The sequence below is a fragment of the Channa argus genome, chromosome 18 (genome assembly GCF_033026475.1).
Source record: "Channa argus isolate prfri chromosome 18, Channa argus male v1.0, whole genome shotgun sequence".
Lineage (NCBI taxonomy): Eukaryota > Metazoa > Chordata > Actinopteri > Anabantiformes > Channidae > Channa > Channa argus.
This window is the reverse complement of record NC_090214.1, coordinates 10,843,390-10,978,800: the sequence shown is the minus strand read 5'-3', so window position 1 is coordinate 10,978,800 and position 135,411 is coordinate 10,843,390. Positions and strand designations below refer to the sequence as shown.

The 135,411-nt window shown below is 38.1% G+C and overlaps 11 protein-coding genes across 33 annotated transcripts in view; 6 read left to right on the top strand and 5 right to left on the bottom strand.

Moving 5' to 3' along the window:
* The first annotated feature begins 16,243 nt into the window (after positions 1–16,243).
* On the top strand, positions 16,244–33,665 carry cabp7b (calcium binding protein 7b). The gene is made up of 5 exons (XM_067484456.1): positions 16,244–17,216; positions 29,688–29,831; positions 29,942–30,054; positions 30,546–30,693; positions 30,781–33,665. Exons 1-5 carry the CDS (start codon positions 17,108–17,110, stop codon positions 30,906–30,908), a joined length of 642 nt encoding a protein of 213 aa, XP_067340557.1. The 5' UTR covers positions 16,244–17,107; the 3' UTR covers positions 30,909–33,665.
* Positions 33,666–34,526: 861 nt separating this feature from the next.
* zmat5 (zinc finger, matrin-type 5) lies at positions 34,527–38,480 on the bottom strand. Of its 2 annotated transcripts, none has more exons than XM_067484457.1 (6): positions 38,330–38,480; positions 37,281–37,454; positions 37,059–37,121; positions 36,877–36,957; positions 36,608–36,716; positions 34,527–36,500 (listed from the first exon to the last, which is right to left on the bottom strand). In XM_067484457.1, exons 2-6 carry the CDS (start codon positions 37,405–37,407, stop codon positions 36,353–36,355), a joined length of 528 nt encoding a protein of 175 aa, XP_067340558.1. In that variant the 5' UTR covers positions 37,408–37,454; positions 38,330–38,480; the 3' UTR covers positions 34,527–36,352. The 2 variants fall into 2 exon arrangements, with proteins under 2 accessions (XP_067340558.1, XP_067340559.1); XM_067484458.1 differs by having other exon boundaries at positions 38,390–38,467.
* A 54-nt stretch (positions 38,481–38,534) lies between these two features.
* Positions 38,535–39,225, top strand: uqcr10 (ubiquinol-cytochrome c reductase, complex III subunit X). The gene is made up of 2 exons (XM_067484459.1): positions 38,535–38,701; positions 38,901–39,225. The coding sequence occupies exons 1-2, from the start codon at positions 38,561–38,563 to the stop codon at positions 38,949–38,951; spliced, it is 192 nt and encodes a 63-aa protein (XP_067340560.1). The 5' UTR covers positions 38,535–38,560; the 3' UTR covers positions 38,952–39,225.
* Positions 39,226–39,893: 668 nt separating this feature from the next.
* On the bottom strand, positions 39,894–44,167 carry gal3st1b (galactose-3-O-sulfotransferase 1b). 3 transcript variants are annotated; one of them, XM_067484455.1, is made up of 4 exons: positions 43,828–43,953; positions 43,680–43,748; positions 41,744–41,886; positions 39,895–41,675 (listed from the first exon to the last, which is right to left on the bottom strand). In XM_067484455.1, exons 3-4 carry the CDS (start codon positions 41,863–41,865, stop codon positions 40,526–40,528), a joined length of 1,272 nt encoding a protein of 423 aa, XP_067340556.1. In that variant the 5' UTR covers positions 41,866–41,886; positions 43,680–43,748; positions 43,828–43,953; the 3' UTR covers positions 39,895–40,525. The 3 variants fall into 3 exon arrangements, with proteins under 3 accessions (XP_067340554.1, XP_067340556.1, XP_067340555.1); XM_067484453.1 differs by lacking the exons at positions 43,680–43,748; positions 43,828–43,953 and adding an exon at positions 44,005–44,167 and having other exon boundaries at positions 39,894–41,675; XM_067484454.1 differs by having other exon boundaries at positions 43,680–43,933.
* Positions 44,168–49,574: 5,407 nt separating this feature from the next.
* On the bottom strand, positions 49,575–56,364 carry prodha (proline dehydrogenase (oxidase) 1a). Of its 3 annotated transcripts, none has more exons than XM_067483710.1 (14): positions 55,984–56,364; positions 55,562–55,770; positions 54,415–54,449; positions 53,524–53,673; positions 53,315–53,379; positions 52,979–53,095; positions 52,763–52,842; positions 52,541–52,622; positions 51,979–52,071; positions 51,745–51,891; positions 51,348–51,523; positions 51,164–51,262; positions 50,874–50,962; positions 49,575–50,312 (listed from the first exon to the last, which is right to left on the bottom strand). In XM_067483710.1, exons 1-14 carry the CDS (start codon positions 56,320–56,322, stop codon positions 50,122–50,124), a joined length of 1,872 nt encoding a protein of 623 aa, XP_067339811.1. In that variant the 5' UTR covers positions 56,323–56,364; the 3' UTR covers positions 49,575–50,121. The 3 variants fall into 3 exon arrangements, with proteins under 3 accessions (XP_067339811.1, XP_067339812.1, XP_067339813.1); XM_067483712.1 differs by having other exon boundaries at positions 50,173–50,312; positions 50,874–50,910; XM_067483711.1 differs by lacking the exon at positions 51,164–51,262.
* Positions 56,365–59,178: 2,814 nt separating this feature from the next.
* Positions 59,179–63,735, top strand: srsf9 (serine and arginine rich splicing factor 9). 3 transcript variants are annotated; one of them, XM_067483713.1, is made up of 5 exons: positions 59,179–59,329; positions 60,556–60,966; positions 61,130–61,308; positions 62,589–62,761; positions 62,847–63,735. In XM_067483713.1, exons 2-5 carry the CDS (start codon positions 60,809–60,811, stop codon positions 63,075–63,077), a joined length of 741 nt encoding a protein of 246 aa, XP_067339814.1. In that variant the 5' UTR covers positions 59,179–59,329; positions 60,556–60,808; the 3' UTR covers positions 63,078–63,735. The 3 variants fall into 3 exon arrangements, with proteins under 3 accessions (XP_067339814.1, XP_067339815.1, XP_067339816.1); XM_067483714.1 differs by having other exon boundaries at positions 59,183–59,329; positions 60,789–60,966; XM_067483715.1 differs by having other exon boundaries at positions 59,213–59,329; positions 60,766–60,966.
* An 800-nt stretch (positions 63,736–64,535) lies between these two features.
* Positions 64,536–78,775, bottom strand: sgsm1b (small G protein signaling modulator 1b). Of its 4 annotated transcripts, XM_067483709.1 has the most exons (25): positions 78,599–78,775; positions 78,462–78,505; positions 75,308–75,383; positions 74,253–74,415; positions 73,835–73,987; positions 73,427–73,494; positions 73,192–73,334; positions 72,977–73,108; positions 72,754–72,878; positions 72,596–72,663; positions 72,353–72,516; positions 72,082–72,211; positions 71,497–71,623; positions 71,350–71,414; positions 71,123–71,268; positions 70,866–70,994; positions 70,588–70,761; positions 70,372–70,434; positions 68,277–69,548; positions 68,069–68,193; positions 67,897–67,979; positions 67,696–67,805; positions 67,519–67,615; positions 67,273–67,440; positions 64,536–66,891 (listed from the first exon to the last, which is right to left on the bottom strand). In XM_067483709.1, exons 1-25 carry the CDS (start codon positions 78,603–78,605, stop codon positions 66,803–66,805), a joined length of 3,921 nt encoding a protein of 1,306 aa, XP_067339810.1. In that variant the 5' UTR covers positions 78,606–78,775; the 3' UTR covers positions 64,536–66,802. The 4 variants fall into 4 exon arrangements, 2 of the variants coding, with proteins under 2 accessions (XP_067339810.1, XP_067339809.1); XM_067483708.1 differs by lacking the exon at positions 78,599–78,775 and having other exon boundaries at positions 78,462–78,524; XR_010911492.1 differs by lacking the exons at positions 64,536–66,891; positions 67,273–67,440; positions 78,599–78,775 and having other exon boundaries at positions 67,696–67,803; positions 78,462–78,524.
* Positions 78,776–79,709: 934 nt separating this feature from the next.
* Positions 79,710–93,864, top strand: git2b (G protein-coupled receptor kinase interacting ArfGAP 2b). 3 transcript variants are annotated; one of them, XM_067483216.1, is made up of 20 exons: positions 79,710–79,937; positions 80,550–80,683; positions 81,108–81,220; positions 82,196–82,301; positions 82,949–83,035; positions 83,125–83,255; positions 84,374–84,468; positions 84,584–84,629; positions 84,843–84,891; positions 84,999–85,071; positions 85,224–85,321; positions 85,428–85,539; positions 85,974–86,125; positions 86,227–86,379; positions 87,978–88,187; positions 88,335–88,424; positions 89,021–89,103; positions 90,139–90,297; positions 91,457–91,520; positions 91,783–93,864. In XM_067483216.1, the coding sequence occupies exons 1-20, from the start codon at positions 79,886–79,888 to the stop codon at positions 91,990–91,992; spliced, it is 2,217 nt and encodes a 738-aa protein (XP_067339317.1). In that variant the 5' UTR covers positions 79,710–79,885; the 3' UTR covers positions 91,993–93,864. The 3 variants fall into 3 exon arrangements, with proteins under 3 accessions (XP_067339317.1, XP_067339316.1, XP_067339318.1); XM_067483215.1 differs by having other exon boundaries at positions 79,711–79,937; positions 84,840–84,891; XM_067483217.1 differs by lacking the exon at positions 88,335–88,424 and having other exon boundaries at positions 79,711–79,937; positions 84,840–84,891.
* Positions 93,865–94,038: 174 nt separating this feature from the next.
* LOC137103166 (glycolipid transfer protein-like) lies at positions 94,039–96,888 on the top strand. The gene is made up of 5 exons (XM_067483223.1): positions 94,039–94,548; positions 94,954–95,012; positions 95,154–95,287; positions 95,376–95,526; positions 95,810–96,888. The coding sequence occupies exons 1-5, from the start codon at positions 94,446–94,448 to the stop codon at positions 95,990–95,992; spliced, it is 630 nt and encodes a 209-aa protein (XP_067339324.1). The 5' UTR covers positions 94,039–94,445; the 3' UTR covers positions 95,993–96,888.
* Positions 96,889–98,085: 1,197 nt separating this feature from the next.
* LOC137103165 (protein FAM222A-like) lies at positions 98,086–117,018 on the bottom strand. Of its 5 annotated transcripts, none has more exons than XM_067483220.1 (4): positions 116,672–117,018; positions 115,914–116,174; positions 108,624–108,792; positions 98,086–100,705 (listed from the first exon to the last, which is right to left on the bottom strand). In XM_067483220.1, the coding sequence occupies exons 3-4, from the start codon at positions 108,751–108,753 to the stop codon at positions 99,306–99,308; spliced, it is 1,530 nt and encodes a 509-aa protein (XP_067339321.1). In that variant the 5' UTR covers positions 108,754–108,792; positions 115,914–116,174; positions 116,672–117,018; the 3' UTR covers positions 98,086–99,305. The 5 variants fall into 5 exon arrangements, with proteins under 5 accessions (XP_067339321.1, XP_067339322.1, XP_067339320.1 ...); XM_067483221.1 differs by having other exon boundaries at positions 108,624–108,789; XM_067483219.1 differs by lacking the exon at positions 115,914–116,174 and having other exon boundaries at positions 108,624–108,789.
* A 5,639-nt stretch (positions 117,019–122,657) lies between these two features.
* The window catches only part of cplane1 (ciliogenesis and planar polarity effector 1), a 21,510-nt gene continuing 8,756 nt past the window's right edge, over positions 122,658–135,411 (top strand). For 6 of the 7 annotated variants that reach the window (XM_067483211.1, XM_067483210.1, XM_067483212.1 and 3 more), the window contains exons 1-29: positions 122,658–122,792; positions 123,122–123,272; positions 123,389–123,524; positions 123,625–123,744; positions 123,970–124,202; positions 124,315–124,418; positions 124,544–124,700; positions 124,819–124,922; positions 125,304–125,486; positions 126,610–126,859; positions 126,971–127,171; positions 127,494–128,275; positions 128,391–128,581; positions 128,793–128,873; positions 128,964–129,119; positions 129,359–129,526; positions 129,608–129,839; positions 129,951–130,087; positions 130,169–130,386; positions 130,469–130,633; positions 131,033–131,180; positions 131,279–131,388; positions 131,485–131,634; positions 131,740–131,851; positions 132,218–132,512; positions 132,616–133,701; positions 134,702–134,853; positions 134,947–135,020; positions 135,135–135,199. In XM_067483211.1, coding sequence (XP_067339312.1) covers positions 123,192–123,272; positions 123,389–123,524; positions 123,625–123,744; positions 123,970–124,202; positions 124,315–124,418; positions 124,544–124,700; positions 124,819–124,922; positions 125,304–125,486; positions 126,610–126,859; positions 126,971–127,171; positions 127,494–128,275; positions 128,391–128,581; positions 128,793–128,873; positions 128,964–129,119; positions 129,359–129,526; positions 129,608–129,839; positions 129,951–130,087; positions 130,169–130,386; positions 130,469–130,633; positions 131,033–131,180; positions 131,279–131,388; positions 131,485–131,634; positions 131,740–131,851; positions 132,218–132,512; positions 132,616–133,701; positions 134,702–134,853; positions 134,947–135,020; positions 135,135–135,199 — 5,891 coding nt within the window. In that variant the 5' untranslated portion in view covers positions 122,658–122,792; positions 123,122–123,191. Of the gene's footprint in view, positions 122,793–123,121; positions 123,273–123,388; positions 123,525–123,624; positions 123,745–123,969; positions 124,203–124,314; positions 124,419–124,543; positions 124,701–124,818; positions 124,923–125,303; positions 125,487–126,609; positions 126,860–126,970; positions 127,172–127,493; positions 128,276–128,390; positions 128,582–128,792; positions 128,874–128,963; positions 129,120–129,358; positions 129,527–129,607; positions 129,840–129,950; positions 130,088–130,168; positions 130,387–130,468; positions 130,634–131,032; positions 131,181–131,278; positions 131,389–131,484; positions 131,635–131,739; positions 131,852–132,217; positions 132,513–132,615; positions 133,702–134,701; positions 134,854–134,946; positions 135,021–135,134; positions 135,200–135,411 lie in introns of those variants that run through there. The other variant, XM_067483213.1, reaches the window with a different exon arrangement.

Genomic DNA, 135,411 nt, shown 5'->3' with positions numbered 1-135,411 from the left:
CTTTCACAATTACACAATTCTACAAGTTTTTGATACACAGTGTATGTTTCAACCTTTGTTCCTGCAGCAACAAGCACAGTCCAGAAAGGCTGCATACTGTATACTAGTACATGATATATGCTTTGGGAAGGAGCTACAAAATTTGTATAGATCTCTTATTGGAGTACAGTATCTTACCTGTATCAGAAAGAGGACTCATCCAATTGGAAACAGTTTGTGATTCTTATCCGAGCATTTCTGAACTTCCACATCCACAACTGTAAACATGCCTCCAGAATCAGTGTCAATCAAACACGATTTTCCTTTTATTGATCGTACAGATCAGCCTGTGAGTGAGTGCAGAGAATTATAAGAGTGAGTCTGTAAAGTTCAAACACAACAAGATAATCTTCCTGGACCCCAAGAGTTCTGGCAAAGCAGCTGATTGCCCCCCCCCACCCCCCGAGTTGGCACTGATGGCTGCTGGCCTATCAGTAACAGTCCTCGTCCAGAGGCATGTTCCAGAGATAACAGAGCCACGGGAGAGCAGGCACAATAAGCAGATGAAAGGTCTGGGAGGAGCTGAATTAACACTGAACTCAATAATATTGACTTTGTTGAACAAACTCTGCATCTCAGAGAAAACTTACCGCACATGCAGGGTAATGTGCTATATTGTACATAAATCTGAATAATAATTCAAGGGCTATAGGAGAAATTTCTGAATATTGTTTTGAAGTCCTCTGCACACTGCTGACATCAACGCACGCAGTTGTGCTTCTGCAAAACTGCTTTGATCTTTTCTCCCAAATGCATGAGATTCAATGAACATAAGTGAAAAAAGTCCTGTAGCATTTAAACTTGGCAGAGAAACATATGGCAGGAGGAAAAAAAATCGAATGCAATGAGCAAAGAAAATGCAAAATGTACAAGAGCAGAATTTAAATCTAAAATACGCCTGACTATGGTAAAATATTTATGTACCAAAAAAGAGCAAACACACACGTTTCTTAGAAATGAACACAGAAACCATGAATGCATGAATTCAAAAATAGAAACAGTGTTGTCTTGCAATAATGTGAACACAGATTTCCTGAAGTAATCTTCACATAAATAAGTGTTAAACCTGAAAACTCAGCTCTTTTAAACCTGATACATTTCACCACTGTTCATAATGTAGAGTTACAGCGTTACTGCTTCACCTGTGTGTCAGCTGGCTCGACCAGCACTGTCAGGATTGTCAGGATTTCCAGTCCTCCTGTTTCGCCATGGTAATTGAAACTGTGCAGGTGTGAGACTCTGTGCACAGGGACTTCATTAGTAAAGAGAGAGAGATTTAGCTTGACCCATTTTCAGAAAAGCCTGAGTTCTACAGATCACCTTTCTGACATCCCTCGTTTTGACACAAAGCTTGTTATGCTATGTTAGTCCATAGGGAGCATCTCTGTGTGATTTCTACACTCCATGTCCTCAAGGTGAGTTTGACTTATGTGAATTATATCCCTACGAAACTTTGTTAAATTCATGCAGCCGTTTTAACCTAAATAATGCTACACTCTCGGATAAATAATGCTAAATAAATAATGCTACACTCCCCCCCCCCAGAGGATAGACTAATGTAGACGAGTACATGGAATTGTCTAGTTTGGAAATCCCTGCTGTGAGGCCGACTGCTTCCTTACTGGAAGGAAGCAGACAGGCATGAGTGGAATATCAAGTGTCACAAATGACAATCACTATTAGAGCTGATGTGCATCCTATTAAAATAATATCAGCAAATTCATTAGGGTGATTTCTTGTAATTTTCATTTCCAAAAAACACAAAAACCAGAATCCCACCAATTGGATAAAAGCTATTGTTTATGTCCCCATGTTTTCTTTTTTCATGTATATAACAAACATGCCTCTTCAAATATAGCATTTACATCAACCCACATCACCATAAACCATACATCAGAAAAATTTCATGTTCTTTGTTCTCTTGATGATCATTAGTGTTGATGCCACATCATAATAAAATTTGCTCATAAATGAAATTGTTTTCTGTCTGCAACAGTAAATGGAGGTGGTTTTTCTGTGAAATTGCACAACTCAGTGACTCACTAGAAGTAAGACATATAACTCATTAACGCACCAAAACAGAAGCGATGCATCATACAAGTGGACTTTATTTGTTGTTCAAAAGGATATTTCGTTAATAAAAGTAAGCATGCTATTTCCTGGAAATTTTGTTTGCATGTCTAAGTGTGATAATGTAGAATTTCCTACTGTAAATCTCACTTATTTTTGAGAAAAGGTGATTTTATATCTATGTTCAAAGTGTGTGTTTGTGTGTGTGTGTGTGTGTGTGTGTGTTTGTGTGTGTGTGTGTGTGTGTGTGTGTAGGTGTGTGTGTGTGTGTGTGTGTGTGTGTGTGTGTGTGTGTGTGTGTGTGTGTGTGTGTGTGTGTGTGTGTGTGTGTATACTGTTCCTTTTCAGACTGTCAATTGTGGCCAAACACTAACATTTGAAGCCTGTGACTAGTCTTGCTTTGTAGTGATTATGATGCTGCTTCCTTGTGGATAAAATCGTCCTGGAGTTGTGTCCGATCTTTAATGAGTCTGGACAACTGGCAAAATCGTAATGGGTCACGAAAAGCTTATTTCTCTCTGTGTCAACCAGGCAGGCAGATTTTGATTCATGCCAAATCTGCATAGCCAATTTACATTTCAAAAGACAGCAATCCTTTTAATTTCCATGAAACTGGGTGTATATTAGAGGGTGACTTCGGTACATGGAATAAGGGAATCAGTCCAACAGGATTCAGAGCGCATCATAAAATAAGAATGCTTATTATGGTGTTGTAGGTTATTTGGTGTTCACTTCCTCACATTATTTTTTCCCCCTTAAGCATAAAGACCCTACAAAACATCCTAACCAGTAGCTTGGCATACATTGTCATAGCCAGGAGTCTTTCATCTGTTGTGCCGAAACAAAATGTAATGTTTTATTAGGTCAGGATTTAGAGAATAAATCATCTTATTAATCGTTTTCCAATTTGCACATTTTTGTACATTTTAATGGTTTTGCAAATGCCCTCAGTGGCTGGCTTAGAGTTTTAATGCTCACTGAAATGTTTAATACTGCATAATATGATATTGCCCTTTACTTCTGTTGCCTTTGAGTCAGAGTTAAAATTAAGCAAGTTCTTATTTTGCTCAGATGGATCATACTCTGATCTTTGCTGGGCAAGACAGAAGTATTTTATGACCCAGTTCTCCAAATACACAAAAGAGTGCTTACATGATGGATCTCCGAATGTAGGTCAACAAGCAACTTTGTGGGTCAGTCCTGCCAAAAGGATGAGCTGGTGAAAATATTATCTATGGAAAACTAACAGGCACCTTTACATAATTGTATAATTATATTAGGATATCATTATAAAACTTGTTCATACCACTCACAGTCCCTATAATTCCACTGAGGACTGACACATACTTCTTTTTTTTTTTTTCGGACAAAGAAAAATTGATGACAGGCTACTGTAGTCAGGATCACTCAACCCTGTCTGCATGAAAACTATCTGTTTGAAATATCTGCAACCCTGAGGCTGATATGGATGCATTTGTGCCACCATGAGAGAAAATTCTCACAGAAATCATTTCTCACATTAAACTACTTCACACACAAGTTGCTCATTCTTTTCCTGAGACACTGTCAACACAGAACTGCACAAAAAGGTCATAAATTTAGTTTCCCCCTGCATCAGCTGTCTCTCACAAGGACAGAATTAGCCCATTAGAAGTTTGTGTTGCCAGTTTACTGATTTTCTTTCTTCTTTGAATAACTTCTAAGCATACAGTTGTGTGCAAAGGTTTGCATTAATAAAATAACTAACATTTATTTCTTATTGAAGAACTTGGCTGAATATGCATTATATTATATTTGGCTTAAAATAATTTTTAGTTTTGCAAGTAGAAATAAGTGGATTAGAACATTTGCACCTAACTATGTTTGTGGGCATTGGGGATAATTGTTTTATGTCCTCACAAAGTTTGTCTCACCTATCTTTTTTGAACCTTATACATCTCAAACGCCTCAACTGTCTCCTGGCTGAAGCTTCACATTTAGCATTAAACTTGAGAATGGTACTGTATCAATCTGTTTATCTACCTCTCAACAGAAAAATGAACAGAAAGTCTAAAGCTGAAGGAAAGTTAGGAAGCACAATAGGATGGTTGTAGAGGATATCCAGGTCCAATATGCTGAGATGATCACAGAGTTAAAAATGATGGAAACATGAATTGGTCTTGCGTGAAGGGCAAAAGAGTGTGGGAGATGGTGGAGAGAGATGGAAAACAGCTACAGTTGAAGGAGTCCTGCTCAAACAGACAGAAGAGGTTAATCAAACAGTAACACACAACAAGGTTCTTTGTGGAGAATCCAGTCTTTGAATCTAAACAATGTTTCATTTTCCAATTAAATCTCTTTGACAGAGACACAGGATGTTGAAACAGAAACAAAGGCCGCTTTGGAAAAGCAAGATAAAAGAAACCCAAAGTTTGCAATTATAAAGCTAGTTTAAGAAATTAATGGAAACTCTTAATTTGAAAGGTCATCTGTTGCTCTAAATCGTTAAGTCATGACAAAGCTCTTTCTCTCTCTTTCTCTCTCTCTCTCTTTCTCTTCCCTCAGACATAATGAGACAAACCATCAAAAACCTGCCTGAGGACAAATAACTCATAGGTGTTTCTGTTACCATCAGTCAGAGGTTTGAGGGAAAATAAAGGATGAAAGAGGATACAGAGATGCAGTGCAAGGACCAAACTGGTGTTTTAATGGTTGTGTTTTTGAAAATAATTATTTTCTTCTTTTCCTATGTATAAATACGTCTGCATATTCATTTCAAAGCCTGGATTCCCTGATAGTATCTTGGTGGTCAAAGTTCTAAGTTAGAGTCCTTCAAAAATTGTGTTTGTCTTTGATTTAATGTGCATCAAAAGGACATGATCACTGACTGTGTATCTGCAAAATTAATTATAAGCAACGTCCTTGTCTGGCTAAACAGCTAAGCAAACTATGGGGCTGTTAGCTTGAGAGATCCTTAGGACAATTGAATGTTCTGTCATTCATTTCTGAGGTGATGATGATTTACAGAGGACCATTCAGGCAATAATTCAGAAATGTGAACATTTAAAACCTTGTTTAAAAGAACATATCCTAAGACTGTCTTTGGTCCTTTTGGTTGTATTAAACATACAGACAAGGATTTCATATATTAAGAATTATTTTAACCTAAACACAAGAGAGTTTGATGATTTCATGACTGTATTAAATCAAAGTTTACCAGTGTATGTCAGTGACAAGTTTGCTTGAGGAGAGGTTTTCAGGTTGAAGGTGTGTGGAGCTTTGTTGGAGATTCAAACGTCATTTATCGAAAGTTATAGTTTGTAGTTGTTTGTACCGTAGTTTGTAGTTGTAGTTCAAAGCTGTTGTACATTAAAGCACGATTAACCTGCACTAAATTACTTGTCCATCCATTCATCTATCCATCCATCTATCCGTCCATATATCCAGCTTACTGTGTTAGGGCTAATTTTGATATGTTTAGGAGCATTTCTGCTGTAAATTGCCTGAACACTGATTCATTTGAATTTAACTGTCTCCCAATTTCATAAACTCATTGAGTATTTATATTGCTTTTTGCAGTCAGTACAATAGTTAGAGAATTTCATATCATGGCTAATTTGCAAAATGTTTCGTCCAAAATGTAATAATATTTTTTAATATTTCTTTGTTTATTTTTCCTGAAGTGTCACAGAATTGTCTAGATGCCATCATCAATTAATTTGCATTTTTGGCAGTACTGAGTAGCTCTCATTTGCACCATGCTGTCCATCTCCAGCACACTCAAAAACGGAATATTTTAGTTTGCTTGCTGACTCATTTGAGTATAATTAATTTTGCCGCTTGAAAATAGCATTTTCCAGTGTAAACACACATACTCAAGCCTGCTTAGAATTAGTATTAAAATGTGACACAGCTATAGTTTCATATAGTTTACAGATAAGACAATATTTCTTTTAGAATATGACTTTAAAAACACAGATCACTAACTCTGTGTATGTAGGTCCTGTGTCATCCATGCCTGACAAAGCATGTTTCCAAATACACAGGTATTATACTTTGTTGTCGTGTGGTCTGTTCACTGTCACATACTAAGACACATGAATAATATTATTAGTCTTTTGCTTTTGAATTATGTCAGTTGCTGCATCTGAACAGGTTTTAAGTATTTGCACACTACATACAGCCAAAAATAATACTCAGTAATTAGATAGTGGTGGACAGTGTAAAAATAAGAGGTTTTTACAATCCTTAATTGGTGGTTTGATTGACATGGTGAAGGACTAAAGTAACTGGTGAATCGCCACTTATACAGTGCTTTTATTCAAAGCACTGTACAGTGTTCTCATTCACCCATTCTCACACTGATGGCGGTCGCTGCCATGCAAGGTCCTCATTTGTCCCATCGGGAGCAATTTGGGATCAGTATCTTGCCAAAGGACACATAGCCAGGACCCTGTGGTCCCTGCCTTACCAGCTGAGCTGAGCTTTTTGTCTGCCAGCAGCTACTCAGCCTTATCCTCTTTTTTTAATACCTGATCGTGACACCTACTCTTTATTTTCTCATTCGCTCTCCCAATACAAATAGCTGTTCACTGGCCCCAGTGATTTAGTAGTCCCTAACAAATCTTGTTTTTAACACATTCTCCTTTCAGGTTGTGCTTCACAATTCATGGCTTGTTTTCCCAGACCCTAAAATCTAAATCAACAATGGCCTGTCCAACACAACACTGTGACTGATCATGAGTTCTTTATAATATTGCTTCTCCTTCACCCATTCAAAAAGTGACGGCAGCTGCAAGTTTGTGTGTGTGTGATTGTGTTTAAGATGGCTAGAAGATTTTGGTGCCATAGATGGAAAAACAAAAAAGAGGAACATGAAAAAGTGCCAGTGTCAGGAAAATATTTCGACATATCATTCTTCTGGTGGAAATAACGAGGAAGTTTCCTAAAGTTATTACATTCAAATATAATCCACCTTAAAGTTTTGTATTTACCGGAAAGTATAGTAGTACAGATTTGTGTATATGCTATATGTTACCACATAGTATTCAAAAAGTGATTAAGGCTATGTAGTAAAATAGGAGGTGAAGTGATTCAAGTATAAAACAAATTTCCAATCTGAGCTTTATTGTGTCCTGTCAACACGAATTTACCTGCCTTAAATCTGTTCATATCCTCTCTGTCATCTGCAAACTATCATTATCTTGTCTGAAATATGCCACAGATTTTATATACAGTCCTGAGGACAGAGCTGTCCTTTCATAATAGCGGCATTTAACTCATCATCCCGGAAAGGCATCGTAGTAAACTCTTCTAAGTGAGAGATATCCCCACAGCTGTCTGTTTTATCTTAAAGATCCTGACAAAAAGACAGACTGTGGTTTCCTGCATTCTAGCAAGCCTTTAATTGGATGAGAGCATCTGCTCCTTCATTAGGAAATCTAGCCAGAGGAGAGAAGCAACAGACGTAAAGCTACCCTGTAGTTTCCATTGTAAACAAAGACAGTTTGGTTTACATTAAGTTTAGCTCAACAAAGCACATTGTGTGTAATCCTAAGGCCTAAAAACACTTTTATTGCATTTCCAACCCTCATGAAACAATCAGAAAGCCTTTTTAAAACTTTCAATTGTTTATATCAGCATGTGTTTTTCCTATTCTCTTGTGTTGGTGCACTGCTAGCCACACATTTCCCACCAAGTCTCCATATGACATCAGTCCCGTGCACATGTGCGTGTGCATGTGTATCCCTGTGCACGTGCTTGTAAAACATATATGCAAACACTACAGGGACCTGCTCCACAGCACTATACGAGGTCAAACCCATCCTTTTTTCAGTTTTGCAGAATCCCAACCTAATTTCAAGTAATGTCACATCTTGCACAGCATTCGTCAGCTGCACAGTTTTCCAAGGACAAACTCCAGGATGTTGTCTGCACGCTCACTCTGGTGATTGGCTCTGGGCTGACAACATAAAGGAACCACTTGACATGAGGGCAAGAAGAGGGCAGGAAAGATCACTGCAGACACTATACGAGCTAACCATCTGTTCCAGCAAACATTCCTTTAAGAGTCAGTGCTGATTCATCAAGATTAAATTAAAAGTGTGGCAGTGACACATCCAGCTACCTAAAAAGTCTCAGCAGGATTATGACTGTATTCTGGGGATTTATTTAACTAATTTCTTCAGACACAACACAACAAAAGTTTATCCAGCAGTTCAAATCTGTCTAATAAAAATTAACTTGCATTTGAATTTACCACATATACAGTATGTGTCCTTCAAGCCATTGTGATCACATTGATCCACTGCAGACTAGAAAATCCATAATTCGCCCATAGGATTGTCAGATGTACTGCCTTAATATTTCCACCAGTAACTGTACAGCAAAGACTGAAGGATGTGTGAAGAAAACAGCTTTATTACTCCAAAGGCAACCGACTCAGAGAACTGTAAAATTGGTCACAGAAATGGTATTGATCTGGCTTTTTAAAGAGCTGTTGTGACCAGACTTGCAATGCTCATTTTGTAAAAGCTCCCTTTCTGCTCTGTCGTTCTCCCACTAAACCATCTATATGTGATATAATTATAAAATGTGTGACACAGAAGCCATTGTCAGATTTAGATTGAAGAGCTTAGATTTCTTTAGCATGATTTAATTTGCAAAAGTAGAAATCATCTTCAAATTCTGTATGTTGCAAAAAAAAAAAAAAAAATATATATATATATATATATATATATATATATATATATATATATATATATATATATATATATATATATATATATATATATATATATATATATATATATATATATATATATATATATATATATATATATATATATTGCAGTAGTTTGATCATAAAAACACCAGGAAAATCCCCCTACTGAGACGTTCTCAGTGAAGGAGGTCCCACTGAGAAGATTAAAAGTGTGCATTGATCTTGAGTCATACCATTGTCCATTCACTGTGCAGAATGACCTTGTCAGAAACAGGAATGCTTCTCACCTGGGCTGTACTGTAATTGAATGGAAGATGAGGAGGATGAGCCAGAGCAACTAGCCTGTGTAGACAATGACTGATTGTCCTGGGAATGTTACCTAACATAATGCATTACTGCAACATAATTGACTTTAGTGCATGACAAGATCCCCAAGGGCTAACAGTTTAGCCTCAAGGTCACAAGTTTGGACACAAAGCAGCACTGTGAGGAGGTTTGTGACAAGCACAGGTGGACAAAAGAGTAAGATACACAAAGAGACCCATTGTCCATGACCTTGCTTACAGCAGCATGTACTGAAAGTGTGAGCATCTACATTCCACAACAACTAGCCAATGCAATGAAATTCTTACATTCTGCGTCAATTCATGATCTTCTCCTGGATATTTATACTTTTTCACTAGAGAAACTGTCTGTAAAATGCAGTATACATACATCTTCTTGCCATATGATTATTTCACCTGATGTGGTGGAGGAAGCTCCTTCTGTCATTTAACAAGGCCTGCTGACAGAGTCTGGCTTCAGTCTCAGGCCAAATGACAGCGTATTTAGTGTCATCACCCATCAAGCATCTGTCAGTCTACTGTGCCTCTTACTCCTGATTGATGGTCACCCCCCAGTGTATAGTGAACACCGAGCCATCCAAGCAGCATGTCACTATCTGTGGCTAATGACCCGCTCGAAGGCTTCCATGAGTGAACAGAAGCAAAAGTTAGCTTCATGTCTGCGCTTTAGAATAACACACACACACGCACACACACACGGACAGAATGGAAACAAATAGGTCTAACAATACAATGATTTCTCCTGGGCATGTTGTTTGCCACTGGTGGTATTTGTGTACATATGTATTGATTATTTCATTTATCCATAATTTAGGCTATAATTAAAAAGGGAATGACTATTTACACTTTACAAAGGTAGTGTGTGAGACACATTTTGAAGCATTGAGGTGTATCCTGGTAACCTATTCTGTGATTGTAGCCCAATAAATCTAGCAACAGGGTTCATGTATTTATCTCTAAGTGAAGCCATATAGCATCATGTGTGTATTCAGTGGATATGTGCACTTAATGCTTATTCTTGATGATGGTTATCAACTGCTGTTAATGTTTCATTGTTTGATGCACCGAGTCAGCCATTCAAGTTCAATAACTGTCCTGCTGGGAAAATTATTATTGATGGAATAATCTGTGCAATGACATACTGTTGTGTGGGGCAAAGACATCATGCAACAGCAGCAGCCCACAATAAAAGAGAAGTGGGCTTTCACACAATAGTCATTTTCAGTCTGATCATTACGCTACACAGTGGAAAAGAGGCTGGAAGTTTTACTAGAAAGTGGCTACAGAAATCTGTCTTCTGTCAGCTGTAAAATGAGCTAAAATCTTTAATCCCCCTTGAGTAAGCCCTGTATCTGTCCCAGAGATAGTGAGGAAAATCTCACTGGATATTGGAATTAGACAGAGAAAGAAACAATTTAATTTCAGCTGTACAGCAGGAGGTTCTATTCACTCTCATTTCCATCATAGCTAATGTCAAAGAAGAAGTTATTCCTAATGTGTCTCACACAAGCTACCAAGCTCCGCACAGTCAGCAGCCTCACTCCAAATGTTTAAAAAACTGCTGAAAACAACTTCCTCAACGTCCTATAGTCTTAAGTGTATAGGAAGGAATACATGTATTGGATCTCACTTGTAAGTCGCTTTAGATAAAAGCTTCTGCCAAGTGACTAAATGTATCAGAGCAGCTGGATGATCAGTTAATACATATGTGATGAATCATTCTAAAAAAAACAGAAAAGATATTTTCTTTTCCAAGGTATTCTCTCCTGACCAGTTGTTTCCTGAGAGACCTGTCCTCCATCAGGGCATTGCTATTGAACATGAAGGTCCCCTTAGAGCTGTTTTCCACCTGTCAGGATGTTTTCATGTCTGCTAGGGGGGCAGCCATGTTTTCCTGATTGTGGGATTAGATGGATAAGGTACAGATAGAAGATTGGAAACAGCATCAACACCCTGTCCTCTACACAACATGATGCCAGCTGTGTCATTTTTATGTGTGAGTTCATTGTCTGTTTAACCATGTGTGTTATTTATACTATTTTGTCTACAAATAATGCATCAAATAACTGTAACTGGAAGGGGTGACTCATACTGACAAATCCAAAGATCATTATCACCTGAACCGTATACATTTTGTTTACAAAATCTGAGTTAATGAACAGTGTTTAATGGATTCTAGATTTTTGTTTAAAAGTAATGATAAGAATAAGAACGAGAATAAGATTAAGAGTGATAGTATGGCAGCATGATGATAGAGTGGTTAGTGCTGCTGTCTCACAGCTAGGACATTCCCAGGCTGAATCTACCTTCAAGCTGCAGTCTCGCTATGTGGAGTTTAGGTACTTTGTCTTCCTCCCACAGGTTCCTCTAACATATAGCTTATGTTGGTGACTCTAAATTGGTTGGTCTGTGTTTTTTGTCTCAGGTGAGGTTTTGTTAGACTGTTGCTTTTGTCAGAAGACCCCACTCTTTGCCAACCTGTTAAAGGGCCTACAAAGGACCATGAACCAATCTCAGCTCTGGGTTTAGGGGTTGCACCCGAATTGACCAATCGCGATTTTTATGCGACACCTCGTCTGTCCCCAGACATGCCACTGGCTAGGATCTACGATTTTCAGAAGGGTGAAGCAGCAATTAATGTGCTCATTATATTTTAATACATCACTTGAATATGTGATGATGTAAAAATTCAATAAGTATTCTTAGCTGATCTTCTGGTTCTCATTTGGTCCTCACAGAGTGTGAGGAGAAATGAATTATATCACTATTGGTCATGAAGATTCATGATGAATATTTCATCAGGATGCCAGGATACTCTCACAATTGCTGTTAATGACAAAGTGTGCCATCTGCCACAGCAACAGGTAATTTAAGGAATCCATCATAATCTCCTGTCACAGGCGTGAACAGAGAGTGATACAGTAACATTGCAAACAAGCTGCAGACAACACCCAAGTGTCTGGTTGTCTGTTCTTTATAAACAAGCAATAAGTTTATTTCTTAGTCTGTATGTTGCCGTGTGGCCTGATGACTTTGGAAATATTCACTGTATTAAGAGCAATGAATAATTCATCCAAGAAATTTTTTTTTTTTTATCATTTCATACTTATTTTTACAGCATGGTGACATCATAACCCTCCTCCAACAGGCAGTGCATTAAACCCTTGGTTCACGTATTAACTGATGCATGGTACAGTCTGACCGGACCAAGGACAAGTTAGTGCCAGGGAAGTTGACCGAGGCAGAGCAGGTGCATGTAGTGAATGTGAATTGTGATAATGCATTTTATTATCAAATATTCATGAATCACTGTGCATCACAGGCCAGTGTATGCCACTGTCTAATTGGCAATTACACCTGAGGCTCACAGAGCTCAATTGCTAAAATGTAAGTACAATCATATCATGTATATGGCTGAAATTCATGTGTTGAGTCATCTATTAAATCAAATGTCATAAAAATAATAAACATCTTAATGAAGGCGCTCTGAAGGACAATGAAGGATTTCTGTTGTTGGAAGAAAGGTGTAAGAAGGTGACTTCAAGAGGAATTTAATAGAAAGCTTCGCATCTAAAAGGAAAAAAGAGAAAACTCTCCAGGAGTGGAGATTAGGAGATGTGTCATCTGTAGTGACATCTTAAGAGTCTGCTTTATAGTGGTGAAACAAGAAAACTACACATCCTCCACTGTCAGCATGAGCCTTTTTTCAGGTTTTTATGTGTATGTACGTCTTCTTATGAATACTCCTCTGTTAGAAGACACATACATTATGCATTATATTCTTGTATTGTTTTATAATACAATATTTTATTTAGTTAGTTTGGAAATACTAGTCTGTAAAATTGCCCGTACGTGTGAATGAGAGTGAATGGATGGATGGATGGATGGATACTTCTCTGTCTCCCCAAATCGTTTTCAACTTATATTTGACCACAAGTGACATTTTACCTTCATAAAAAGATTAGGAAAACATGTATTTCAAATAGCTTTATACAGAGTACTGTATACTATTCTTTATACAGAGTAGTATAAAGTAGTAGTTTGGGAGCAATAAGAGCATTGCTCTTTGCAGAGCAATGACATACAAAAATATACTTTTGTGGGATTCACAAGCAGAAATTCTTATCATCCTTTCATCTTCTTCATATTGTAATTTTGCTGTTTTGCTGAAATCTCATTGTTCATCTGCAAGGACGATCCATCATCTACAGTAGCTTCTCTATTTGGGGTTTCCCCCCTTTTCCATGTTAAAGAGATTATGACAAAAAAATGTTTCACCTTTAAATTTGTAAAATCTGGGCTATATAAGATTTACTTGACTAAATTCTCCATGAACTGCTCCCTCATTCTTAGCTATGATCCAAATCACTTTTCAAGCCAACAAACCTAGCAAACAATATCCAAAACTTTTTTTGTACACGGTGTTGAGCTATTTCAATTTTGATCACATAAAGGCTGTCTGTGGAATGACCTCCTAGTTTCTGAAACCAAAGGTTCTTCAGTCAATTACAAAGCAATCAATAATCCTAAATGAATCTTTGACGGTAAGCTGTTTTGTTGTAGGTGTCATTGATGAGATCTGGGAACTTCTTTCTGCACTGTTAGTTTTATAGATTGCATTTTCAATGCAGGGAAAGGCTGTTTGTTTTAAGATGAACATGAATCTCATTACAAGCAGGTAGTTAGACATCTTCTCACAATAAGTGGAATAAAATAATGGAGAATACAGTATATGAATATCAACTAATGCACAAGCGATGCTTGAAGAGCAGTAGGGACTTCATTGTTTCTGCTACTGTATGTTTTACAACTGAGTAAATTCATACTTTGCACAAAGTTTGAAAAAGGACTAATTGTCTATGAATTCAGTTTTCAGTCGCCCCCAGTGTCTTATAATGTTTTCCCTTCTCTCTACAACATTGATGGAGGACCACAAAACATGAGCTGAGTTTGCCTCTTTGTATCATTTGTTGCCACTGGTCAGGAGGTGAGTGTTACCATGGAAACATAAATCCTAGTTATGAGTTAGCCTGGCAGCTGGGTGGAAAACTTGTTAGGTGATTCAGTCTTTATGTGACTGACTTGCATGACAGTCAAAACTGACTGAGGGATTCTGACCTTGTCCCCAACCCAGCACTGAATATTTCCGTCTTGGTTTCCTGTGTCAGAAGCCTGTTTTCTGGTCTGTTGCCCCTGTAGACAACTGTTAGCTGCACCCTCGAGGCTTAATTTGATGTTGATGATAGGAGGACTGATGTGCTCTCCACAAGTGCAAGCCTCCAGGCTGGGCTGATTTTCCTCTCTGTGATCCCCACTGAATGACCAGCACGGCTCCCTGCTCACTTTAAAACGCATACATTAGCCTTCAGCTAGTACAGTCATCCATTGCAATACACAGGTGACAATCACACTCCCCCTGTCTCATGAAATATTGGCAGGTTTGAGTGAGAGGAGTTTGAGATTGACTGAACTGCTGGCAGATTATCTACAGGGAGAAGAATTATTTTAAAAGGACAGTATATTTGTTTTTTAAATTTTTTTTAAGTTTAATTTTTAGTTATAAAGTTTACTCTCTAATGAAGAACCTTTACATTCATAATGAATCATGTTCCTTTATTTTATATTTAAGAGACAATAAGAGATGATATTTTCAATGATGAAATGACGAAGGAATACATAAATTTGCTTTGTGTTTATGCTGTGTCTGACAATGTGCTGCCAAACGTTCAGAATCCGAGCCATCATACCATATATCCAACATGTTGTGCACAGTCTGGCTGAGAACAAAGCCTGTTGTCCAGGTTTTACCGAGTTTAGCTTGTCTGAGCATAGAGCCGGCAGGAGCCTCAGGTGCAGCAGAGAGAGACAATCCCTTCACATTCGGAGGGGAATAGACCTGTCAGTCCTGTAAACCCTTGAAGAGCCAACCAGTGGAACCACATGCAGTCCTCTTAGCACACCCCACACTTATCTGGTGTGAACCAGGGTGGAAAGATACTTACGGCAGAGCATCGCCATGCAAGATGCAGGCATTCTCAGCCATTGATGTTTGTGTTTTTTGGGGGTTTGCTGTGTTGTTGATTTGGATGCATTGCAGTCAACTTTCATCACATTTCAGTGAGTCACATAGCTGGTTCTGAACAAATAAATAGGATGTGTGCTGCTTTGTTTGGCAATAAAGATAGGCTACAGGCATATCTTTATTACCTTGCTCATTTTCAGGATTTTTTTTCCCTCTCATCCACACACTGTGCCTGAAAATCACTGTCTCCTAAAGCCTTAAACCTAAAATGGTTTAGTGAAAAATAAACATTTTCACATGGGAATCATATGGTCAGATAGTCAGGTCAGCACCTTGCATGATAGACCACTGCAATCAGTGTTTGAATGAGAGGAATGAGAAGAAAACTGTAATGTGTTGTGGATAGAATCAGTATAGAAATACTGTGGTCATATGTCTTAACATTTGAATTACTCCTTATTACTGCGGTTTGTTTCAACATCTTGTTTGATGAAAATCTTCACACAAGCAAGGGGAGAACATGCAAAGACCACACAGAATGGCCACAGTCAGCAGGTGGATTTGAACTGAGGACCTTCTAGCTATGAGGAGACAGCGCTAATTACTCCCCCACTGTGTATACATGTACTCTGCAAACGAGAACTATAGGAAGCAAGCTGAAAATTAGTGAAGCCAATTCCTACAAATATTGTCAGTACTGAGCTGTAATACTGCAATACTATATAAGCTGAAGAAGCCAGAAGCTGAAATGCAAATGTGGGGGTTCAAGTGCCTCACTTGTTGCTACATCTTTACCTTTAAGATCCATTAAACATACCAGCCTATAGTATATATTGGTTTAACAGTATTTTGACTCTTGGGAGAATACAGAAAATCTCATTACAGGCAGACAGATTGGAAACGGTCAATAGGCTCCTCTGTGGCAGACAGCAGAGTGGTGAAAGCCTGTGTGTGTGTGTGTGTGTGTGTGTGTGTGTGTGTGTGTGTGTGTGTGTGTGTGTGTGTGTGTGTGTGTGTGTGTGTGTGTGTGTGTGTGTGTGTGTGTGTGTGTGCGGCTTTGTAAGAGCACAAACGAGAGTGGAGCAGACAACTGGAGAGAGAGAGGATCACTGCCTGATACAGCGTGTCTGTATCAGATGAGAGGGGGGTCACCCAGGATTCCCTTGAAGCTGCTCTCGAGAAAAAAAAACATGTTGCAAGATTCTGTTTGTAGCTCGTTTACAGGATAGGATCAGTTCGCCAGGGCTGCTTTTATCCTACATCGCCGGTTCGTGTTTTTTATAAGAAGATGCCGAAGCGCGGAAGAAAAGTGAGGCAGACTACATCGGGAATAGACTGTTGGAAAGAACAAGACGAGCTGTAGGAATCTGTCTGTGAAATCAATAGAGAAAGAATCGATTCAGTGATTTTATTTTTTATTTGCTTGATTTATATTCTTCTGTTTTTAAAAAATAATTTTAGATGCTGAAATGCTGAAGCTCCACGTGGCTAGAAGAATGGCAAAGTAGCCTGTGTATCTCATTGATTGTGAAATGTGCTAGTCAATTTCTCAATGTTTATGAGTCATTTTGATCTCCTTAAACAATCCAGATAGACCAGAGCTGTAATTTAGAGGCTATGAAGTAAAACTTTTAGATGCCATTTATATGAAATTAATCCTTTCCCTTCATATCTTGCGTACAGTAGGTTGCCAAAGGCTATGCTTTAAAACCAAGCTGCATCGTTGCTCAAACGCGAAGCTCAGTGCGACCTCAGATTTTAACATTATCGAAAATATCACACTGGGCGAAGGCTGAACTTTGCAGAAGAGGTTTTCCTGTGTGTTTGTTTTTTAAATATCAAAGTCAGTAGCAAAGGGTCGGTCGCAAAACTCCGGAGAGCCAGGCTATATGAAGATCGAGAGACAGTTGTTGGTGTTCCCTCGCAGAAATGCCAGTGCGTGCTGTGACCACCAGGTTCATGTACAAGGGACTTTGCACTATTCCAGATGTCCTCACCTACCGGACCCCTGTTAGCCTGCCCGAGGATGAAGTCGAAGGTGAGTCTTGTTTTATTGGTTGGCTGGATTTTGGTTTTAAGTTGTTATTGTTATATTAAGAGTTGTTGCATCTGAATGCAGCCCCGGCAAACTGGTTCAGGACCTTGGAGAGCTCCAGTATGTTTGCTCATATAGTGCAGATACACTTCAACATACTAAGAGTTTATTGTGTTCCAGAAGGTATTTCTGCGATGGTCACCTTTAACATTAGGTTGCTTGCACTTCACCATGACACTATGAATCACAATTTGGCATTATCTTCTAATAGTAGTATTAAATGGTTGATAAGACTCATGATTTTCAGCCATAACCAATTTCAATTTCTGAAGCTGGCCACATTGTCATAAACTTGTGAGTAAACACAATGTCCGTGACACCTAACTTTTCAATAATTGCACCTGATTTCACAAAGAGAACAACCTGAGGAAGAAGGGATACAAGGTCCTGAACTATAAATATAAGAACTCTGAGGAATGATAACTGTAAAACTATAAAATGTAAATTAACAAGAAATCTATCAAATCTATGGCACATAAAAGCAATTAAAATGGTGTAAGACTGGTTCATTGTGGAACTTAAATGACACCCTCTCTCATCAGTCTCGTGGCTGTCTGATGTATTGTTTCCTTATGATGTCCTACTGCATAATAGAAATGACCATCTATAACACAACGTTGTTCTCAGGTCACCTTAAAAGGTCATTGAGAAGTAACTGCACTGCACGGTGTTAAGAACGGAGGTTTAGTTTTGGCAAACGGGCCGCACAGTGAGAAAGCGCAGCTGGCATTGATTTGGAACAAAGCCAGGCAGACTACAATAAAGAGATAACTCCAATCAGACTTTCTATCTCTAAGTCTTTTATACAAAGGGAATTCCATTTCCCCTTCCTCTGTCTATAGGTTGCCCAGACCCACAAGTGGCTGCCTCGATTGACATTGAAAATCCACTATCTGCAATGACGACAAAAATTTAATTAAGAGCTTGGCTATGGAAAGGCAACAGTTAGAACAACAGTAAAATGGTGAGAGTGTTGACTTGCACAGTCACTCGTGACATTGTTTTTCAGGTAATGGAGAAAGCATTTCAAAATGTAGTTTACAATTTGAGAGCCATTAAATATTCAGAACATAGGAGACAGAGCGTTCAGCCATAAATGTATTTACCCTGGGAAGATTCACTGAGCGGATAATGCATCTACATGGCCTCACACCTCAGCAGTGCCCAGGGTAAACAGTGCTCTACCGTTTGTCACTGAGCATCTCCACCAGCACGGATACATTGTGTTAAAGAGCACATTGCTTGTAGATGTTTACAAATGTATAACAGATTCTTTTTCAATTTACAGACCCTCAGCTAGACTGGGGGTTTTGAATCAGCAGCCTCCCACTAACTGATCAACAGCCCTTTACACTACTGCTGCGCCACCTTAACACACAGTGTGGGAGCTGCAGTGCTGTTTAAATGAATGCTGGTGGTAAACAGTGCTGCAGTCCAGCATGTCTGAATGAGAATTGCTCCATCTCCCATAGAGGTCTCAAAATCACCCTATACACATTGTTTCATCCACAAAATGTTTAATTATAGCAGGGCAGAAGTTCCCTCATTCAACAAGTCATATAATTGCTCTCCCTAATTATATTTGTTTCTTTTCTTTCTAAGGTGTGTGTATGTACTCCCAGCCCCAAAACACTTTGAGGAAGACATTACAAACACATTACTGAGATGCAATTCAGTATGTTAAACTTTGCAAAATGCCAATATAACTGGTCCTAGAAAAGATTGCGGTGATGTTGGGTATTGTTTTTGAGCTTTCAGGAACCAGGAAGAGTCAAATAAAGACCAATAAAGTGAACTTGATAACTTGTAAGATTTCATGCAAGACGAGCATCATTCCACCACTATGCCACGTGCTAGTATTATTAACTGTTTACATCATAGTGCATTTATTTTCATAAACCATATTTTTACTGTATTCTATTCAATTTGATGGTTACCTATCCAAATATAACCTACATTTCTTATGGTGACAAAGGTTTTATGTAGGTTTAATGGCAAATTGTATTACAGTACAAAGTTACGTGGAATATAATGAGACAGAAAATTCATTTTAGTGTTGAAAGTGTTGAAGGTCTTTTTCTGAAAAACATTTCTTTTTCTCTACATGATGATTTCATTTACTATGCCGTGTCTTAGTGAGGTTTATAAAATGATGGGATCATAAAAAAGTTCAAAATGAAGATAAAATAAACCCTAGGTCAGAAAAGTCTTAGAAGACCCCCATTCATCTTTTAAATGGGATTTAACTAAGTTATTTTTTTAATTAATAACAATTACTTTTGTGTCTTCATTTAAATGTAATTATAACAGATCACTATAAAGATTTCTTTTTAAATTCTTAAATCAATTGAATGAAATTTATATAATTATTCCAGTAGCACAATCCATGATACAGAGAGATGATGTGGTGATTTTTGCAATGCTGCTATCTCAGGACATTCTATTTGGACTAAGATTACGTGGCATATTAATTACATTGATAGTATGATCAAATAACATCAGCTACTTGATTTAGACATGTCTAAAAATCCTGGCCAATCTCACTGTGGAATATGTTACATGCCATTCAGTTATATTGCAGATACTATGAACAATACATCAATAGCAATGAGGATTACAGACACCTGAACAGAATGAAGAGGATATTGTTTATACTGCGTGAGCTTTAGGGAGGCTGATTAAGTACTCACAGCTCTTAATGGATGCGGAGTTTCCAAGGGATGTTTTTGAACAGATGGTTGTCTGGGTGGGTAGGGCCAGTGGCAAGGCTTCCTGCCCATTTCTTTGCCCTTGTGTCACGTTGTTGTCATTAACTATTAAGTGTATTCAAACCATGGCTACTGTAAAAGCACTTGCACTCCTGCTCCCTCCAAATTGGTGCATGTCCTCAGTATAGCTCAGATCTATATCTGAGGTTTAAAAATCACTCATATAAAACCTGATGTGTTCAGATTGTACTTGCACAGCCTTTTAAGCTTGCACGTTCTGTTGTACTCTCTCTGTTACCTCCTCGTGTATGTATGTAAGGAAACGATCATTAATTCATCACAAATTACATCTACAGTCACGCTAATTAAGACATTCAGACTCTTAAAGCCAGTGACACAACAGTAATCACCAGATTATTCATGTGCCTCAATGCATCTATTAAAAATTTATGTGCGTATTTACACTGTGCAAAAGAGTTGCACTCACTGAGCACAGTTTTGTAAATGTCTACGTAGACGTTGTTGGTGTGGCAAGGGTCTGCCCTTTAATGGGCACAATGTTAGAGCCAAGATCCAGTGCCAAGATGAGCCCATTAGTTATAAATGACTGAGAAAAGTGAATGAAACAATGTTACACTGACTGACATACAATAAAATGTGTTTAACTTTATTAATGACATCGAAATATATACAAAGTGAAGTATAATCATGTGAGAATATATATGGCATCTGCATATGAAATACTAGACCCAGTCTCTAAATCAGTTACAGTTCTGCATTGAAGTGTGAGCAATGTCTTGACACTTTTGTTCTGTTTGAACAGTAAACTAGCAGAGACTTTACAACACACATGTTGACATAGATAAACCCATCATTTTATGGATGAATAGCCATGACCTCCCAGCAGTTAAACTCTTAAGAGGTCTCTACAAGTTTGTATCGCTCCTCTGTGCATCACTAGTGGAGGATGTGAATGGTATTTATAGATCACAGCCAGCAGGAGAATCCCCCAGACAGCAGGCATTGTAGTGGGGTGTAGATCCTCTTCCACTTTGTATGCAAAGCTGCGTTTTTTTGTGCTAACAAATGCAGTGGTGTTTGCAGAAATATTGTAAACAGACAAATATGTGTATTATATGTGTGTGCCAGGGCTCTGAAACTGAACATAATGTATAGTGTGCGTGTGTTGGGCATCACTATGGTTCTATACACATGGTCGCTGAAATATGTTGGATGGGACAACTTGTCCAGTTGACTTCAGTAAATATCAATAGCAATATAATTTGTGTTTATCATATAAAAAAATGTTGTATTACCTGTGCTGTATATTGTTTAACATTCACAGACAACTGTATAGTCACTACAATTGTACTCTTGAGACAGTTTCACCATTTCAAACAACACCATTTAATGCTCTTACAAGATGTTGATTAAGAGACTGTGCCCTCAGTCTCTCCTTGGATGTTTGTCGAACAACCATATATCATTGACATCATCCTACTGAGATGGGAAACACAAAGCAAATGTTATCTGTGCTAAAATCTATGCTACTTTGGTCCTTAAGTGCTACTGAGACATGGGAAGAGCTGCAGGTCAAGTTGCCCCCAGAAGTTTCCCTCTAAAGCTACAGATATATGCTAAATTTAAGGATTTGCATTTGAAAATGTTTTGACTTGAGATAATCTCACTCTGCCTTGCTTTTATCACACTGTTTGAGTGTAACATGAAGCATAATTTAACAAGATCTTGTGCCAAAAGCAGTGCAATAATCTGTCTGCCTGTTTCTAATGTTACCTTTATTTAATGATGAAAACCCTAAGGTTTCTGGCAAAACAGCAGCAACAGCTAAGAAAGTCGAGCTTTAATATTTAACAGTTCTCCCAAAAAGACTAGGTCACGTAATTTCAACTGAGCTGCCAGGGAGCTGCAGGTAGTTGGAGTATTTCAAGTACTTTTTGACAGCAGTTGTTTTAGCTGCAGGGCTTCACCATCTCTTGTGGCTGTGTGTGCTTTTGTGTGAAAGTAGCAATGTGAAGATGATGTAAATCTGTAGTAGCAAAGAAATGCAGAGGTGAAGCGTAAATATGTAGGACTTGTGGTGATGGAGTGAATTTGTTGGGGTATAATACTGTCCACATGGATAATAGAGCATCATCTCTTGTAACATCATGCCTCGTCATTCAGTATTATATCATATCTGAATTGTGTCTTTATGACCAGTGATATGTCTTAAATACATTTTGTAGCCTCCTTGTCGGTGTGCAGGTTTGATGTGTATGAATGAGGAGTTAAAGCACTGTTTAAATTGTGCTCTGTCAGTTTGTTGGAGAGTAAAGCAACTTTTGCACCTCAAATGCAAAATAAACTACAACAGTAGCTGTACTTTAACCAGACAAACCAAAAGTTCTGTATCACATTGTCACTGATATGACAAATTGTTTCTTATACATTATATACAGTCTGAAATATCAGTCGTTTTTGCCTCCAGATAATCATGTTCTGAGAATTTATAGCACAACTTTGTATTTTTCTGACCTGTTAGTACATATTATTATTATTATACTTATAGACCCATTGTTGTTCTGCTCAGAGCTCTCTCAGTAATACGAAATTTTTATATTTGTAGTCTCTGGTAAATAGGATTCACATTTATTCGTAAAAAAGATAATTGTGATGGGTGTCATCATACCATTATTGATGCAACTACCTGGGATGGGCTCTTATTCATTGATAAGAGTCTGATTCATCCTCACACCCATTGACCTCAATAAACAGCATGTGTTTTACAGAACTTACACACACAGAACTTACACACACAAAAAAAGAGAAATTAAGATTTATGCTTTTAAGAAAACATGTCAACAAGAGCAAGTGACACTGAAATCACAGTTATACAAAGGAATTTAAGATTGTTAATTTTCTGTGGAGAAAAGCTACTTTTTCGATGCCTTTATTTACATCTCTTTCATCACGGCACCTGGCTGCATCTTGGATTGAAAAGATTCTGTTTGATCCTGACTAGCTGAGTGCAATTAAAAGGAAGACCTCGGTCTCCCCTTTTCCGTGTAGATGTATATTCTCTTTCCAAATACATCTGTATCGCCTACTGCATGATGGACAAAAGCAAATATAACAAGTGATTTGAATTAGAAACAACTGAATTTGATATCTGACAGCTTTATATAATGTAGGGACCATTTGGTGAAAACATCTGTTGTGTGTGTTCCCTAAGTAATGTCCATTCACTTGCAGTACCATTAGAGATTGAAGACTGCCTGTTGTTTTTCTCCTCTCTTTAGTTCCTGTGGCGTGAAGAGACCTCTTCATCTACCTCCTGCTGTATTAACTCTATTACTGTGTCCTCTGCAATGTCATGATTGTTACTGAAGGTGAAGAGGGTGTGATGGTATGTGGTGAATGCCTTTCCTCAAGGATACCATTGTTTTATTTCTTGTTCCAAACATCTCTTTCCCCTGGTAACATATTAATCCAGAGGATACAAATAATGGGATGGTTGGTTTCCACAGCACAGCCACTAACGCAATACTCAACAGAGGGCTGCAGTAGCTGTAAAAACATATCACTTGGGGTTTGAGGCACAGAGCAAAACAGTGGATTAGCTTGTTGTGACGTCAACAACAAAGTTTGTATACTTACCCGTTTAATTCCCATGCTGTGGAGAAACTAAGTAAAGAAGTAGGTAGAGCAATGGTTTTATTGATATTTGGATTATTGTGGAAAATAAGATCTGTGCAATTATCTGTTTTATTCAGCAAAATAATCTTCACAGATTGAGACTGTTTCTAGTATTTCTGAAGTTTTAATATAATCTCAGAAGTAAAAAGCTGTTGTAAACTATAAACTACACCACAATCACATGAATTCAACATCACTACCTTTAACCTTCCAAGTTGTAATTTAGTTGAATGCATGTACCTCTTCTACGGAAGCCTTTCTCCTTACAGGGACTTAATGATTGTTTTGATTGCGAGTTATAAATTCAGAGGCTGCAAAGACGAATTAGTAAGTAGACAAGTCTCTGTGTGCATTATGATGTTTAATGTTCCCAACAACATGTGTAGACTCATTTAGCCACCCCTCATATGTTCCCAATTCACAACAAAGAATCTCAAGGCACTTTACCCAAAACACAACAAATTCCCCCTGAGCAAGCATTAAAAAACTCCCTTTAACAGAAGACAGCTCCAACAGACCAGGCTCAGGTTGATCGCAGTGATTTGGCTCAAGCCATGAAGGTGAGTGTAGAGTGAAGAGAGAAGAGAAGAGGAACAAGAAGCAACAACAAAAAACTGCTAGCAGAGTAATAAGTGAAGTCATTCCTGTGGCACTTTTCTCTGAAAAGTCGGTGGAATGTTACATTAGTGAAAAAGAAAAGTTATGTCCCAGACACAGCCAAGATGAGGACTAGCACCCAGTAACTACGAAGTGCTGATTATTCAATCGACATTCTACCACACCCCAGGAAGTACACTTTAAATTAAGATTAGTCACAATTACAGATTTCATAGGCTAATTCTTGACCCACTGTGGCCTTTTAGATATACAACTGAGAACTGAGGGACTTACGGTGGAAAGAGAAAAGAGAATAAAACACTTTTATTGCAGATTCTACTGTAGATTTTTACTCAAATCATGAATGTCTGCTCTGCATATGAATGTTCAGCATATTCAGGTGATGTCCGTGTCAGGCTCACACTCGTTTTCTGGCTCTAAGCCATTATTTGGGATTTCCCCAATTATATAGGTTGGAAAGATTCAGCGGCTTTCAAGCCCCTGCCCAAGGCACTGACATTCTGCCAATATGCAGCTGTGGGCTTCTGGGCATCAGCTTCTGTCATGTCCCATTTTTATGGACGTTTTCAGCTGAGAAACAAGCAGCATGAATCACTCTGTTGGTCGGTCAGAAAGGTCAGTAGGATCTGTTGGTCTTTATGTTCTGTTTTAGCCCACTTGGAAGGTCACTAGACTTTTAAGTCGTGGGTTCTCAATAAAATAAATACTCATTGATGTTCGAGAGCAAACCAGTTGAAGCTTTTTACAAATTGTACAGACGCTCACAAACGTACATCTCTTACATTTCCCGTATGGAATCAGGCCAAGAAGTAAACTGTGAGCAGAGGTAAGCACATGTTTCACTAAGATGATGAATGGAAGATAAAAGTCACAATAAGTCAGAGAAGCTAAAACAAACAACTCCTTGTTGAAGAACATCAACAATCCTATTTGCTTTCCAGGAAACAATCAGCATCAGGGCTCAGTTGGCAGCTGTTGGTCTAACCTGCCATGAAATTATCAGTCAATATTTCATTTTGCTCCTGCATAGAGGGACTTGACGAATTGGCCACATCACTTTTATTTCAGGTTGAATAATGTAAGAACTAACATTGTGTGTAATTTCCTTTACCCCGTTTTCCTTTACCTCTGACTCTGACTTTGTCCTCCAACGTCTCTAATGCAAGATGCACCAGAAGGCATGAGACCTATGAACAGCCAACATTTTCACCAAAATCAAAAATAAGCTTGTGTCATAAAGCAACATAATCAGAGAGATGAAGGCAGATATGCTTCCTAGAAGCACTTTGTTATTGATCATTTACAGCATGTTGCAAACTCTGAGTTGCCTAACACGAATTTAGGATTGAAATTTTGGTGTATATAAAGTAAACAGCAATGACACATCCCCTTGTGTGCTTCTTTCCAGCATGGTCTTATGAACTCCATGTGATTAATCGGGTGCAGCATATTTGTCATTGTGGACACATCCATGACCATGTTTTTATCCTTGGCTTGACTCTGAACACTGATGACGTATGACGTTTAACTCATGCAGTCAATGTCATTACCTCAAACACTAAACAGTCGCATCATTTATGACCAATCCACCACAGGATTTTTTGCCACCGACAATTTTTTACAGCAAAAATTGTTTGCTGATGATTTGATTAATTGTATTTAGCAAGTTGGTGTTTCAGTAAATTGTTCTACTCTTAAAAAATTGAGCAGAATCAACAGTAAAAAGTCTGGTGGTACAGACTGTAATTACATGCCACTGTGGGGAAAACACTGAATTAATGTTGTTTTTAAATTCCTCTGATTACTTACAAAAAGAAGGGGGATCATACCCTGACCCTGACTGCAGATAACTGAGCGGTTGCAGCCTCACAGCAGTGCAAGGGTATTTGGATTCTCTGATCAAGGCCTCACAGGAGAACAAAAGCATTGCCTCACTTTTACCAATTTTAGGTGTCTGTTGCTTAGGATTTAGGATGTGTATCCTCTTTGTGCGTGTGAGTGTGTATTTAAATCCGCTTACTTCTATTTCATGTTTGTATATTTGTGAGTATGTGCAATGTAGATAATATTGTTTCTAATAGTCTTTACTAAGGTTCACTCTGACATAAAAGAAGAGTCAGACACAACTATGTCAATATTAAGAAGAATGACAATACCTTTGTGAGGCTTATAGTGATCGGTATTTGTTGGGTCTATGTCGGAGATGCTTCATATATCAGTGATCGTTGTATTTTATTGCAGCTTATGCTGTTCGGCTTGCCTGCCTAATGTCTGCATCCCTGTATTAACATAGAAATATGGGCCCCTAGGAAATTAAAATGTCGGCACTGCTTCCATACAATCTTGGTAAATAAATGCTCAGTCTGTATGAATCTCAGTGTCAGGTTTATGCTAATAAATTAGACTGTGTAGAGTGATGAGTATTTTAGTACCTTAAAACAAAAAGGAAAAAATGTACATTTTTTAAAACCAGATGATAGATTATAGATTTACACAGGAGTATTGGTGCATCTTTACATTTGAAAAAAAAAATACTCACTCCTCTCTAGATGAACAAATCTGTAATCCGACCACTTCTCCGCTGGCTCAGTGAATTCATTATTTGTCACTGGCACCAGAGGTTGTGGCTTTGAGTCTAGGGTGGTGCTGAAGGAAGATAACAAAACTCAAGCAGTGCTGCTAGCCGTAGTTTAGACAAAATGCTGTGTCTGATATGTCAAGGTATGCTGCAGCCAGTGTCACTTGTCGAGAATGACCTGAACTTATGCAGCAAACACTGGCCTCTTTAAGTCTGGTTTCTATTTTCTCACAGGGCTGTTGACTCCAACTCCAGGCTATCACTTGTAAACTGCAGTCTCCCACTCATTTATGTACACAAGATCGATGCTCAGCACTTGTCCGTCTCTTGGGCTTGCATGCAAAATACAGGTGGTGCTTTCCCAATCATACACTTCTGTGCTCATTTGCTTTCACCACCATAGAAACACTCTGTGTAACCACATGTCTTAAGTGAAGTTAATTCACATAAAACATTAATAAATCCAATCTCTGGGTGTTTGGAATAAGTGCCAAAGAAAAAAACATAACTGATACTTTTGAGTGTAGGTTTTAGTTTATGTTAATGTTTGATGACATAGAACATAGTGAACATGGGCTTCAGAACACGGAGAAGAAGGCAGATTTGTTACTGTTCGTATATGCACTCTTCTCACCAAAATATGTAATTTTTCATATTTTACCTTATCATTTGCCAAGTATTGATTGGTAGCATTTATATGATATATGATGTTTAACTGCCCATCTTGTTTTATAGATTAACACGTGACTTCTATTGAAGCACTGAAAAATCTTGTATATTTTAAGGATCTACATCAAAAACAAGGTTCGGCCTTTGATGTGCAACAGCTCTTTTAACCACTTCAAACGGAATACTGTGATGCACAGTCAGGACAGGAGCCAAATGGCAAAGTTTATGTATTATTTACCAAATTTGTCATTAATTGTACACACATGAACCTGCTCAGTGCCTTCTGTCTGTCAATTGTGCAGTGACCATTATACCAGACAGTGGCTTTGAAGGTGCCTGCAGTACTGTATATAGCTATAGCAAATAAAGAATTTACACCATATGATTTTAGCAAAAAAAAACTGTTAAAATACTGTCTAGTACTTTCACAATATTACCACCACCTACAGGTGAAGTGAATACCATTGATTATCTCATTATAGTCAAACAAGACACTGAAAAGTCACTAATTCTTGTGGATGTTACCTTGCCATGTTCCTTCTACATATTGTTGCAGTCTAACCCTTTCAAGGCCAAAATATTCCCTGGTGGCAGTGGCCTCCTCCCAGAGGATAATTGCCACTCTGCCGGAATGCAAAACTGGTTAGAAATGGTTTGGGAACAAAAAAGTTCAAGGGACTGCCTTGGCCTCCAAATTCCCCAGATCTCAATCCAACTGAGCATTGTTGGGGTGTGCTGGAATAGAAAGTCAGATGGTTCAGATGGGTTTTAGCAGCATTGTGGGAATCTACACAATAGTGTAGATAGAATAAACATATATAGAGAATATATGTCTCTATCCATGGATCTGAAACTTTAAATAAGTCTCTCATAAACTAAACTGATCAGCCACAACATTATGACCACCTGTGCAATTTAATGGAATCCAATAAAGTGACTCTGCCATAAATTCTAAATTTACAATGTTACAATTTCTCAGTTTTTAGGTTGAAACTGTCAGAAAGGTGATGATTCTAATAAGTTTTTATTATTGAGGCCATAGTGGGTAGTGGAGTCGTAGTAGTGCGCGTTATAAATAGAGGTGGTTCTAATGTTTTGGCCACCATATTTAATTTGATGAATGAGGTGTATGTATTACAAAATTAAGTAAAAGAAAAAACATTCTCTATCATCAAAATAAAGCTGGTATTTATGTTATACTGTTTAATGTGAGTGTCTAAATTCTCACTGTAAAATGTGCATGAGCAGAATGAAAACAGTGTTCATTTTTACCACAATACAATGTATTTACAAATGTCAATCCCTACATTATGAGGTATCATTTCTTATGGGCTCCAACATTCAAATGGGCTGTTATTGCTGACAGTTACTGTATGTTGACAAGGCCCTTGAAAGGTATCCTTATAAATGTGTAAAACTACATTACAGTACCCTATCTTAGAAACCATTTAATTAATGTTTTTATACATAAGGTGGAATAGAGAGTAAAGATTTCCTTGCCATGTTTTTTGCTGTCAGACCCAAGCCCACGTGTTCCCACATGACATACAACTTTAATAATGTTACTGAAATAGAAGTTATTAGTGCATTTGTTGGGGACTATTTTCTGCAATGAACATGGTTCAGCTGTGGTGATTTATACCAGTGGGTCGGGGAATTTGCAACTTTTTCAAAATGAACTGTCAACTTTTTACGTTGTACTAAAGGAACATGTCAGCCAGTGTAACACTTTGGCTCATTAATGTGTTTTAATAGTTTCTGGACAACAGTTGAGATGTATGCTACAGAAGAATACTTGGTGAAAATTGGTTCTGATCTTTAATGGACGTTATTGAAATAAAAGATGTATTAAGATATATTTTACTTACGTTTTCAGACTATTTAGTTCTTTGTTCAAAACAATGAAACAAATTTAAACTGCTCCATACCATCAACCTTCACTGGAACATTCAGCCATGCTTTCCTTTTCTGAAATCCTTTCTTCAACACAGACACATTTATAGACTTTAAACTCCATTTAACTCTTACTTTAAAAATTGTGTATGCACATATTGCAAATCCACACACACTCCCAAGCCAGCTACTTTTCACAGTGTGAAATAACATGCTGGTTGGTTGTGTTCATCTTCATTCCTCTTCCAACAGAGATTCGTGAAGCTTTCAAAGTATTTGACCGAGATGGAAACGGCTTTATCTCAAAGCAGGAGCTGGGGATGGCCATGCGCTCGCTGGGCTACATGCCCAATGAAGTGGAGCTAGAGGTTATCATCCAAAGACTTGACACGGACGGTACGTCTCTCTCTGTCTCTCCCTGGTTCGCCAAGTTGATGAATGCACAGGCTGCTGCATATAATCCAGCTCTTGAACTGACATGTTTGTATTTGTGTTTGATTCATCAGGGGATGGTCAAGTTGGCTTTGACGAATTTGTCACACTGCTTGGTCCTAAACTCTCTGCTGCTGGAATGCCCGATAAGTTTCATGGAGCAGATTTTGATTCAGTGTTCTGGAAGGTATATGCTGTCATCAGTATCATCAGTCAAATCAAGACTACACCCTCTCTTCAATCTGTTTCCATGAATCAACTGTCTTTCCTCTCTAACCTTTTCCTTAGCACGTTTCGGTTGATTTTCATTAAGATCCATCCAATTTAAAACTCAATGTAGTAATTTAAACAACTGTAATACTTATTACAATTTGTTTTCCATTTTGCTGATTTTACTTTTTAATCTGTGGGTTTTATCATCACGTGCAGTATCATCATATTTGCATTTGCTTGCATAATAAAATAATTAAATTCACTGTCTGTTTTAATAAAAACGTTGGCTGTTGACGGTATAGCCCGCTTAATACTCTCACAGCATCCAGCACTCGTGGCCTGGGGCAATCCACTGTAATCAATATTTACTGCTGACCCGCAGCTTATGTTCATCTGTTGGAGCCATCGAGGCTAAAGCCTTTCCTCTGTTAATTATACTGTTTGTGGTGTTTTCTGTCATCCCAGTGTGACATGCAGAAACTGACTGTGGATGAGCTTAAGCGGTTGCTGTATGACACTTTCCGCGACCACCTTACCATGAAAGACATTGAGAACATCATCATGACTGAGGAGAGCCACTTGAACAGTCCAGAGTCCCATGTGGATATTGACAGTAAGTATCACAGTCATTTCATTTCATACATTTTAAAGCCCAGTTGACACACTGATGTTCTAATGTGTTTTCTAAATCGTTCCACAGCAAGCCCAACACAACAGGAAAAACACACATGCGTGCGAAAAAGCCTGATTTGTGCCTTCGCCATTGCATTCATCATCAGCGTTATGCTCATTGCAGCAAATCAAATGCTCCGCAGAGGAATGAAGTAAATACATGCACTGGACGTGGACACTGAAAAAGTTTACCAAAATACTTATAGTAGCTGCTTTTGGTTTTGTTCAAACTTCACAGCTTCTCTCTATAACCGATGAATTGATGTCATGCAAGTGGTTCTGTATGACCACTAATCATAGCATAGTGCAGACGGAAGAAGAGAAAGACATTTCAAGGGCTGATTAGTATCCTACAACTGTGGTATCTCACTAATTCAAATTTCGGATGTTTTCTAAGAAGCATTTCAGTGTACAGTGTGTGCTGTAGTAGTAGCTTTGCTGTGTCTAATATATCAAAGCAGTTCATGTTGTTGATGAGAAGCCTGCCATTTGGAATGCATCCAAATAATGGCAGCACTGGTGATAGTAATAAAGCAATATAAAAGTGTTGATGGGCTGCATATTATGTAGGTTTATATGGCTTACTAAAAACATGAGGCCAAATGACTGTGTACTGCATGATGTGTCTCTTTACAGTCTGTTTTAGTGTGCCCACATTCCAGATGTAGCACCTGTGACCTAAACCGTACCAAAAGAGTAGCCACACTAATTCAAACTATTTAAATGTGCTTAATGGTTTCTTGAGCTTCAAAGCTCTTCAAAGCTTGAGTTTTGAGTGGAATGTCTCAACTATTGGATGGATTTTCATGACATTTGGTGCTCACATTTGTGTTTCCTTCCAGATGAAATGTAATAACTTTGTTAATCATTTAACTTTCCATCTACTGACATTACCACATTGCTTTTTTAAATTGCCCCAATTTTGGTTATTGTCCAACTACAGGTATATACCCAAACCATAACATTCCCATCAGCATCAGCTGTACTGTGTTTTTGCTAAATAGTATTTTTTCACATAAGACTAACAGTAAACTAACTAACATTAAATTAAACCATGAAAACACGAAACGTTAGTCCAGCTAAATATAAGTATGCCAGCATTGCCACCGTAAGTATGTTGTCTCGTTAGCATTAACCTCAACGTACTGCTGTGCCCATGTGCAGCCTCCCAGGGCCACTAGCACGACTGTAAATTCAAACATTCATAGATTCAAACAGTGTAAAGGTAGACACAGCTGCTTGAAAACAGTATTAGGCAAATATTGAATTACACACTACAAATCCTAAATCTTTTAATATATAAAAAACATATTTCTTATTTAACCAGTAACTGCTAAGCTCACACTGACTTAAAGGCACATGATCTATACAAATCAAAAATAGTCCATCACCAAAAATTCCCTCCATGACAACGAGAGGTAAAATAACCCACCAATTGAAATAAAGTGGTGAACAAACAAAGGAGCAATTTAAGCAAGCCTGCAGAATAGATATGACGTAGAGACACAGACACTAACCGTCAACCACATGTTGTGTCCTCCAGTCAGCTGTTCTGCCAAAAAAGTCAAATTCTAAAGACCACGTGGTTTTCTAAAAATGTTTTAAAGCTCAAAGGGAGCAGCTGGGAATTCTTTTGTAAATCAAACAGCTGTTTTTCCAGCAGAGATGTCAACAACTGGGTTAAGAATTTAAATTGTAATGAACTGAGAATTCCTTCTAAGTAGTATTTGACAGGAATGTCAGCACACAAGGTTATTTGTCCAAACGACTAAGACTAAACAAATGGTTGATCTCCTGACCATCAAACCACAGGTGAAATGTGTTTCCATCTTCCTGCAGAACCTGTACACTGTTGCATATTTATAACTTATTCTCAATGAAAGATACTGAAGTAATTTTATGGCCTGCACTGCAAGCTGTGACTAAATTCAAACATAACAAATTTCTGACAAAACTACAGGCATTTACTGTAATCTTTAGAGCTGATGACTATGACCAGTATCCAATTCACCTGGCACACGTGCATGTACATGGAATTAAATATAAATGAGTGTTTGATGTGTGTGAGATCAAATTTTGAATTATGATGTGTGTATTAAAATAATTATGCAATTTGTAAAGTGATCATTGCAATGAAAAATCTCAGTATTTGACATTTTACTAATGTCATTTTTTGTGGGTGTGCAGACAATACAAAAATACTTTGCAGTATGCTGTGAACAGTAATTTAACATATCATGAAAAATGTTGTTTTTTGGCTTTTACATGGACCACAGAAACAACATATTATTTAAAGTATAACATGGTTATATTTTCTTACTTGGAAAGATGAAACATTAAATCTACGTGATTTTATTATGAATGTAAGCATAACGTTTTGTAAAAAAAAAGAAAAAAGTTTTCAAAAAATATCAGGTTTCTGATGTATAATTTCCAGGTTGACTGGACATTGAGATACAAGTTATTGTGTGTATTAAGGCCATGCATTTACATTATCTTTTCTGATTTCAGATTCATTTTTTCAAAACATTTTCTTTATCAGATCTTTATCAAATTTGACGTTTTACAAAATACTATATATTTTTTCTTGCTCTTTTTACCTTAATGTTATCAAAGCTGGATGACAAGATGAAAAGTATGAAACAGTAAGAATCATTCTGGCAATAAAATTATGTAAATCATATATAGTAGCTGTGTATGTATGAACTACATATATGACATCACATTACCTCTCTACGTGAACATACCAAGTAAGGTATGGGTTTTGTGTGAATGTAAAACATAGTTATTGTGTCAAATCTTGTCTTAAGACATACGGACATATCTTATATTCTGTATGTTAGTGTTTTAATGAGCAGATGTACACTTTGATGGATTGTCTTAATTGTTGTTATAAATTTTATTTCAAATGTAGATGTCTTCTGTTCTGTGCCTTTGTTATTTGGAGTATAAAAACTGCACTCTTGTGACTTTAAGAAGGATGACAACTCTATTAGGATCATCACTTTTGGTAAAATTAATCTGATAAATGTATAACTGAATTAAATTGGCTTTTGAGTAATCTAAATACCAATGTGTATTTCTGAATTATCTTTCTCTCCTCTCTTGTTGATAAAAGTTCATCTCAGTTTCCAGGTTATATTTGTACTCTTTTACTGTGTGACATTAACAGTAATTTTAATATCAAGAATTGAAATACACATTTTCTTTATGTAACTGCAGTTCTGTACAGGTCACTGCATCAATTATACACTAATGTAAGTGGTGTCTAGATGCATGTAGTCCAATAAAAACCAAGGCATTAAAAATGAGCCGGTGGTTTGCTTTTCTGGTAACCAATGTGACAATGTTTACATAGTAAAACGGGATATGACAATTTTTTTTTTTAAATGTGCATTTACTGTGTACATTTTTAAACAGTCTTAGTCATTGCCAATGACCAGTCGGGATCTTCTGGTCTGACAGCACTGTCGATGCACTGTCTGGCATGTTAAGGACTCATTAGCGCACACAGTCTGCAGTAAAAGCCACGTTTACTTTGAGCTCTAAAACTGTGCTTCTCATAATAGCATTTACACAGGCACATAGAATAAGAAATATTGAGTGACTTAAGAAAAATAAACCACACATTATCAGCTACCATTAAAGGAAGCCAAAGAGATGACTAGCAATGAGGAATAGAACGTAGATAAGAAGCAGGAATACCATTTTGTTTAGGGTTGAGAATGCACCTATATGGTCCCTAAGCTCCTTAATGAACAACTGGACTAATGATTTTCTATAAATAGACCAAACTTTAATAAATACAAATTACTGCTGCAGAGGGGGGTGACTTGTGTCACACATTGAATGGAGATTGCAGGGCCTAACAAAAAGTAACAACAAGCTCATTACAATTTAAAAAATTGTTTTAGTAGAAAAGAACAAAAATTAGCAACTATCTTTTTACAGCCTCGCCTCTATTAAAGGTAATGTATGTAATGTATGTTTTCTTTTAAAAACACAAAAGTTACACATTCAGTGCTAATCACCAATACATCTTGTAGGTACTCCTGTGGTCTAACAAAGCAAATCAAGCAACTTTCCGACAATAAAACTTAAATTTAGAACTTTAATCTAAATCATTAGTTTGCAGTCTTTACTATTCAGGAAGTGAAATGTTATTTTCCAGGTCCTGGGCTTAAAAAAAAGTCATAAGATCAGTGATTTCCCCCTGTGATGCACAGGATTAAAAAAGAAAGATTTCCATCTGCTCAGCAATCCTCTATTCCTTCTGGGACTACTTCAAATGCAACTCCTTAGGAGTCTCACTGTAAAGGATGACTGACTGGTGCAACTATCAACGGCAACACTGACATTCTCAATATTCACTTATGAGATTTATTTTGCTTTGCTTGAAAATTGCTTGGTTTATGTTTATGTGTTTTATGCTAATGCAACTAACTAATTTATACCAACTAATTCAAAACATATTTTAACTCAAAAGACTTGACATCTTTACAATAAAATGTAAAAACAATAAAGAATTTGGTAGCACTTTGAAGCTTAGTAATAACAGGGTAATAGTTGGGTAATATTTTGGAAAAAAAAAAAACAAGGTCATGTATGGCTAATATTTATAAGTAGCAGCAGTAATATCTTTGTATTAACAAGGTAATGTTTGTTAATAATAACAAAGTAGAGTTAGGTTGATATAATAACCATGGTAGTTACTTAAGTACTTACTACAGTAGTATGGTATACGCTAAAATGAATTTATCTAGATAGTAAGAGTCTAAAAACATATTGGTTATACTGATGATGATATGACAGCTCCCCAGCAGTGAGGTCGTTTTAAAGCATGGCTGCAGTATAGGTCACAACCCCCTAACCTCCATTTCAGCAGATGGATGGATTGGGTTTTTTTGTTTGTTTGTCTGTTTTATTGTTTGACATGAGAAATGCCACAGGGGCAGAGGGAACAAAGCAGCATGTGAAAGAAATATTTTAATTAACTTTACAATTGTTTATTCATTGCAAACATTGTAAACTGACCCGATGCTGCAGTCAACAGTTCCCTCTGCTCACTTTTGATGTTATTACACAAAAACAATCAGGTTAATTACTACAGCTATGGTGTTTATTACCTATGGGATGTTGGCCCATTTCCTAAACATTGCTTATACCGAGTTATTACCTGGTTATCACTTTATTATTTTATTAATGATATTATTTTATTATTATTTATATTATATCTTTTTATACCTTTTTACCAAGAAATGTGCCACAATTACTATGCTATTATATAGATATTACTTCTACATTACCTTGTCATTTCAATATAGCCGCACTATTCCCCTGCTATTAACAAGCTGTAAGGTGCCACCAACAATACGGCAAAAAAAAACTGTACAGCTCATAAAATATCCCTAGCTACAGAATAAATCACATTTATCAAAATGAAGTGGAAATTTAAATCTTTTGATTATCAACTGACATCCCCATTTGAAACACTTTAAAGTGAACAAGACATGATCTCTTAATAACAACTTTTTACAATTCTATTTCTTTTAATGTGACATATCCACTAAATAGAATTTGAACTATAAAGTGAATATCTCTCAACCCCATTCAGTGTTCACTTTGACTTTCCATCCACCTGGAGGGGGAGGTAAAAGTGAGGGTGGAAGGTCATGAATGGAGAGGAGCTGTTGAGGTATCTCACTTTCTGCTTGGTCCTCTTCACTGTCCTGCTTAATTTTTTTAGCTCTGTTGAGATAAATTATTAAACAGATGAATTCTAAATCAACAGGAATAACCACTTGCCATGCTAACCATGTATGAATGAGAATTCAAACAAAAATGAATATTCCTACCCTTTGCTACCAAGGGCACTTAGCTTCTTTTCCCGTCTAGAGAGCCATTCTTCTATACTTCGCTTAGGCACATTAATGTCCGTAGTGTCCTCTCTAAGTTGTCTTTCATCTAAAAATTGGGAAAAATCTTAGTCTAATAAACATATAGCATTTTACAAAGATGCATTTAATTTGTAAAAAAAATACTTGGCAACATGCATTTGTGCACTAGCAATTGCACTGAACAGTATTTGCTTGATGGAGAGCTCCACCTTTTTGATGCAGCTTACCTTCCACCTGCCTTTTTAAGTTAAACAATTCCTCTTCGCACATGTGAGAAAACCTGCAATTAGGGCCAAAATCACAAATTCCTAAAAACAAAAAGCCCAGGAAAACATTATCACAAACATAAGTTTACTAGAATTTCCTTTTGGACAAATATTTACTGTTATAAATATAAGTGTTCTGGTACCTTTCTGGAGAAATTTCCTGCAGGGTTTCTTTGTTTGCTCATCATACAGAATGGCTGCAGCATCTGTAAAACAAAAAAATATATGGCTGTTTGTATAATCTTCAATGTAAACTGCAAAAATTACAAAATGAAATGCACACAGTACTTAATTCATAAAATATCAGTCATAAAATATAGCATGTAATTTATTCAGTTGCACAGATGTCAGAAAACATGTCTCACCTCTGAAATAGTCAAACCAGGCCTTTTTTGCTCTGTGATGCTGAACACCATTCAGATGTTTTTTCCTGTTATGCATGTTGTCCTGAAAGGACCGGTCACAGTAGTCACAGTAGTATCTCTTCCCCATGGTGCAGCTTATATGATCAGCACCAGCACAATATCACCTTTTAAAATCTTAAAAATAACCATAAAAATACAAACAAAATAAATGATGTCAACACATGGTGGGTAACTTGTTTTTGTACAGGTAATGTTACCATATATTCCAAATAAATCACTGATTATACTTAGAAATATGCAATAGTCTTTTCTCAAAAGAAAACATAATCTTATGATTTGACAAACGTTTAAATATGGCAGCAAAAATGTAGCCCGCATTATCAATTGATCTTCTCAGAACTATCTATCAATAAAATATCAAAAATGTGTCATAATACAAACCATAAACATATATAACTTACAATATATATAATCAATGAAAAGCATGAGCTAAGCATTGTTTGTTAGCTGACTATTGAAGTTACTATGTAATTGGTGCTTAGTGCTAAATTATACATCCCTACATAAAACAAAACCGAGGTTTTGACATCTGTATGTCATGTATTGTTGGCTTTCTATTAAATGTCACAAAAACAGATTTAAACGCTACTCTGAGAAAAGAAATCATTACACTGGAAGCACAGTCTGAAACCAACACAATCTCTATTTTCCTAAAAAAAAAAATAAAAACTGTTTGCAACGTCACATGCAAGACAAGTTGTATTTTGCTGCCACCTACTGGTTGCGTTGAAAATGCCAGTAGCCATCATTAAATATCAGCATTAAAATGTTTTCCTGTTTAACTCAGCCAAAACATCTTTACAAATATACTAAACATGGAAGTGGGTAGTCTGGTGCTCGTACAAATACAAATTATCCCAACGTATCCAAACATTTCCTCGTAATAAATAATTGATAACGTTAGCTATTGTTAGCTTAATGTAACCTAAAGGTAATTCTTGAACGTCAATACCCATAAACACTGTATTTAGACATATAAAGGAACAGACCATTGATGGGAAAATGACGTCTTCTTGTCTTCTGTTGCACCCTGATTTTAAAGTACTTACAAAATAAGTTTGTTTTCAAGTGATGAATAAACAAGCAAAGTCCTGCTATGATTCCCCTCGCTGCTGAAACTACGGTATCTTTGCAGGGTCACTAGCATTTGAGAAAAAAGCGCTTTCCTTAAGCGGAAATGTTTTCATGCAGCGTCCGGTCTTGCGCACTACACCCCCAACATGGCGCTAACAAAGTCAGTCTACAACCTGCTGTTCAGGAGAACGTCTACTTTCGCCGTAACCATCATGGTTGGAGCGGTATTATTTGAACGATTATTTGACCAGGGTGGCGATGCGATTTTTGAGCAAATGAACCGAGGCGTAAGTGTGTCTCTGTGTGTCTTATTGATTGTGTTATGCTGACCTTCGCAGAGGGCGAAGTGGCGTTGACGTTAGCAGCTAGCTTTCCGGCTAAGCAGCGCAATTGTGTCCCTTTTTCATCCTTACAGTCAACCCTATTTGTTGATACGTGCTGTTTCTGTCTCATTTCTAATGTTATAAAATATGCATATAATTATAGAAACTGTGGAAACACATCAAACACAACTACGAGAACAAAAACGAGGAATAGGACGCGGCTCCAGGCTTATCCAAGGCTAAAGTGCAACTCTTGTCACACTTCCATCATCCATTCTTCCCGGCCTCCACAAAAGAATCTAGCAGCAGTCTACATGGACAGTGTGCCCAGAGTCGTGTCCACTATCATGCCCAGGCTGGCAGCGGCCATCAGACCGACCGACGTGACTGAACGGGTCCTGTCACCACATTCTCCCCTCCTGTTATTTGTAATGCCTTCCTTATACTCAGATTGTAAGTTGTTAAATTAAACGTGTTTCTGTCTCACAGATCTTGCAGTGTTTTGATCTATCATATTAAATATGGTATGCACGTCTTAATGTATTTTTATATTGACTAGAATAATTATGTCATAGCACAATTTACCCATTGCTTCATATAAACATGTAAATATATTCTGTCTAATGTGGTATGCAAGTGTGTTTGCATAGAGCCTTTATTTCAGGAGTTAATGTTTTAACATTACTTGTAAATTGGTTAGTATTTTTAGGTTTTGACTTATTAGATTTTTAAACTCAAACAGTTTGCTATCTGCTATCACTATATAAAAAGCAGAAGATAAGTAACAATGTAAAAGAGCGGGAAAACAAGTGTTTCAGTGGCAAACACTGCCCGTCTATCAGGTAGGCTGTTTATCATATCAAAATATAGTATTGAAAATGTTATATTTTTAAAGTGGCCGATCATAGATGCTGCTACACAGATATATATATGCGTGAAAATAAGATTATGTAATGTTTAATGAAACAGTTTTTTTCTGCACTGTTGTATTCGCCTAATAAGCTCCCTACAATTACCACTTAACATCTTTTACTGAAGTGAAAGTACATCACAGAATATCCAGATTTTACCTAGAGTTTAACAGTAAAATTATCCTACTAGGTAAACTACTTTAAACAGTACTGATAGAAATGTAAAACGTACCATAATTGTAAAACAGGTTAAAGATCACCTAGCCGTATTCTGGAGGTTCAACATAGTTTTAGTGTAGTGTGGATTTGCAGCATCACTAAAACTTGTTTGGCAGGCTACTTGTTTATTCAGCTGTGACTTAAAGGTCCGTGACAGACAGTTGAGTGCCGTTCTCAATAATAATTAACCCTCTGGATTCCAGTTTGTTTTTTTACCTGCTTGCTTTACAAACTTTTGCACTAAGCTACACCCTGATATCCATTTTTTAGTAACATTGCATCATGCAAAGTTTCAAGACAAAGAATAAAATATTATTATCCGTAATTGTGATATTTGGAAAACAGTTCAACTTAGCACCATCCACTCCTTTTAATACTGAGCCCTGGTCCACTGATACTCTCTGCATGTCCATGCTCAGTGGCTATTTGAAATCTTGTAGGCTTCAAAAATGTCAACTCACAATCACATCCCAACGTAACGTATTTTTCAACCCATGTTTAGCACTTTGGAAGGTTTACAAAAGCACATACAGTATATGAGAATTCTGATCTAAGGTGTCATATTTGGAAATCTGAATAATAACTGCAATATCCAAAGAAAAGTTTATTATTAAACTAAGCCAAAACATTTGTCACATATAAATCTTTTTAATTCAAGTCAAAGTGTGAAAACAGCATCTTTTAACCATCCCCATAGACTAGTGAGCCACAGGCTAACACCAAAATCTGATAAGTACTGTATTTCAGGTGTGAGCATTTTTTCACAAATTATCCTTAATTTAGGTTCAATTTCTTTCTTCATATTGTACCCAAGAATGGAAGACTCTCCAACTGGCTGCCAAGGCTGGAAACGTCTCTCCTTAATGTTTTTTGCTTCAACTGCATCCCCACCTTCAACACAGATGGCCTTCATCTCAGCATTTCTTCTCCTCAGCTCGTTTACCTCCTGTTTCATTTTTTCTCTTCCATACACTTCTATTTTGGCCCAGAAGATGTCATGAAAGTGCTGATAAAGTTTCCAATCAGCGCCATTCCACTCTAAAATTTTAGCTCTTAACTCAGGGCTCAGTCGAGATACAGATGAGTTCTTGCGAGCATTCACCTTCAAATACAGAATGTCATCCATGGTCCAACGGAGTTTGTCCTTAAGCAGGATGAGAGACTCCTCAAAATAGTCTGCCATGAGGACCAAATCAAAACGTTTTGATAAGTTATGAATATTAGTCATTACACGAGAATCATTAGCCTCAAGGTTGTTATCAAAGCCAAAGTCAAAAAAGAGCAGATTTTTAAGATAAAATGAGTTATAAGCTTCTGGACTATAGAAGTTTTGAGGGTCTGATAGAAACCTTTCTAGTTTGTTTTCTCCATTTATCCTCCAAGTTAAAGGAATTGTTCTGTGATAATAATGGAACGACGACTCAAAGAGATCTGCTGGGTTACGTAAAATGGTAACGTACACAGCATCTGGAGGTAGGAGCTTGGCCACTTCCTGATGGTTAAAGCGCATGTGATTACACACAATGTTGAAACAATCACCAGGTTTGTAGTCCTTCACATGGGAGCACAGGAAGGGTGATGGGTAGAAGAAGTCATTACTCCCATCTGGAAATGCAAACTTAAGATTGTGCTTTTCTCCAAATCTGAAGAGAATGTTAAGTATGGTGCTACTAGCAGTTTTATGAGTCTTCATGAACATGATGTTCACTGCAGGGGAGGCCTCTGCCGGCTGGGATTCTGCTATTTGAGTCACATTTTTCTGCAGCAATCCTGCCATGCTGGGAGGACATCTATTTTCTTGGAAGACCCTGTAAATATATTATATCGATAAGTAAACAAGCCTACCTTAACTAACGGTTTTCATTCAAATATTTACCTGTTCTTCATTTGTAGTGGATTTGTCAAGCTGTACAGCACCAGCATTATGTTTGTCACTAAAAACCAGAGAATCAGCCCTCGTATGACAGATGTGTCCTTATTTCTTTTGATGCCAAACATTTTTAAAATCCAAATGCAAACCTAAAAAACAAAACGAGCATGCATGAAAATATGAAACCTTACAGGAAACCACCAATAAGCCTTTGGAGTTTTTAGACACACCTTTGTGAATATTGTTGTGTAACTGTTGAGTTGTGTAATTTTTGAGTACAGACACAACCAACAGTTATTTGTTTTTGAAAATGTTACACTGAGTATATAAAGCAGTGACATTTTGTTTAAGCTATTTCAGCAAAAAAGACCTTTTTTCAGCTTTGCTAGTAAAATTCAATCAGTGCTGAAGCATTCACTGTCCTTTTTTTTTTTTTTTTTTTGGAAATGCTTTTACTAGCAATTTTAGCTATTTTCCTACTTTCACCATTTTTGTTACTTCTGATGGTGAAAGAAAATATTTAGCTCAGTGTCACTCGTTGATAAATTAACATAATAATTTACTTAGTTTGTCATGAATTAAGATTTGTTTGTGCATTGAATTATAAAAATGAAATCATAAATTTAGAAAAAGTGTGTTGATGAAAAACATTGTTTACTCAGTTAGCATGTAAATGTGTTAATACTCAACACATATGAATGTTTTAAATACATGAGGTACATGTATCATATACTGTAGGTTACTGTAAGTACTATCAAGTTATTACAGCTTTAATGATGTCAAAGTACATATAACACATATATTATCATGTATTGACAATAAGATAAAGTTCACAGAATAAACAAATCACAAGGTTGTAACTTTGCTACACCCAGTATGTGCATACATGTAAACAGTGCAGGACTTTCATTACCTTATTAAAATGTATAATTAATAGACATTTTTAATTGTCTTCAATCAACTCAGAGCAGCTGTTATATATCCTGCCTACTGCTTATGTGATAAAATGGAGGTGTAGTGGGCAGGACACCACTGGTGCTGCCTCTGTGTTTGATAATTACTGAGACATGAACACAAACTGTGAAGGGGGCCAGTGAAGCAGCAAGAAGAGAAGTGAGATCAACACAACAGGGCTGTCTCTCTCTCTCTCTCTCTCTCTCTCTCTCTCTTTGCACGACAATCAGTTTCTGTGAGCTGGTTTCTGTGGCAAAGACAGTCCAAGAGGGAGGGACTTGTGCAGTCGTGTGAAGTGAAGGGCAGTTGCATGTTGCATATGATACGCCTTAAAATAAATTTTAATGCCAATCTTATGATTTTAAAAACAGAATGCATTAAATGAGAGGGGAGGTGTGTGAGCACTATCATCTCTGCAGGTGCCTGCTGTGGAATAGGAAAAGGGGGCATTGAGTACTGGTATAAAATTCCCAAGAGCGCTGCTTTATCATTGTTTCTGAGACCCCATATTTACAGTGGAAACATGTCTAAGGTTCCTCACAACAAACAGCAGAGATGGAAAGAGAAGAAGAGACACTAATATCAAACACTCAGCTCAAATCAATGTAAAAGAAAAATTACTCAAAGAAAAAAATGGCTTAACAAGAAAGTGGATTACAGCAGAAAGTGGTCACATGCTTATTTAAACGTAGTGAAAGAATGACTAGAAATACATTCAAAGACACATAAAATGAAGTGCCCTTGTATCCATGCTTTTTCTAATCTTCTTATCTGACACGGATAGACATCTAGTCCTTTTGTTACGAGTATGTGAGAAAATATGTACGAGCTGCAATCGGAAATGATCAAAAAACCTCAGCTTTGAGTCTTTAGCTTCAAATATATCACTTCTGTCCTGCGATCGTATAGGACAGAATTGTCCCATGAGTCAAAGGGCAGCGCAGTGGGTTCATCAGTGGTAGATACACAAATAAAAAGTTTGCCTCACCTGCAGATGACAGGATTGGTTTCAGCCTCGGAGGGTCAGTATCCCCTCTCTGCACTCGTGTCTCTTCGACTGAAAATAGTCGGATATAAATACTATTGCTGCAGGGTCTGGCCTGATTTGTAAAAAGGGACACTATTGGTGGTCTCACCTCTAGCCTGTATTGATCAAGTTTTCTGTGTTGGAGAACGCAGTATCTGTGCTTTATTCAGGCTGTAGCCACACTATTAAACCTATGGTTACCACACCAACAGTCTGACTACTTCTACGCTGTAATGTATGAAACTACGCTACGCACATTTTCCAAGAAGCCAGCCGCCTGTATTACCTGTTTTCCAGATTTTTCTTGGTGAGCCTCCTGCTGCTCCAGCCGCAGATTCTCCACCCAACAACAGGGTTGGTCCTTCTTTTGTTTTTTAAAAATGGTCCAATATGAATTTGTCATTTATCTTCTTTCTATTGACAGTGGTGGCGTGTTTGCGGAGGGGCGTATGGAAATCCTGTCGATACGTCAGAGCGCAGTTCGCCGCCCGTCACCTGACCAAACACAACCAGACAGCCTGCGGGTGCTTCTCTTCAAAAGGCACCTTTTGCATAATGTTTATTTACAAATACGAAGATATTTTCCGATGCTGTTTGGCTTTTCAAACACCTGCTTTGATTGTTACTGAGATTCTTTGACAGTGGGCAACTGAGCTTCAGATGTTTAAAGTTTGTAATGTGCACTCACGCTTTGTGATCGAACTTAATTTTAGTTGCTTTGATAGTGATCTGCTTTATTAGTTTGTTCACCCAACCGTGGCACGTACGTGGGAAGACGTTACAATGTACTGTACACACACAAACACCAATAAAGGTGTCATGTTGTATACTGTATGACATCAAGATACTGATCCAGTCCTGCGGTTTACTCCAAAAAAATATGAACAATAACTCTTTTCATATATTAAGGAAAGATTGCACTTTTTACTCCACTACAGTTACAGTTGAGTGCAAAAGTTTGCATCCCCTTATTTTAAAATAGCAAAAAAAATTAAACAAAGATTTTCAATATTAAATGCATATTTCGAAATTAAAAGTTACATTTTAATTAATTACTCAAAGAGGATGCAGACTTTTGCACAAATTGTAAGGGTTAGGTTTCCATCCCTTTGCATTAGATTTGTAGGGGGATACAAATTTAACCCTAAACATAAAACAAAATAATAAATTAAATAAAAAGGACATTTGTACTAGATAACTGTGCATTAAATTTGTTGTAATGAAAAAAATGTTATACGCAATTTTAAAAAAAGGAAGATGCAAACTTTAGTATCCAACTGTATCTGGGCGCTTAAGTTGCTACTTAGTTTACTGATTAGGATTATTTTAGCTACACTATACCAACAACTTGAAAATGTGATTTTTTGTTTTTTGTTTTTACTATAAATTACCCAGAAATGAATACAAGAAGAGCTGCAATTAATCTTATTAATAAAGTACATTTGTTGTAAACTGTTTTGGTAATGTAGCACTTTTTCATATAATCACTTTGTTCCAGCTTGCCAATTCTGAGGCTTTGCTGTTTTCCTAATAATTTTGATGTTTTATTCTTTTTGAGGTTTAGACAAATCAATCAAATTTAAGGTTTCAGTGTGTACTCACTATTTTCTGACAACAATTTCGACTACATAAGTAAAATGCTGACAAATGCATGGAAAATTTTTAAGGTTTTTATTTATTTTTTTTTTTTTTAAATATTTTATATCAGCTCAGTCCTAAAAACAAAAACCAGAATACTGGACACAGACTGGTCCACAGACCAATCAGCCCACTGGTAAATTACCTGGCATACCAGATGGGGCAGCTGTAGCTTAGTTGGTAAAGGCAGTCGTCCACAGACCTGGTCAAGCCTATATGTCGAAGTGTCTCTGGGCAAGACACTGAACCCCCAACAGCCCATTCCCCTCCCCAGCTGAGCAGTGCTAGTCCAAGCTTGGTAGAAAGTGGGGAGGGTTGCGTTAGGAAGGGGATCTGGCGTAAAAACTGTGCCAAATCAACATGCAGACAATGATCCGCTGTGGTGACCCTGAACTCACGTAATAAGCCGAAAGGACAAAAACAAACAAACAAACAAACAAAAAAAAACAGATGACCATTTCCTTCCTGTTTGTAGCTGATCTGATGTTGTCTTAGACTATGTTGATGATCACTGATTCAGCAGTCAAAATATCGATTTTTCAAAAGAAGCCAACTCTGTGTCAGTGGTTGTAGGTATTGATGTCACTGACATCATTGTGTGTCAGAGGACAAACAGATCTGTGTTATAATGCTAAGAGCAGGCTTGGATCTATCCAGTCTAGGGTAGCAGTGCCATGAGAAAAACAAAAAACTAAACAAATAACATGGAAAACATCAGTGTAAATGCTTTACATAGTTTATGATTTAAAACAAAAAACCATGAAACATGTGGTTAGACATTTAAAAACACCTTGTCCACCTAAAATCAACTCTGCACGTTAAGGCAACCTGTGTATGGATTGGTGTTCTGTAAAGAATAGGGAAATGTAATATGATGTTTCAATCCAGTATATAGGTACGTAAAGGTTAACTGATACACTTTGGAAAATCAGTACAAAAATCGGAGATATGGCTATATTTATTGAAAACCACAGATTTACACTTCTAGTTCCCCAGACAAATGGCATAAAAGTACTGTTACTGTGACAAGTCTGCATCTTTTCAATGAAAACTACATCCCAGCACTGTGTGATATAGCATAGTATAGTAAATAGTTGGCACAGTAAAGGTACGGTGCAGGAGTGTCCACTGTTTACTTAGTGAAAACATCATGTTTTGACAGGTGATGAACATATAATCACATGAAATCTATAACATTATTAACCATATTCACTTGAATACCTAAATGCTTTCTTACTGACATTCAAAGCCTACTCTGCAATTACTGACAAAATATATTAAAAGCATGTTTTGACAGGTGATGAACACTGACACACCACCCTCACACACCCTCGCTGTTTCTGCTTGACAATGAGAGCCACACAGCATTTTAAAAAACAAATGCTTTTAATCTAAAGGAGCAGCAACATGAAATATTATAGCATTGCACCTTGACTAGCATATGTGTTTAGTCTCAGAATGTCATAGCTGTCAGTCCTAATGTCAGTCAGTGGCAGCTATGCTTATGTAAGTGACTGGTGTTAATTCAGTAAAGCTACAGTATGCAATGTTTGAAATATGTTTTCAACAAAAATATGCTCAATAACTTATCTCAATCTGGAGAGGAGTTGTCGAAGCCTCCTGTGACACAGACTCATTGATTAGCACTGGCAGCAAAGCAAAGATATTGACTTCTAAAATTTTTACGCAAGAGAAGCACAACATGTGCTGGATTAGAAAGTTTATGAGCATTCTTATTTATTGTAATTTGATAATTACAATTATCTGAAGGGTTGCCTTCAGATAATTGTAAAAGGGTTGTGCACAGTCATGTGGCGCACGAAGAGCAAAGCTGAGCTGTCAGCTGTGTTAGGCAAAGCCAAAAAGACGTATTCCATTTAGCGGCAGCTTGCACATTGTAGCTTTAGAATACCAAGAATACATAGACAACAGTAGCAATCTTCTTAATACTAATAACGCACAATTAGTAAATTGATTCGGGTGGGGTTGTTCTTGGTTCTAGACCAGCAGCTCTGGAACCAGTTTTCCTGGCCCAGAGCCAGTTCTTTTACTGTTGAAACACAAAGCAGCCCTGGAACTGGCTCTGTGGAAAAGGGGTAAAAAGGTCATTCTTCAGCCACCTACTGCTTGAATGACAGTAAAAGGTTGGTTGTTTTGACTGAAACAAAATGACAAAAACTACAAACAATTAGCCGAACAGGTATCGGACTTCTTACACAAACCCAGGGCACCGTTTAACTTTTAACTGCTCGTTGCCTTGGAAAAATCTTTTGAATTTAGATTCTGCACTTACATTGTATGCTTATCGCATAACCCAGATATGAATATAAAACTTTATGAACGTAAGACATTTATTATTGTGCAGCCATTGTATGCTGCACAATAATAAACTTATTCAGGTTTGCTGATTTTGTGAGCAGAAACAAAATCAACACAACCAAGTTTACAGCAGCTCACTACTTAAATCTATTAAGTCATAAGGCACTATTGAGGAAGACCTACTTAAGATAAACTTGACTGTACTAAACAAAAACATTTTGCATTTTTAATATAGAAGTCAGTCATCTTTGGTAACAATGCATACACAAGATAGTTCTATCTTCACTAATGAATTGATTGCTTTATTTATAAAATACAAGTTTGATGTGTTTTGCAGAGTAGATGGCAACATTTAAGTTAAATAAGGAAGTTAGGATTAACATTTATAAAACATTAACTGAGCAGCACATGTTAAGGGCCTCTTACTGTACATAGCACTTTTATCCAAATCACTTTACAATGTTGCTTCTCATTCATCCATTTACACACACCCACCGATTGCCGTGGCAACATGCAAGGCACTCACTGGACCGACTGGGAGTAACTTGGGGTTCACTATCTTGCCCAAGGACACATAGCCAGGAGGGACTGGAAACAACAAGGGTCCGAGGACAAATGCCTTACAAACCCCACATGTGTGCATCTCCAGTGTATTATACAGTTGGGGGCAAAAGTTGCCCTCCCATTATTCTGAAATAACAAAACAAAATCAACATAATCTTTAATGCACCTTCAGCTAGTACAATTGCTGTTTCATTAGAAGAAAATGTTTAATTTCTAAAAGGGGTGCAAATGTTTTTCACTTTTGTAGATTTCATTATTTTACTATAACTTTTATTATACACTGATCAATTTTATTACTTCAGATGATGAAAGAACGTATGTCCTAGCTGTATGCATTTTTATTATGTCAGATTTATGGTTACATTATACTGAAATGGCACTGGAGGTGATGCAGACTTACCTCCAAACATAACAATACACCATGAGCTAGAACAAATGTTATTTTATTTTTAAAAGAAAACTGATGAGTCTATATAAAGTTATTGCAAAGTTTGCATACTCCTTGATAAATTACAAATTTTCATTTCCAATGAAACATTTGTAATAACGACTTTTGCATGAAATACAATTATATGTTGTCTTTTTGACATTTCAAAATAAGGTGATGCAATCTTTGCACCCAACTGTGACTGCAGTTTTTAGTTCTTCTTAAAACAAAATACTGTACATCTCTATTGCAAACCATTCCACACTTCAAATTCTTGTCAGTAAAACAAACAAACTTTGATTTTAATGGCACTGCTCAACACAAAGAAAGGCGGCTGTTGCGCAGGAAGGTAGAGCGGTTGTCCACCAATCTCACAGTTGTTGGTTCAATCCTGGGCTCCTCCGGTCACATGTGGAAGTTTACTTGAGCAAGACACTGAACCCCAACTGAGTTGCTCCCGGTAAGTGTTGGCCAGCTGCATAGCAGCTCCCTCATCGGTGTATGAGTGTGCATGTGATTGTGAGTGCGAATGGGTGAATGAGAAGCAGTGTAAAGCGCTTTGAGTGCCAATAGGTAGAAAAGTGCTATATAAGTGCAGAACATTTACTATTTACAAAACATTAATGCATCTCTTTATTTAAACTATACACAATAAATATTAAACATACTGTACAGCATTCATACCTGCCTTTTTTATGTTAACGTGATAATCAACACTGCCTAAAAATGAAATGTCTGCAATGAGCTTTGCTATTAGGAATCAGAACCATGTGTCAGATTTTATTATTTCTATGATGCTTATTTTTTATTTATATATATATATATATATATATATATATATATATATATATATATATATATATATATATATATATATATATATATATATATATATATATATATATATATATATATATATATATATATATATATATATATATATATATATATATATATATATATATATATATATATATAAACTAACTCTAGTCTTTGTTGATACTGTTTTTTTATTACGAGATATAAGATTTGCATATCAAATATAATTAAATGTTCATTCATTTATATTTAACACATTAGTTATATAAACTCAATACATCCATGGAAATAATTGTAAATTCTAAAACTAATTAAAATTCCTGACATTAAGCACTGGAGAGCTTATTGCTCTTAGAACCTTACTTTTAGCATTAGCAAGGTGACTTAAGTAGAATCTTGAATTTCATCTCTGTGGTCTTTCTCTGCCTGTTGTCTGCTCACTCTTTCTTAGAACCAAATTGAGAACTAGTTTAAACTGGCAATTCTAGGAATAATGTTCCACGTGCTCCAGTGAGCCCAAACATCTTATCCACATTGCCACACTCTTAGTTAATCTATACGGTTAGCGCATTGTGGTACAGTTTCGATGGTGGGGTGCTTACAGGAATACTGTTTACTTTGCTGTCCTTCTGCAACTCAGTAGACAGGCTTATAGAAAATCTGACCACCCAGCAACCTGCGTTTCAGCTCCTTCCATAGTAGGCTGCGCTCTCGCTGGGATCCCTTCATGAATCCACGGTTCTCTTGAGCACGGCGAGACAGGTATGGAATGACCTCATTGACTGGGCCATAGGGAACATACTTGTAGACTGGGAAACCTGCTTGACCTGTTCAACATAAAATCAAGCAGAGGGTTTAAATCAGTGATTAGTGTCTCCACCATATGTAATGTTTTTATTTTTAGGAATAGGAATAAATATTAGATTAAGATAACACTGATGTGTAAATATTTTGTTGCATATAGTGTTAAAAGAGAAAGTCAAACTGGCTGTTCTGATTATCAACACAGACTTGCCGTTTGGCTCCAACCCAATATCCAAGAAAAATGGAGCAAGATAACAGGTTTCACCTCAGAGGAAAACATGAAACTATACTTTATATAGTAATTGCCCAACAAGTTTGGTTAGTGGTGTTTATGTTCAGACTAATTAAACTGATAATACTTGGTAAAAGGCAGTTAGGGTTATTAAAAATAGGAAATGTATGCTTCAAGATATCTAATGACTAGACAATTATTTTGAAGGCCTGTGGCTATTTAGGTATTGAAAAGCACACATGCGTAGGGACTACATTTCAGGGTTACCTACATGGTCATATCTTGTGACATAAGCCTCCATGCTTTCATAATTTACTGCTTACTTAAAGAAATCAATCTGTGGGGAACATACCTAGTGGGAAGCTGATCTGGTCACACATGCCGAGCAGCTGTCCAAAATAAACATTGTTGTCAGTAGGGGAAAGGTCCATTTCATTCATCCTGAAAACCAGAAACACATTCTAAAGAGTTGTTACGTAATACGTATACCACCATTGATGTGGCAATCTCATTCTGACTCCTACAACTGCCCTGAAAAGGCTACAACGAATACAAAAGCTACACTTAGTACTGGCCCAATGTTCTACTGTCTTTGATTTTTTTTTTTTCATGTTTTGTTTGCAGGTCTAGGACAAAACATACTTTTCTAGTGTGAATTTCACTGTGTCCTCATTGTGAGATGCAACCATGACATTTGCTTTCCTTCTGTGTTGAATCTCCTCCAGCACATAATACAAACACCTGAACAAACAACAAGACAGATGGTTAGGATTTAGATATTTTCTAGTTCGTACACAACGAGCCTTCACAGTAATTCAAAACTTACTTGTGATACATCATGTTAGTGGTCTCGTAGTCTGGGTTTATTGGGTCTTCGTATCCAATCTCTTTAGCCCTGGCCCTCTCCTGGTACATGTAGGCTCCACGAACCAATTTGGCACCAAAGTACCAGCCCTCCCGTCGTGACAGCTCAACATCCACAGTTACATTGTCATAGGCCTCCTAAATACATTAAAATGTATTGCACACACAGTATTAGAAGATTGGAGTTGAACACAAACAAAATACATTTTTAGCTTTTCTATCCTTATGGTCCTTATGGTACATGTAGCAACAATAAAAGTGTAGGTCACAAAATGTACAAATGTCTTGGTTTGACAGATAAGTTAAGTCAATGGTGAAAACACTTCTAATAAGCTGTACTGAGCACACTGTAGTGTCACCTTGAGGTAACACTGGTAAGTGTTGAAAATGACTGGCTTCTCTCTGTTGAATTTCCTCTGCATTTCCAAGGTCAGACGGCTAATGGCTGGCTGGAAGTAAGTCTGCTCAGCGTCCACCATTAGCCTCACCCCATTGTGTATAGCATGCTGTAGAACACAAAGAATGTGGATTTAAAGTAAAGATGTTGTGTATTGTTCTGTATTTTAATTGCACATTTGTTTTCATATGCTCACATTGGCCAGAATGTCCATTCTCTGCAGCATCCTCTTCATCTGTCTCTCTTCCTCAGCTGTGAATTTGTTCAACAGAGGTTCTAGCTGGCCTGTCTGCACATGCAACACACAAAATAAGGAGTCATTTGGCATTTGCCTTGTGTGTAGACAAAAGATAAACACACACATTATATTAGTATGTGACAGACAGAGCAGAAGTTGGATGGGCAGGGTGGGGCTTGGAGCACCAACACTGTCTCTGGTTGTGTGTTTCTAAACTCTACTTTGGAGGGCTGAAATATTCAGAGAATATTCATTAAGTATTGTCCCAACATTTTAAACTTTAAAATTTTTGAACAATAATTAACAAAAATGTGTTCCTGCCAACAAAATGTATTTTAAGGTCTCCCATGTTTATTGTATGGGTCACAGTGTAAAGACAAGAGAGTTGTTTTTATCAATTTTTACTAAAGGCTGTTAACATAGGAAACACAACACTGCTAAAAAAACATTCATTATGGCGCCGTCCTGTGCACTAAAAAGGATATATTAATATATATACAAATTACAATACAAGATTCACCTCAAGGTTTGGAACCATCAGTAGATTGGAGATTTTTGTTGTGTCATTTATTAGACTGTTCCAGTCCAGAAGATCTATCATTCTAGAAATAAGATGTGAGAAATTGAATATTTAAAAAAATAAAAGTAATTGAAATTAATTTGAGCATACCAGCTAGAGACTTTATTGTATTGATTGTTATAACACATCATCACTGCATTACTGCATAAGTAACTGTCTTACCCTGACACTACCAGCTTCTCTCCCATAAACCAGTTCTCAATATCATCTTTGGATCCAACACCCAGCTTAGTCAAGCTCTCCTGCCAAGATAGATTTCAGTGAGTCAAAAAAACAAAAACTAATATTGATTATTGTTTAGAAAAAGATATGGTATCAAAGTCATGAAGATGACTGGAGAACCCCAGCTCTGTAGCCGTAGATTTATGCTAGACACACCTTAAGTTGTTCCAGTTCCAGTTTCTGTTCCAAAACCCTCATTTCTGATTTTCCCTGCTGTGCTGCAAGGAAGCTAAAGAACCGTCTCCATTTAACAAGGACTTCTGAAAACTGGAGCTGCTCAGATACAGAACATTGCATTATTGATTATGTTATAATATTGCAATTCAACTGTATTTACATGTCAGTATTTAATTTTCTACTGTGAATGCTGTAGCACTTTTTCAGCTTTGCATGAAAAATCTTTTCAGTGCCGAAGCATTGCCAGTGCATTTTCTTTGTGGAAAGGGTTTTTCTAGTTATATAATAATATTGAGAACATACTGTTAAACTTACAAGAAAGTGTGGGCGCCCCAAAGCGGTCAATTTGATGGCTGAAAATCCATCAGCGGAAGCTCCACCTAAAATTAAAAACATAGTTAAATCACTATGCATTGACGCATTTTATCTTGCATATTTTAAATCAACTATTTCTATGTTAATATATAACAGTGGTTTAAGTGTTTAAAAGATTATCTTTATTCCTCAGAAACCTTACTACCTACCAGAGGCTTCAATGCAGTTTAGTAATGTCTCCATTTGTTTGTCACATTTGGCCTCATCTGCATAGAAGTAGGTGCGGGCACTGATGACCCCCCCACGCCTGTCTCCAAATTGGCGATGGGCCTTGTACTTCTTCTCACGATGATCGGTGTCTGGAGCAAGAAAAATTGACATTAGCTGCTTGACATGCCTCAAGAAGAAGGAAAAAAAAGAAAAGAAAAGAAAAGAAATAATTGCCATCCCAGATATTTTAACTGCATAATCACTTGATCACATTTTATTAATTACTTATACCATAACATTCAAAAATCCTAAACAAAACATATTTCCAAGACAATATTAACATGTTCAAAGTTTCTCTAACATCTTGACTATGTAATTTACTGAGGTGCATTTACTTAAGTCTACAAATGTAACAAAGAGCAAAATGGTTTATGGTCATTTTCTGTTTAATAATTATGCTTTTAATAAGTATTTATTAGTTGTCAAGGACAGTATCACAAATGAGTAAGTAGCACTATTAAAACTACTAATATTACTGTCAGAGTGATACTAATAATAAATGTTATTTTATTCATTATTATCAGGCAAAGTTTAGTAACAGGCAAGATAAACAACTAGTCGACGAAGTGTATTTCTGACATCCAAATTAACCCTGTAACAGGAACACCAACTTAAGACCTCACTAGACCCAGATATAATCAGCACATGATCACCCCTGACACACAGAATCAGATTGTGTTGAGATCACGCTCACACAGAATACCAAAGCAAATCTGCCAGTCTTGCCTGGTAATTACTCAAAAGCATGTTGCAGCTTAAAATACATCTAATTTAGAATTTAACACTAAAATTCAATCCAAAGCAAGGATATTTTCAACAGATATACACACCTGGACTTTCTTTCTCTGCTTCAGAAACACAAGAACTGAAAGAGAAGAGATTAGCATTAAAAAGCAAAAATAATTCCATGTAATTATAACTTAGTAGCACAATAAATTAATATTGTTGATAATATGTTAGTGTCCAATTTAAAATTACTTAATTGCACAGAAAACATATGTCATGAACAAAACAAAAAAGATTCTTCTACTGTTACCTACAGAGACTAGATTCTGAAATATGGGGAAACATTTATGTTAAATGTTGTGGAAAGGCATAAGTTTGTCTTTCACAAGCAATTTAAACAAATAGCAGAGACCTTTTCATGCAATTCGGATGACCTGTTGCTCCAAATCTGTGAGCTCTACCAGAGAACAAACAAATCTCTAAGATAATTGGGTCTTCAGTGAGCTAACAGTCTTTCCATTCTGTGAATTCAGAGCCTTGACTAAGATAATTGGGAGTCTAGATTAAAAGATTTGTTAGGATTTAGTTCAGCATGTGTATGCTTAATGTGTTTGTTTAAAAATAAGCTTATTTCCTTTACTGAGATTTGCGTAGAATTTCCACATACATAAGTGTGCAGTGCAGGACAGAACAAAAAGGCTGGCCTAGTATTCATGAGGACCATCCCCCCTGTTGAATAACAACCTCAGCCAATCAGAGAAAGAGGGTATTTCCCAGTCGTCCAATAGAGAACAAGAACTGTTTTGTCAATAGAGGACAAATTAAATAAAGTTTTTGAATACAGTGAAGAAAACACACTATGGTTCATCACGTTCCCAGTAAACATCAATGACATATGTTTGACATTTACATGGTCTCTTTTATGTTTCTTTAACTTTTATTGGTGTGGTGCAATCATTTCTGTTGAGACACTTCATGTGATACTGGGTTATACAAGTAAACCTGACTTAACAGGCATTTTAAATTCAATGTTGCACAACTCCTACATTCCTCTCATTGTGGGCACATGGGGCATATATTAGACCTAAATACTGATCTAGTGTCCCTGGGCAAGACCCTTTAACCCCTGACAGCCCATCCCCCTCCTCAGCTGTGCACAAAACATATAATATTGTGTAAGCCTCAAACTTAAGGAGAAACAGCCCTCAAGATTGTAGCTAAGACAGTGAGTTAGGTCTAAACAGTACTTACTCCATTTCCTTCTTTTCTGCCTCCTCTTGTGTTAAGTCCTCTTCAACACTATAGTCCAAAACTGCCCCCACACCAAAAGCCCGATTCTTCTCAATTAAAGGTTTGATGGAGTTGTGGTCTTCCCCTGCTACAAATTGGCCATAGAAGGTCATCTTCATTAGCTTCTCAAATATCCACTGGCCAAGCAACTTCTTACTCAGCTCCATCAGCTGATAAAGCAAAGGACAAACGATTACTGTACCTCAGGGGTAACTTCAGACATGACTATTTGGGTTATTAGACTGAGTTTTGTTTACCTACACATTTGAATTGTTGTTAGGCTGCTGCATTAATTCAAGTGTTTTCAGTTTGACTCATCATGAATCACTCATCACTTCCTATCTACACCGGGTAATCAATCTATGTGAACTAAATCAACCCACCTCCTTGTTCTTATCAACGAGGACGTCAATTGTGCAAAGCTTGAAGACCAGCAGACTTCGGAGCAGCTCAATGTTGCCTTTGCTTTTGTAGACGTCTTGGGTGTTTTCGAAGTCAATGTGGATTTTATTCACCTGTGTGTTTGCACCCTTTGTGGTTTGGTTGATGACTTCAACTGGCTCCGCTGCCACCATGGTGCACTCATCTATTGGCTGCTCTTTCTCTTCTTTTGGCGTGGTGGATGTCACAGATGATCGACATCTTCCAGAGGAAATTTGTATTATCCTGACAGTGCTCGAGTTTGCTCTAACAAGAGCGGCAAGAAACCGGGTGCACGACATGGTACCTTTTCCTGTCTGAACACAAACCACGAGCGCCAAACACACGTCACTGTGCAGAATCTTTGATGTTGCACAGTGAGCGCGCGCTCTGCTATCGCGTGCCGAGGGGGGCGGTGCCGTTACATCACTGGCGTCACGTGCAAACAAGCGTGGATGAACTTTGTTTTGCTCTTTTTTATTTAGGTTACATACCTGTAGAATTACTTTAAATTATTTCATCTATTAAATGTGCTATAAAAACAAACACACAAAAACAAACAAAAAAAAAGCCTTTCTGCCTTTACATTTTAGGACCAAAGGTCTAATTTTAGGACCCTTTTATGTATGACTAATTTTTGTCCCTTTCTTCCTTTTCTATGAAAGAAAAAATATAAAGTGGTTTCAGGCCAATTTTGTTTTTACCGTCTATTATTTTATGTTACAGGGACATTTTAATGTGGTAGCCAGACTGTCCTTTTTGCTTATCCCATGAGTTCAGGGTAGCGACAGCGGATAATTGTTCAAATTTTTAACGCCGGATGCCCTTTAGGAGGCAACCCTCACCAATTTCGATCGGGCTTGGACCGGCACTGCACAATGGGCTGTTAGGGGTTCAGTGTCTTGCCCAGAGACACTTCGACCACTGACCACTGACCCTGTGGTCGGTGGACGACTGCCTTGGCTACAGCCGCCCCAGGGTGGCCAGACCTGCTTAAATGTACAAACATGTAGAAAATAATTCATAAAATTTAAAAACCTTTTTTGAACTTATTTAACTGTATATTAATATGCACATTTAAAACGTGTCTGTTGCTCATTGTCAGAAATGTCAAATATTTAACTTACCATTATTAATTCAATAATCATAACAAGGTGTAGTCTGTGTACAGGGAGTTCACTCACCTTTACCGTACATTGCATGGTCTGTGTTTATGGAGTGTTGTTTTAATTTGACTTATTGATTATGGTTTGTTTTTTGATAATGCACAGTTAGGATACATCACTCAACTGGTTGCTGCCTGGTCTTCTAGCTGTGGTATGACTTTGTGTCCTGTACTTTTTCTTCCTTATTTGAAGATAGTATTCATCTTTTAGTTTTTGTTGTTGTTGTTGTTGTTGTTGTTGTTTTATTAAAAAATAAATAGCTATTATGACAGTTAAGCCACACTGACTCAGGTGTCCCTGTGATTAATCTACATGTTTAAATTTCAAATATCACAAATACAGCAAACAAGGAAAGATGTAAAAGTAAGCATGGTGCCTGTTCTAGAACAGTGCATGCACAAGTGTTATGCATATTTAAAACACATTTACCCCAAATCCATGCTTCATCATACTATGTTTTGGAACTTTTACATTTCCACTAATATACCCTCTTGTTTTGAAAATATACTTCTGGTTGGTTTGTCGCTTTCTCCAAGGGGCCTAGACTAATGCAAAAATCTAATGCAACACCACACTGTATAGACATTCAATCTTTCATATTTGTTTTCATGTAAGATTAATAATATCATGCTGCACAGTATTTTACCCTGCTTTATGAGGATTCTGTATGTGCATTGTATATGCAGTATGATTATCATTATCAATTTAGCATATTTGTGGGTTTCATTTTTATCAATTCAGGAATGTAACATTGGGGTGAAAGTACAAAATGCTATAGATGTTTAATGAATATTGTTTGTGAATAATTTGTCACTTGTTGACTGGACTCTTACTTGTTTTCTTTTCTTTGTTTCACAAATAAACAGAGCTAATTTACTTCAAGGCACTATTATATAATTGACTGTGTAACAACCAATCCAGAGACTGCATCCCTGTACCAGAAACGGTGTGCTTTCTAATTCCAGAAATAGAGATCATCTCAACTTACTTACTGCATACTTTGCACTAATCCTCATCCCTGGAAGCTTTTCTGTAACATGCCTTGTTTCTTGGGAATTTGTGAATGATAAGATATCTCATCAATGTAAATATTTTTGTCTTAGAGGAGAATAGTTGTAGCTGAAAAGATTTGAAAACTGGAATTTTGTTAAATTCAATAAGTTGTTGTGAGTGCTGGTGGGATATTTGTATAGCCTATTTTTTGCTAGATTGTCCAAGCACTATACGTTATGCACCAAAGTATCTAATCTAATAATAATCAGCCATCATCAGAGAAAAAGAAGAAAAAGCTAAAGACAAAATTGGGAAAAATGACCAATTATCTTGCCATCATTAAAACATATATATGTCTCCTTGATAGAATCAAGAACACAACACACCAGTCTAGCTTATGGATCTGTAGTTAAGTCAGTACTGTTTAATAAAAGCCAAAGTACTAAGGAAATGTTGTTTCTGTGCACGCTATACTGTTAGTAACACTTCATGTTAAGAAAGGGGAGGTGCCTTTGAGTATAGGCTATATTGCAAACAGCTCCTGGTGAATTCCTGGATCAGATTGTATGGGATGGGGGTGACTATCCAGTGAAACCAGTTATTCAGAAATGCTGGGAGTGAAGTGTGATTCAAACTTCTAGTTTTGGATTGAATTGACTGACTGACTTGACGTCTAAAAACAAGGAACAGACGAAAAGATGCAATACATGATTAATTCTTCCCCTCAGGTTGGAACAGTTAGAAACGGTAGAACATTTGGCTGTAAAACAAGTAACATACAAGCCTTACTAGTAGCCTTGTATCTTCTGCCTATACCTGGAGGTATTGGATAGAGAGAAGAAATGGTAAAAAAAAAAAAGTTGAAAAGATTCATCTAGATGAAGAGATCAGTCATAAAAGCGATAAAATTACGTTTCTATCTGACCTTGAACTAACCAAAATTATTTAAAATCAATTCTATATTGAAATATATCAGAAGGTGGCACCAATGCCACACGGAACGAATACTGGCTACCGAAACACCAAAACACCAAAGAAGAAGACGTACGCTGAGGTGTTTGCTAATGTTGCTAGCTAACACGGAAGCCGCACAGCGTGTGGAGACGTAGAATTAAATCCCAGGAAAGGGTCCATATTTGCGTTTTGAAAGGTAAAAACGCGCTGTTGATAATAGAAATGTTGTCAAATTATTAAGTTAATGTGCATTTCCTAATTGTATGGTGCCTAGTGGGAACTTAAGTTGTTGCATGTTTTTGAGACAGATGCTCAGTAGCCACGCTAGCTGACCTTACACTATCAACAAAGAGATTGATCTGCTGTGACGGTATCATTGGACTGTGCGACTTAACTTGTATGTCTTCCGTTGAAGGTTATCTTTAGCTCACAAAAATAAAGTTGGGGTGATCGCAAAAACGGTTTCTGTTTCATAACGTTAACGCTAATAGCACAGTAAAGCCATTGTTAAACAGTTAATGCACCGTACAAGCTAACGTTAGCAAAGCATTTTGCTGGCTAGGCGAAAGCCTGGCAGCTATGTTCGTTTAATGCCTTATAGTTTGCCATAGTAATAGTAAACCATGAGCTCCCAATATATTTGATAAGCTTATTATTAAACTAAAGCTACAAGTATCAGCGTTTAGTTGGTAGGCACATCCAGTGATTAAAACAGCAAACATGTTTATGGATTCAAGGCCCCGGAAATGTGTTTAAGTCCAGAAGAACGATAATTTAACATCCTGCAAGTATTAAAATATTGGAAGTTAATGTTTTGTCCACGGTCACTACTACTCAGTAATTCATCATCTTTACGTAGTATTAACGCTGTATATAACCCACCGAGTAGTCATAATGGCAAGAATTGTAGGGCAGCTTATAATAAAACACAGCTGTCGTATATGCGATGGTTTTAAAAATGTTTGTTAGAGAAATAATCAATGATGTGCTATTAAAAACTGAGGTAGGTTAACGTTTAATTCTGTTAAGTATTGTATTACGTTTCATTTTACAATTTTACATGACTTGAACAGGATAGAAAAATAAGCTGTAACACCTTTTCTTTTCTAAGCTTGTAATTGTCCTACTTAATATTTTTGATCGAATTAAAGGGATGCCATGCCCCCTGAAAAAGTAATTTTTCCACTATTATCAAGTTAAATGTATGCTCAGATTTCCTAGAATAAATGTGTTTTTTGCAGTTTTATTCCATGTGTTAATATAATTTAACACACACATTGTCACATTGTGAGTGTGCGTTTGTTGCTCAGGGTTTTTTTTTTCTTCAGTACATTTTTTAACATCATGCACATAATTTCAAGCAGTCTAATACCAGAACAATTTATCAAGATTGTTGGATATTTATTACCCTGTGTTTTAAAGTTTTCAGGATTGGATCCGAGTTCCTGTGCCATTTGCGTTGAACTCATCATTTACCACTATCATGGCTGCATCCCTGGTTTAGAGTTTTATTGCTGTCTAAATTAAGGAATTGAATGCGGATGGACTAAGTGTTGGATTGGAACTAGGATTAGGATAAGGACCACTTCTACAACTATTTGTGAAAACGCAAAGTGATCTTAAAGTCTGCAGGTGCCTCCATTCTGTGTCAGCAGTGCCACTCATAAAAACCACCATGTCGGATGGCCGTATCTATGTGGGGAATCTTCCTATGGATGTCCAGGAGAGAGACATTGAGGATCTCTTCTACAAATATGGAAAAATCCGTGATATTGAATTGAAGAACAATAGAGGAACAATCCCTTTTGCATTCGTCCGATTTGAAGATCCACGGTGAGTTTTTGGGAAGGTCTTTGCCAAGTCGAATCAAATTCCCCTTGTAATATCATCTCCAGTGACTGGCAGCAGGGACTGGATGGAGACGGCATTTCCAGGTCTATGTTTACTAGTGAATCAGGAGTACTTTGGTAAGGAGTTCTTTGCTCTCTTCTCTTAGGGATGCAGATGATGCTGTCTATGGAAGGAATGGATATGGATATGGAGACTCCAAGCTCCGTGTAGAGTATCCTCGATCTTCAGGTGCAAAATTTGGTCCTATGGGAGGTGGTGGAGGGGGACCTAAAGGAAGGTTTGGACCCCCAACTCGAAGATCTGAATTCCGCGTCATAGTGACTGGTAGGTGGACGTCATGAGTCATAGCCAGTTAATATTTATCTCTCTTTCACTGCGTCCTGGAAGTCAAGGGGACTGGTAGGAAGGTGGACAAGAGTCATAGGCAGATATGTTTCGCTCTCTCTCTCTCTCGTGGCGGAATGGAGGACAAAGGGACTAGTAGAGGACATCATGATTCATAGGCAGATATGGGTTTCTCTCTTTCATGGTGGACTGATGGACAAGGGGACTAGTAGAGGACATCATGAGTCGTAGGCAGATATGTTTCTCTCCTTTCATGGCGGACTGGAGATCAAAGGGACTAAGTGGATGAGGTCAAGTCAGCTCCTTAAGTCATGAAAAACAAAACAGTAAACTGAAACCTGTCATGTTGGCTGCATAATCCCAAACACCAACTATAGTGACTGGTAGGTGCAACTTTGTCATTGTATATTATTTTTTTTAGTTTGCTGCATTTACCTCATGATTATACAAGAATTTGTATAGAAGCTGTTTAAACTGCTTATCTAAGACCAGCCCCTTGAAGTCTTTACATAAGGACTTATCAACATAAGCTATAGCAGTTTTCTGGAAAGACAAGTACACTGTGGGGTTCTGGTCTGAAAAACTGGGATTATTTTAAATACTCATACAAAAGTATAATTGAATTGTTATAAATTGGTTAAATAAATAAGGGTTACATTTTCTTAACTAGCACTCAAAGCCAGTATCACACAAATTGTATTTAATGGTGAATGGTTACAAAGTAACTCCTGAGTATTTGTTTTTTATTTGCAATTATGTTGCTTTTCCATTGAGCATTTTCAAATATAGGTTTGGCATAACAGCGAGTAACTGCATTTAATTACAGATGTCAGACAATGTTAAGACAATGTACATTACCACCTTAGTCAAGAAAAACACTACATTTGTTCAAACAACGTTGTTATAAGAAACAGCCTGTCACATAGAAGCTAAGTGGCCTGTTATAGTAATTAGAAGTTGATTATTTAAACTTTGCAAAACATAAATGACTTTGTTCTTAAATGAACACAGTTTAGAATTCTTACTTGTGTGTATGCTGATTAAAACATACAGAACACAAGTTCTGTCTACTTATTTCTATTTCTATTTCCATATAGCTTTAAATTCTAGTTACTTTTAAGCACAGAAATCATAAAAAATACTTTAAAGCAAATCAAATATGGATACCTCATAGGCTTTTAAAATGCCCCAAAAAATTAAAGTAACCCAAGTAACTTCTGTGCCAATGTTTTTTATTTATTTATTTTTTCCCATTTTAGGGTTACCACCAACTGGGAGTTGGCAGGATCTGAAGGATCACATGCGAGAGGCAGGAGATGTTTGTTTTGCAGATGTGCAGCGAGACGGAGAGGGTGTTGTGGAATTTCTCCGCAGAGAGGACATGGAATATGCATTACGCAGACTGGATCGGACTGAATTCCGTTCACATCAAGTGAGTGCCTGTGATGATGAGATTTAATTTTCTCTTTCTCTTTGCATAGTTAAAACAACTTTGTTTTATTTTCCTCCTTTTATAGGGTGAGACTGCTTACATTCGTGTCTATGAGGAGAGAAGTACTCCCAACTGGGCTCGGTCACGTTCCCGGTCCAGATCCAGAGGCCGCTATTCGCCTCCCTCATATCATAACAGAGGTTCTCCCCCTCCGCGGTACCAATCGCCTCCACGGCATGCTATGTCACGCCATAGTCCACCTCCGAGGCGGCACCCTCCACAGCACCATAGCCCTCCGCCGCGTCACTATCGGTAGAAAGGCCGGTCATTTATTGAGGAATTGGGGAGGTGTTTTGTAATTCTACTTTTTTGTTTTTGTTTTTACCCCAGGCCTTCTCGTAGGATAGACCATTTTTATTTCTTGATATATATACATTCCATTGTCATGTCACTTAAACTCCCTGCTCCTGTCCACGGCCTTAAAGATTTTTGTTCTTCATGTATTAAAAATTCATATGTGCTATCTGGACACAGGATTGTTTTTGCTTACTGTGTTTTGTGGGAGATTTCTTTCATAAAGAAATCCTGGGTTGTGTTGTTAAATGTTGACAGGAACCAGCACAACTGTGTCCAAAAGAAAAAATTATACAGTTCTGCAGCTATCAACCTAAAGGTATTATTTCCTAAAGGTCAAGTTCTTGATAGCAATTTTCATTTTTGTTTGTCACATTTCTGTAGCTTTACGTATAAACTTTTTTGCCAATCAGAGAACCTGTGAAGCTAATAAATATCCTATAGAAAAGTTGTCAAATTAGTGAGCCTTCTTGGAGTAGCAACACAATGACTCTGAGCCTCACCTGTCAGAATATTTTTTAATGTGTGAACCTCTGACTTAGGTGGCCTGTAGGTGAACTATAATTTGTATGCATCAATTTTTTGTTTTCAGTATCAATAAATGCAAACTTTTACTGTGATTGTTGCATACCTATTCTTTTGCTTGGAGGTCAATAATAAATGTATTGTAATTTTATGAAAGATTAAAGCAGATATACACTTAATTTATTTTCTCAGCTTTTAGTTTGAAACTGTGATAAAGGTGATAAAACACCCTATTTAAAATAAAGGCGGTGGCCAAAACATTAGAACAACCTATTATAATGTGCTCCAGTATGACTCTACTACCCACTTTGACCTCAATAATAAACACATAGTGGAATTTTCACCTTTCTGACAGCTTCAACCTAAAAACTAAGAAATCATAACCTTATAAAACTAGAATTCAGAGCCACTGTTTCGGATGCATTATATTGCACAGGATGTCATAATGTTGTGCCTGATTGGTGTATAATTACCATGTTGAGACTAATGAAGGCAGCACAGTGGTGGATTGGTTAGCAGTTTGCAAATTCTTTTCAAGCTTATGTGGGTTTCTTCTGACCGTCTGTGTTGGCTCTGAGATGGACTAAAGACCTGTCCAGACCCTATACCCTAAGTGTTGGAGTAAATGAGCTAGCATTTATGCATGTTAATGAGTTTGACCTAGGACATAATGTAAACTTATCAAATATTGCATGCTTCTGGTCTTTCTATATACAGTCTACATATTTATGAACAGCCAAACATTGATTTGATTTACTGTGTATGGGTCTAAAATATTCTTTCATAGCACCTTTATATGAAATCATCTAATGATTGGGTAAATGTATTTTTAGTAGTTTGTGTAACTACCAAGTGCAATAATGTTTTTCTGGAAATATGCCCATTGAACATGGAATGCAAAATATAAGATTTTTAATACACAATAAATTAATTATACCAGGTGACAATTTGAGAAGACACAGAAAAAAATATATTTCCAATGGCATATTTTTAGCTTTCTGATCCTTATAGACAGATAAAGCCCATGTACAGACAATTGCATTTCATAAATATGTACTAGCGTATTTTTTATACAATAAGTCAGTTTCCTTTAAACACTTACAGTAAAGCTGACAACAAACACAGCAATACAGAAACAGCAATACTCCTCATATGGAGACAAAAACGAATTTAAGCCACAGTGAACCAATCATGAGTGTGCTTTGGCTGTTTTACAAATGTGAGTGGCACCAAAAAACATACTCTTTTCCTCTGCATGTATCCATGTACAGAGGTTTTTAAATATCGGCTGAGATTTTTAAATACCTATCTCTGAAGTGTCCGCAAAACAGATCAAAATGAATACTGTGATTTAATGGGATTCATGTCTACCAAAAATAAAGTCTCAGTATGAATGTTGGCACCAAGATCTTGAGGGCATTTTGTTTCTGCCAAGGCATAGTGACAATGAATGTTTTAGAAAGTAACCATTCAGCACTAAAGTCAATTCACCTTCACTGTAGGCAGAAGGTTGATTTAATTGTGTATATCACAAGACATATACAGATAAAATCAAGTAAACCCATGGCTACATACCAACGAATAGCTGTCATGACCCTTTAAATGTAATACTTCTGGCGCTTACAAGACTGAAACCTGATGAGTGCTCCAGGTAGTGCTCCAGTCATCACAGTTTAAGCCGCAATGTACAGAGTGATTGTTCACTCAATACATAAAATCTGGTGTCCATTCCTGTCTGGCAAACATGTAAGCTCTACAGAAAAGTAAAAGTTACCAGTTGCAACTGAGCAGGCTGAGGAGAACAAGCCCTTGCAGATAAATAAATAAAGGAAGGGAGTCCAACGGGGTGATGGTGTCTCTGGGTATGAACTAGCTTAGTGGGACACAAAATGTTACTGAGGAAGGTGTGTTAGAAAGTGAATCAATCACAAATGAAAATTGGTTAGCAAACAGAGTTAATTTTTACAGGTTTGGCCATGTGGACATTGAAGTAATGAAAAAGATTAATTCACACATACTTCAAGGAATAGAAACAGTTACTGTGAACCTTGTTACCATTTTTGACACATAGAAGCAACTGACTTGAAGATTCACAGAGCCAGATGGAGGCAGAAAACTGTGAAAGGGTAACATGAAAGGGGGAAGTGCAGAGTGCAAAGGAAGTATGCTGCGCTCACTGTGCAACTGTGTCTTTTCATTAACCATTTTCAACTAATTGATTCCACAGAAATGCATGATTTGCACAAAAATAAATGCTAGAGTAGGGAGCTAGAAAAAAAAATCAAGTAGGTTGAGTCACACGTTTACCAATGCATAGAGGAGGTCTGTAATAGATGGTGCACACAGTCACACAGTATGATAACTTGCTTGGGTACAAGAGGAAATAGTGGTGCATGACTGTATGTGCAAATTTTTTTCATTCATGCTAGACTGTGCAGAGTTTACAGGTTTGGTCTGCATATCCTGCCTGTGTGCATCAGAGGCAAACACAGGAAGAGGGCGGCCGAGCCCCAAACACTCCAGCGAGGGTCCTCAAAATGGCTGTTGAGAAGCAAACCAGTGACCATGCATGCAAACTAAACACAACCTAGCACTGACCAACCATTCAGTGCTCTAATGTTTACAATATCAAATAATTTCATAACACCATATCATTACTGAAAATATATTTAGGTGTGTATCACAAGATGTTGGACTATGGCAGCTACAAGTTTCGCAAAAATAATAATACTTCAAAATATTCAAGTGTTTCACGAGATGCTTAAGTATGGTAGGTATAACTTAACAAAACTAATCTTAAGCAAAAATACAGTGGAGAATTTGGTTGCTGTATCCCTGAAACAATAGCAAAGTTTAAGGCAAAATAAATTACATCCTGAAGCAGTTTCAACAAGGGTACATTCACTAGGTGAACAATAACAATTTTAAAATAAACGTATTGGATATACTAAGCATGTTTCCAATGTAGAAATGAGCAAGTGGAGATAAGCTGTTCTATATCCATCTCTACAATAATGAGCAGTGCTCTTTTCATCACTTACCCATTACTGCATTTTATTAACATTGTTTCCTTTTTTCTTGAATGCATGGCTGTTATGTGATTGGGACTATCTGGAAATATTTTAGCACAAGGAATAGGAGTTAAACAGCAGCACTTGTGTGTCACTTGTTTTCTATCAGAGTCTGGACTTTGTGGACCAAGTCTCGAGCCATCATCATGACCTGGGGGACGTGATGTCGCTCTGCCATTTCTGAAAAGACAATTGCAAAATTGTTGTGAGTTAAAATAGGTACCTACACAGTAATGGCAGAGATGTTATTTAATATTTAAGTTTACCATAATACTAATTAAAGCATTTAACAAGTAAATGTTATGTACAATTTTTATATAGTAAAAATAGTTAATTTTAATAGTAGAGATTTTATATAGTATATTTGTGTTTTTCTATTTTTAAGTGACTGGTCATTATTATAGCTGCAATATCAACTACCTTGTTTACTTTGCATTAACTACTTATTAGAATTATTTACACTTAATATAGTGTAATTATGAATAAGCTCTAGTAAGTGGTAATTGTTTCCCCCCCTTGTACTGTATAATAGGATTTGTTTTTTTATGAGATTTTTATTACCATTGAAAAACTTAATGATGTCTGTGAAGTCCATGTTATTTTCTAGGATGATGTCTCTGTAAGTCTCCACAAGTGCCAGAGCGAAAAAAAGCACAAAGTGCTCAGAGGACATGTGCTTGGCCGCCCAGATTGTTTCCCACACAGCGAACACATCATCGTACACCATTTCTGTTCAGAAACACAGCAATAAATCAGAATATATTCGGTTTAAGTAAGTAAACATTATGATGCAGGATGTCCTATCACCTCTTTTGAAGTCTAGTAGAAACCAACGATAACAGAAGTAGAAGTGGGTGTAGTCTCCATTCTGTTGCATCAGTTCAAACAGCTCAGAGTCCAGGATCTGTTAAGTTTAAAGACAAAATGCCCTTATTAGCCTGCAGCAAAATGCCTTTATTAAACTGCATTCCATTATCTACATACCTGGATAAGCGAACGCATATTGGCAAAGTGAGAGTCCATGGCACCTCCATGAGGAAAATTCTGGTTCATCCTCTTCATCAGCTCAGTAAAGCAGCTAAATGCCATGACCTCTGGGAAGAACACACACAAACCATCAATGCACTGTTCTTTCAGCCATTTATGTGCACATAAGCAGAGCTGATAAATACAGAGTTTGCAAACCATCGTCCAGAATAACAAGTAGTGGAGCCAGCAGATCACACATGCCCTGGACATAACCTGTATCCAGGTGCTGCCACACGTAACTACAAAGACAACCAAACTCATCAGATGTTTTTGTTTTAGGTTAAGAGAAACTTCAGAGATACTGTATTTAGCATGCTGACATCTTTACCTGCACATAATGTTACGCAGCTTCTCCAGGTTCTCAGGAGTGAAGTACCAATAGGTTCTGTCACAGCGTCTGACATCTTTATCAATGCGATGTAAATTGATCAAGTACACATCCAGGGTTTCTTGCTACAAACATAACAGTGGATTTTCTTAGTATATCTTTGTGATTACAAGAAAAGGTCTATGTGTTTTTAATGTGTATTGCTTACAGAATAGGTTTGTTCTTCTGATTCATCGTGTTTGGTGTCTCCTCCCATATCTGCGGACTCTGTTTCAGTGAGCACATTTTCCATCTCTGGCTCCTCTTCAGAAAGACCCAGGTCAGTGCCTTCAGGACTGGTGTTACAAGCTGTGTCCAAATGGTGATTTAGGCCAAGGTCCTCAGATGACATTTTCTCTCTTCGTGCCAGCAGAATAGGAGGCGCAGCGAGGCCCGCCAAAGGCCTGGCTTTAATATGCTCAGAGGTCACACATGTTATCCCCGCAGGAATGTCCTCCATTTCCAGGGCAGAGGGGGAGTCATCTGAATCAGCTGTGTCTGGCGACTGCCTAGGGTAGGACGATAATGAAAGGCTCCCCCTAGATGCTGACTGAAGGGCATTCAGTACTTGTCTGACAGGTGAATTTGAACCCGGTTTCTGAAATGAAATTTCTACAGCTTTTTCCTTTTTGGTTTCAGCCAATTCACAAACTAGAGCTTCAGCATCCTTACTTTCTGAGTTTGTGGAACAGGTCTTGATTGCTTGTAATGCGTTTTTTTCAGAAGTTGTTTCTGTTCTTTCAGAAATCGCCGGCTTTTTTTCATTTGCTGCATTAGTGTCACTTTCTGTTGTAGACAGACATAATGGCTCTGCTTCCAGATCTTTCCTCCAGTGTGCTTGAAAAATCAAGGTCTGGCCAAGTGGAGGTGCTTGGAAATATTCATTATGAATCTCTGTTTCTAGCTTTAAAACATTAGTGTTCTCTGGAGCAGATTTCAAATTCATTTGTGTCAGATTTGTGTCTACTGCTTTTAAAACTTTAGATAGCTGATGTGTTGCTTGCCCTTTATCTCCTACTTCCTGTTTATCCTCAGCTGCAGACATCTCTTTTGACTTACTGATTTCAGTGTCCTCAACTAACTCACTTTCTGAAATTGTCTCCATATTTTCTATTTCTGAAACCCTGTCCTTGGCTACTGGTTCCATAGTTTCATCCCCTCCTAGCTGTGATCCAGTTGTAATGTTCTCAATTAAGGCCTCTGATTCTTCAGCTGTCTGCTGTGGGGTAGGATATTCAACAGCTGTCTCTGTAACAAGAGGGACCTTCTCTGGACCTGGACGTGGATTTGAGAGATCAGAGGAGCGTGGACTGCAGGAAGGAACTTCTTGAAAGTCTGTGTTGTCATTTGTGACATCCTCTACTAGACTACTGTGCTGTTCTCCTATTTCAGGCTTGCGTTCATCCTCAACCTGATCAACTGCCTCAATCGATCCAAATACCTTGCAAACAAAAAAAGACATGTAACACAGTTTGGATCGATAGTACTTAGACTACTGATGACTACACCAGTGGGTGTGCGAAGTACAAAGCTTCATCATTACAGCCTACATTATACTACTGCTAAAACACATTGATTGAAACTGCTAGAAAACTACTGGATGTATTCCTATAACATAAATGCATGTTGAGAAATGTTTAATAAAAATGCCCCTGAATGAGAAGGCAGCACTGTTCCATGATTCTGATTGGTTGTTTAATTGAGTGATATTTGCTCTAGTTCATTTACAGTGAAGCTAGATGACTCAGCTGTAATTACTGCAAATTAAGAAAGTGCTAGTGACTGCCATGCTTCCAGCTGAGCAAGCAAAGGAAAAGACATTAGATAGATTGGAGTTAGTTTAGTTTTGGGCCTTAAGTTGGATTATGTTGTTAATGTGTTGTCCACTATGTGTGTATGTTCTTTGTTTCGGTTACAGTGCTTGAGACAAGTCTATTTTTAAAAGCACACTGTAAGCTTTTGACTTGCCTTAAAATCATTGCATTACTGCATGTAAACAACTTTTCACATCAGAATAGAAAATAGTTTTGAATCAATATTACTGTCTGTCCAATACTGACTATTTGATCATTCCAAGCAAATGTCTGTGGGTTGATTTTAAAGTGTTTAGAAACAAATGGAAGCCAGTGAATAAAAAAAAGTAAGTAGTTAACTATTAACAAGTTGTAATATCTGAGTTAAAGCATGCAAAAACACGGGCATGTTCTCTCTTTTTTTGAGAGATACAATAACAGTTTTTGTGATATTAATACTTGAGAAACTACCTGTGGGCTGGAATCACTTCGTGAGTGGGCATTCTGATGATCTGAGGTGCTACTTATAGAAGACTGTGGTGGGGAAAAGCAGCACACAAGAGACAAAAAGCTGTCAACCAAGTTATAAAAAAAACCCTCACATACTTTAAAAAGCTCCTATTTGTGTTTTGTCGGTTGAGATAATGGTCACATACTGCATAGTTTATTCTAAAATGTCAAACTTGCATCTGTACTGATGGTGGAGTCCCGCTGCACTGGTCCTCTTTCCACACTGGCTCCGGACAAACATCTGGCCAGGGCCTCTGCATGTTTCTGTCTTTCCCTCTGACGAACAATAGTCTCACATCCCTGCCACTCCTTCATAATTTGTTCATACATGGTGTGCATCTGCTCATCAATCTGAAACAGAAACGGATGGACTATAACATACTTTATGCTATGCATTTGTACCTGCATACCTGTCTTTTAATTACACAGTTTGTATTTACATAGAAATACAGTACCTCCAGCCTGGATTTCTCAGTCATGCTGAACTGATAGTGTCCTAAAAGGAAGGGCCAGACTTCTTTGCGGAGAGAAGGAGCCACACCACCAAAATACACAAGCCTGTATATCTCTTTTTCCTCATAGGCCTGAGCAAGAGACGTTTTTCATTTATCAACTTAATACAAGTCACAAACTAAACAAGAAACATGTGTCAATGCCATGATTAATAAGCTAAATATATTTTAGGGCCTGTTGTTTTGGTTGTCAGTCTTACAGAGCGGTCCTTGAGGATTCTGGCCCAGACCTCAACAGAAAGGCCTCCTCGAGCATTACAAGGAACATCGGGATCAACTATAGTTGTGTTGACAAGAGCAGAAAGGTGGGTACGGACTGTGGACAGATGGCGGCAGTATGCAAGCCCTGGGGAAAGCAGATGAAAGAACCATTTTTTTAGCCAAGGGCAATAAGGTTGAATGAAATTATTTACAAGTTTGTACTCACATCCGTAGAAAGCCCGGGAGATTATCTGGTACTTCATGGTGTCACAAAGGAGCTTCAATGGAGCTCTAGAAAAGTAAAAAAATTACAAAATGAGTCAAGTGGAATAATCTGGTTATGGATTTCAGCCTGTCCCCAGGAGACGTCTACCTTTCTTGATTACAGCCATTAGGTAGAGAGCCATCAGAAGAGCCATTTTGTGAGCAAGAGGAGCAAGAAGACTTCCTAGGTGTTGGCTGCCACACGTTTACGACCTGGTCCATCAACTCTGGAGCCACTGCATAGCATTAAAACCCACTATCATTACAACTGCGAATTTCAGCTTTAGAAACAAGTAAAAATTATATTTCAATGATATCAACATATATGTACATATCTACAAAGAAATAGGAGAACAAAACAAAACAAAAAAGGAAAAAGAAAAGATGGAGATATGGGATACAAATCTCCGCCCTTGCAAAGTCAATTGATTGTTGACAGGATTATAATGTTAAATAGACAATCAGGCGCTGAATAGGCAGAAAAAGAGAAGAAATATAGCAGTCAGCTTTATATTAGATAGAATCTAAATAGAATATGCATAGGAAAAATGAATTTATCTTAACTGTTATTTCAAAAGTTATCTCATGTGCAAAGCAGTATTAAGAATACAGTGTAATAACTGCTGCAATGCCCTATTATTCTTTATTGAATAAGCTCAGGGAGGACGAAAAAGGGAAGATTAAACACACTTACTGAACTCCATCTGATTGCCTGGAAAGAGGATCCGAAACACATAATCGGTTGCTTCATCATCTTCTTTATCAGATACAGAATCGCATGAGCCATGAGGACTTCTCCTTCGGAGTTTAGGGAAAACCTTTCCCTGTAAATGAAAAGGCAATTGTATTCCAAACAAGCATCACTAACTCAAAATAGTATATGAAATAAATGCAACTGCAGTATTAATCCGTCAGTTTAAAAAAATAGCTAAAGAAGAATGTCTTTATCCTCCATTTATGCTGACCTTCCCTCTCTGATTCCAGAGGGGTGGGTCCAGCTGCCCATGAGGTAGCAGGCCAGTCTCCAGGCAGGTGAGAAACTGAAGGAGGTGTCCTCCTTTAGGGAAATGTAGAGGAGGTCTCTGGATCCCATCCTGGCTCACCAAAACCACTGTTCCACCACTGTTAACTGGAGAGATTTAAATAATGTGAAAACAATAATTATCTCTTCAAACCCCTACTTGGTGATATATGATGTATTACTGTACCTTGCTGATGACAGTGGAGATACACAATCTCCTCCAAACGAATAGTCATAGCATAATCCCAATAAACACTGGAAAAAAGATGAGGGAATTGGAGCCACTAAGTCAGCTGTGTAAAATCAAGAACTTACTCTTATTAGATTGGTTTCAAATAGCCTAACCTTTTCTCTGAGTCTAGCTCCCCCACATTGCCATTCATCAGCTGATTGGGTGTCCATTTCAGTGTCATAAGATCTGCAGTTTGATGTAGAGAAAGGTAACCTGGGATGGCCTCCATGTCATCTCTCTGCACAAAGTGGGAGCATTCAAACCACAACATGTCTCACTGCAATGAAGTTTAGAAACATTGAGAATAAATCAATACACAGAAAGAAAAGCACATACTGGCTGAACCAGGACATTGTTCTTGCCAAACAGAAGTGTGGCCCTGGAATTTTGGTGGAGTGATTCAACATACTCTCTCGCCCACATGAGAGGACGATCATCCATGCTACCGCTCGACTGTCGCTTCTGTATCTGAGACAAGTGAACAAGAGAAATTTTACACATTTGTGTGAAGTCAGTTGCTGGTTACCAAAAATAACTCCTGACTGTCTCACCAGGGCAGGCCGTCTGGAGGGAGAATCCTGCCGACAATGACCGCTGTGGATGCGATGCCGCTGTACAAGCTCATCTGCAGAGGGATCTGTCCAGAAATGGTCTGAAGTCTTAACTTTTGTGTACTCCAAAGCACAAGGTCCAACTGTAAAACAATGTTCACTGGTTTAAACTATTGCAAATATTTCTGTATCAAAATGAAAAGTCTAATGATTGGATTAGTGAGATTAAGATTACCCAATAGAGATGCAAGAATTGGTCCATCAACAGGGTCCATCAGCATGGCTTCTTTATCATAAAAGGCACTGTAGAAAAATCCATGTGGAGAAGATTTTGGGACTTTAAAAATTGTTTGGATTTCATGACTGTTAAGCAGATCTGTAAGATAACTGCATAATATGGGAAGTTGATTTAGAACATAGTGTGCAAAAGGCCATAATGTGGAAGATTACAATTTCTTGCATAAAATTAAAGGTGAGGAAAAGTTGATGCTGGAATGTGCAAAAACACCTTTATGTGTTATCAGCAAAGTCAACGATTCTTACTGCTAAAGGCAAAACAGCGGCACTGAGTGCAGGAGATAATCTTCAATAGCCAGTAACTAATTAAAATAATTACACCTAACAATGTACTGTATAACAATACCTGCTGTTCTCTACCAAGTACAAGACAATCTTGTCCAGGAGCTTCTCCATCAGTGCAGTTCGGATCCACAGATGTTTCAGTGCCTGAGGTGGAAGGTTGGCCAACTTAGACTGCCGACTGCGGTCATTACTCATTGAAGGATTGTTCTGCTTGCTGAAAAACAGTAGAGGAACATGACAGATGAAATGTCTGTAGAGGCCGTCAGACAGGAGTAAACATATAGAATAGCAAACAGTAGAATAGCAAGAAATCAAAATGCAATAGTACATAAAGGAAGTGATACACAAGACTAAAACAACTAAAAAGAACAGCAGGGTTTTCTGTCAGTACAGTTTTTTTGGATAGTGTATGCAATGACAATAAAGGCATATCTGTCTATCTATCACTGGCTTTTCACATGGACAAATTAACATTTTACCTGCTTTCGATGAGCTGTTCCAGCTCCTGGACCTTGTGGCAGAGTTGCTCAGCAGGTGCAAAGCCTTTTGCCACCTTCATAAAGAGTGCTGCAACCTTGTTACTGCACAGAAGGCCTGCAATACGGCGCTTCAGTCCATGAAGGATGCAGCCCTCCACCACAGCTAAACACACAGGCACACACACGCACACACACACGCCAATCAATGACCGATTTTTATTTCAATTCCATTTCACTTGAGTTACAAGTTACGTGTTTTTACCTCAATTTCAGCACAATATAATTTCCACTTTATGAAAGCCTCAAGCCTTAATATTTAATGAAAAACAGGTAAAAGGCAGGCACATGTGGCACAAGTAGAAATAGACTTCTGTTGCTAAGATATGAGGGGATGTGAATCACACACGCCTCATTTTTTGTAAGTATCAACACCTTGAAGGGTGTTAGTGGACTTTAATACATGTCCATCCATCCACCTTATTAAAATTAGATATAGACATGATTAAGAGCAAATCACTAGGATTTACATTGTTTGAAATGAATGTGATGTCATCTATCATTCAGTACTGCAAATGTAAATGTACAGTATATACCAGAATGTAGCCCAGGATGTGTTCTGGCTCTGACTGGGGATATCACTAGGCAGTGGAAGAAAACGTTTGTGAATTGCTTCTCTGCTCTTTGCTGATGATGTGGTTCTGGTGGTTTCATCAGCTCTACCCAAAACACAGATTATCTATCTCAACAGGTCCAGGAATGCTTCTAGTTGCCATGGGAGATGCTGAAAAATGTGGCTGCGGAAAGGACTGTGTTGTCTACCTGATTTAGCCTATTGCAACTTCCACATGACTGCAGATAAGCAGCAATGGATGAATGGACATGTTAATGCAGTAACCTACACAGTGATTTACACAATCTTATTCTTGAATTAAAACAAAAAAATAAAGGAGATGGAATAGACCTTAAGTGTGTACCCTGAACTTTGGAGTGCTCTGCCAAAGAAATACAGTTTGGTGTGCAATGTAAACACCGTAGGTTCAGTAAAGGACATTTACCACAGAAGGATATGATGTGGCTGCTGTCTGCATGCACAAATTTCCTTGTTACTGCCTCCTCCATAATTTGTTTCACCTAAGAGACAAATATACACAGTGAGACAGCACTTCATCTGTCTGACACGGTTACATAACTGTGTCACAAAGAGTCAAAACAAGAAGCACGGAAGTGAACACTGAGGGAATTCATCACAAGAGGCAATGACACAAGGCATCAATGACCAATGATAATAAACAGCAGACCTTTAACAGCAGAATTTACTCTTACATGTCATGTATAACAGGCATACTTTCAGGCATTGTTAGTAGCATAGTACAGATGTAAACACATATTTGAATTCTTGTATCCTTGTAACCACGATTTGCACTATGATAGACTATGTAAGGTGTGCTACAGGAACACTTTAATTGACTTACACTTACTGGCCACTTTATTAGGTACACTTGTACAATCTAATGCAATCAAATACAGCAGCTTCACCATGAATTCTACTTTTACTAGATTTTAGGTTGAAACTGACAGAAATGTGATAATTCTACTCTCTGTTTATTATTGATGTCGAAGTAGTTAGTGGAGTTGTACTGGAGTTCATTATGAGAGGAGGGGGTTTGAAGAGTTAATGGCCAATTTGTCAATGGACAGCTTGGAGAGCAAATAATGATGATAATAATATAGACAGTAAACTTATTATTATAGAAAGAGTGAACGATTCTGATCTTTGCATCATTTAATTATATTTTACGCTAGATTAAAAAAAAATATGATTGTACTTCTAATACCTCAAAGTTAAAAACTAGCTACTCTCCCCAGATGATAGTATTTGTTATCAGCCAAATAAGTGTTATGGAATTAATGAAACAGGTTAACATGAGTAAAGCCACAGGGGCAGATGGCATCTGACACCCTGCTGACTTGTGGTGAGCAGCTGAGCAGAGTTTTTCAGCACCTGTTTTTAGTGGATAACATAAGGAAGTGGATAATAAGGAAACTAGAATCGTTACAATCTGCTTATCAGGTGGGAGTGCAAGTTGACGAGTCTAAACATTTTGTTCTAGACAGAATTAATATATACTCCTATTTGAAATGTTGCGATTTTGAACTGTCCCATCGATTGGTCTTATAGCTTCTACATTTTTTTTACTAAAAGGCAGCAGAGGGTTTAAGTGACCACTTTTCAGATGTGGCAGCAACTTGCACAGGTTCACCACAAGGGTGCATTTTGTCTACTTTGTTATTAATACTATATATATATATATATATATATATATATATATATATATATATATATATATATATATATATATATATATATGACTGAGGACCCCTCAACTCTCTCTCTATATATATATATATCTATATATATATAGATATATATAGAGAGTTGAGGGGTCCTCAGTCAGATCACTGACCAATTAATTAACCAACTGTGTTTTATAGTTGGAAATCTGTCTAAAACAAAAGAGTTGTCTTTCACTTTAGAAAAAACTAGGTAGAAGTTAAAGAAAGCTAAATTCAAAGTGAAGCTGTTGAAATTGTTAATTCTTTCAAGTCAAGAGGCGGTTGAAGTGTGGCCTGCAGCTAATACAGCTAAACAATTTTTCAGTCAGCTCAGTTATTCTGTGACAGTTTATCAATATTTCATAGAGAATCTTTTAACATTTTCATTTGTTTGCTGGTTTTTCATTCTTAAACTGAAAGAAATAAAGAAAGAAACTGAATTTCATTAACTTGTTCCAAGATCACATGTGTGGAACAATGGGATCTAAACAGATTCTGTGAGGAACAAATGACCAGGAAACCAATAAGTATTTTAAACTCACCTGAGCACATCTTGGTAAAGGATTCTGCACTGCTCCCATGGGGGGACTGATATGGGTTACTGGTTTGCAGAACCAATTGTTATTTACAGTCATGCAATTCACTTAATGCATTTAAGATTGATCACATTGATTGCTCCTTTTTTATTATTGTCTGGTGTTTGTTTGTTAAACTAACTGCATGTGTGCATGTATGTGTGTGTGTGTGTGTGTGTTATGCTGCTCTAAAGTAATTGCTTGAGTCGGATAAATGAAGTTGTATTGTATTGATTGATCCCTAGGTTTCAGAACCCACCACCTACTGTACAAGCACTAAAAAGAAGATTCTTTTTAGATATATAACACTTTTTCTGCTCTAATATTTATTTCTGAAATTAATTAAACTGAAACCTCAAAGAGCTACGTTCACAACTCACACTCTGACTGTTTCATTACCATTAGGGGCGCACTGGCAACTGAAATGTTGAAACTGAAAACAGCAGCAACATAAAATTGTCGGTGTCTATGTCCATTATGTGCCCACTAAGTTGATAATAACTGGTTAAACACACAAATGCCTGCTTTGTAATACATAAATTACATTCTAAATGCTAAAATCTTTTATTTTAGTCCTATACATTTCACAGCTAAGCACCTCCTTGCTGCAGGATTGGGTACCAGTGTATCATGTTTGCGAGTCAATGAGTCACAGGTGAGGGGGGAGCACAGACATGATAAGCTTGGAAGGACCTGGCTTTCTCAGCTATGAATAAAACATCATGTTTTTTCTTGCTCGGGAGTCATGGAGTCACTAGTTGGTCTGCGGTGTGTTCCCCTTAATCTCTACTTGGATCAATATCCAAATGGCTCACAATTCAGTAAAAAAAAAAGCTTGTTTTTGACTTTTTAGATCCCAATGGTTGCACATACTAAGAAGCTAAATGAAACAGATGGCAAGGTCACACCTTTTCAGGATGATTACTTCAGGCTAAGAAGCAGGGGGACTTTGCCAGGATATGGATGTAGAGACAAATAAATCTTTTCACGGCTTCTAAAACATGATTTCCCCCATATATATAAAATTACAAGCACCACCACCATCATCATCACAAGCCTATTATCGTCATCATCACCCCCATCGTCATCACCATCATTTTACGCCAGTCTACCAGCAGGCAAAAACATACTGGTATACAGTACTGCTGGCAGCCTGTTTGGATATACTCTTGTAGTATAAAATAAACGGCCTAGTTCATCATAAACAGGCCTCCGGTCCAAACCCTGTGGTCACACACGCACATTGCGTGCCAGTCATCATAAACCGCGATAAGCGAGAAAGAGGGAAAATTCCACTTACCTCTTTCTTTACATTGCGCAGTAATTTCTGACGCGTCTCGGCCTCTGTCACAAGAGAAAACATAATAAATATGCTGATCAGATGCTCAGTCGGAAATGAAGGTGCTCCCGACAGGAAAATAATAACCGCTTCCGTACCTCCCATTGCTCCAGGCAGGGTGTTGCGACTGGCACGCACTGCTTTTTGAAGAAGGTCTTGAAAGCAATGTGGACAACCCTGGTCAAAGGGTAGAGGGGGCTCCGAGATGTACGATGTGTTCTTGGTGACTAAATTAAACCTATCTGCTACCTCCCAGTCGACCAACACCCCTTTAAAGTCACAGTAGCCTGTACGTTAATCCATACAATCCAAACTTACATGGTGAAACAAAACGACACACATCTTCCAAGTATTGAAAGGGTATGTTGTATCTGTTTTGTGCCTGTGTTAAAAGACGTTGGGGTCATAAAAATCTTTCTTTCATACCTATCATACCTTAAATCTAAATATCAGTCTAGTGACCTATCTGATCCAGGGTGGAATAAATCATTTAATGCTGCACCTTTTAAATACCATTGAAAATCTTAGTCAATTTATTTAAGCCAATTAAGAAAAATACAATTTGAATGTCTTTGTGAAATTCTACTGTTGACTTTTGTTGACAGATGATTCACAACTGTTTTTTTTTAAGTTTGATATATTGCTGCCTTTATTGTAACACTGTTCTACTTATTGCACACACTATTAATAACATAGGTACATTGAAGGCTGTTCCTGCTAATTTCTCCGCATATACTGTAATAGGAGTTTGTGTACATAGGTGTTTATGTATATGTTATGATGTAGGTTAAGTCATTTTATCTTACCTAGATATTATCGGAATAATACTTCTACAATTTCCGTTAAGAGATTGTTATTAGATTACCTATCTGGGCAGTGATGGTTGGCAAAAAAACAAACAAACAAACAAAAGAAAGCAGATAATATTGATGACACACTAAAGGCAAACCCAACCACATATAGTCAAATTCAGAATCAGAAATAGATTTGGAATTTTTTCAAGATAACGTTTTTATCCCACTTGTGAGGAAATACTGGCCACAGGTTGACTAACCAACATTACTCCGATCACATTTTGCACCTACCTTACGGGCCTTTACCATAACTTTTGGTGAATACGATAACGTCATATAGATATTCAACAAAGGAATCAAGGAAGGAAGCGGACAAGGAGGCACAGAGGAGGCGGTGTGAGTGTTGGAATGAGACACCGCTTTGTTCAACAGTAGGGGAAGGCGAACGGGCAGTCGTTTCCCCTGCTAGATGTGCTTACTTAAATACAATCTAGTGGGGCGGACTGTTCTGTCTTATCTTTGTCTGACAGGGTTATAACATTTCCTCACAAATATTTGTCTTTCCTAGACTCAAAGGATTTCCATCAAGGCATGTCAAAGCGAGTACGAAGCAGAGAGGTCTGCGCTGATTGCAGTGCTCCGGGTAGGATGTCAAATAACGTTAGGCTAGCGTTAATGTTAGCAGATAGCTAACCAGTTAGCCTCTACTATAAGTTAGCTACGTCCAGTTAGATAGCCGAGATTAGTTCGTGTTACCTAGCAGTTAATTAACGAGCAGTTAGCTATATATGTTATTTGAATTCCTGAAAAAGTCGTAGGGTTTCTTCGTGTGGAAACATTTGTTAAAATATATCGCGTTTCTATCTCTTCAGTATAACATTAGTCACATTAAGTTGTCAGATTTGTTTTTTTTTTAACTCTGCTTGAAATGTATTTAATAATTATGTTATACAGCAAGTAACATTAACGCTGGGTTAGCACGTTTTAGCTAGCTTGCTAACTCGCAGATAGTAACAATAACGTTAATGTTCAAATTCAACACGCCTGGTTGAATCTGTCTTAATGATGTTGGATTAGTCGAAGACGTGAGGAAGCAGGAAACCTGGTGGATTTATTTGTGGAGACAGTCAATGTTATTTGCTGGCCTCAATTAATGAATCGCTAAGACCTTTAATTGTAGGGTTTACAGTCTTATCGTAGACCGACTTAACGTCAGACTGAAACGTTAACTAACAAGATTTGTATCTTACACCAGAGCCACGCTGGGCCTCTGTTAACAGGGGTGTGTTAATCTGTGATGAGTGCTGCAGCATCCATCGAGGTTTGGGGCGACACAGCTCTCAAGTCCGACACCTGACTCATTCTTCATGGCCAGCCTCCCAGTTACAGGTGAGGAGACTGCATACACCCCACCCCCACACACAAACCAGTCATCCAGATTAAAAAAAGTAGAGTCTTGATATTAGTGGTATATAATATAGGGGTTTCACTGATTGATCAAGTCGAATCCTCAAATGAAATTTTATTTCATACAGCCTATCTTCCTAAATCAGCATTGTAGCCTTTGTCCTGAGACAATTGAATCGGGTAAGGAACAAGACTATAAAAATAACAATCACAATGACACTATAAAAGACCATATGAAAAATTTGATCAGTGAGAATACCAAGCGACTTTTAGGTGTTGCCGATAGATAGTACCTTAAGTCCTATCCACCCGAGAGACGACATACTACCCATCAGTTGACAGGACTACATTATTTCTAATGTTAATTTGTTTTCTTTAGAAGAAATGTTTTTGTTTAATTTTTTAGATGATCCAGACACTGTACGGCAATGGAGCTAATTCAATATGGGAGCACAGCCTTCTGGACCCTTCCTCTTCAGTTAGTGGGAAGCGCAAAGCAAACACCCAGGACAGAGTTCAGTAAGTGCTTTTAGGGATTTGGATCTGATAGTTCTGATTTGTTATTGTTGTTGTTGTTTGTACTTTGATCGAAATCCCTAATTCTAAAATTCATTTTCACAGTAAAGGGCAGTGAACACATATAATGAATGAAGGCCCTCTGGACCGTGAACACGACTCATGGCCAGTCAGTCTTAAGTAAATTTGACGCAAAGGTTTAAAGGATTTCCTTGACTGTGACAATGTTTTAACAAGCAGTGTGTGTACTATAACTCCAAAGACATAACAAAAAACAATATATGCAGGGCAGAGAGATGTGGTGTAGTCACCCACATCTACCACCAGGTATAAACAATATGTCAGTGGTGTCTGTCTGGAAAGAAACAGTCAGCCACATGTAACCACAGACATGCTCAGTCTGACCCTCACATTCAGAGGATCAGACGACAGACAGATGTAGGTGCATTGCACCAAATGGGAGGCAGAAACCTAGAAGCAAATGTGTATTTGGACAGAGGAACCAGGACTAAACATAGTTCCTGTCAACTAGTTCCAGGTGTTAAAGCACCTTCTGTTAGCTGTACTTTTTACTGGGTCAGGACTTATTGCTAGAGAAATGTACAAATAGCCCATGGCTATTTACCGCTTCATTTACAAAACAGGAAGGTATTTGGACAGTGATTTTTAGGACATGGGCTGCACTTCTCGTATTTGTTAAGCTTCCCTATTGTAGTGTACTCTATCATGACAGAGATCAACAGTGATAATGATAGCAAGTGTAAAAGATAGATGCATTAGATATATTTGAGTTTGGATGTGACTATCTTAATTTAATTATAAGATGTTGGTTTTTTAGTGTCTGTTTTGGAAATGACATTTGAAGTTAAAAATATATTAAAGTTGTATGTATTAAACAAACATATATAATTTATTGTCCTACAAATGGCATTTTCTGTGGCCTTGGTTTTAGATGTAAGCATCTTTTGTTGTTTTCAGTCCCAACAAAACAGAGTTTATCAAGGCCAAATATCAAATGTTGGCGTATGTCCACCGGATGCCTTGCCGGGAGGATGACAGTGTAACCTCGAAAGACCTCAGCAAGGTAAGAAATCGCTCTGTTGTTTGCCTATGTATAAATATCTCTACATTTTTTATTTGCAAACCTTCATGTAATGTAAGCACACTTTGCACCACTGTTTCTCTTCTATGAAGCCACTGCTATTTGGTTTTTAGGTTTTACAGCAAATTTAGGAAATAGTATGGTATATTTATAAACATACTATTCCATATTCATATATACCATACCATAGTTTATATTCATGAACTATGTTATGGTAAATATGAATATGAAACTTGACATTCAGAACTACTATAATGAACACCCACATGCAATTTTCTGTTGGTCATATTTGTGCTATGCCTATCAACTAATTTAGCCTGTTTGTTGTCAACTCTAGCAACAACTGCTCATATGTCACTCTTTTCTTTGATTTGTGCATAATAATCTTTGATGCTATATTGCATCAGGCTACATAACACTTACTGTCTTTAGGAGGTTTTCCCTAAAATGGCTATTTATTAGTTTTACTTCAGTGGCAATCTCTAGATCTCAGCCCAGTAGAACAATTATTCATAAATGTTAAATGTTGAACAATCCCAGTAACAACAGAAGATGTTCTCGCAAGTTGTATCTTAGGAACTCACCATTAAATGTCTTACGTATTTCTCAATTATTCGACCCTCTCTCAGCAACTCCACTCCAGTGTTCGGACTGGAAACTTAGAGACCTGCCTCAGACTCTTATCTTTAGGAGCACAGGCCAATTTCTTCCACCCAGTAAGTCTAATGGAATAAGTAAAAAAACTGATTTTAAAATTTCACATATAGTAATACTAATGCTGCATCGTTTCTGGGGGGGACCAAAGGAGAAGGGCAACACCCCACTACACATAGCAGCAAAAGCAGGTCAGATATTACAGGCAGAACTCTTGGCAGTTTATGGAGCTGATCCCGGGGCTCTGGACTCCAGTGGAAAGACCCCCATCGATTATGCAAGGTAAAACAGGGTCTTCAGTATACAATTTCTGTGTGTATATTGGTTCTCTTAAAGGATGTTGTTTTAAGAGTCTGCAGTAGGAACACATTTTAATTTTAGAGATTACACAATATAAACTTTGTTGCAGTGGAATGAAAATCATACTTGACCTATGAAGTTATACCTACACCTTAGAGGAGTGCTGTCCTATTTTTCATCTTTCACCTCTATTGTGTATGTGTAAATAGGCAGTGTGATGGGCATTCACAAAATTGTTAACAATGCAAGTCTGGTTAGGCTAGTTTATAGGCCATCCATCTCCACAGTATTTATGCAGAGTTTTGTGATCTTCTCTGACTGTTAATTACTTAGAAAACATAGATAGAATACAAGTCACACAGTTCACATGACTGTGTTGCAAGCATGGGCTAACAGATGCAACCCAGCCCGCTGGTGGCTAGGCTACAGGAAATGAAACACATCCTTTGGAGTTCTAAATAAGTAGACAGAAATGAGGTGAGAGTGTGTGTATGCATGAGAGAGACAGTTATGTGTACTATTAATTGATTGCAGATGTTACAAGAAGTAGCATTACTAGAAACTGCGGAAAATTGACGATGACTAAAATATCTTGGATGCCTTGCTCTACAGTGAACACTAGACACAGACCCAGTGGCATATGAGTCTGGCTAAGGGTTTGAATAACTGAGCTAGAGAGGAAGGAAACATTCCATTGCAGTAGGCTTGCTGGATATTGACTTGAGTAATTTTGCAGAAGTTCAAAACAAAGATTAAAAAAAAAGGCAATGGAGCTGACAGAATTTTGTTAGTCACTGTCATGTTAAACAAAACAGATATTAGAATATTTGTACAGTAAGTAAATAATTGTTTCACCAAAAGAAATCCCCTTACTTTACTATTAGTAAAGTACATAAGTTGTTTCTAGTATATAAGAGACTTGGTGGAGTCAAAGCATGATTGGGTAACAACCACACACCTTGTACTCCAATGCTCAAAAAACCTGGTTTGGTGACTCTGAGTGTAATTTTAAATTTAATTTTTTTTAAGTTGTTTATGTGTGATTTGTAGACCCAGGTAAAAAAATAGGATGCCTTAAAGTATTTTTTACACATTTGCAGACAAGCTGGGCATCAGGAACTGGCAGAGAGGCTTGTAGAGATCCAGTATGAACTCACTGACCGATTAACATTTTACCTTTGTGGTAGAAGACCTGGTAAGTACAGTAGGTACATTAAGCATGGCTGGTGTGCAGGATTTGAGTGCAGTTATTTAAATATCTTTTTTATTCTATGGTAGTTACTGTGTGTCATGTCCTGATTGTGTTGTAGATCACAGAAATGGACAACACTTCATCATTCCACAGATGGCAGATAGGTATTACCTGTGTTCCAAGTTGTAATTATTTTCATATGTTAGTTGAAACATAATAGATATTAACACTAAGACAATCCTCTTTTTCTATGCTGCATTGGATTGATAAGAAATAAGTAAGTATGTTCGATACTTTAGCCATTGTGTTTTTCCTTGTTGTGTGCACTTTTGTGAGCAGAAAAATAATTCTTTGAATTTTTTTTTTACTCAAAGTAGTCTGGATTTGTCAGAGTTTGCAAAAGCTGCAAAGAAGAAGCTGCAGTCGGTGAGTGTTTTTACTCATGATTACTTTCCCACAAAACATATTGCCTAATTCCCTTGGCATTCCATTGTTCTAATAGGGAAACAAAACGTCTGTTTTATTTGTTCTAGCTAAGTAACCATCAGTTTGAAGAACTTGCCATGGATGTTTATGATGAAGTTGACAGACGAGAAACTGATGCAGGTGAAATTCCATTGTAAATTGTAAAGGTAATATTTAAAATGTATATAGTCTGATATATAATGCTTGTTATGCCTGAAATCTCTCTCTCTCTCTCTCTCTCTCTCTCTCTCTCTCTCTCTCTCTCGCATATCTCTTATATTGTGTTGTTTCAGTGTGGTTGACCACTCAGAACCACAGCACACTTGTAACTGACACCACAGTTGTGCCTTTTCTGCCAGTCAATCCAGAATACTCATCTACCAGAAATCAGGCAAGTTATTTTACTTTACCCTCCCCCCCTGTTTAAACCTCAGTTTGCTGTTTGTTTAACCATACTGCCATGTTTTCTAATTTATGTATATATATTTTTTTTTTAGGGTCGTCAGAAGTTGGCTAGGTTTAGTGCTCATGAATTTGCCACACTTGTTATCGATATTCTAACTGATGCCAAACGACGACAGTGGGGTAATACCTGTGACAGTCCCAAAGGTAGGATATGTTTTTCAGTATTTAATTTTAACAGACCTTGTATTTCTTTGCGGGTCTTATTATATTATTTGAGTTGTTTGGTGTAAATAAATAGAAATAATGAATTTTGCATTTAGATGTAGATTATGTGGGTTCAATCATGTAGATTGTGGTCCATGTGCTTGTACAGTAATGGTGCTAAACACTGATTGTGAACTTTTATAATGAAGATGCCTGCATTCAGAGAGTTATGGCAAACCATCTAACAGCCAGTATTTTTCCTTTAGCAGACTGAAAGGAGATTGTTAGGGGTAATGATGAAGAACAAATCCAGAATTTTTGAATTCATTAAACAATCACAAATCATGCTTCTTTGCTATTTCATGTAGACAGCTCCCTGGAGCCAGCAAGGCTTATTTGATCTCTAATCCTTTGATGTGGTGGTCTTCCTTTAGAGAATGTGGAGCTGATTCTTCAGGGAATAGACAGTCGTCATAACAGTGAGAGCCAGGACAACGACCAGCCAGATTATGACAGTGTGGCATCGGATGAAGATCCAGTACAAGAGGCCACTTGTGGGGACAGCTGCAATGATGGAAGAATCAAGGTTAATGTTTACTGAAACCTGCTACAAACAAGATACTTGTTATTATCTTGTTTTACATTAGAAATGTAATTAATCTTATTTTATGTAATGTCCTCCCACAGAGTTCAGAGTCATCTGACCTTTCTGATGGACCAATCACAGTGCAGGATTTTATGGAGGTGAAGAGTGCCCTTACTGCATCAGAAGCCAAAATACAACAGCTTCTTAAAGTCAACTGTCACCTTAGTGAAGAGCTGCGGGTGATGCAGAGCAAGGTTAGAAAATGTATTTGATAAACAAAGTCGATCTTTTCCTCTCCCAACACTTTAAAACACAGCCAGTTGTACATGTTATGTAAAGGAACAAAGCTCTGCATGTTTTTATTACCAGTGTAGCAATAAAATGTCTTCGATGTTTCTGAATACATCAAATTCCAATGGTGGCAATTAATAGTCACTATACGACTCTGCTTTGCTCTTTGGTAAAATAGGAAAACAAGATTCGGTGTTATAGTTGTTTATGATTTAAAACAGAGTAAGCATTCATACAGAGGTCTGAGACATGTCGGAAATGTTAATCCATCAATCATGTCATTGTGATCCATCAATGACAAGCTACAGATCACCAAACAGCAACCAGTCACAAACCATGTGACTAAATTTTATATATCGGCGCTGTCTCATTCCTTCCTTCAAATTCAGGTCTTCTACCAAAGACGTGGCAGCTTAAAAGTTGGCAAAAATCTTCTACTTGGTCAGCAAAATGGTGTGGACAAATTTTCCTGCCTGCTTTCACTACTCCCTTTGTTAAATTTAGATATACTTCTTACTAAAATGGATTCCTGAAATATGTTTTTTCAGCAAAACCAGACAAATGATCTTTCCTCTGTGCTTTAAATAATTCATATCACATATTCCAGTCATTAGTTATTTTTGTTAGACACTTGAGATTATGATAAAGGTGCTAAGTGCATCATTCTGTGAATAGACCAATCTGCATGCTTAGAAAATATGTTGAGGAAAAAAAAAACACCTACGCTTGTCACCTACTTATTTGTTTTCTCTCTTTATTTTTTATTTTTTATTTTTTTTTTAAGGCCCAGCATCTTTGGCTTAGAGACAGTGTTAACACAATGTACTGGCTCCTCCTGATGGTTTGTTTTTTTTTTGACCATACTGCTTTTTTTCCACATATGTTGTCTTCCTTCGATGTTGTCCCTAATTGTTCTCACCTTTCTTGAATTCTCCAAAATCCTTATTATAAACACACAGTAAAATCCCCGTCTTAAATAATTTGACAAGACAAAATGTAGCCAACATTGCTTTTGTGCCAGCCTGTTGTACTTTAGATTTTTAAGACTCTTTTGACTTTATGCGGTTTCCCATAGATCAACAACTTTTGGCTCGTCCCCTTCCCACAGCAGAATGTGTTGATTTGGTATGAGTATTTATGCCGGATTCCTGCCACAACCCTCCCATTTTTATCCAGGTTCGGGATCAGCACCAAGTGGCCCTTGGTGGCTAGGTGGGGCTACACCTAATGGAGTGGCATTCAAACTTATATTTGGTTTCCCATAATTCTTTCAAATTGCTGTTTGTGTAAAAAAAAAAAAAAAAAAGGACAATCACTTCTCTGGCAATTTTCAGAAGGTATGTACTTCACCATTGTATTATCGACACACAGTATAAGTGTTTCATCTGTTGCGCTTAACCCAAAACTAAACAGAGCTATAGATGAACTCCACAGAGAGCACGTGCTTTTCATCTGGACGTTTAGCTGTATTAAACTCTTATTATTGATGTCTAACTGAGCCTTTGTAAGTTGATCCATCCCCCAGCTGGAGATAAATTGATAGATGTTTTCTTCCCTACAGCTGAACTCTCTACAGACTGAAAACACAACACTGCGATGGCAAACCCCCACTGGACAACAACACCTCCAGGGGACCTTTGGTCGACACCAACCCCGGGGAGGTCGCGCCATTTCCATGTATGAGACGGGTTCTACTCTAAGGCAGTACCCCAACCAAGCTGAAACAGCTCGACATGAGGATGGAGTCATTTTACAACCCTTCCCACCTAATGTAAGCACAGAATTACTGGATTGTCTTCACAAGACAAAATATTCATGCCTGGCTTGGGGCTGGTGTTAAGTATTTAATTAAATCATTCATTCATTCATTCATTGCATCTCAATAGAGTATGCTCAACTTGGTTTGACCCCTTTCTAGATTGGGAGGGGTCCTTTGGGAACGGCTGCTTCCTCCCTCCCTACCTTCCCCTCTTCCCTGTCCTGGTCGTGGGATGAGAGATCTCGAAGGGTTAAGTACTGATGTTCCCCTCGGTTCAGCGGCAGCTCCAGGGGACCATGAAAACTGTCCCCCCCGCTTGACCCTAAAGTCTTCTCTCTCCTGACCTGTTTCTTTAAAGTGCATTTTATCAGTATCTGCTGCCTGCCTGCCTGCCTGTCTGCATGCACCTCACAGTGCCTCTGCTACAGTTCAGTCATTTAAACAACTCCAGCTTTTTCTTGACAGAGAGCCTGAACTGGAGCTGCTTTGGCTGCAAGAAACATCACAAGTGAAAAAATGTTAGAGCAGAGAAAGCTGATCAGACAGCCGAGTCAAATATTCTTTAAAGATTAATCTAAAAGAACCCACAGTTTACATTAGGAATTCTTTGCATCTACTAATAACACCCACTGCAGTACACACTGTGTTACACCATAGTAGACTGATCTGTCTTCCTTACATTTTCTTAAAAAAACAAATGTCTGATAGTGTGGTCATGGCTTTGATCTCAGAAATGCATGATTCTGATTTGTTTATGCCTACAGTTGCTCTTGTAATAGGTCTGTGCAAATCAAATGCAATATCAATAGTATCTTATTGATTGTAATCTACTTATCTCCCTGTAGGGCTGTAGTTTGGAGGGACAGAGTACCATGCTGGAGAATCATTATGATACAACACCCAATCACTCAGAAGTGGAAGATGCTGGGTAAGAGGTTTTTTAGTTAAAAAAAGTGACACTGACTGAAATGGAAATTAATTAAAAAGCAGATTTAATTTTTTTTAATGTATTGGCCAAAAAATACTGACTGGTTCTTTGAATGAATGCATTTATAAAAGTTTTTCTTTTACATCGTGTCTTTAAAATATTTTTTTATATATGATATTATAGGATGTATTAATTTCTTAGAATGTAGGTATGCATTTTCCAATACAAACTGCTGTTAGGATGTTGCAAAGAGATGAAGTAAGAAGTGCCTGGAGAGTCTGAAGATAAATAAATGGGAGACATTTTCTTGTTTCTGGTAATCCAGATATTGAAGTCAAAGCAAAAGAATAACATGAGGACAGGAGAAAAGCTAGACCAACAGTTTTGAAAGTTGCTTGGAAAGAAAGAGACTTTGGGTAGTCTGGCTTTACAGGACTAAGTTAAGATAATGCAGCTAGAAGCTGTCTGACCCAAACTACAAGTTGTAAAATTGACATGAGCATGAGCCAGAAACCTGCACACGTGATAGACTTCTAATGCTTTTGCAATTTATGTAAATGTGTTTTTGATTGTTCTCTCTACTACTGAATTTTATCAAGCAGCTATAAAGTGGCAATGTTTTTGCAAGTTTAATACAATTCACTGCTTAATTTGGTATGTTGTCATCAATATTTGGTTCATTTTGGCTAAAATAGTACTACCCAGGCTTAAACTCTTAAACTATAACTCATGCTACATTTGTTTTAGATTAGGGAACATTATTTCAATCCTGGTTTACTCCTATAGTCCAAACACATGTATGTTAATGTAATTGGTGACTCTAAATTGCCTGTGTGAGTGTGAATGGTTGTCCATCTCTGTTGGGCCTGAGAGAGTCTGGAGAACTCTCCAGGGTTTACCCTGCTTCTGGTCCAATTACAGCTTGGATAGTATTTTTTGTTTATTTTCAACCAGTTTATATAAATTATAGATCAGCTGGTGCCTAAAACTTGTAAAGCAATAAAGTCATAAAGCAATTTTCTTTGCATTTGGCAGAAGTAGTCCTCTTCCTGCCTCTGATGCTATGCAACAAGAGGAGAGGTGTGAAGAAGATGCCACCCTGCCATGCACTGAGGATGTCATCTGTAAGACAGAGCACATTATTAAGAACATACAGGAACTTCAGAGAGCTGCCCAGGAGACCAAACATGAAAGGTATTTTATGATTATCATGATTAAAAATCCTAACATGAGTCAAATTATATTTATAAATGATCAAATATACTGTATTTAAAGTTGCTTGGTTGGGAATTCTTAGGTCTTGTTAGGCCATGCATGTCATTTTGCCTGGCCTTTTAAAGAGATGGTGATCCTCTGTCTCAGCTGTTTCTAGGTCAGTGGCTTTCAATAGTTAACCTCAGGGCCCAGTTTCCTGCCATTTCCATTCACTATAGCCCACTAACCTGTGACCGATATACACGTGTGTTGCAAGGCGAATACAGTCTATCACATCATACAGAAATTGAGCTGAATTCTGGTCCCAAAGCCAAAGTATTCACTGGTTTTAAGCCCTGTAGACTTTGTTGAGCTGTCCTAGAAACTGTATGTCTGGGAGTGGATCTTGTGTCTTTTAATGCAGCTGACAGGAAACAAGCACCACATGATAACTTGACCTGTGACCAGCCAAATCCACAGCGACTTAGTTCAGGCAGTTATATTTTGCTCTTTTTCACTCTACTTACTGGTCTTTGTTTTCCTCTTTCAAAGCAGAAGTAATGATGTCATATGTTTCGATGCCTTGATTTACCAGGACAGAACTCACATGAACGTCCCAAATAAATACTATATTCATTTCCCATTCTGCCACAGTAAGCAGACTATATTTAAAGTGATTAGTTTTTGCAATACAGATTTATTGATGTACTGTATTAATCATGACATCCACTGTCACTAAAAGTAAAGCTCATTTTTGTAGCCTCAACAATAGGGCTGTCTTCTAAACCAATAGTACATCATCCAAGGTATTATGAAAGGTTGCAAAACTCTCAAATGTGTTTAGTTTCATGATTGCTAAAGGTAAGAGCTTGTTACTTGCAACCACTTAAAATCTCATAACTTGGATGAGAGTCCATGTAAATATCAGTGCTTTGTGTGCTTTGCAACATGAATGAGGTATCAAATATGTGGAATATTGCCTCTTGTAAAATTGACTGTAATTAAGGGAATGCACTGTTGGTGCAAGGAATGTAAGCTTAGGTTGTTTTATTTTTAAGTTTCATGATGAACAATGTGAGTTGTAGCTGGGTTTTTTTCTATCATGATTTCTATGTATGGCACAGGAGTTTGATTCAGCCTTTTTTTCTCCAACTCACAGTTTTTTGCCTTGCTCTGAAAAGATCTGCTTGGCTGTGACAGAGATGGCTGCCTTATTTCCCAAGGTAAGATGACTCCCACAGCTTGGCGTCCCTCCCCTGAGTAGTGAAGGGATTTGTTATTCATTTGAAAACATCAAAAAGCTTGTGTTGATGGGTCGGCCCTCTTCATTGCATTACTTAGTTTTATGTTTATTAAATTACTTTGTTTTATGTTTACTCCATACAAAGTACCCATGGGCCTACTGACCATAATGAAAATTGAATTTATGGATCTTCTCATATTGGCCCTTTATCGAGTCTCCATCATCCCTACCTATTCCCACAGAGGCCGTCCTCAGAGACTGTGCGGGGCTCTCTGTGTCTGCTCACTTCGAGTGCCACCCGGCTGCATGGAGAGTGCCTGAAGGCTGCAGAGCACAACCCTTCCCCATCTGACATCCAGCTGGTCACTCAGCAGGTCATCCAGTGCGCCTATGACATTGCCAAAGCTGCCAAGCAACTTGTCACTGTGACAACCAAAGAAAACAATAACTAAAACCCAAAGATTCTTGTGATACACCCAAAATACTATTTTAATTTCAGCTCAATCAGTATTAAAACCAGTTTCTTCTTTACCATTAACCAGTGTAAGAAAACACATGCATTCCTTGTGTTTGGTTTATGTGTTTTAAGGAAAATATATATGTACAATGCAAATTAATAGATCAATTCAAAATTTTTATTTATTTTGTTTTTTATGTGTAGGTGTTTGATTACTTACGCGGTGATGCGCAGGTGAACAAACATCTTTAAAGGTGTAGGACAAAATTAGTTAATGTTTACCTCACAAAAAGATCTATTTCATCCACGTGTGTGTGTGTGTGTGTGTGTGTGTGTGTGTGTGTGTGTGTGTGTGTGTGTGTGTGTGTGTGTGTGTGTGTGTGTGTGTGTGTGTGTGTGTGTGTGTGTGCGCGCAGGTATAAAACTATTAGAACAACAAGCAGTTGAGTCTTCAGCATTGTGGTTTTCTTCATGGTATTTCAGCTTAGACACCAGAATTCACCATATGTGCTCCTAAAAGTCTGGTGCCTGGCATGGTGAAGCTGACAGAGAGGGACTAAAGTCTGCATGGCACCTGACATCAAGGTTCACAACAGATGAACTTTAATTACCTCCACTTAATTTTCTTTCAACTTTTTTCAAGTTCAAATACACTGACAGTATTTTAATTCTAGGTCATAGTGATGCCACTTCCTTAGTTTTCAGATGGTTAAAAATAGCTTCAGTGCATCATTTAAAGGCCATCTCTTCCAGGAGTGTGCGCATTCATTCCATCCAGCAGCTCAAACAGGTGATGTCACAGTTTAGTCCTTCCACTCTGGTCAAAGATGTTTTCAGATCAGCAGTTCTTGGAGCTATAATGTTACAGCCATTTTCCTGGGGGTGTGTATGTGGGTGGTCATATGTGTCACAGAGATGATGATGCCCCATGTGAAATCCATTTTGAATCAGTTTTCATAACATTATGCAAATATGTAAGATGTATGTATCAATGTAATTCTATAGCAGAATAATCCAAATGCTAATCTATTTATAAACTGTATGTCATACCTCTAACAAAATATTAATGTTTATTTTCATAAGCCTATGTTTAACATAAAGCTCCATGGAGCTAACTTTTGTTCTGAGGTGTTTGATGTCCCAGCGGGCAACTTGTGATCTCTGTTAATTTGGTGTGGTCCTGTAACTTCAGTGTGTTAGATGCTGCCTGTGATCAAACCCGTACCTCTGTGGTTTACAGTCAGTGATAAAGTAAATGTGCCCTCAGAGTTAGAGTGCCTGTTGTAGAAATTGGGTCTAATGTTTCAGTCATTGTTGTGAGCAAGTTGGAACCAGGGGTGGAAAGATTGTTAGAATGCCACACACAATAGTAAACTCAGTATTTCTCAAGCAGGAGTAATTTTGTGTGGGAATGTATCCAGTCAAATTGCAAAATAACTCTTTGCAAAACTACTTTTAGACAAGAACTTGATACCGATCATTAATTTCTCAGTCTATCCATTCATTATCTGTTTCACAGAACCTGTTAAGAGACCAACATTCATGCTTACATTCACAACACAACTACAGCCAAGTGAGAGACAGCAACTTACCTAATTGCATGTCATTGGAAAGTGGAAAGAAATTGGAGTACCTGGAGGAAACCTTAGCAAGCACCGAGAACATGAAAAGCCCCATGCGTTAGAAAGGCCGGCTGAGCGGCCACTTCAAATGTATTGTTATAGTTTATTGTTTCTTACTTTTATTATTGGAATATATATTGTAACAATAATAGTCTTAATTTATGGTACTTTGTACTGGAGGTGATGTTCAGAAGTGCCAAGCATCACATTTGTAATCAATTTTTAAAATATATTTTTAAGCATCATCATGACTTGTGATTTACCACTAGTTACTTTAATTTTCCTTTATTGATTACTACCGTAACGGAACATTCTGGGATCGTGTAACGAGAAAATGGGGAATGTGTCGAGATCAGTCACAATCTATCCCCAACTGGTAATACCAGAGAAAAGAAAACTGTTTAGAAATGGCCTTTAAACAATGAAAAACGTGTACACAAAAAACGAGTACGTTGAAGTATCAGTAAAAACGTTCACGTATTCACTCATTTTCCACCCCTGGTTTCAACCCTGCCATTTAACTCCGTGTACTGTGGAGCCTACCGCTGCCTCTGTGGTTGGTAACAATCCCCGCCTTAGCTATAATAAAGTATCCCTATGCCTCAACCAGCTTATTGTCATGTTTGGGCCTATGGCGTGGACATAACGCGCGTTTGTTAACTCCACCATGCAAAAGTTCTCCCACCTGCTGGAGCAGGACGATAAGTGACAGGGGCCCGGTGGCGCTTCCCCACCCATCTGACAAGAAGAGAGTTCCGGGTTCTTTCCAGCCGAGAGCGACTCGCTGCAGCTTCTGCTCTTTCGCAGTGTTTGGACCGGCAGGACCATGGCTCTTTTACTGGATAACCAATTCAAAGAGCTGCCTCCCGACAAGTCGGTGGACACAAAGTTATTCCTTGAGGCCGTTTCTCATCTCCCTCCCTTTTTTGGTGAGTATACGTCCACCTGAAGTCGATTTCACATGGAGAGTTTCTGAAACGCAGGCAGGGTTAATCATTTGCTGACCTTTTTTTTTTTTCTTCGTGACATTTTTTTGATCTGACTGTGACTTTTAAAGTTGGACGTGGCTGTTTCGCACAGATACACAAGCGGAGCTGCTGGTTCCCCGTCGGGATCAGCAGCACAGCAGCAGCCGTGTAGCCTATAGAGAAACTCTTTGTTGACCTGCTGAACACAGCACACACTGAACTCATTGTGGCTTAACTGAGACTATGCATTCACTGCATTTTCCCCTTCTGTGTGTAAAGGATGATTTGTATTCTCCTCCTCCCTCCGAGGCATTCATGTCATTTATATTTTATCGCTTTGCTCTCAAATGTCTGTTTCTCTTTTAGACTGCCTGGGATCAACAGTATTTTCAGTCATCAAATCAGACATAAACGGCAATATCACGGTAAGTATGCATCTGCCTGTGTACTTCCGGCACTCTGCTGTGTCCATGGTGTGATTTCATAATCAGTGTAAGGAATTTAAACGTGATGTATGACTGGTGCTGCTCCCTATAAGCAAACTCAACCCATATACGCCTTTTTAGAAAATAAGAGCAGTGTATATTAAGGACCCTGCAAAGTACGTGACCCTGCAGGACATCCTGGAAGCAGAGAGGGAAGCCCATGGAGCAGCATGGCCTAAAGTTGGAGCAACATTAGCTCTGATGTGGCTGAAAAGGTGAGCTCCTCTTGGCCTTACTGTATGATGCCCCCCCCCAAAAAAGCTGTTGGAAGTGAAACTGCTAAATGCTGGATCTTTCCTGCAGGGGTCTCCGTTTTATACAGATCCTGCTGCAGAGTTTGGCAGATGGAGACAGAGATGAGAACAACCCAAACCTTATTCGGGTCAATGTCACTAAAGCCTACGAGCAGGCATTGAAGAGATACCACGGCTGGATTGTTCAAAAGATTTTCAATGTAAGGAAACATGCATGTGAAAGAATATAGGCTACGGATGGCTTTTGACCTTACATCTGAACTTTTTATTGCAAAACCCCAGTTCAATATTAGCACACATGGCTGATACTTGAAGCTGTAATTTGTGATTTATTGGGGATGGATTACATTTACCATGTTTTATATGGCCACTTATATTTTTATATGTTCTAGTATTACATCTGAACTGATTTATAAAAGCTTTATTGACTTGTGCATAAGCCAACATCTAACTAACGATAATGGACATCTCTGTTTATTACAGGCAGCATTAGTGGCAGCTCCCTACAGATCAAACTTCCTTAAAGCCTTGTCAAAGGGAGAGGACGTGAACGACGAGGACTGTCTGGCAAATGTTCGTCAGTTCCTAGTTAATTACACTGCCACTGTAGATGCTATCTATGAGATGTACACAAATCTGAACGCAGAACTGGACTACACTGTTTGATGCCCCAGGGCATTACTGGACAGGAGGTGCAAGAGTGGCCTGCATCCCTAGCTTGTCTGCTATTTGTGTTTTCAGTAGGTTTTTTTATTTATATTTATTTTGTTGCAGTGTGGGATTTATTACTGATGATGTACTAGTCTTTAGTATTAAGATTATCTGAATGCCTTAAATTTAAACAATATGATGGTAGATGTCTATGTTTTGTTCAGTTTTTGTTGTTTTGTTGCAATTCCAGCAACAACCCTTATTTTGATTCAGAATTGTGTTATTGTGTGAGTTGCTGCTTCCTTTGTTAACAGCTGGCTTTCACTTTCTCCTTTAAGAGAAGAATATAAGACTGTACTTATGAGAAAACATATTTGTTACAACTTCCCCCTTAGCCTCCTGAGCCCTGGAGTTTCCTCCGCTGCCTGTAGCAATTTTAACTTTTAACATCCTATTGCCAGTTATATTTATAAATTGCAGGAATCCACATTCCCTTGGTTTAACTGAACAAACGCAATGTAAGCTCATAATTAAGTTGCCAGTAATTCTATTTCATCTCTAAAGATTCTTTTTTTTCTCAGGCTTTTGTCTGTCTATAGATTTTGGTGTGGCCGTGTTTAGTCAGGTGTGTTTGTTTGTATTGTTGTGTCACCTGTTTTGTACTGTGTTTCAAGCTGACTTAACCCTTTTCAAACATTCTTCCATATCTTCTGTATCACCTATGATCACATTTGTTAGATCAAAAACCAAAAAAAATGTGTTAAAACTCACAAGCCAGTAAAATCACACATTCAGTTCATGAATTTTACTCTAGGTGGCGACATTGAATTGGTTTTTGGTTTTCATTTTATCACATTTGTGGCGCAGCTCCTGCACAAAATGATTAAATGATGTTAATGATAAAAATCGAACCATCTATGCAATATTTCTCTATGTTAAACTCTTTAAAACAGTTTAGACATTTTTTTTATAATTGTCTTAGGAGCAGGTTTGTGTAAAGCTCTTTTCCCTCAGCAAAAAATATTTCCAAAGCTGACAAAAATGTTAATACAGTTGAGTTTGAATCCCACCCCCTTCCCCCAAACATCAGCAGTAATCCAGAGTAAAAGCCGCTCTCCTCTTCTTGTCTCCTAATCCTCCAAATCAACCAACCTCTTCCTGTGCCCAGCCTTACTTATCTGAAGCATGTCCCAGAGGCCGGACTGGCTCTGGTTCCTCTCCCAGCAGAGCCCAGCCTGAGCTAATCGTTTCTCGGTGAGAGCAAGAGAAGCATGTCTATAATCCTGTAGGTTTATCAGCAGAGCAGCCTGTCCTGTCCTTACTGATAGATGGGAGAAAAAAAATCTCCAAGCAAGGCTAGGACACAATAGGCTCAATCATTTAACACTAAGTCACTGACCTTTACCTTGGACATATTTATCTGCAATGGGCTGAATATCACCATTTTATTCCCAAGAGTGCATCTAATGTTATCTAGGTTATTTGTTTTGTAGTAGGCTCCTCACAACGAGTGTGCATTTGATGTCTGGTGATCTAAACTACATGTTACGGCATCAAATGTAGGAGGACAAATGAAGCATGCAGGCACAACCTATAGAATTAACAATTCAATAGGTCGTTAACAGCAAGCCCACTTCAGAATAATGGGTAGTGTTATATTATTGGAAATGTATCTCTAAAAAAAAAAAAGAGTATTCATTTTTCCATCCACAAATGTAAGAGAAGGTCTGTATAATTTTCCTTTACATATGTGTTTTAAAGTATTCAAAGGCTTCTGCCTTGAGCATTTGCCATCCATCTGCCATCCATCTAAACATAACTCACTGTAACAAAATTAGCACTTTCACTTTGCATCATTTATAGGGGCAGCAGTCAAATGTATTCCAGATTAAGATTGACTTACATCATATAAACCTGACATATTGCAGTGAAAAGATGGATCTTTATAAAATAAAATGTATCACTTGCCTTGCAGTAAAGACTTAAATCCATTTTCAATAAAATCAGAAAATGTCTGATATTTCCATAGCTAGTTTATCATTTATGAATGTAATAATCTTCACAGCTGCATATTCTGTGGATATTAACACATAAGACAAACTAGGTGCTGGGTTTATAAAATTTAATTTACTCAACAATCCTTATTAAGAAGAGGCCAAAAAGGGTGAGGGATTAGGATCATACATTGCAAAATGTAGTTATATCAACATAGTTCACGGAGAGCGCTCACATGTTCATATATAATAATTGCACTTTATATTATAGACAGTTTGCTATATAACTCAACAGGCCAATGTAAATTATAGTAGGCTATACAAAACCAGTGCAGACACACAAAGAATTACTCAGTCATACATCTCACACCATCAGAGATAATATAGCCCTACAAAGAACATAATGTAAATGATACAGATGGCCTGCTTGCCAGCATGGCACCCTATTATCCCCATATGATGTTTAACAGTGTCACACCCGTCTAGGAAAGAAAAAAAAAGTTCAACCTTCTTCAATTTAAAAATGTTACAAAAATTACAACGAAAAGCAAAATCTTGCTTGGCCGGATTGCCACAGTGTTGTTTTGGATTTGCGACAGTCCTAATATGCTGAGCATTAAATCATTAAGATGGTAAAATTTATATCTTTGCGTATGGCTGCACAATGAAAAAAAAATGTATTCACATTTATACGTAAATCATACAAAGGCCAGGAAATGTGCACCATACTGCAGGAGCTGGAGCTCTGCATATTTCTGTTTACACAGGACTCACTAAAAAAAGAGGCAAAAACTAAATCCACAACAAATCAGTAAACAAACTTCAGGTAGTAGTTTAAAGAATGTTCCCTCATAAACAAGAAGCTGTTTTGGGTCTAAATATACAATATATTCACACAAAAGTGACCAGAGATCCTTCTAGAATCAAGTCTTTTTTTGAAACTTACCAACGAGTACTTCATTTCAGAGGATTTAGACTTTTGAAAAGCCCTGAAGAGGAATTGCTTGCAAAATAGACAGCTGATGTTGAAATGTAATGGCAAATTCTGATTAGTGCTCAGCAACTTTTTTTTTTTTAAATGAAGAACAACAGGCATATTTGATGGTCATTTAGGATATAAAAATAAAACATTAAAAGTACATAAGATAAACCTGTATCTTAAGTCATGATTATCATTTACCTTCAGGCTCATAACACAAAGCCTTCTACAAATACAGTACATGCACAAACTAAAAAGGCATGTTTCATTCTCAAAAATGTCTAAATTGACACATTTCCACTATGTATAAAAGGTTTTTTCACTTTTGTGTCCCGTTGTTTGGCAGCACCTTGTCTTATCTGTAGACAGGGAGCTGGATGTGGGTTTGCTGGTGGTGCGCCAGTAGCTGCGGCATCCCCATGGCTTCGTACCCACGGCCCAGCATGCGCTCTTTGATGCAGGGAGGGTGGATCTCATTGATGAGGCACTCCAGAGACTGCAGGCTGCTGCTAAGTACAGCAGCGTGGCACAGGCTAGAACCAGGCAGCCTGCAACAGAGATTTTGGTCGGTGCTGTAAGCCTGGGAATGAGGAGGAAGAGGAGGGTGGAGCTGCAGCTGGTGACGCTGAGCGTGGTGGTGTTGATGGTGGTTTGCGTGAATGTGGGGGTGGGAAAGCCCCAGGTCTCTAGGCCTGGCTGCACATGTACTCGTTGCCAGCACCTGAGAAGTGTAACAGTCATTATTAGGGGTGGACACAACATTGTCCCAAAGAGGAGGAGCAAAGTATTTTCCAACAGAGAAGTCCCCGTGCACGGCAGCACAGTTCACAGAGGAGGTGTTGACTTGCTCCTGCCCGGTACCCACATGGGGAGGATGTGGCCTGTAGGAGAGCTGCGAGGAGCACGCCAAAGGGAGGCAGGTTTCAGGAGACTCTCCAACCCCGGCCTCTGCTGCTCTGTGCCCCTGAGCACTGTTACTCACGCTGTACACCCTCCCTGCTCCCTGCTGATACTGCTGAATCGGATGTTTGTGCTGCCACACTGTGTAGTCCCCTTTCTCTAAGTACCCTGCTTTGGCTATATCTGCACTCTGTGTAGGTAGTACTGCTCCTGTGACTGCCAGACTGCTCTGGGGCGGCACTCCCAGGACAAAGTCAGAGTCTGAATGTGGCACCGCAGCCACAGCCTGCAGAGAGGGGCTGGCTTTAGCCTCTCCCCCCAGCTGCAGGGTCTGGCTGTGGGGAACTCTGCTCATCTGCCTCATGAGGCTTTGAACCTCTGCCAGCTCAGTCTGGGGGGCCAGGCTTTGATCTCCGGAGGCCATCCCTGCATTAGAACACAGTGTCTCAATGGAGACATCATGAGGCTTACATGAGCTTATATGATAGGCCTTATGCCCGTGTCTGACTGTGTATCCATTATTCAGAGGATTATTATACGGTGCCACAGAGGTCTGGGTGTTTGCATGTTTAGTCCTTCTGCCCTCTGAGTTTTTCACCACACCTTTCACCACAGCAGAGGCTTTGACGATAGCCAACAAGCCCTGATAGCCTCCTGTGTATGGGTGTGAATAGGAGCTATAGCGCTGGCCTGTGGTGTCTAAGCCATTGACTGTTTTGTTAAGTTGTTTGTGTTGTGGCACCCGGACGTCAGATGGAAAGATTTTGATGGACAGTGGGGTGTTGGCGGTCTTCTGGGCAAAAGCATCCAACTCGGCAGGAGAAGGGTACCGAGAAACTATCGAGGATGTCTCGCCTGAGAAGAAAGCAAACAGACATAGGCGATTAGTCTCAAGCAGCCCAGAGATATTTAGCATTTCATGGTTTCTGTTGTTTTCCTTTTAACTTCAAGGTTTTATGGAATAATGGTACAGATTAACCTGTTTTATAAACCAAATTTGGGGGGGGGGGGGGGGGTATCACTTCCAGCACTGCTCGATCGGTGCTGAATGAAATTCATTCAGACTTTGTTCAACCCAGAATTAGTTTACTCTGGGAAAACAGAACACGGAGAGTTGCAGTGGGAGAGTAGAGGGGAGCTAATTTTCGAACATGTGGAATCAGATTTGTAGAAAAGGGTTTTTTGCAGTAAAACATTTGAAGCTTTCTTTAGAACAGGGAGAGCACATTTTATCCGAAGAATAGTTTGTAGTTAGTTTGTAATCATTTGTAGGATCACTGATGAATATTTCAGTAGGTTACACAAATGCTAAAATTCTTCCTTGCTGGTCTATATATCATTTTAGTTTTTTTCCTCAATAACTTTGAATTCAATTCGAATTCACCAGTTTTGTTCCATTTTATGCTTTTATGAACCTGAATATATTCTACTGTAAAACCCTGGAGCCTAAACTGGAGGAAAGGAAAAGGAAAAAAGGATGCAGATGGAAAATCACCAAAGAGCAATGCTAAATGAATTGTGTGTGGGAAAAGCTGACAGGACAAACTAAGATTGTATTTAAACCCTATTATTCTGGCAATTTCATAGCTGCTAAACTCAGAGCGACAAAGGAAAGGTGGAAAAGACGCCCCATTTAAAAACAATAAGTCACCTACAAGAAATGACTACCACCTTTCATTGTGACACTTTTATGGAATTCCTAACATAAAATGAAAATGTGCTCAAATTAACCTAGATCATGCTGTATGTCAGGGAGAATTCACAGTAGGCAAAGGAGCAGGGCTGTAATCTGCAGTAAAAGGGAGAAAAATAAAAACAAAACCCTTCATTTCATTTTCAATAACAAAACCAATTCCAGCCATGTAGGGGAGAGCTCACTTGTTGTTCCCATTTGAAATTGATTTGGGAGTTCATTTCATTTCAAGCCTACAGTGAGCCTCCCGACTGTGAAAATGATTCAATCTACAAGATCCATCTCATGAAAGAAATAAATTGGGTGTTTAAAATGGAGGAAAGAGGTAAGGTGGAGTGTTCAATCCATCCAGAAATCTCCCAGCGGAGCCGAAGGAACTGCACCATGGTGCTAGGAGCATGAATTAATTCTACAGAGAAATACAACAAAGAAAAACACAGCTTATTATGTATCACAGAGTAGTGCAGCTATAGGAAATTACATCTGGGATGTTGGAGAGGTGTTTGCACTGTACACAACATCAGCATGTGAGCTCTTTCTACTTCTTTTTCCCATAATCTAACTCACAGAGAAAGACGTAAGAGGAAAACCCTTCTGCAATAACAATTTCTGGCCTTTGGCTAACAGCTGAATATTCAGGACCATATATTATACGTAAAAAAGGGTTCACATCCACCTGAAACAAGCTTAGATGATGAGAGGTCAGGAGAAGATATCATAAACTACTGGATCAATACACATGAGCGTGAGCACAAGACTTGATTTCTGCCTTGAATTATATTACCAAAGATAGGTAATTTAGCCAAACAAATCAAAGGCATTTTAGCTGTTTCGTGCGCAGTAAAATGTCAGTGTTAAGCTCTACATGCTGCCATTGGCTTGCTGTTCCACAGACACTTCAAACACTTTGAATGCTAACACGTCTTCACAGGGTGCCTGATATTGTTAGTCCAGAGATTACAGCCCTGTCAGAGCCATGGAGACAACACAGCTGCATTTCCCACTGTGGCACTATGGAAACCTCATTAGCAAATAGGCCTTTCCCACTCTGCATTCACTTATTTATCATGTGAGGACCACTACTGTGTGACTATGCATTGAGAAACGTCTCCATTTAGCCCAACAAATGGATGAAACTGTGACGTTAACACTGAAATCACAGCAGCATGACGACCATTAAAGCCGTTCTAAATTACAACCAAGGGTAATTGTTTCAATCTTGAGGGCTTTAATACCAGTCAGTGGTGTTAAAATGGACTAAAAGTGAGCACCACACTTCATGTTTACCGGTCAGTAGTGGCTTTACAAAAGCATGTGGTAGCAGTACAAAAGTATATGTTGAAGTTATTCTTCAAGATATTTGCGTGTTTCACTTTCACTTAGAAAGTACCTAAAAACGTGAGGTTCATAATTACAATCTGGTGCTGTAAGATCTGACGTTTCCTGCTTAAGGTGCCAAGAGCCTACTGTGAAGTAGCTGCTGTCTCACCCAAAGTCTCAGGCAATACATTAAATAGTGAAAGTGATAACTGATGATGTGCATAAAGGATTGGTCCTGTCTTTCTCTGCAGGTATCCAAAGAAGGCATGTGCACGTTCCAAAATTAGGACAAATTTGAATAAGAAAGCTGCAAGTCCGTGCTTTTGCTGTGCATTCGGCCAATTTCAAAACAGCTGGTGTAGTTCACAACATTTGCATCAGTCGCTTCCAGCTCATTTTGGCTCCCTTTCCCTGAAAACAAGCAAGCAAACAAGTAAAAATGACTTATTTTTAGACCAGCAGTCATGTAACACCCTGTCTGCATTTCAACTGCAGCATAAAAAAAATGTGTTAGCCAGTAAATATGTTTTACCTGACAGATGAAGCTGCTTAAATTATAAAACATCTGTATACTTTTACTCAAGAAGACTTTAAAAATGAGATTATTCATGTTCTTTATGTTGCATTATTAGAGGTTGAATTTTTTTAGCAGCTAGCCAGCACAAAGACTATAATAAATGTTCTGCATATATTATAGACAAACTGAAATTGGCTAGGAGTCACATTATTTATCTTTCCACCAACCTGAGGACAACTCTGTACATTTGTGAGAGAGGAGAACTATTCATACCTCATCCCTCTAGTTTTGTGACTTCAGTAATATTAAAATAACTAATTTGAGAAGGTCATGACACGTTGGATGAATTTACAGCTCACAGACAAAATGTAACCACTTTACTGCTGTGTAATGTATGTATGTATGTATGTATGTATGTATGTATGTATGTATGGATAAATAGAGAGATAGAGAGATAGATAGATAGAGAGAGAGAGATTCACTGTGTTCACACAACAAGACTCAGTGGTGTAATAAAGGTAAGAAATGAAAACAAATATGAAGCTGTTCACATGACAACGACAAAATGGCAGCTACGTGTTGTCAGGTAAAGAATGGTAGAGAGATAATTAGCGGTCTGACCTTAAGTACTTAATCACCCTGAACCTGCAGACTGCACGCTGTTTCCCTCCTCAGCTCTGACAGAGAGAAGAGGCAGACGAAAAACAGCCACTTTTCAGAAGCAGCCCTGGCTGAAGGCATCATGCAGCACTTACACATAAAATTTTTTTGACCCCTTTTCCCCACACATGCTTTCAGACACAGATGATTGAAGTAGGCAGCATGCACTTAAAGAGACGTGTTTTTATTTTTATTTTCTTTAAAAGGAATCCACAAAAAACACACAAACATGATGCCTCCACAACCCCAGATTGATAGATTTTATAGTACTCACTTGTCAGGTGTCAGTTTTTTCTCGGTTGGACAGGGATCCTTACATTAAACATGCTGCTCAACTACTGTGGCACCATGCTGAGAGAAACTGGCACACGTTCATAGGAAACACCTAATCCTAATTTCCTGTTTCCATGCAGGAGATGTGCTTGGGAAGGAACAGTTGGGAGTCTCACTCACTAAATGGCCTCATTTATTATGTGTATTAGTGACTTAGAGATTTTAAAAATACAAGCATATTTTGTACAATGTGGTATGTATGTATGTGAATATATATATATATGCGCAATCTTTTATAGCCCAGATTGCACCCCCATTAAAAAAAAACCCACTCAGTCCTTTCTGCAACTTTAAACTGGCTAATCATTTTCCCGTGGTCACGCTTGAAGCCATTTCCCCCGAGATTAGAGCAGAGACCTCATTGTTTTGGAGCAGTTTGAGTTAATCGCTAATTTATGGGCAAAACAAGCCCCAAAGGCAGGGCTTAAAACTGGAGCTGGACAAGCTCATTGTGTTCCCAAAACCACTGCTTCCAACTCTTACGCAGACTGAGGGCCAACATAAGGAAACGGTTAGTGATGGCCACTAGATACGATTCCCACACAAAATAAAACTACAATTCATATATTACTCCTTGTTAATATCCATATATGTTGGTAAAAATCCCACAAGTGTTCTGAGGGCTTTTTGTGAACACTTTTGTGAGATAACATGTTGACTGAGCATCAGATCCTCAGCAGGAACACGACACTGGGAACAGGCAGTTAATTACAGAACAGTGCTTCTCAGCAGGCATAAATACTTGTTTACCACACCAATAATCCCCATATTTTAAATACTCTGGCCTACCTTAATACCCAGGGACTGAGCTCAGCACAATCACGCCTTTAAAACCTATGTCTCTGTTACCATGACAACCTCGTCTATGCACCCAATAAGCCCAGTCATTAGGACCATGTAATTAATTGGCCCTGCCTTCATTCATCTGTTTGACACAAGCTTCTGCAACTGACTATCTGCTGGTTAGACAGAGCAATATCAGCTAAACTAGCAGCTGCTTCTTTCTCCCAACTCAGGCTGCAAATAATTATTAACGTTAGCGGTGTACATTTATTTTGTATCACTTAGACCTATATTAGTCGGGGCGATGGTTTAATTCAGCTGTATTTCATTTGATTGATTCAATGTTCAGTCGGACAAACACCCACAGGGCATAGAAATGTCAAAACCAACACAGATACACACGGTCACCACAAGATCAATGATTTCTATAACACTGATAGAGTCGCCAAGAGCAATTTCTGAAGTTCATAAGTCATTCATTTTCTTTAGAAAATGTTAATTATCTCTTTCATAAAAATATTTTGTTTATCACACTATAAGGTGAGAAGTCAATCATCACTCAAATGTGCATTTCAGCTAGAAATATTTGATTCTGCTGAGAACATTGAATCTCCTTATACACCTGGTCTACCTGTTCTCCTTAATACTACTAAATATTACTAAATGTTTGACAGCACGTAACACAGCTAATGTTTTCACTCTGTGATTTCTGGTAGTGGAGAGGTAGCACAGTGGGGTTTATTACGGTTGTTTGCTGCTAGTAGAAATTGACTACTGAACAAATGTGTTTGTAAAATCAAAACAATGTGCCAAGGAAAGCTGAATGCTGATTATCTGGTTTCTCCCTTTTTCACATTAGTTATTTGACTCGATGTTGATTAATCATCTGGTGTCATCACCAGTAAGGTGCTATATCAGCAAGTTTGTCTTAGGATTTACTGAATATTTGTCTCTCGGGAGGTTAAAAGAAAGTTGCCAGCTAATGTCTCTGTGTGGATTACTTAACCTAACCACCAAGAAGGCCTTAAAATAGAGATGAAGTGGAAAAAGTAGACAAATACAGACACTCATTCACTGCATTTTCACATGCCTCCCTGTTTTCATGTCGGCAATCTCTACATGAAGGGTGCTCACGGAACAGAGTAACCTCCGGGTTGAACACTTAGTCATGTGTGCTCGAGGAAGCTCTGGCCAATACTCCTTTGCACCAGTGTCACTCCTCATTTGTTTTTGTGCCGCTTGGCCCAGCTTGGGCAAGTTTTCCTATAAAAGCCATCCCAAGCACAGGCCAGCAGCGTGGGAAAAAAACATTTTCAGCCCCTGCTTTCAAGCCGAGATAGCGGAGAAGAGCACAGCGCTCATTCACTCTCATCACATAATTCCTAACACTCGTTTCTCAGAAATTGTTCACATGGGTTTGTGTGGCTGAAAGCTTTCATGTACTGTGCCTTCTCTTTATTGATAGCTAAAAATGGAAATGGCTTTCAAAAGCGCAGCAGCGACCAAAGACTGTCCGTATTTAACTTGATCCAACAACGACTCATTTAATGAAAAAGCCTGGGCCACACAGACTGAGCTCCCATCAGCAGTCTATTCCCTGTGGTGGCGGTGCTTGAAATGTCAGCCTTGAGCTTGAGGGTGCTGCACTACACACAGTCGCAGCACATAAAACTCAAGGGGGGAGGGGGGTGCAGGTAAACAGGATGAGAAATGCACCCCTGGTTCTGCCTGAGGCAAACTAGGCCCTTCTGTTCCAGCGTTTAGCAGACAAGTTCTCCACTGATTCTCAATTAATATTTAATAACAAAAAACACAAAGAGGAAATTCAGCTGTAAAGAGACATGGGCAATGAGGAGATAGAGCAAAGAGGGAAGGAATTATAGTATTTAGCTTTGAAAATACAAGTCTAAACACAATGCAGTCACTACCCACCCTTTTTTCAAATTTCCACACAGTCTGTCAAACCACCACACAAGTGTTTTTACTCATTTAAGTGTGTGTGTGTGTGTGTGGTTATACGTTGACTTGATTTATGTCTCCCTAACTTTCCTGTTAGTCTTACTGTACATGCTAAATTATAACAACATTTATGGACTTTGCTGACCTCAAAAAAACCAAAACAAAAAACACCTCAGTGTGGCTGCACCCAACTTCAACCTGAGAAAAAAAATGGAAATATCCCGAATGTAATACTTATTCAAATATAGTTAGATGGTCATTAAGTATGTAAATAATAGTAACAATATTTAAATTGTGACTACGTAATAAATGAAACCTTTATTATGACTTGTGTTGTGGTACAGTGCATGACAACTGAATAATGATAGCATATATTAAAATGCACAGGCACATGCAAATGAACGAAACATTTACTGGTGATGTGATCAGTCAGATAAGATAATCCTGCCAGCTGTGCAGACAAAGGATGGCATATATCATGTAGGCTAAACTAACACTGATAGTCAAATGATGGTGATTCTCTCAGAGACAAATCTGCATATACACATCGTTACTGGTCATTATTTGCATGCGCTTTCTTCTTTCTGTGAGACCACAGTCAGAGCTGCACTGTTTCTTTAATTTATAACAATCCCTGTTAGCATCTGCAGCACCACAGCTACTGGAGTACATGGGTCCAAATAAAACACATGCTTAAAATAATAACAGCTTTTTAAAAAGTAACACCTTGAACCAACAAGGTGGACCACAACTTCAATATACACCCAGCTGAACAGATTAAACTAAGTAGGTATAGATCAGCCCCCAAACAGACCCAACAAAGTATTATAGGGCATCAGCATTTTTTCAGCAATTGAGAAACGGAAACTACAGCAGAATAACTTCATTGTAGCATGGTGATCCTGGTGATCTCATTATAAGAACCTAGACTGTCCAGGGAGAGGACGACTATGCAGTTTTCAGAATAACCTACATAAAGAAAGCAGCATCAGACCAAGCTCTGCAGACATGTCACATCTAATGAATGAATTGAAAGAAATCGAATCACAAATGTCATTCCAGGTTTGTCCTAGAGGTACTCACTGAACCTTTCAACAAATGCAGTATAATCAGTCAATATAAAGGTCAGACAACACTGACAAGGAGCACTTTCTGCACAAAATGTGAACATCATTAGTTACCCTGTATGGAAGAGCTGATTAACTCTGTAATTTCAGAGTCCACTTTGACCTGCATGCATTTGCACTGCAGGAGGAGCCTGATTAGTAACCCATTTAAGAGGCAACATCATCAGGAGGCCCATTATTTTAATTCAAGCAGTTTCACGGCAGCTGAGATCTCGGCACACTGCTAAACCTGAACATGAGCTTTTCAATGTCAAGCTGCACATGACTGATTAAAAAGTAACTCAGGAACGTGACCAAGAGGATCCTACTAGTTACTACACTAACAGTTTTTAATTTTGTAAATAATTGTTCTACTGGTTGTTGCTTGCGAATGTCCTTTACCTTTGTGGGTGCATGGCTGCAGGGGTGGTACTGGCAGCAGTAACAGTGGTGGTGGAACATCGAGGCTTTTGGGTGTGCAGGCCAGATGCTGCGACGAGAGGTTCTGCCGTCTCTGGATACAGGCCAGCATGATATTTCACTAGGGCTGCACACAGCCAGGATAAACCTGCTAGGAAAGATTTAAAAAAAAGAGAGAGAGAGAGAGAGAGAGAGAGAGAGAGAGAGAGAGAGAGAGAGAGAGAGAGAGAGAGAGAGAGAGAGAGAGAACAGGTTTTCACTCTATAGCCAACACTTTTTAACACCAACTAAAATGCTGATTGAATAGGATTAAAAGACAGCTGTGCTTTGATTTAAATGCCAAGTCAGTAGGCTCCATTCTGTGGGGAAGATCAATGTCTTTATGAAATTTCATGGCAATCAATCCAACAGTTGCTTAGATATTTCAGTCTGGACCACAGTGATGGATGGAGTGAGATCAACATTGGCATCCAGCAACGCCATTAGCATGGCTCACAGTCCTTGAACCCTCACTAGAGATTAATTGCTCTTCCATCAGTTCTCATGTCTTTTGGTTCTAAACTTTGTGTGTGTGATTTGATGATCACAGGAAAAAGCAGATGCCAATGTTAAATTTGGAGAAGCATCAAACAAGCAATTTGTTTTACTCAGTCACTCCTCTTAAAAAGCATCTTTCCCACACTACTTTAGTAACTTAAAAATATCTAAAACTCTGCAACCACTTGGGTACTTTTACCATATTATAAGGCTGTATCTCCTCATTAACCTCTGAGACTGTGCATTGAGAAAGTAATACTCCATCCCCTCATTCTGCTTAGTTGTTATGATGGCTCTTTCCTGTTATCAACTTTGGTCTGTCTGTTGCAATCACTCAGATCATTTGCAAGGCCTCCTGTAGTCTCAGTCGGTGTGTTTTAATTTGTATCTAGCTCTGGAGCCTGGGCTTCCTGTTCTATAAAATTATCACTGTATTGATCAGCAGATACAACAGCTCACTCCCTAAAATAGACTGTGCTGTTTGCAGAATGAAGTATTGTCGGTGCAAATGAGAGGCTATGTCTGGGGGGGGGCTTGCCTGATCATTCAGGGAAAAAAAGAAGAGGAAAAAAACAGTCAGGTATTGAGGGAATATTTCAGTGATCATCGTATCTGACATTCTCTTTGATTATCTTAAAGAGTCAGCAAATCTGAATGCTAGCACTGCCAAAATAAAGAACCAAGGGAAACTGCAAAATACCTCTGATATTTCTTACTAAGGTGTCTTCTAGACACACAACTGCAGCCAATGCAAAATGTCACCAATATATAGACTGTTCATAGATCATAAAACTAAAACAGAAGGAAAGTTACTGTTTCTTCATTATAATGTAGTTGTTCCCCACAAAGATAATATAAGCCAGCAGCATACGTTTGACAGATTACTTCTTTTTCTTGTTCGTTTCTAAAGTTCTTTTTGATTTTAGCTTTCATTTCTCGCTCAGGGTCCAGAAGGCAGCAAAAGCAAGTCAGCCAGTGAACAGGGTGTTCAGTGACAAGCTGCAGCAACATGATTACCTTCACCTCAAAAAGGAAGAAGAGACAAGAGTGGCTTTCATTTTACTCGGGTGCCAACCAAAAGATTCCCTCACTCATCCCTTCCTAGTGTACCAGCTCCCCTCCTCTGCTCAACATCTGTCCCTTGGTGAAAAGCCCACTTCAAGCTGCTCAGTGCAACCTGTCTCATCTGAGCACACACATCTGAAGAGCTAAAAGCTTTAGTATGGCCAGATTCCATTTTGAAAATAATCACAATTTCACAACAACCCTTCCATTTGTCAAGAGGGCGGTGCTGAAAATGCAGAAAAGAAAAAAAAAAAAAACACTAAAGAGAAAAATGTATCCCCTCACTAGAAGAAAATAAGAGATGAATTGGAATACCTTCCATTACTCCTATAATTTGCAGATGGAAGAAAATACACCAAGGATGGCATAATAATTCAAAAGAGAAGCTGCCAATGGCTTAAAAGGAGAAAGAAAGCACCAGAGAAATTGAGCTAGATATGATTCATAATGTGCAAGTAATGATGGTTACTTTCATCTTGCTATCTAAATTTTAAATTCAAAGAGATTTTTTATGAAAATTTAAGTTTAAAAATCACCTTTGTAGTTTTGAGACCCGAATACAGAATGACCCCCCCAATGAAAAAGAGATAAGAGATGAAAGTCTTCCCAAAATGCATGATATTATCTGAGCTAAATTCTCAAAGTATCAATTCTCCAATGCTACATTAACCCCCCCACCCCCAAAAAAGGTGCCTTGCACTCACAATCTTGCAATAGGGACTGAAATAATACAGCAATTACGTATGTGAGATAACTGCAAAGTAATAGTCAGCAATCTTAAAAATAGCCATCATTAACATAGTCCAACTCAACCTTCACAAATAAGGTCAAGGATCTTTGTCATTAACATAATGGTCAGTGTTACTCCCTTTCCAAGGCAGTTTTCTTCAATCGGCTTTCCAATCAGCAGCTAATCTGCCTTTGTGCAATTAATTTCTTCAAGGACGTCTCTGACATGCATAATAAGAAAAAGACCAGAAAGTTTAAGCTGCAAGGACGTCTAATCCTTGCCACTCCCACGAAATCCATGCAGCTGATAAGCAGCATGATGTGGTCCACTGAGGGCATGCCAGGCAGATAAAGTCCTTGTGCTTTGCAGTCCATATGACTGTCCCCCATGGTTTTCTGATAAGCGTGTTTTCGGAGACAACTTTATTTTTCAAGCCTATTCCCTCATCGCTGACAGGATGCAAAATGCCTCATTTTCCAATGCGTCGTCCGTCCTGGGATCCGAAAAAGGCACTTTGTGAGAAGATAAGGTCAACTGAAGTGCCACGAGGAAAGTGATGGAGAGACTTTACCAATGCTAATTTAGTGTAACAGGCACAAGAGCTGATGCCTTTAATATTAACTGAGCTCTAAAAGTGTCAGTTCAATGAAAAATATATAATGTTCTTGAAACAACGACTGAGGTATTGTTTTCTAAATGGCACTATTCATATTTATGCTGCAGTATGAAACTTGGCCTAATCACATCGAGAGAATAAAGTATGGATGATAAAATAAATTACACCACTGTGTGAAATTTTTTAAAAACATTTTACATGTTGAGATATACAAAGCAGAAGCACAAGAGCATTCACCAAAGCAGGGACAAATGCTAAAATATACAGGGACTCAGACAAAAGCATCTGTCTGACCTTCTGGAGTCTTTTATGACATCACAAAGCATCAACGGTCAGAGCTAAGATAGAAGAGAGCCTCCCTCACAACAAACATGAAATGCACAGAAAAAAAGGGAAACACTGGTTCTGAAAATACCCCCTCACCCTGCCATCTCTCGCTCTCTCTCTCTCACACACACACACACAAATACACACAAACCTCCCTATCTGGACTATCTCAGTTCCTGTTAGCAGCTCTCAGAATCCTCAGTTAATAATTAGATGATAATGAAAAAGGTTTAAGACGAGCAGCCTTTTTACTCTCAGGGTGGATTAGCATGTGAGTGCTATGCTAATGTTTTTCGTTTCTTCCACTCAGAAACTGCTCACCAGCAAAGGGTAAAGAGCACAAAAGCAAAAAATAAAAAATAAAATGGTTAATTTATGGAGAAATAACAAATATCAACTGGTTATTATAGAACAAAGAAAGAAGTGACTCTCTTTGAGTGACATGGACCATGAATAACAATCCTCTTACTGTATAATTAATTGTATATTATATGTGGCTTTTTAAATGTAGGCCCTGCAAGAACCTGTATAAGTAATGGAGACCAGACAAAAAGTCTGACATACAGGCAGAATTAGACAGTAGTGCCGCTACAGCTGCTGGATTCATCTTTATACACCTCTCCACACCACACACACACAGACCCACGATCCCAACCCCCTCATACATTTTTATTAGAATCTATTACTTCTGGATTAGCCGATAAGAAGTGGCCTGGTTAAATTCTATAATAGTTTGCATAATTGGTATCAGAGCAGCATGTAAGAGAGACCTAGATTTCTCTCCTCTCCTTCTCTGTAGAAAAAGAAAAAAAGACACAAAGGTTCACATAAAGGATAACCAAACAACCCAGAGCCACTTTGCTCCGTGCTGCAAGAACACTCGAGGCCTGAGGCTCCTAACAATGAGACTCATTTCCATTGAGAATAGCTCCTGTAAAAAGGTACAGTACTACAACTGTGTTCAAAAGCTTTTCCTATGCAACTTTTGCCCAGGCACAACATTTATGTAAAAACAATCACTGGACAATATTTAGACATATGTCCAGAGCAGTCAGTTAGATGTAATTCATGCAACATGAAAACAACATTTACATTTTCTCATTACAGTTTCTCTCATGCAAAATTCCATACACTATGAGGTTAAGCGCATGAAAGTCTGATAGGGCTTGTAATTACTTTACCTCTTCAATAACATTCATCCGCTGACATTTTTAAAACTGCATCTCCACTACAGCATCTACACAGACTACTGCATTTACAAATCAAAAAGAAATGAGTATTGATATTAAACTCACTATGTTTGCCTCATTTTCACTGCAGTGTGTAAATTGCATTTTACCCCTTCACATTGACCCTATGTTGCTTTTCCATTAACAGGAAGACATTATCTAATACGTTTTGATGTGTTTGATGTACAGAGCATTATATGAGCTGTATTGTAAAGTATTATGAAATCTACATAATTGACTGACATTGTACAGCGTTATCTGTAAAAATACAAACAAACTAGATCTTACCAATGAAAAAATGTATTTAATAAGTGAATAAATCGAACAAGAAGTCACAACAGACAGGAAGACTTTCAACTACCTGCAGAGAAACACTGGAGTCGCAAAAAAGCGTGTGACAACATTTTCCTCTCTATCCATTTACTCCCACCACCTAACGGTGAAAAAAAAATCATCACCTCCATTGGTAATGTTCTCAAACAGCATTTTAGTGGCTTTTAACAGCTAACACTGCAGCAACAAATGGCTGAAATGAATGACACTCCACCTCACTGGGATCAGGGTTTGCACCATTAACTTCAGCACTAGCAGCTACTGTCAGCAAGAAGGATTTGCTAGTGAGGTTTACAGTTTTGACAATCATTTACTTTGGCATTAATATAGGCCTTTGGTGTGAGCCAGTTGTTCAAAACGATATGATGATTAACGTAATATATCATTATTATATGCATAACTATACGGTATGAGCACAGTATTTGGCATTTTGTGTTTGAGTGTTTCACTGTCACTTTAAGAAATGACCGTCTAAAATACATAAAAGAGAGAAAAGGTTGTACTGCATTCGTTCAAACAGTAATTCTGACTTTCTTGTTTTAGTACGTATGCTGAGCACAAATGTAGCTAGTACTCTGCACAAAGCAGTACAATTAATTCTTATCTTTAAAAGCAGCCTTGGTAGGGAGTAGAAAGCCTTGTACTGACCCAAATCTGCCCTTGCAAGCAGACGGTGCCAAAGAAAAAAAAGAAACACCCAACATGGGGTAAAGTCTGGCCACTGCCAAGGTAGCATTAGAGGGTAAATAGACCCTTATCTTATTCTTATCCCAGTATGCACACTGAAGCACACTGTCAAAGAGCTATGAGTCTGCTGTCCAGCCTTTAGAAAACCTTGACATCTAAGATAAGAGATGGTCAAAGAGGGAGCTGAAGGTTTTGCGGAAAGATAACTTCGCTTTCAAAAGGAACAAACTAGGGTTTAAGTTTGATGTTGGCAGCTGTCAGTCAGCTTATGAACAGGCAGACTAATTTTCAGTCTTCCAATTGAAACAAATCATTAAAAAAACATAGCGAAACTGCTGCTTGTGTGACTGTTATGGAGATAAATAATGATAAGCTATCTGTAGGAAAAAATATTTTTGAAAAAGAGGGAACTTTGATCTCTGGCTAACTTAAGATATTATCATCTCACTTCTTTTAGATTGAGGGCAAATGATGATGCATCAGCTGCTGTTTGGCACAGTTAATCATTAATTTCAAATAATCACAGAGCACAATGATGTAGACAAAATGAGCATTAGTTGGTTTCCTGTCCCCTTCCAACGACCTCTGAGGCCCAGCCCTTAACCTTCCACCCTTAACCCCCATCTCACTACTGCTTCATCCTGTTAGAATAAAAAGACCAATTAGACAGATTTCAAAAGATGACAGGCTGCTTGTAATTACACATGACATCTATTAGGAGATAAGAAGGTGATTACAAAGGGTGCACAGGGAAAATTGCTAAGCAACTGAACCCTTGACATTATGCCCGTAAGACGGGAAAAGAAGTTGCATGAATATATGTATATATTCAAAGTTATTTTGCATCAGCTTATCTTTTGTTTCCCAACTAAACAAAGAAAACTCACTGTACCTTTAACAAGCCTCAAATGTGAAGCGTTTAAGGCTTGTTAGAGCAAAGACATGACCTTAATCAGACGGTGTACTGGCCTGGGTAATAATAATCCAAGAAAAGGTCATTCTCACAATGAGATGGTGAAACGTTTGCTCCATTCACTAATCCAGAAGGCCCAGAGATTGAGTGAGCCTGGGGAAACTTCACCATAAATCCGAGCTCAGCTCCGCTCCTAAATAAGCAAAGGGAAGAAGCGGGCAAATGACAAATCCTTTCTCTTCACTGAATTGGAATTACTACTGGGTTGTGATGTGAGATCAGAGGGAAAGCCCCAATGGGATACCTGCACTGAATGCTCATGATCTGATGCAAGTTCAGGCCCTGGCAAAGACCATTTCAAGGAAACAACCAAAACATATTTGTCATCACATAATTATTACTAGGAACATCTAACAGCCAGATGCTAAAGCAGAAGCAGCATCTAAATGTTATGATGTGTAACCATGCAGCCCTAAACACCCCCGGGTAAAAGTAAATTTAGAATTTAAACTGTTAGAAACAGATTTACAGATTCAATGTCAAACAAATATACTATAATGAAAACTGACTAAATCACTAACATATTTTGTGAAAAAGTGGTAAAACCACATGACACAACTTTAATGTTTTCCTTTTATGTTCATAAGAAAATCACAAGACAGATATTCTCATTCCTGACTGTGACATGTCTAAAAATAATAATGATAATAATAAAATAAACCCAGAGTAAAACCTTTTTCTTCTCTGCCTTTGGTCGAGGCTGTGACCTCCCATCTCTCTGGGCAATAAAGGATCCAACACAAGCAGCAAAAGCATGCAGGGTAAAATTTCACACCTGGCCAATAATCTATAGGCCCCTCCGCTGGGGCTAACCTTCAACCTCGGCTGCCACCGGTGCAGTGAGGTGCGATGATCCCACCTCCGGCTTGTAGACAATAGAGATGGAAACCTTCAGAGGCAGCCCCGAATGACCGATAATATACTTCAAAGCACTTCCCGCATCCACTGAGATGTTGACATATAAAGCGTCTTTCAGTGCAGCCAAAACCGTCAAGCAGCAGGCAGATGAGCCTAAAAAGCGCTTTGACTCACAACACTTTTGAAAGAAGAGGGGAAAAAACATTTAGAAACTACATATAATATTTCTTGTCCATAGCATAAAAACTATTTGGACTAATATTATTTCAGGGAATAGTCTGCCACTAATCTTTTATTCTATATAGAGAATATAAATGCTATAGCGGGACTCGGTCCATATAAATACACATTTACCAACAGCAGGACATTGATATATAGTAAGGGCGAGTCGCTCGTATCCATTAGTGCGCACTGGGCATCTTTCACCACTTCAGCGCTGTCGACCTGAAATCAATGCAGCGCGATTTCTGACGTCGTGCATTCATGCGTCTTTGCGTCTTTTTCTTACCGTCTTACTGTCATGAAGTCAGCAAAGCTATCATTAGTGTCAGTTTGTACCCACTAATGTCAGAGCAAACAGAACACTTTGAGACGCGCTGAGAATCACGTTCAACGAGCCCACACAGTATCACCTTAACATTATGTCTGATATAAGAAACATAATCGATGTCTTACAGAGTTTCCTCTTATCATAAGGCTTGTTTATCTTTGGTTAGCCACGGCTGATTGGTTGTTCTCCTGCTGGGAAGGCGTATTTCCTCTGCAAATACAATCTCGCCACTGATTTCGCGATGCGCACTGGAAACCTCCAGAGAAATATCCATTGATGAAGTTGGCTCCATTAACTGTACTTCCGTGACATATTCACACAGTCGTGCGCGTTATTATTTCACCGATCGTGTTTCCCGTGCAGCCTCTTGTGTCTCATCTCTGCAGCGGACCAAGCTGTGTGTTTGAGTGTGTGTGTGTTTGCCACAGAGAGCGATGTCGGAATGAAAATGAGAGTCCTCTGCGCTGTTGAAACCGGCTCCGGGCCAATCAATCAGGGCTGTGTTTGAATATCTCCGTGGCTCGGCCAATCGTATGTTAGAGAAGGCGGCCGCTGCCGTGATGCCAAACCCGTCAAAGTAAGCACGTTGCTGTTTCGCGGAAAATTTTAAAGGAGAAGGACGTCAGATATATGGGCTCAACGCCAGAGCAGGTGTCTGGGCTTTCTTGATTCCCGCACGTCTGATCGATCAGGAGAGACATCGGCCTTGGAGAAGAGCCGGTGGCCCTAAGTAAGAGCAGGTGTTCAAGAGAGAAGCTGGAAGAAAACATGCATTGCTTAAATCAGGTGTGTGACCTGGACAAGGAGCAGTGGTGGAAAGAGTACTCAGATCATTTGTAAAAGTACTAAGTAATACCCCATTGTAAAAATACAAAAAAATTCAAATTATGCTTTGCATAAGGAGTTCGACTCTTTTATGCAGGATACACCTCCAAACTGACAATAACTTTAGTGTTATGTATGATTTTTGTTGCATTGACAAGACATTTTGACAAGTATTGTTAAAGTTTTAATACTTCATGATATTACAAGTTGATCATACTGTATCTTTAGCATGTAGCCCTCTAAGTTAAACTATGCACTCTGATAAATGTAGTAGAGTAAAAACTTAAGTGCAACTATGTAAAAATTAGGTTCAGTACTTCAGCAGATGTACTACTTTCCCCCACTTACTGCAGAGGAGGATACCATATGAGACAATGCAATCCAACACAGCTACACTCAAACTGTATAACATCATAAATTGCTTAAAACAGCACCTACCTGACACGTGGATGATACACTGTGACCCATGTTTTCTACACAAGCTTGTACCAGCTCCCAAAATAAACGCAGCCAATGACAAATGTGGCCTGGCAGAAAACAGTGAACCAGTTTTACTATGAAATCTCTTCGTTTAGAAATATCTTGTCACTATTTGTTGTAGAAAATAATTTTGTAAGTTATTTTCACAGCAGACATTCTGACTTGTCGTAGGATGAAGATCACAAATGTAATGGATCTTTGTGCCAACAGGGATTGTGCTCGTTGGCCTATATGGCTTACTGGGACAAATGGACTTATTAATTAGTTACCCCTGTGGTTTTCAAACTTCAAGTCAAAATATCTTCTGTGTGTATATGGGGTTCATTTTAAGTGCCTAAAAAACAGTGCTAAAGTGTGTGTTTCAATCAAGACTGTGTTTTGATGTTGTGTAAAACTTTCAACTCAGCCATTTATCAGTATAATAGCCTATAGTGTCTTGTTATCCATAAGGACATGAGCTGCTTGACATATTCAGATAGAAACAACAGACCACACTCCTAGTTTAATAATGATTTCACGTGGTGCCACACTGAATATGTTGTAAGTCTAATGGGATCACAGCGAGAGGTGACTGCAATATACAAGAGAGGTAAATGTACCTGTGCGTTTATCTGGATGTTTGTAAGTCTGTGTGTGTGCATAGCTGTTTCTCTAGCTGTGTGATGCTGTTGCGCAAAATACTGAAAATAGTACTCCTGAGCGACTGTGGCTCATAGGGTAGAGCAGCTGCCCATCAACCCCAGGGTTGTTGGTTCCATCCCAGGCTTCTACAGTCACAATTTGAAGTTTCCTTGAGCAAGACATTGAACCCCAACTTAGTTGCTTCAGTTGAGTTTAGGCCAGCTGCATAGTGGCTCCCCCATCAGTGTGTGAGTGTGATTGTAAGTGCGAGTGGTGTGAAGCTCATTGGGTGCCAGTAAGGTAGAAAATAGTTAAGTGCCAACCATTTACTCTTACATGTCATAGAGTTAAATGTACAGGTGTAAATATTAAGAGTCAGTTTAGTTTCTTCACAAGTAAAAAATACTAAAAAGAGGTGCTTTGATCTACAGTTACTCTATTCGTATGTCTGATGAAGAAACACAGCTGCACTTGTCCTCTGCTTTTGAAGAAATAGATATTTTTGTAAATGCACTTATTTGAATTAATGTTAAGAGTTGGATGAGAGGATCAATAACAATCATATCTTCTGTTAATTCAGTAGAAAATGCTAAGTGGCTGCCGGATGCAGCGTTGTAATGAATGGACAGATGTCATCTAACTCTTAACCTAAAACCAAATGAGTATAAAATCTATGGGACAATTTCTTGTTCAAGAGGTTGTTCCACGCAAGGTTTTAGTGATTTAGGTGTTAATTAGTGTGCTGTAGAAGTGCTAGGCAGCAATTTTATATATACTTTGGACAGATCTAGGCTGTAGCTGTTTCTAATCTTCATACTAAGCTGCTGGCTGTGGCCTCATAACCAACAGATATTAAAGTGTTATTGATCTCCTCATTTAACTCATTTAACTTTTCAAGAAAGCAAATAACAATGTTTTCCTAAATTATTCTTTTAAAATTAATGCACATTTTGCATCTAGCTTTATATTGTAGTACACAAATGAGTGCACCAACACCCAAACACAGACTTAGTCAATATTAAGTGACTTTGTCAACAAATTAATTTGTTCAGCAAGGTTTTAAACATGTGGTGATGGAAACCTACTACAATTCTAGCCCTTCAAAGACAGGTGTTGCTGGGAAAGACAATCAAAACCACACCAACCACAGAGACTTGCAGCAGACACACTCCAGCCCACTGGTGCTGTGAAGAAGAATGTTGAATTGTTTCTTGACAGCTCTTTGAGTGTCATTTTTCAGTATGAATGAAGCCTGCAGATGGCAAATGAGGTTACCATGCCAACTGATGTCCCTATACTGAACACTGAAGATGTAGATGGGAAATAGTTCTCTAGTGAATCACATGTTGTTCTGATGGCCATACCGTTTATTTAAAATAAACGTGGTCCACTAGGAGCATTATGTAAACATAACACCAATCCTCTGTGGTTTTACACATTGAATGCTCATGTAGGTACATTTGCAGGATAATCATCCAGAAATCCTACCACATCAACATGCCCTCATTATGTTATATGCCTTGTGGATAGAGCAGTCAACATAAATAGTACTTGCAGCGTAATCATAGGAAAAACTCCACACCTCAACTGTTTGCATGATATGATGTAAAAAAGTGTATTGATTTACTAACATTCTTCATTCTCAACCTGCCTTTGTGTTATGAGCTGGGTTAATAAGTTGAGACAAGGTTTGGAAAGATATATTATTTCTACTTCTATGTTGCCTCTCTGATCCCAAACTATTTTACCATCAGAAAAAAAAAAAAAAAGCATTTAATGACTTTAAATATACTTTCATCTACAGGACTTGTGCAAGTGTTTTTTTATGTTGTGGATTGTATTCCTAAATGTTTGTGTTGTATGTTATTGCTGTACAAAGTGTATGCCTGGATTACGCCATTGTTACTGCGTTCCCTGGGTGCTTCATTAAGTACACCTGTTCAATCCAATGCAATCCAGCACAGCAGGAATTCTACTTTTACAAGGTTATAATTTTTCAGTTTTTAAATTGAAAGGTTATAATTCTACTTTATGTTTATTATTACGGTCATATAATGGGTGGTGGAGTTGTACTGGAGTGCATTGTATTAAGAGGTAGCTCTATTGTTTTGTCCACCATACTTAAAATAATAGAGGAGGCCAAAACATTAGAACCACCTCTTTATGTAATAAATACATAGAATTATCCCCTTTCTTGCGGTTTCAATTTAACAATTGAGAAATTATAACCTCCTAAAAGTAGAATTCATGGTGGAGCTGCAGTATTGGCCTGTATTAGATTATACAGGTGTATCCAATGTAGTGGCAAGTGAGTATATAGCCTATGAATTATAACTAATGCCAACAACAGAGGTGTACTGAAAGGAGAAGCAAACCGGGCAAATGTTACCTCAATAAATTTGAAGAAAGGGATCTGGAATCACTACTGGTCAACAATGATGATAATAAATACACAGACAAGCTAAAATATATAAACAAAAAGCTGACTATGCAATCACTGCATCCAGAGTGATACATCTGAAAATATATATACACAACCCCCACCAGCACTACAAAAAGTATATATATGTATATATATATATATATATATATATATATATATATATATATACATATATATATATGTATATATATATACAACAAAGCCAGAACTGTTATGGTAGTAATATTATAATATGGAGACAAAATAATATAAATACTATAAATGCATCAAGCCTGTACAGAGCTGTAACAGTTAGTTCTTCATTCTCATCCTAATTATTATTTAGTTTTGTTATAATGTCTTCATATCATTTCAAGCACTTCCTCTTAAGACATTCCTCATCAGACCAGAATGATCCAGGCACTGACAGTAATAAAGAGCTCCATCTGTGCCTGGCAGTCAGAGGCAAATTAACCAATTAAGGTCTGGTGAAGTCTCCACTTTCACCTATTGGCAATGTCTGCCATGATTTCCATCATCATGAAAAGGAGAGAGCACAAGGGTAATTAAATACCAGCAGGGGCCTGAGGGCAAACCTAATAACTCTCTGTAATAAGCCAGTAAGAGGCCCATTGCTTAAGGCTTTGCACAACCTAAAGCATGTTAATAGGGAAGGAAACTACTTACTGCACACAAACATGCAGATAGTTAATAGGCCTGCGTGTTCCTCTGAGCAAATTGACCTTGTGCAGAGATATCTACAGCAGCTTAGAAGCAAGTACAAAAAGCCTTATTTATCTGCTTGGTTACAACTGGCTTTCATGTGCACCTAACACTTTACTGCATAGATATACAGTACTCAGCAGTAATCCTTGTTGTAGTATGTTGCCATCTGCTGGCAAAAGGATGCTTGAAAAAGGGTATCTAAATGCAGCTCACATAACACAGTATTGCCCATTGTTTTATGAGTGTAGAAAAGTTTAACTTTGAGCCTTTAATATAGTGACCTTCGCTGCAGGAGTAGCCAAAAGGTGATGGGACAGAGTGTAGTGGCAGTCTAAGACTGAAAATTCTTGGGTGGTGTTTTTTATGCATTTGTAAGTCTATCATTGAACAGCCTTAGCATTATCTAGTTGCACCTGTGTAAAATGTGATGATGAATGTGATCAGCCAATTAAGTAATTTATTTTTAGCCTGACCCAACAGGTGCACCTCACCCCAAAGCTAATGGGTGATTTTATTTTTGCCAAATTTTCTTATATCACATTTTAAAATTAAGAATGCATAGTCTCATGTTTTGTGTTTGATTTTTTTAAACAAATAATTAGAGAGATATTGTGCAAAGAGAGATATTTTTACATTTTAATATCAGCAGTCATTTGTAAACCCTTAAACCTTTACAGGAAACTCTACTGCCACCTCCCCTAAACACTTCCATACCTCCACAGGTATGTCATTAGGACCAACTGCCTTTCCACTCTTCATCCTCTTCAGCGTCCTCCTTACTTCACTCCTGCTAATCTTTGCTACTTCCTGCTCCACACCAGTCACCTCTTTGTCATCGCTTTAGAGTACAAGCTGATATTTCCAAAATATATTAAAATGTCTGTATAAGTTAATGTGAGGGTTCTGCATGCACGTCCTGTACTATAGAGTTGAAAGTGTAACATTAACAAGGTGAAATTAAAAAATCCCTATTTTCCAACTACAAGGCGTTGGCTTCCCTTCATCAACGTTCCTACGGCAACGCTTTGAAGCTTCCCCAGAGAGGATCATGGGAAATAAACCTAGCCACTGAAGCGGAGGGAGTTTCGAAATATTTACGATTAGCTACAATATAAGTTGTTATATCATTGGTGTAATACCATTTTCACAACCCCGTGCCATTTGCATAGTATGTGAGTACAGCAAATTTAATTGAAATGCGCAGGTTCGTCGTTTTTCGCAGTAGTGCTCCGCGAAGTAATCGAAGTTAGCTAGGTGGCTAATGCTAGTTAACGGAATGGCTAACCTAGGTGATTGGTTATGTCGGTATGAACAGGGGATAATGCACCACGGCATTGTAACGTTATCACTATACGATGTTTATTACCGTTTAATCTGAAACCATTTCATCTCATGTTTGACAATATTTTCGAACAAGCTAGCGTTGTGTAGATAACCAAATGTTTGGCTACATTGTAGAAAATAAACGTGTTGCTTGACTTATGTGTCCCTGCTTGTCTAGTGGAATCCTGCAATTTCGATTAACCTTTCCTGAATGCGTAATCACGACGTGTTGATGGTATTTTCTACACATGGAGCTGAAGTTGGAGGTAGTTTTGTCATCCAGCATAAAAAGGAAGAAACCATGGCCGCGATTTTGCTGGCTTGGTCAGGTGAGGAGAGTGACAGCAATGTTAAACAAAAGCATGCTGGACAGACATCAACCCTTTTCTATAACGTTAACTGTCAGATGAAAACCTCAGGGAATCTTTCTTATGTTATTCTTAAGGAGAAGGAGTCTGTGTTCCTCTTAGATGACAAACGGATCAGTGAGATCGACATGGTGTCTGGTCGCACCAAGAAAAGGACTCCTAAACTCCATCCTTTGCTCAACACTGTGGTGACAATGGTTTCCTCACCCAATGGTGAAAATAAATGTATAAACTCAAAGCAAAACACTTCTTGGCAAGTGAGAAACCATTAGTCAACCTTTGTCCTTTTTTTGTTTGTTTGTTTTTTTTTTAGGTTTGTGGCTTTGTGGGCTTTTGGTCTCCGGAGAGCTTTTTCTTTGGAACAGGGATAAAGACTTGTTAAAGACTGCTGCAGCAGCCCCAGAAGTAGTTAAAATAATTACTGCTGTTCAAGGTTTGTATTAGCATTGGTATTAGTGTTGTTGGACTGCATAGGCCAATATGCAGTCATTTGGAAAACACGCAAGGGTGAAAACTCAATGTGAGATGTACAAATACATTTGCTTACATATTTAATCATTTATATTATAATGGCTGCATACTGTAGTTGTTTGTGTCATCTTGTTTGAATTTAGGTAGAATTATAAATCTTCAATTAAGGATTTATGTGTTTTCGCAGGAAATGCAACACAGTTGTCTCTCCAGGTTTCAGGGGATGGAATGCGTGTGCTCCTGGTAGTCATAACAGGCCAAGTGTTCCTGTGGGAGTGTAAAGATGTCAGCTTTTTGATGGGAGTGAGGGATGGGCCAGTCGAAGGACAGTGGGCACATATACAGCCCATGGAAGATACCATTCTTCCTTCGTCACAACACAAAGAAGCATCCCAACATACCCTCTTCATTAAGACAGAGGTCCATACACACAATATGAGTACACGATTGTGTAATGTTTAATTTATAAAAGAATACGAAAATGGCTAATGTTTAAATTTTTTCACTTTATATCTTTTTCAAACTGTCTTAGGCTGTGGGTGATGCCTGCTTGTCAGCCTTAGTTTTTACATCTGAGAAGAAGCTGATCATCACCTGTCTAAAAATTCAGTGGGAGGAAGGACACAAAAGAGTAGGGTGAGTGAGCAGGTCTTGTAACTCTCTCTAACTCTCATTTCGTATTAAAAAGTATGGCATTGAAGTAGTTGGTCTTTAAAAGTAAAACGTACAAAGCAGTAAAAAGTACACATTTTTCTTTCTAGTTCTGTGGGATATAACATACAGTGGGCCACCAAGACATACCCCATGTCTTGTCTCATCCCACCCTGCCAGAAAGTGAAGTCTAGGGGGGCCTTGGTGCCAGCCTTCTCTCCAGATGGCCAACTGCTAGCCATTGTCCTAAATCAGCGACAGCCAAAGGTAAGCATCTGGCCTTACTTAGCTTCTACTGTTAACAATTTTTTTCACATCTGTTTCCAGGTCCATCCATCTGTAGAAATGTTAATCTAAATTCATATTGTCTTGTTTTGGAATCCAGGCTACACAGGTCCTCTTTGTGAGCACACAGAATTTTGTCTCAATATCAAGTAGCCTTGGCGGATGTGGGAGTAAGAAAATTGGGATCCCCTCTAAATACATAAGGTAGGGTATGCATGAATAAAAATAGGATCAGGTGTTGTAGTCAGTGCTGTGCAGTAGTCAGCCAATGAGATGCATAACCCGGGGGGGTCAACTTCTGTTAAGTCAGACTTTGCCTGACTTCAACAGATCATTTATAGACTGTTATAAAATGTACCAAAGGGGATATATACTTTCCCAGTTGCACCAGCAATGACAACATGGTGTGTATAATTGTAGGAACATTGCCAAGATATAAAACAAAAGGGAATGATTGTCAATATACAGTAGCCACTAGAGGGTGTTACATCACCTGAATGCCATCTGTCATTATAACTACTTTAGAATCTTTGATGTGTACTGCATATTTATTAAGAAAGACACTTCATGTACCTTCTCTTTAAGGTCCTACTGGGTGGGCAGTCTGAGCTGGTCCCCTGATAGTCTTTTTCTTGCTTGTGTTCTCAAGAGAGGCTCCCTTCTTATGTTGGCTCGCCTAGGAGGACTTCTCACTTTAACAAGTTCTGGATGCAATATTGACTTTGGGCCTGCACACTTCCTACCTCTGCACCCTCTTGTCACTTTCCGGTATACATTTGAGATAGTTTGCATGTTATGTATGAGCCCTATACTACAAGACCTTGTTGTTTGCATTAATCGTTTGTATTGATTTATTTTCTATTACATTTCTGCTTGAGAGTCAATTCATTACTTGTCTATTATTCATTTACTGTAAGCATGAATTTTAATTAAAATATTTATTCAGTGTTAAACATGATGTTTTATGGTATATTACAGTGAGTATAGAAAAGAATAACCTCTTTGGAAGTTTTCACCTTTTTATTTTTTACAACATTCAATAAAGTTTAAATTTAATTGGCTTTTTTGACATACATTTACAGAACAGCTATTTCATGTCAAGTAATATCAATTAATTAAAAACATAAGACTGAAAACTGGAACTGAAAAGAATGTAGGCTGCAGTTGCTGTATGTATAGACTCTCCCATCCTGGCTGCTGAAGCTTGTAACTCCTTCAGAGGAGTCATAGGTCCTCCCTCACTATTGTTATGCACCCATTCAGTTACTTAGCTTTTTGAAGACAGCTAGCTCTAGGCTGATTTTATACATGTCCCATATTTCTTCCATTTCCTAATTATGGATTTAACCTTACTCTAAGAGATATTGAGAGATTAAGAAAAGATCTTGCATCCCCCCTACTGAATTACAAATTTATTTACCGCTTCACAGAGTTTATTTTATTGTTGTTTTGTCTTCATGTTATAGACTTTGGACAGGATACCGATTCACCAGTAACTGGACCAACCAGATACATGTGGACTTTTACTACAATTCTTTAAACACATTAACTGCACTAAGACGATCTCCATTTATCTAATTGTGTGACTTTAGTAAACTGCACCAGTCAGGATTTAGATGAGTTACATTAAAGGGATGAATCTTTATGCAATCACCTATTTTAAGTTTTATATTTAAGTTATTAATTTTAGTTTGTTTAGATCTGTTTCCATTTTGACAAAAGACTTTTTGAGTAGAGTTTTGTCAAAAAGGGTCAAATCAAATTGACCATGACTGAATGTTAAAAAATAAGGGTGAAAACTTCCAAATCTATTTTATACTGTATGTTTGTCTTATTTTGTCTTTGTAATGAGGATTTATCTTTTTCCACTAATTATACCATCTATATGCAGGCCAACAGTGTCTGGGGGGAAAGGGGAGGCCTCTTTGTCCAGCTCTAGCTTGTCTGTGCAGGATGTTCTGAGGCAGCGATATTCTGTTACCTGGCATCCACATCACTTGTTTCTCATTGTCTCTGATGGCTACATGGCAACAGTAATGAGGGTGCGAGATAGACCTTCTCCTGCCATATTGTTGAAAACAATTCTTAAGGATGTAAGCAGGGACCTCAAAAAGGCCAGTCAGATGCTGGATAAATCACAGGTGGTACATAAGGGTCTTTTTCAAGTGTAAATAATTACTCAGCTTTACCTTTTGTGAGTATTTTTAGAAAAATTCTTGACAATATGGTTTGTTTATATTCATTATTTTCAGATTCATGTGAGGGAATGGTTGGAGTCTGTATCTGGCCTGAATTTTGACAGCAGTATTGAGATGCTTAACTCCAATGTTATTTGTCGGCCCAAGACTGTAGATTCTGTCATATCAGCATCCACAGATGGATCCACTTTGCCTCTTTTCCTGCGGAATCAGGGAACATTGGGTGATACTAATGAACTTCTTAAAAAGGCACAGGTTGGTGAAACAGTTTAGGCTAGAAATGTATAACTTTAGATTCAGTTTGGTGCATCTGTGCAGACTTTGGCTATGTTTACATAAAGGTATAAGCAGATTAGTAATGCGATTTCTGATGCACCTATCCCCAGCACTGGTATATTCTCATTGCCTTAAAGTTTGTTTCTTTATCTTAACTAACTCAAGCAACACGACTCCCTTTGTTTATATGGCAATTAATTTTTGATGTCAGATTACTAGTAATGGTAAAAATAATTAATTTACTATTGTCCCATAGCTTGTTTCACTTACTGTACTTTACCCTATCTTTGTGGTTTCTCAGACTTTTTTTGAGGATGACTCTGATTTAGATGGACCTCCTTGTGGTTCTCATGTGGCGGATGGTGGTCGTCTTGAGTTTGCCTCAATGTTTGACACACTAAACGCCCTGGACACACACACTGACAAAGGACTTGTTACTGGTCCGGAGGATGAAAAGGACTTTGAAACAGATAGGAAAACCTCTCTTCTTCATTGTGAACTTGGAAAAATTCAGTCTAAGTTGTTAACAGCCTGGGCTTTTGGCATGTCTCTAGGAAATGCTGTGGAACACAGAGCTTGTCTGCTGAACCATACCCTCCAGTGTGTGGTGCACTTGGCTGCGTTACTGCATTTGATTCCAATCTCCATGGTTCACACCGAAAAAAATGATACTTTTACTAACATCCTGCATCTTCTCAAAGCCCTTCTTACTTTTCTTCCTTGGGATAGCACTCCATCAGATCGGCCACGCTGCCTGGGGCTAGTGGTAGAGCTCTCTATAAGGCTAGTACGGCTGCTATTGACCCCTCGCCCTGAGTCCCAGTCATCTGGTCAATGTCAGTTAACATCCCAAACACTATCTGCAGCTGTGTTTATCTTGCAGCTTGTCTCTGATTCTCTTGACCAAACATACAGCTTGCATCAAAAAGATCTTTGGTCCTCTGTAGAGAATGAGTCTTATTCTCAGCCACTCCAGCTCTCGACTTCAGATATACATTATGTGCCTCAGCTACAGAATGAGAACGAAGAGAGACCTAGGTTGCTAGAGCAGGCACAACGTTTTCCCCAGCGACCATCTAGCAGGTAGAGACTGTTTAGACATTTTTTTTGTCTCTTTTAGACATTGCATGATATGTTGAAGTTAAGATTTAAGACTCTCTCAAAGTTAAACAATTGTTATCAATTTCTTTTTGGACAGATTGTTTGGAGTGTGGCAGTGGGTGTATGACATCACCCAGCAGTATGTGGAGGAACTAAAAGCCTTCCAATACTGTGACGGCTGGGATGAGGAACAGCAACAGTTGTCAGTTATCATATCCCAGATCCAGAAAGCTCTGCAGGCTGCTGGAGAAAGACTAGATGAGGGCCCTGCACTTCTGAGTTACCCAGGTCTGAAACAGATAGACTGCTCTGGTTATTGTAACCACTAGTGGTTGTGTCACATTTGTGACAAAACTCATTCCACTGAATCCTAGTTTAATGAGAATTATGTGGTCTTGCAATAGAATAATTTAACTTCAAATCAGATATTAGGGGTGTAAAGAATATTTTATCTTGGTAGGTATTGTTGTTATACAGCGTTTAACTCTCCTCCCCTCAGGTGAACATCTTTATCTGTGTGGCTTGTATCCAAAAAGTGCTGATGCATGGCGTTTACAAATTTGTGAAGAGAATAACAAAAGTAAGAACCACTCTTTTACTTTTACACCATCAAAGTACATCGCATTGTTCACATTCAGTCTGAAATGATAACCCTTTTTCTTTCCATTAGGTTGTGATCGTAGTGTTTTTCAGGAGACACGTCTTTGTTTGGCACTCCTATACAGTCTTTTGTCCCAGTACAGACTGAAGGAAGCCCAGGAGTTGGGGGACCACATGGCCTGCCTAATACTGCACAGAGCTGGAGACCAGTCGGACAAAATTACAGGTCAGCCATGCATTACCCAGCTTTTTAGAGACTTAGGACATGCAATTCAATTTATGCAGCAACATAAACATTGCAGTATTTTTTTACCTATTTATTAAGATGTGACACAGAGTCTTAAATGTCATAGTTTAAAGCTGGATATACCAGTCTGCTTTTACATCTCAGTGATTATACTAAATGACAGTGTGTGTCACTGTGAAAGGTGTGTTAATTATTCAAGTTGACTTTGTGTCTTGCAGCTAACTCCCTTCCTTGCCCGTGGCTGCCAATGGATCTTCACAGTGATGCAGCTTGTGCAGTGGTTCAGACCCTGGGAAGATTTATGGCCTCTTACTTCACCAACCAACCCCTCTACATCCTTCCCCCTCACAATGTGGCTGTTCTGCCTCCACTACATTTGCCTCATGGTGTGATTTCAAAAATAGTTATGAGTTTAACTGTTTATCTCTTCATTAATACTGGCAATTTTGTAATATGTCCTGTCTCAGCCCCTAGTGTTGGACGCTTGGTGCCACTGTGCCAACAGGAGGTATCTAGAGCAATTCGAGAACAGCATCTGTCAGAGGTATGGACAGTGGACTATGCCCAGGACCTACTCTTGCTAGGAGGTCTGCTTCCTGAGACTGTGTGGTTGGCTTATCATCTTGGGGACTGGAAAACAGCAGTGTCTCTGAGCCTGGCCTATACAACCTACTGCACTAACTACTTCAACTTCACTCGGTCAGTGTGCTAGCCTATCATCAGGGAGAGGGCAGGTGTTCTGTTAGAGTTGTCAATGCTTGAATATATTATGTTAGATTTCAACATTTTACTATATTTGTTTTCTTGAAGGCTTAAGAGAAGAGATCTCCACCTACCAAATGTTTTGGAACCAGAAAGCATTTTTCAGGCTGAGTTGGAGTGTCTTCTCAGCTATAAGTCTGACTCCCAAGAGCACTTAAACAAGGATGGTTGCAAAAACTTTAAAGGTATCTGAGACCGGACAACTATAATACCACAACACTTATGAATAACTTTGTTTTTAATTTATGCTTATATTATTTTCCTAGATCCTTTAGAAGAAGAAGACTTGGACTTACTGCAGCTTTCAATACAGGACATCCTGAAGGCATCAGTTATGGCTGGAGTGAATGTTATGTCCTCACCTTTGTCTTCCCTGCTGAACACAGCCAAAGACATGTGTTCTTGCCTGCCTATGTTGGTGCCCAGTGGACTGTATCTGCCTTCCCCACCTCTTTATTGCCCTCAGCCTTCCCCCAACACACAGGTATATAAAATAGAAAAATCAACTTTTATCTATTTTTACATATAAATTATATTAATAAAGGTTTTGTGTGACTCATCCTTAGGATCCATTAGGGACACCTGAGCAGTTTGCAGAAATAACATCACGTCACAAAGTGTCTAGGGTTCTTCAAAGACTTCTTTTACTTCTGAGATCTGCTCGTAGCTGCTATCCTGCTGCCCAGTGGTACATTCGCCATCTGCGCCAAGCCAGACATTTACTACACAAGGTAATTTACAGAGCTGTGTGTTTTTATTTTTAAATCTGGTCCAAAGGGAGGATGAAATGTGCCTAAGTGTAGCTAACAGTGCTTACATTCTCAGTCTTTAAAAGATGAGTCCATGTTCAAAGCTGAATTCTCCATAGAATGATTAAATGGTTCTTAGTTTACAATTTTCTGAATCACAAATTTAGAAAGAGTTTATTCTAAAGGGACACTTAACAACATCAGTAACAGTTCTTCTAAAGCGTCAATAAGACGTTGTAGTAATTGCACAGGGTCATCTTGGGCAAATATTACAACAATCCTGTGACGGTGTGATAACTCTCTCTCTCTCTCTATCTCTCTATCTATCTATCTATCTATCTGGAAGTGATAAGATGTGCAAATATCTTATGTTGATTTCAGATCAAGAAAAAGTACTCCTATCCATCATCTACTGAAGAAGAAAAGCTTTTCCCAGAGGGCCTAATGAAGTTTGCTACTGGCAGTGGATTTTTCAGAAGGGGGCTCAATGAAGATGGTCACCTGGACCCTGATATCATTCAAACTATTAGTAATTTGCTAATTCACAGTAACTTTTTTGTACCTTCATAAATGATCTACTATGAGAGATTACTAACTGCTAGTAATAAACTACATTTCTGTTACAAGTCTGTTTCAGGGAGCTGTGTGGTTTATGCTGGATGCTACATGTTAGGGAACAACTCTCCATTTCCTGCAGGATATATCAGTCTGCCAGACAGCATGGTAGAGATGAACAGGTATTACATATGCGTTTTAGGGTGTGACAAGTTTATACATAAATACTTTACAGATTAGACACTATATAGGTATTTGTGTGTATTTGTGTCCCTTAGATCCTAAGTAATTCAGAAGTGAGAGCTGCTTGTGTTGATGCTCTCTACTGGGTCTGCCGTTTTCTGCCTTTTGCTCGCTTCCTCAGTGCTGAAGAATTCCTTCAAGACATACTCCTCAGCCTTGTGTCTGAACTGCCTCCCATCTGTTTGGTAAAATATTGTTTTCTCTTTTCTCACTTAGATGATGTATATCAAAATCCAATAGACTAATGTTAAGTCAGTATATTTCTTATCCTTCCTTGTTCCTCTTCTTAGGTGGCAGAAATGTTAGTGCGAGCCTTCCCAGAGGAGGAAGACTCTGTCAGAGTCCCTCTGAGGGAAAAATATAATTCACTGCTGCAGAGGCTGAGGCAATGCAGTGTTCTAGGTATAAACAGCTTTGTTTTTGACTTTGAAATAATATGCAGCAATTAAAAAAACACAATAATTAGACATAGATCAACATTTGTACTTTAAATTATAATCTACATTTTATTAAGTTTTCCCTTTTACAGACTCTAGTGAATATAGACAGAATGTGAAATTGTATAAGGACAGACCATCTGTGACAGCTGATCTGGTCTTTGTAGTTAACTGTTATAAATTCACTGTGGTTTAGAATTCCCAAAGTTTTGTCTATTGATTTGATACTTAAGCAAGGATTTAGGATGAGACGTTCTTATTGTATATCTGTATCACAAATATATTGAGGGGATGGTGCCTGTCACTATATTTTATCCTGTCTGTTATCTAGAAGGGGAAAAAGAAGAAGTGAACGAGTTGATGATGCTGATTCTGATTCAAGACAAATACAGGCAGAGGAGAAAACATCTTGGGCGTTTGCAGAGGCACCTAGCTCCCCCTGAACTCCATCTGTGGGAGAAAGAGGAAGAAGAGGAGTATAAGGGAAGCAGACATGGAGTGGCAATGTTAAAGCAACTCTCAAGTCTGAGCACCAGCACCTTAACTGACTGTGGGTTACCTCCAGTATGCAGTGATGGAGACACTGACGCTATCTCTCCTAAACCGCATTCCAAACCAATAACCAGGTAGTTAGCATGGTATAGTACCACTAGTAGAACTCTATATTACTGTGAGGTATCATGTGTCTATGTTTATTGTGTGTTTTATTGTGTGTTTTTGTTTTTTAAGCAAAAAAACAAAAAAAGCACACACCAAAAAACCTGCAAAGAAGACAGCTGTTAAGACTGAAAGCATCATTCAGAAGGAGATGCACTCAGGTGAGCAATTCTCCTTGCCCATTGTTGGCACTTGGGAGTTTGAGTTGGAAGATGAAGAGTATCTAAATTTTCTGGAGCTCTTCCTCAGCTATGTGCTCGAGAAAAATAGTGTTGATGGAGGGGACTCAGGCAGTGAACTTCCTTTGTTGAAGGGCTTCTCCTCCCAACTGAAGGAAAGGGAATTGCATTCTCTCACTTTTGATTTATTAACAACTGTTCATCGCCGTCAAAGAGATGGGCACCGTTCAGTGAAAAAAGACTGGAGCAATGATCCTCCAGTGTTCAGAGCCGGGTCCTGCTACAAGCCTATTAAACAAGCTACAACTCCTGAGCCGCAAACCTCCTCTGTCTTGAGTGAGGGCCCCATATCCAATACCTGCCTTTCCGTCAACTCTCTTTCAAGCAAACAAAAGGGTTTATTTAGCCCCCGACAAAAAAACAGTGTGCATTTAACCCAAGGAATGAAGGGAAGCGGCTCTGGAACTGAAACTAGCACTAATTGGAATACCGTTGCCATGGGGAATCCATCAGAACAATGGGTGTTTAGGTCCTCAACTTCTGTTGAAGCAGTGATTGAACTGCAGCAGGGCCTGAATCCTAAATTGGATGCTCAGTTTCCAGAGCTGGGCAGGCTTCTGGAGTGGATGATACGCTGGGCAGATAGGAGGATGGTACTGGGACATCATGGCAAAATGAAGAAAGAAAGGGCAGGGAGGATTGGAAGTACAGCAGACGAAGGAGTTGTGATTCGTGTCAAAATCTCAGCACCTGCTGTTCTCACTTCCCTCAGCTTACTGGAGAACAGGTACATTGCTCTGCTTGGGATTGACAGTGACAGCTCTCAGATCCAAGTTCCAGAAGCACAGTGGACTTTAGCCCCTGTGCTGCAGCCTTTGGTGGCCAGGAAGCTTGAGAGAGAGAGCTCTGTTGATACAGGCTACCCTGGTTCAGCCATCACTGGTCTTGATCACAGTCTGCAGCAAGGAGAACTGTCTATGTGAGTACTAAATATTTTATTTAGACTGGCCTATTATTTGGATTACTGGAAACATGACATTGGCATAAGCCCGTTTCACATATGAATTTTGGACAACATTATAAGAATTCAGCCTCTGATTCAGCCTTTCAGGATCCACATGTGTGAAAATCCGCTCGATGGCAAACAAGATCTAAAATGTAAAACTTGGAAAACACTATTTTGTTTACAGCATATCGGAGCCATGCAACTAATAAAAAAGGGTTCAATCACTCAACTACAACAGCATTCAAGTGATAGAAAGGTCAAGAACACACCCGTTTCATTTGGACGTTTGCGTTTACACACACACCTCCTCCTAAAAAGGTCAGGATAATGTCAGAATTCCACTGCATGTCTGAAAGGGGCTATACAGTATGTCTTTTCAACAATTGTGCAAAAGTGCAAACAATTTGTTTTAGAATGTTGCTCAAGCACGGTATTCTAATCTTTATTATTATGACTTCCATACGTCAATTGGCGCTTAACTACTTCGGCATACTTTCAGCTAGAAAAACAATTTAAACTTCAAAACGTTTGGCTTATAAAGGGCATTATTGCTTGTATACAACTTTACACAATCTCTTATACTTTAAAATTATTTTTATACTTTTACAATTATGATGTAGTCGATGACATCATCGATGACGGATATAATTGCCTTTGAGGTTTTTAAGGCTAACTAGCTTTGAAGTTTGCCTAACCAATATATAAGGAAGCGTCATTTTGTTTCAGCTATTTCGGCAAAAACTGTTCAGCTGTTTTCAGCTTTGCTTGGAATCCATTCATCTAGTTTAGTTTAAAAATACTAATTTGTTTGTCATCAAATGTCATTAATTGAACACATAGGTAAAGCAAAGGGGCAGCAAAAGTATAAATATATACTGATGATTCAGGTACTTCTTTTCTTATTATGATTCTTTTTTTTATTTTATTGTAGATATGACAAGTTTACTGAATATTTATTTTTTTTTGCCTGCAGTGGTTCTCCCATAGGTGAACCAGAGGAACTAACATTTCACAGGAAACATTTCCATAGTATTCAAGATCAACAGACATTTGACATTCAGATGAGACAATCAAGTTCACAACAACCATCCCTCTATGATATAAATGTTACGCCTGAAAAAGAAGGTATATAACAAAAGTTATATTGGATAAGTAATGTTGGAAGACTATAAAATGCAACCTTACAGCAGAATTTCAATTTATACAAATAATTTTTAGGCAAAAGTACTGAGAGTGAGGGACAAGAAGTTTCATCTTCTGTTTCCCATGGAAACATTAGTACACCTGGAATGGTAAGTATAGCTATTTTGTGTTTAATATAATCCACATATAGTAAACTCATACGGTATATATCATCAAAGTGGTCAGTATAGTACATTAATAACTTTAGTTTTTGTCCTTTCCAGAGTTTAAAGCTTTCAGATCTAGACATCTTAGAAAATGCTGAAGACGTATCGAGTTCCATATCTCAGTAAGTTTTGAATTTTAATATTCTTTACTTGCCAAGAACATCCATGAAGCAATAATTTTTACTGTAGTAAGTTATTGACAGAACTACAGCAAAAGCTTGCTATTGCATAAATCCTTCAGTTTTAAGTCTGTGTTGTATATAAGGTTAAATATGCTTTAATTTGATTTGAATTCTTCAACATCCCACTATAAATTATAACAGTTAAATTAAAA

Bases quoted from the DNA above. Each gene is read 5' to 3' on its own strand.
- srsf9 (XM_067483713.1), top strand. From the start codon at position 60,809: ATGTCGGATGGCCGTATCTATGTGGGGAATCTTCCTATGGATGTCCAG. The intron at 61,309-62,588 runs GTAGGTGGACGT...TTCCCATTTTAG, and splicing joins ATTCCGCGTCATAGTGACTG to GGTTACCACCAACTGGGAGT. The intron at 62,762-62,846 runs GTGAGTGCCTGT...CTCCTTTTATAG, and splicing joins CTGAATTCCGTTCACATCAA to GGTGAGACTGCTTACATTCG.
- gal3st1b (XM_067484453.1), bottom strand. From the start codon at position 44,121: ATGACAAATTCATATTGGACCATTTTTAAAAAACAAAAGAAGGACCAA. The intron at 41,887-44,004 runs GTAATACAGGCG...TTTGTTTTTTAG, and splicing joins AAGAAAAATCTGGAAAACAG to GTTTGCATTTGGATTTTAAA. The intron at 41,676-41,743 runs GTAAATATTTGA...ATATATTTACAG, and splicing joins CCACTACAAATGAAGAACAG to GGTCTTCCAAGAAAATAGAT.
- LOC137103166 (XM_067483223.1), top strand. From the start codon at position 94,446: ATGGCTCTTTTACTGGATAACCAATTCAAAGAGCTGCCTCCCGACAAG. The intron at 95,013-95,153 runs GTAAGTATGCAT...ACGCCTTTTTAG, and splicing joins ACATAAACGGCAATATCACG to AAAATAAGAGCAGTGTATAT. The intron at 95,288-95,375 runs GTGAGCTCCTCT...TCTTTCCTGCAG, and splicing joins GCTCTGATGTGGCTGAAAAG to GGGTCTCCGTTTTATACAGA.
- uqcr10 (XM_067484459.1), top strand. From the start codon at position 38,561: ATGGCGCTAACAAAGTCAGTCTACAACCTGCTGTTCAGGAGAACGTCT. The intron at 38,702-38,900 runs GTAAGTGTGTCT...ATATAATTATAG, and splicing joins TTGAGCAAATGAACCGAGGC to AAACTGTGGAAACACATCAA.
- cabp7b (XM_067484456.1), top strand. From the start codon at position 17,108: ATGCCAGTGCGTGCTGTGACCACCAGGTTCATGTACAAGGGACTTTGC. The intron at 29,832-29,941 runs GTACGTCTCTCT...TTGATTCATCAG, and splicing joins CCAAAGACTTGACACGGACG to GGGATGGTCAAGTTGGCTTT. The intron at 30,694-30,780 runs GTAAGTATCACA...ATCGTTCCACAG, and splicing joins GTCCCATGTGGATATTGACA to CAAGCCCAACACAACAGGAA.
- prodha (XM_067483710.1), bottom strand. From the start codon at position 56,322: ATGTCGTGCACCCGGTTTCTTGCCGCTCTTGTTAGAGCAAACTCGAGC. The intron at 53,096-53,314 runs GTAAGTTTAACA...GTATCTGAGCAG, and splicing joins TGGGGCGCCCACACTTTCTT to CTCCAGTTTTCAGAAGTCCT. The intron at 50,963-51,163 runs GTATGTTTTGTC...TCTGGTTTTCAG, and splicing joins GTGAAATTCACACTAGAAAA to GATGAATGAAATGGACCTTT.
- zmat5 (XM_067484457.1), bottom strand. From the start codon at position 37,407: ATGGGGAAGAGATACTACTGTGACTACTGTGACCGGTCCTTTCAGGAC. The intron at 36,717-36,876 runs GTAAGCTGCATC...CCCAATTTTTAG, and splicing joins CTTAAAAAGGCAGGTGGAAG to ATGAAAGACAACTTAGAGAG. The intron at 36,501-36,607 runs GTAGGAATATTC...TTATCTCAACAG, and splicing joins AGTGCCCTTGGTAGCAAAGG to AGCTAAAAAAATTAAGCAGG.
- sgsm1b (XM_067483708.1), bottom strand. From the start codon at position 78,524: ATGTTTTCTCTTGTGACAGAGGCCGAGACGCGTCAGAAATTACTGCGC. The intron at 72,517-72,595 runs GTACAGTAATAC...AAATCTCTCCAG, and splicing joins TCTCCACTGTCATCAGCAAG to TTAACAGTGGTGGAACAGTG. The intron at 69,549-70,371 runs GTAGTTTCTCAA...TTTGTTTGCAAG, and splicing joins GAAGTGATTCCAGCCCACAG to GTATTTGGATCGATTGAGGC.
- LOC137103165 (XM_067483220.1), bottom strand. From the start codon at position 108,753: ATGCTGGCCTGTATCCAGAGACGGCAGAACCTCTCGTCGCAGCATCTG. The intron at 100,706-108,623 runs GTAAAGGACATT...CTTTCTTCTCAG, and splicing joins GCAGCCATGCACCCACAAAG to GCGAGACATCCTCGATAGTT.
- git2b (XM_067483215.1), top strand. From the start codon at position 79,886: ATGTCAAAGCGAGTACGAAGCAGAGAGGTCTGCGCTGATTGCAGTGCT. The intron at 82,302-82,948 runs GTAAGAAATCGC...ACCCTCTCTCAG, and splicing joins CCTCGAAAGACCTCAGCAAG to CAACTCCACTCCAGTGTTCG. The intron at 91,521-91,782 runs GTAAGATGACTC...CTATTCCCACAG, and splicing joins TGGCTGCCTTATTTCCCAAG to AGGCCGTCCTCAGAGACTGT.